At 35.4% G+C, this 144,179-nt stretch overlaps 1 pseudogene; it reads left to right on the forward strand.

The window, feature by feature from the left end:
* The first annotated feature begins 46,655 nt into the window (after nucleotides 1-46,655).
* LOC123787630 (actin-related protein T1-like) lies at nucleotides 46,656-113,622 on the forward strand (annotated as a pseudogene).
* Nucleotides 113,623-144,179: the final 30,557 nt, after the last annotated feature.

Below are 144,179 nucleotides of genomic sequence, written 5' to 3' on the forward strand. Positions count from 1 at the left end.
TCTCTATTTGTTTTATTTGTCTTATAACTTTTATTGTGTTCTTCCTTCTGTTAGCTTTGCATTTAACTTGCTCTTATTTTTTCAGTTCCTTATGTTATAAAGTTAGATTATTGATTTGGGGTCTTATTTTTTAAATTTAGGTATTTATTGCTATAAATTTCCCTCTGAGTCCTGCTTTTGTGGCAGCCCAGAAGACTTACGTTCTATTTTCATTTCCATTTATTTCACAGTATTTTAAAATTTTGCTTGCAATTTATTCCTTCACCCACTGGTTATCTCAGAGTGTTTTGTTTAATTTGCACATATTTGTGAATTACTCAGTTTTCCTATATTACTTCTGGTTTCATTTTGTTGTGATGAGAAATAACACTTTGTATGATTTAATTCTTTTTTAAAGTTATTGAAACTGGTTGTGTAGCCTAGAATGTGGTCTATCCTTGAGAATTTCCATGTTTAATTGACAAAAAAATATTATCAATTTTGGGTGACTTGTTTTGTATAAGTCTGTATGTCTAGTTAGTTTGTAATATTGTTTGCATCCTCTATTTACTTAGTGATCTTCTGTCTAGTTCTTTAATGGAGTATTAAAAGTAGGGCATTGAATTCTCCAGTTTTTATTGTAGATCTTTTTCTCCCTTTAATTCCTTCCATTTCAGCTTTATGTATTTTGGGTCTCTGCTGTTTTATGTTTTTATTAAGATAATTGTTTTATCTGCTTGATAGATTGATCCTTTTATATCAATATCCTTCTTTGTCCCTTATAATATTTTTAGCTTAAAGTCTATTTTATCTGATATTAGTATACTTACTCCAGCAATCTTTACTATCTGTATGGAATATTTCTCCCCATTCTTTCAATTTCAATATCTATGTCTTTGGATGTAAATGAGTCTGTTGTAAAAAACATATAGTTGGATCATGTATTTTTTAAACCATTCTGCATGTCTCAGCCTTTTAACTGGATACTTCAATCCATTTATATTTTGGATAATTGCTGATAAAGAAGGATGTGCTTCTGCCACTTTGCTACTTGTCTTCTTATTTTTCAAGATTTTTTAAAATTAAAGTTAGTTAACATACAGTGTAACATTCATTATAGGTGTAGAATCTAGTGATTCATCACTTATATACCACACCCAGAGCTCATCACAAGTGCCCTCCTTAATACCCATCACCCATTTAACCCATCTCCTTACCTACCTCCCCTCCAGGAACCCTCAGTTTATCCTTTATAGTTAAGAGTCTGTTTTATGGTTTGTCTCTCATTTTCCCTCCTCTATGTTCATCTGTTTTGTTTCTTACAGTCCACATATGAGTGAAATCATCTGGTATTTGTCTTTCTCTGACTTATTTCACTTGGAATAAGACTCTATAGCACCATCCATGCCATTGCAAATGGCAATATTTCATTCTTTCGTATGACTGAGTAATATTCCATTGTGTGTGTGTGTATACATATATATGTATGTGTGGAATGTGTAGAATATATATACATATATTTATACAAATAAAATAAATATACAATAAATACAATTAAATCTGTATATATTTATACACACACATATATACATACACACACATCTATTTGTTTCCTATATGTCATATTTTTATGCTTCTCAATTCATCCATTAATGCTTTGGTTTGTGATTATTTTTCTTAAAAGGATTCACTTCTTTATTTTTCTGTATATTTGTTTAGTGGTTACCTTGAGAATGAGAATACCATCTGAATTTTATATCATCTCAGTTTGACTTAATACCAGCTTTCTTCCAAAACTGTACAAAATAGCTCCTTTATAGCTCTATCCCTCCTCATTATGTTGTTATAACAATTTACATTTTGATATAGTGCCTAATAATCCGGATCCATACTTGTTTTATGCATTTGTCATTTAAAAAGAGGATACACACTAAAAATACAATACAATACAATCTTTTATATTTAGCTATGCAGTTACTTTATTATTTTTTAACCATTGTTCTTTATTTCCTTTATGACTTAAAGGTATTGTATAGAGTCCTTCCATTTCAACCTGAAAATACCATTTAACATTTCTTATATGTGGATCTACTAGCATATTGTTTACCTGTGAATGTGTTAATTTCTCCTTCAGGTTTGAAAAATAGGTTTGAAAAACAGAACTTTTTATTGACATTTCTTTTTTGTTTTTTTATTTTATTTTATTATTATTTTTTAAAGATTTTATTTATGTATGTGACAGACAGACAGCGAGAGAGAGAACACAGCAGGGGAGTGGGAGGGGAAGAAGCAGGCTCCCAGCGGAGGAGCCCGATGTGGGACTCGATCCCGGAATGCCGGGATCACACCCTGAGCTGAAGGCAGACGCTTAACGACTGTGCTACCCAGGCGCCCCTGTGTCTGTATTTTAAATAAATATTTCATCTCATTGCCTCTGGCTTCCATTGATTCTTTTTTTTAATGTTTTTTTATTATATTATGTTAGTCACCATACAGTACATCCCTGGTTTCTGATGCAAAGTTCGATGATTCATTAGTTGCCTATAACACCCAGTGCACCATGCAATACATGCCCTCCTTACTACCCATCACCAGCCTATCCCATTCCCCCACCCCCTCCCCTCTGAAGCCCTCAGTTTGTTTCTCAAAGTCCATAGTCTCTCATGCTTCATTCCCCCTTCTGATTACCCCCCCTTTCTTTATCCCTTTCTTCCCCTACCGATCTTCCTAGTTCTTATGTTCCATAGATGAGAGAAATTGCATGATAATTGTCTTTCTCTGCTTGACTTATTTCACTTAGCATTATCTCCCCCAGTGCCGTCCATGTTGCAGCAAATGTTGAGAACTCGTTCTTTCTGATAGCTGAGTAATATTCCATTGTATATATGGACCACAACTTCTTAATCCAGTCATATGTTGAAGGGCATCTCAGTTCCTTCCACAATTTAGCTATTGTGGACAATGATGCTATGAACATTGGCTTCCATTGATTCTTAAGAGAAATTGACTATTAATCTTTTTGAGGATCCCATGTATATGACAAGTAACTTCTCTCTACTGCTTTCACGATTCATTGTTTTTTTGTCTCCACATGTTCGTGTTCATTCTAGTTTTTTTTCCTTGTGATTTATTTCTAGTTTCATACCATTTTGGTCAGAAAAGATGTATGTCATGATTTCAAGCTTCTTAAATTTATTAAGGGTTGTTTTGTGGCCTAATATGTGATCTATTCTGGATAAAGGTCCATGTGCACTTGAAAAGAATAAGTATTCTGTTGTTTTTAGATGGAATGTTCTGTATATATCTGTTAGGTCCATCTGGTCTAATGTGTCATACAAAGACACTGTTTCCTTATTAATTTTCTGTTTGGGTAATCTATCCATTCATGTAACTGGAGTGTTAAGGTCCTCTACTATTATATCACCAACAATTTCTCTCTTTATGTCCATTAAAAACCAATGGGTTGGGGCACCTGGGTGGCGCAGTCATTAAGTGTCTGCCTTTGGCTCAGGGCGTGATCTTGGCATTCTGGAATCGAGGCCCACATCAGGCTCCTCCACTGGGAGCCTGCTTCTTCCTCTCCCACTCCCCTTGCTTGTGTTCCCCCTCTCACTGGCTGTCTCTCTGTCAAATAAATAAATAAATAAAAATCTTTAAAAAAACCAATGGGTCACTAAAGCAATCAAAGAAGAAATAAAATTCTATGGAGACAAGTGAGAATAAAAAATATAATGATCCAATGTGTCTTTGGGATATAGTGGAAGCAGTTCTAAGAGGAAAATATATAGCAATACAGGTCTATGTCACGAAACAAGAAAAAACTTGAACAATCTAACCCAATGCTGAAAGGAACTAGAAAAAGAACAAGCAAAGCTGAAGGTGTGGAGAAGAAAGGAAATAATAAAGATCAGAGCACAAATAAATGACATAGACATACAAAAATAGAAAAATTAATGAAACCAAGAGCTGGTTCTTTGAAAAGATAAATAAATTTCACAAAGCCTTAACCAGACTAATCAAGAAAAAAAGAGACAGGACCCAAATAAGTAAAATTAGAAATGAGAGATAAGTAATAGCTGATGCCACAGAAATACAAAGGATTATAAAAGCATACTATGAAAAATTGTATGTCAACAAACTGGACAAATTAGAAGAAATGGATAAATTCCTAGAAATATACAATCTTCCAAAACTGAAGCAAGAAAAAATAGGAAATCTGAATAGGCCAACTATAAGTAATGAAAGTGAATGAGTAATAAAAAGACTACCAGAAATTAAAAGTCAATGACCAGATGGATTCACAAGTCAATTCTACCAGACATTTAAAGAAGAGTTAATACCTATTTTCCTCAAACTATTCCAAAAGATAGAAGAGGAAGGAAAGCTTCAAAATATATTCTATGAGGCCAACATCGCACTAATACCAAAACCAGACAAAGACACAAAAAACAAAACTACAGGCCAATATCCACAATGAACATAGATGCAAAAATCTGCAACAAAATAATAGCAAACAGGGAGCCTGGATGGCTCAGTCAGTTAAGTGTCTGCCTTTGGCTCAGGTCATGATCTCAGAGTCCCAGGATCAAGTCCCACATAGGACTCCCTGCTCAGCGGGGAGTCTGCTTCTCCCTCTGCCTCTGCTCCTTCCCCTGCTAATTCTCTCTCTCTCTCTTTCTGTCAAATAAGTAAATAAAATCTTTTTAAAAATAATAGCAAACAGCATACAGCAATGCATTAAGAAGATCATTCAACACATTCAGGTGGGATTTATTCTTGGGATGCAAAGATGGTTCAATATTCATAAATCAATGTCATATACCACATAGACAAAACAAAGGATAAAAATAATATGATCATCTCGATAGATGCAGAAAAAGCATTTGACAAGATTCAAAATCCATTCATGATAAAACCTCTCAACAAAACTGGTTTAGAGGGAACATGACTTAACATAATACTATAAAAAGCAGAAAGCTAACATCATCCTCAATGAGGAAAAACTGAGAACATTCCCTCTAAGATCAGAAACAAGACAAGGATGTTGACTCTCCCCACTTTTATTCAACCTAATACTAGAAGTCCCAGCCACAGCAATCGGACAAGAAAAAGAAATGAGGCCTCTCTATTGGTAAAGAAGTACTTAAGCTGTCACTATTCACAAATGACCTGATACTATACATAGAAAATCCTAAAGATTCCATCAAAAACTACCAGAAGTAATAAACAAATTCAGTTAAGTGATAGGATACAAAATTAATATTGAGAAACTGGCAGCATTTCTACACGCTAGCAACAAAGTTAGAAAGAGGAAAAAAAACATTTACAATTACACCCAAAAAAATCCTAGAAATAAACACAACCTAAGAGGTGAAAGACTTATACTCTGAAAACTATAAAGCACTGATGAAAGAAATTGAAGATGACACAAACAAATGGAAAGTTATTTCATGCTCATGAATTGGAAGAATTAATATTGTCAAAACGTCCATATTACCTAAAGCAGTCTACACATTTAATGCAATCCTTATCAAAATGCCAACAGCATTTTTCACAGTAGTAGAACAAATAATACTAAAATGTATATGGAACCACTGAAGACCCTGAATAGCAAAAGCAATCCTGAGAAGGAAGGATGAAGCTGGAAGTGTCACAATTCCGGATTTTAAGATATACAACAAAGCTGTAGTAATAAAAACAGTATGATACTGGCACAATAACTGACACATAGATCAATGGAACAAGATAGGGACCCCAGAAATAAACCCACATTTATATGTTCAATTAATTTATGACAAAGAAGGCAATAATATACAATGGGAAAAAGACAGTCTCTTCAATAAATGGTGCTGAGAAAACTGGACAGCTACATATAAAAAAATTAAAAGTGTATTAAAAACCATGAAACCTGAAACCCTAGAAGGGAACAGAGGCAATAATTTCTCTGACATCGACCACAGCAACGTTTTTTCTAGATATATCTCCCAAGGCAAGGGAAATAAAAACAAGAATAAGCTATTGGGACCATGTCAAAATAAAAAGCTTTTGCAGAGCAAAACAAACCATCAAAAAAGTAAAAAGGCAACCAACTGAATGGGTGAAATTATTTGCAAATGATATATCTGATAAGGGGTTAATATCCACAATGTATAAAGAATTCATACAACTCAACACCAAAACAACAAACATTCTAATTAAAAAATGAGCAAAGGACCTGAATAGACATTTTTCCAAAGAAGACATATAGATTGCCAAAAAATGAATGAAAAGATGTTCAACATCACTAATCATCAGGCAAATGCAAATCAAAACCACAACAAGACATGATCTCACACCTGTTCTAATGGCTAAAATCAAGAAGACAAGAAACCACTACTGTTGGATGGATGTGGAGAAAAGGGAACCCTTGTGCACTGTTGGAAGGTAAATTGGTACAGCACTGTAGAAAACAATATTGATGTTCCTCAAAAATTAAAAATAGAAGTACCATATGATCCAGTAATCCCACTAATGGGTATATGTCCAAGGAAAGAAACACACGGAGTTGAAAAGATATATGCACCCCTATATTTATTGCAGCATTATTTACAATAGCCAAGACATGGAAGCCACCTAAGTATCCATCAGTAGACAAATGGATAAGGAAATATGGTATATATACACAATGGAATATTACAGAGCCATAAAAATCATGGTATCATGCCATTTGAGACAACATGGATGGACCTATTATTATGCTAAGTGAAATAAGTCACACTGAGAAATAGAAATACGATTTGATTCCATTCATAAATGAAATTTTAAAAAATGAATGAACAAACAAGAAACAGAATCAGACCTATAAATACAGAGAACAAACTGATGACAGAGGGAAGGGAGGTGGGGGATTGGGCCAAATGGGTGAAGGGAGGAAGGTGATACAGGTCTCCAGGTATGGAATGAGTAAGTCATGGGAATAATAATTAGAGCATAGGGAATACAATTAATGATATTTTAATAGCAATATAATGGGGCAGATGGTAGCTATGCTATTAGGGAACATAATGTATAAACTTCTCAAATCACTAAGTTGTACACCTGACACTAAGGTAACATCGTGTGTCAACTATACTCCTGCTCCCCCTCAAAAAAAAAAAAAGGTTATTTGTCTTTACCTTTCAACGATTTGCCTTTAATGTATATTGGTGTGGGTTTCTTTGAATTTTTCTTTCTATAGTTTATTGACTTTCTTGGCTATGTAGATATTCATATCTTTCATAAAATTTGGGAAGCTTTTCACCATTATTTCTTCAAAATTTTTTGCCTTTTTCTCTCTTCCCACTTTCTCAGTGGCTTCCATTAGACATATGTTGGTTCCTTTGGCCTCTTATACTATATTTATTTTCTTTATTATTTTCTTTTTCTACTCCTCATTCTGGATAATCTCAATTGACCTATCTTCAAGTTCACTGATTCTTTGTTCTATGTGCTTACATTTCCTGTTGAAATTTTTGAGTGACTATTTCATTGCAGTTATGGCACTCTTCAGCTCCAAAATTTATATTTGGTTTATTTTATTATTTTTATCTCTTTTTGATATTCTGTATTTGGCAAGACATTATTCTCCTGGGTACCTTTATTTCCTTGTCCATTTTTTCCTTACCTTCATGACCATATTCAAGATAGTTGTAACAAAAATTCTATTAATACCTTAATTTTCTCTTATTGGTCATCCATACTTTTTACTTCTCTACATGCCTTGTAATTTTTGTTGAAACCTAGGCATTTTGAATATTATAATGTGGAAACTGGAAATTAGATTCTCTGCCTTCCTCAATGTTGGTTTTTGCTGCTTGCCAACTGTGCATTATGTTGTTGTTGTTTGTTTAGCGTCTTTCTACTTTTGTAAACTCTGTATTCTTTGATGTGCTTTGCCACTGGAATCAGTTTCACTACTTAGGTGGTCAAGTAGTGTTTTAACATAATTTCATTAAAGTATGAAGCAAGGCAAATAAAAGAAAAAGAAAAAAATTAAAATCCTCTCCTAATGTTTACAGAACAGCTTCTTCAATGCTTACCCAGTCTGTTTACAATTCTACCTTGCTCTTCACTTCCTGCTTTCACAGAACCTGAAGGCAAGCCAGAAGTTAAAGGGTAGGGACTTTTCTGACATTTGTTCAGTATTTGTCCAACTTTGAGCATGTTCATAGTCCTCTAAATTTTCCTGTACATGTGGAGATTTTAAAAGCCCATTCACAACAATGAAGTACCACTTCACATCCTCTAGGTTGGCTATAATAAAAAAAAAAAGATGGAAAATAACAAATGCTAGTGAGGATGTGGAGATATTGGGCTTATCATTCATTGCTAATGAGAATGTAAAATTGTGCATCACTGTGGAAAACACTTTGACAGGAACCAATATTTCCACTCCTAGATGTATACTTAAAAGGACAGAAAACATGTATTCTAATAAATACATGTACATGCATGTTCATAGCAGCATTACTTACAATTGTCAAAAGGCAGAAATAGTGTCAAATGCCCATCAACAGATGAATAAACAAATTATCATATACATGTAAAATGGAATGTTTTTCAGTCATTAAATGGATGAAGCACTAATAAATACTACTACTTTGATAAACTTTAAGACATAAAGCTAAGAAAAGAAGCCAGACACAAAAGTTCACATTGTTTGATTCTATTCATAGTTAATACTCAGAATAGGTAAACCCATAGAAACAAAACATGAGATTGGTAAAATTGTTTTGGAACTAGATCAAAGTGGTTGTTGCATGAAAATGTGTTTGTACTAAGTACAACTTAATTGTTCACTTTAAAATACTAATTTTAGGGGCACCTGGGTGGCTCAGTTGATAAGCGTCTGCCTTCAGCTCAGATCATGATCCCAGGGTCCTGGGATTGGGCCCTGTGTTGGGCTTCCTGCTCAGCGGGAGGATTCCTTCTCCCTCTCCCACTCCCCCTGCTTGCATTCCCTCTCTCACTGACTCTCTCTCTGTCAAATAAATGAATAAAATCTAAAAATAAATAAATAAATAAATAAATAAATAAATAAATAAATAAAACACTAATTTTATATTATGCATGTTTCACCTCAATCAATATATGCTTTATTCTTCCATCTATCTTCTTTTCCAACCTCTTCCTTCTTAGGCTTTTCATTTTGTCTATGGCTAAACCTTGATGTTGTCCCGTGGCCTAAGATTGTAGCAGCTGTACCTATTGAAATAGTCATATCATTTTTCTTCTCTAGAATGCTGATATGATGGATTACAATGCTTTTGAATTTTGAAGTAGACTTGTATACCTGCAGTAAATCTCTGTGGATATGGTATATACTTCTTAAAAACAAAATGTCGACTACAGTGATTTAATATTTTGTGGAGGATTTTTGCATATAAGTACATGACAGATATTGGTCTTTAGTTTTCATTTTTTGTATTCTTTGTCTAGTGTCAGTATTCAGGTAATACTGGATTCATAAAATGAGTTTGGAAGTGTTTACTTTTGATTGTCTGGAAAAGCTGTGTAAATCTGATGTTAAGTGTTTGAAATTCTGCAGTCAAATCATCTTGCTTTTGGGGTTTCTTGTTCAAGATATTCTAAATTAAGAAATTGGTCTCTTTATTAGTATACTGCTATTAAAATTATCTATTGTATCTTGGATGAGTCTGGTAGTTTGTGGTTCTTAAGGAATTGGTCCATTTCTTCTAATTGTTCAAATTATGAACATACATTTTTAACATCCCCCTTATGTTTTCAATAGCTGTAGGCTTTGTAGTCATATTCTTTTTCAGTCTTGATATTTGTTCTTCTTATCTTTTCTTTTTCCTGTTTTATCATATATATTTTGCTCTCTAAATTTCTCACTCAGAACTATTTTATCTGCCTCTTACATATTTAGATGTTAAATTGTTTTTCCTTTATATTCAGTAGTATGTATTTAAAATTTGAGATTTCCTCTTAGACTCATAGAATATTTAGAAGTATATTGTTTAATTTCCAAGTGCTTCAATATCTCCTTGGTGTTTTTCTGTTATTGATTTCTAGTTTAATTATAATATGATCAGCTAACACACTGTATGGTTTCAATATTTTAAAATTTGTTGAGACCAGTTTCATTGACCAGAATATGGTTTATCTTTGTGGATGTTCCTCAGGTGCTTAGAAAAATTGTACATTCTATTGCTGTTGTTTAGTGTTCTCCAGATATGTCAATTAGCTCCTCATGGTTGATGATTTAGTTTAGATTTTCTATAACATTGCAGATTTTCTTTTCAATATTTCTATCAGTTGCCTAGAGGAGGTTTTTTTTTTTTTTAAGTCCTCAGCTACAAACTGTGGATTTGCCTATTTCTTCTTTCAGCTCCATCTGTATCTGTATCATATATTTTTAAGGCTCTGTTGTTTGGTGTTTACACATTTAGGATTATCATATCTTCCTGGTGCACTGATTTTTTTTATCATTATGTAATGTCCTTCTTTGTCTCTACTAATATTCTTTGTTCTGATATTTACTTTATCTAATATTAATATGGCTACCCATGCTTGTTTGATTAACTTCTGGATGGTATATGTTTTTCCATCCTTTTATTTTTAACCTGCCTACAGTTTTTAATTTGAAGTCATTTTCTTATTTTATTTGTTCTCTGTTTCCTTATATTCTCTCTTCTGTTTCTTTATTCTTATTTTCCTGAGGATTATTTTAATATATAATTTTAAGAATGCTATTTGGATTTATTTTTGGAGGTGACTGTATAGTTTTCTTAGTGGTTGCTGTAGATATTACAATATACTTATATTATCCATCAAAGTCTATTCATAAAAATGTTATACCACCTAGAGTCAAATTTGGAAACCTCACTTCCTTTTAGGTCTCTTTACTGTTCTCACTTTTAAATAACATTACCATGAAAGTTGGTTAGTATATAATTTGTGTTTCAATCATTAAATATTATTTATATAATTTAGAAGGAAACTGAATGTCCATGTAACGTGCACATTTTTTAGCTTCTTATGTTGTTTCTTTTTTTCTGATGCTCCAATATTTTTTTATCATTTTTTTCAGTTTTGAAGAACTTCCTTTACCCAATATTTATGGGTAGAACTGTTAAACACAATTTTTTTTTAGTTTGAGAATGTTTTTATTTTATCTCATTTCTAAAAGATAAGTTTGCCAGATGTCAAACTTACAGTTGACAATTCTTTCCTTTTAGCAATTAGTAATCATCGTGTCACTTCCTCTGGCCTCCATGGTTACAGAGGAGAAATGTACTGTCATTCAAATTGGCATCCCCATATTGGAAATGCCTAATTTTTCTCTGGTTGCTTTCAAGACTTTTTTTTTTTGTCCTTACTTTCCAAAAGTTTAATTATGCTGTTTTATTTAGTGTAGATTTGGGGGGGCTTAATCTATGATTTGCTATTCTTTTGCATTTATAGGTCACTGTGATTTTTCACATTTGGAAAGTTTTCATTTATTATTTTTTTCAAGTAGTGTTTAAGCTTCAGTCTCTTTCCTTTTCATCTGGGACTCTGATGGTATGAATATTGACTCTATTGTTATTGTCCCACAAGTCTAGGCTTTATTTTTTCCATTCAATATTCTGTTTTTCAGAAGAGGTTGATTTTATTTTTCTGTCTTCAAAATCAATGATTCTATCCTATTTCATCTCCACTCTGTTATTGACCTCATCTAGCACATTTTTTATTTTAGTTATTGCATTCTTAGTTCTATAATTTCCTTTTGTATCTTTTTTATCATTTTTTTTTATTATTATGATATGTTAGTCACCATGCAGTACATCATTAGCTTTTGGTGTAGTGTTCCATGATTCAGTATTTGCGTATAACACCCAGTGCTCCATGCAATACATGCCCTCCTTAATACTCATCACCGGGTTAGCCCATCCCCCCACCCCTCTCCCCTCTAAAACCTTCAATTTGTTTCCCGGAGTCCATAGCCTCTCATGGTTTGTCTCCCTCTCTGTTCCCCTCCCTTCATTTTTCTTGTTATAACTTCTGTTTACTTAGATTTACTATTTTTTTCATTTGTTGCAAGAGAATTTATAATTGTTGAAGAATTTTATGATGGCCTTTAAAACACTCATCAGAAAATTGTAACATCTGTTTCCTTTTGGTATTAACATCAGTTGATTATCCTCATTAAAGTTGTGGTTTTCTTGGTTTTTAGTTGCTGAGAGATTTACAATTATATCATAGACTTATGCCTATCATGTTTGGAGACTCTAGGTCCTATTTAAATCTTTTATTTTATTATTTTAAAGATTTTTGTCAAGCAGAGAAAGACAGTTATCATATGGTTTCACTTATTTGTAGAATATAAGGAATAGCATGGAAGACATTAGGAGAAAGAAGGGGGAAATGTTCAATTTTTAGAGCCTTTGTGGTGTTATTTTGACCTGCTTGGTTTGTCTGATTCTCCTAGGCCTCCTACTGGTCCTTGTTTGATGCACCTAAGATGGGTGGAAGAACTTTCCACAGACTATTTTGTTTGGTGTCTCTAATTGGGGATGGGATGTGGTAAGATACACTTACCAATGCAGTTCTATTGCCCTAGTTCTTCTGGGTAGGAGAGGAGAGTCTTGGGCATCTTTGGGACAAGCAGGCTTCCTGGACTGGGATGCTTGCTGTGGCTGGGTGTCATTTTTATGTTTTGACTGCCACCCAGGTGTATCTAGGGAGGAAGAGGAGAGTTTTATGCCAGTGGAGACAAAGAGACTTCCAGGACCAAGTACTTTCTTGTGGCTGCATCAATTTTTCCATTTTTACCCATTACTGTGGTCTGCAGGGTCTAGGAGAAGAGTCTTGATTTCCTTCAGAAAAAGAGGATTCTCATACTTGGAAAATTGCTATGGTGGGTTCCCTTTCTCTGATTCTTCTTACTAATGGCAATGTTTCTGGAGGAAGAAGAGAATTTCAGGCCATCAGGACAAAGAGATCTAAACTGGGCTAACTTCTGTAGCTCAGTCTCCCCTGCTGGCTTCACCTGCTGCAGATTCTCTTTGATGGAAAAGAAAAGTCTTAGGCTCAAAGAAAAACAGTGTTTCTTTTATCTGTTTGTTTCTATTAGAGCTCCCAAATTATAACATTTCCTGGTGGTGTGTATTGCCTGATGCTGTCAGAGGCACTCCCATTAGATCAAGTAGATAAATGAGCCTACCTCAACTGCTCTCTGTTTCTAAGTCATGGGGAGAGAAACATTATGTGTAAATTGCTTTCCTCTGTTGAGTGGATGGATGCAATACATCCTGCTGCTGTGATGATTCCTCAGTCATGGGATTCTAAATAATCTTACCTTTAATTAGCATTTTCAGAGTTTTATTTTGTTTGTCTCTTGCACCATTTCTAGGGGTTATGGTTGTTCTCCATAGGGAAGAACAGGTAAAAGTGTACCTATGACCATCTGTCCAAAATGGAAGCAGTTATGGAATTTTTTTTATTAGTTTCTAAGGTAGAGTTTAGTGATTCGTCAGTTGCATATAACACTCAGTACTCATTACATCAAGTGTCCTCCTTAATGCCCATCACCCAATTACCCCATCCTTCCACCCACTGCCCCTCCAGCAACCCTCAGTTTGTATCCTATACTTCAGAGTCTCTTATGGTTTGTTTCCCTCTGATTTCATCTTATTTTATTTTTTCTTCCTTTCCCCTATGTTTATCTGTTTTGTTTCTTGAATTAAACACATGAGTGAAATCATCTGATATTTGTCATTCTCTGACTTATTTCACTTGGCATAATACCCTCTAGTTCCATCCATGTCATTGCAAATGGCAAGATTTCAGTTTTTGATGCCTGAGTAATATTCCATTATATATATAATTTATATTATATTAATATGTGTGTGTGTGTGTGTGTGTAATATACATATTTGGGTAGCATAGACGTGTTAACAATATTTGTTCTTCCAGCCCATGAGAATGGAATGTTCTTCCATTTCTTTGTGTCTTCCTTACTTTATTTTATAACTGTTCTATAGTTTTCAGAGTAGAGATCCTTTACCTCCTTGGTGAGGCTTATTCCTAAGTATCTTATGGTTTTGAAGCAATTATAAATGGGATCTATTCCCTGTTTTCTCTTTCTTCTGCCTCATTGTTAGGATATTGAAATGCAACTGATTTCTGGACATTGATTTTATAATGTGCCAATTTGCTGAATTCATGTATCAGTTCTAGTAATTTTTTGGTGGACTCTTTCAGGTTTTCTACCTAGTGTATCACGTCGTCTATGAAGAGTGGAAGTTCGATTTCTTTTTTGTCAATTTGGATGCATTTTATTTGTTTTTGTTGTCTGATTCCTGAGGCCAGAACTTCCAGTACTATGCTGAACAACAGTGGTGAGAGTGGGCATCCCTGTCATGTTCCTGAACTTAAGGGAAAACCTTTCAGTTTTTCCCCATTGAGGACGATATACGCTCTGGGTTTTTCATATATGGCTTTTAAGATACTGAGGTATGTTCCTTCTATCCATATATTGCAGAGAGTTTTTATCAAGGAACGATGCTTTATTTTGTCAAAAGCTTTTTCTGCATCTATTGAGAGGATCATATATTTTCTGTCCTTTCTTTTATTAATGTGGTTTATGACAATGATTGATTTTGTGGATATTGAACTACCTTTGAAGACCAGGAATAAATTCCACTTGTTTCTGGTGAATAACCCTTTAATGTACGGTTGGATCCTATTAGCTAATATCTTAGCAAGAATTTTTGCATCCGTGTTCATTAGGGATATTAGTCTATAATTTTTCTTTATGGTGGGGGTCTTTGGTTTTGGAATCAAGGTAGTGCTGGTCTCTTAGAATGAGTTTAGAATTTTTCTTTCCATTTCTGTTTTTTGAAAAACCTTTAGAAGAATAGGTATTAGTTCTTCTTTAAACGTTTGGTAGAATTCTCCTGGGAAGTCATCTAGCCCTGAACTCTTCTTTGTTGGGAGTTTTTGATTACTGATCCAATTTCTTTGCTGGTTATGGGTCTGTTCAGGTTTTCTATCTCTTCCTGTTTTGGTTTTGCTAGTATATTTGTTTCTAGGAATGCATCTCTTTCTTCCAGATTGCTTAATTTGTTGGCATATGTTTGCTCATGATATCTTCTTATACTTGTATTTCTTTGGTATTTTTTATGATCTCTCCCCTTTCATTCATGATTTTATTTGTCAGGGTCCTTTCTCTTTTCTTTCTGATAAGTCTGTCTAGGGCTTTATCAATCTTATTAATTCTTTCAAAAATCCAGCTCCTATTTTCTTTCATCTATTCTACTGTTTTTTTTTAAATTTCTATATCATTGATTTCTGATTTAATCATTATTATTTCTTCCTCGTGCTAGATTTAGCCTTTATTTGCTGTTCTTTTCTAGCTCCTTTAGGTGTAAGGTTAGTTTGTGTGTTTGAGACCTTTCTTGCCTCTTGAGAAAGCCCTGTATTGCTATATGCTTCCCTCTTAGGACTGCCTTTGTTGCATCCCAAAGGTTCTGAACTGTTGCATTTTCATTTTCATTTGCTTCCACGTATTTTCTAAATTCTTCTTTCATTTCCTGCTTGACCCATTCATTCTTGAGTGAAATGCTCTTAACCTTCATGTATTTGTGTTCTTTCCAATTTTTTTCTTGTGGTTGACTTCAAGTTTTATTTTTATTTTTTTTAAATAATATTTTTTATTATATTATGCTAGTCACCATACAATACATCCCTAGTTTTTGATGTAAAGTTCCATGATTCTTTACTTGCATATAATACCCAGTGCACCACGCAATATGTGCCCTCCTTAATACCCATCACCAACCTATCCCATTCCCCACCCCCCCGAAGTCCTCAGTTTGTTTCCCACAGTCCATAGTCTATCGTGGTTCATTCCCCCTTCTGTTTACCTCCCCTTTCTTCTTCCCTTTCTTCTCCTACAGATCTTCCTACTTCTTATGTTACATAAATGAGTGAAACCATATGATAATTGTCTTTCTCTGCTTGACTTATTTTGCTTAGCATTATCTCCTCCAGTCCTGTCCATGTTGCAGCAAATGTTGAGAAATCATTCTTTTTGATGGCTGAGTAATATTCCATTGTATATAGGGACCACATCCTCTTAATCCACTAATCTGTTGAAGGGTATCTAGGCTCCTTCCTTGATTTAGCTATTGTGGACAATGCTTCTATGAACATTGGGGTGCATGTGGCCCTTCTCTTCACTACGTCTGTATCTTTGGGGTAAATACCCAGTAGTGCAATGGCTGGATCATAGGGTAGTTCAATTTTTAACTTTTTAGGGGACCTCCATACTGTTTTCCAGAGTGGCTGTACCAGCTTGCATTCCCACCAACAGTGTAAGAGGGATCCCCTTTCTCCACAACCTCTCCAACAATTGTTTCCTGCCTTGTCAATTTTTGCCATTCTAACTGGCATAAGGTGGTATCTCAGTGTGGTTTTGATTTGAATTTCCCTGATGGCTAATGATTTTGAACATTTTTTCATGTGTCTGTTAGCCATTTGTATGTCTTCATTAGAAAAGTGTCTGTTCATATCTTCTGCCCATTTTATGATTTGTTTATTTGTTTCTTGTGTGTTGAGTTTGAGAAGTTCTTTGTAGATCTTGGATACCAGTCTTTTATCTGTAGTGTCATTCCCAAATATCTTCTCCCAGTCCGAGGGCTACCTCTTAGTTTTTTTTTGTTTTGTTTTGTTTTTACTGTTTCCCTGGCTGTGCAGAAGCTTTTTATTTGGATGAAGTCCAACAAGCTCATCCCTGGGATGTAAGTGTGGTTCAACATTCGCAAATCTATCAGTGTGATACATCATATCAACAAGAAAAGAGTCAGGAGTCATATGATCCTCTCATGCATAGGATGCAGAAAAACATTTGACAAAATACAGCATCCTTTCCTGATTAAAACCCTTCAGAGTGTAGGGATAGAGGGCACATTCCTCAATCTCATAAAAACCATCTATGAAAAGCCTACAGCAAATATCATTCTCAATGGGGAAAAGCTGGAAGCCTTTCCCTTAAGATCAGGAACATGACAAGGATTCCCACTCTCACCATTATTATTCAACATAGAATGAGAAGTCCTTGCAACAGCATTCAGACAAAAAAAAAAAGGGATAAAAGGTATCCAAACTCTCTCTCTTTGCAGATGACATGATACTCTATATGGAAAACCCAAAAGAATCCACCCCCAAACTACTAGAAGTTATAGAGCAATTCAGTTATGTGGTGGGATACAAAATCAATGCTCAGAAATCAGTTGCATTTCTATACACAAATAATGAGACTGAAGAAAGAGAAATTAGGCAATCCATTCCATTTACAATAGCACCAAAACTCATACGTTATGTTGGAATTAACTTAACCAGAGACATAAAGGATCTATATTCTACAAACTACAAATCACTCTTGAAAGACATTGAAGAGGACACAAAGAGATGGAAAACTATTCCATGCTCATAGATCGGAAGAATTAACATAGTTAAAATCTTATGCTACTCAGAGCAATCCACACTTTCCATGCCATCCCTGTCAAAATACCAATGACATTTTTCAAAGAACTGGAACAAACAGCCCTTCAATTTGTATGGAACAAGAAAAGGCCCCGAATCACCAAAGAATTGTTGAAAAGGAAAAACAAAGCTTTGGGTATCACATTGCCAGATTTCAAGCTATACTACAAAGCTGTGATCACCAAGACAACATAGTACTGGCACAAAAACAGACACATAGATCAATGGAACAGAATAGAGAACCCAGAAATGGACCCTCGGCTCTTTGGGCAACTAATCTTTGATAAAGCAGAAAAAAACATCCAGTAGAAAAAGACAGCATCTTCAATAAATGGTGCTGGGAAAATTGGACAGCCATATGCAAAAGAATGAAATTTGACCACTCTCCCACACTATACACAAAGATCAACTCCAAATGGATGAAAGACCTCGATGTGAGACAGGAATCCATTAAAATCCTAGAGGAGAACATAGGCAGCAACCTCTACGACATCGTCCACAGCAACTTTTTCATGACACATCTCCAAAGGCAAGAGAAACAAAAGAAAAAATGAACTTGTGGGACTTCATCAAGATAAAAAGCTTCTGCACAGCCAAAGAAACAGACAAAAAACTAAGAGGCAGCCCATGGAAAAGGAGAAGATATTTGTGATTGGCACTACAGATAAAAGACTGGTATCCAAGATCTACAAAGAACTTCTCAAACTCAATACACAAGAAACATATAAACAAATCATAAAATGGGCAGAAGATATGAACAGACACTTTTCTAATGAAGACATACAAATGGCTAACAGACACATGAAAAAATGTTCAAAATCATTAGCCATCAGGGAAATTCAAATCAGAACCACACTGAGATACCAACTTATGCCAGGTAGAATGGCAAAAATTGACAAGGCAGGAAATGACAATTTTTGGAGAGGATGTGGAGAAAGGGGATCCCTCTTACATTGTTGGTGGGAATGCAAATTGGTACAGCCACTCTTGAAAACAGTGTGGAGGTCCCTTAAAAAGTTAAAAACTGGGCTACCCTATGATCCAGCCATTGCACTACTGCGTATTTACCCCAAAGGTGCAGACATAGTGAAGAGAAGGGCCATAAGCACCCCAGTGCTCATAGCAGCATTGTCCACAATAGCTAAATTGTGGAAGGAGCAAAGATGCTCTTCTAGGGTGACTGGATTAAGAAGATGCGGTCCATATATACAATGGAATATTACTCAGCCATCAGAAGGAATGATTACCCATCATTTGCAGCAATATGGACGGGACTGGAAGAGATTATGCTAAGTGAAATAAGTCTAGCAGAGAAAGACAATTGTCATATGGTTTCACTCATTTATGGAACATAGGAAATAGCAGGAAGATCGGCAGGAGAATGGAGGGAAGAATGAGGGGGGCATAAACAGAAGGGGGAATGAACCATGAGAGACTATGGACTCTGGGAAACACACTGAGGACTTCAGAGGGGAGAGGGGTGGGGGACTGGGATAGGCCAGTAATGCGTATTAAGGAGGGCACATATTGCATGGAGTACTGGGTGTTGTATGCAAAGAATGAATCATGGAACACTACATCAAAAACTAAGGATATACTGTATAATGACTACCATAACATAATAAAAAATTATTTAAAAATAAAAAATAAAGTATTGTGGTCAGAAAATACACATCATATAATCTCAATATTTTGGTACCAGTGGATACCTGATTTGTGACCCAGAATGTGATGTATTATGGAGAATGTTCAAATGCACTTGAGAAGAATGTGTATTCTTTTTCTTTAGAATGGAATGCTCTGAATATATATGTGAAGTCCATCTGGTCCAGTGTGTCATTCAAAGCCTTTGTTTCCTTGTTGATCTTCTGCTTAGATGATCTGTTGATTGCTGTGAGTGGATTGTTAAAATCCCCTACTATTATTGTATTATTATTAACATGTTTCTTTAATTTTTTTAATTGGTTGATATAATTGTCTGCTCCCAAATAGGGGCATAAATATTTATAATTGTTAGATCTTCTTGTTGGATAGACCATTTTATTATGATACAGTGTCGTTCTTCAACTCTTATTACAGTTTTTGTTTTAGAGTCTAGTTTGTCTGATATAAGAATTGTTACTCCAGCTTTCTTTTGATGTCCGTTAGCATGATAAATTGTTCTTCACCCATCACTTTCAATCTGGAGGTGTCTTTGGGTCTAAAATGAGTCTCTTGTAGACAGCATAATGATGGGTCTTGTTTTGTGATCCACTCTGATATCCTGTGTCTTTTGATTGGAGCATTTAGTCCACTTGCTTTCAGAGTCACCATTGAAAGATATGAATTTAATGCTATTGTATTTCCTGTAAAGTTGCTGTTTCTGCAGATTGTCTCTGTTCCTTTCTGGTTTGTTACTTTTCAGCTTTCTCTTCACTCAAAGGATCTCTTTTAATATATCTTGCAGGGGTGGCTTAGTGTTCACAAATTCCTTTACTTTTTGTTTGTCCTGGAAACTGTATCTCTCCTTTTATTCTGAATGACAGCCTTGCTGGATAAAGTATTCTTGGCTGCATATTTTCCCTGTTTAGCACATTGAATATATCATGCCAGTCCTCTCTGGCCTGCTAAGTCTCTGTGGACAGGTTTGCTGCCAGGTTTATGCTTTATATTTCTACCCTTGTAGGTAAAAGACCTCTTGTTCCAAGCTGCTTTCAGGATTTTCTCTTCATCTCTGAAATTGGCAAGCTTCACTATTATATGTTGATGTGTTTACTTATTTATATTGATTTTAAAATTGTGTTCTCTGTGCCTCCTGGACTTGAATGCCTGTTTCCTTCTCCAGATTAGGGAAGTTCTCAGGTATAATTTGTTTGAGTAAATTTTCTGCTCCTCTCTCTCTCTTCATCTTCTGGCACCCCTATTATTTGGACATTATTTTGCTTTATTGTATTGCTGACTTCTCATGGTCTCCCTTCATGATCCAGTAGCTGTTTTTCTCTCTTTTTCTCAGCTTCCTTATTTTCCATTATTTTGTCTTTTATGTCACTGACTCTTCTGCCTCGTTTATCCTAGCTGTCAGAGCCTCTTTTTATTTATTTATTTATTTTTATTTATAATGATTTTTATTATATTATGTTGGTCACCATACAGTACATCACCGGTTTCCGATGTAAGGCTCGATGATTCATTAGTTGTGTATAACACCCAGTGCACCATGCAATACGTGCCCTCACTACCCATCACCGGTCTATCCCATTCCCCCACCCCCCTCCCCTCTGAGGCCCTCAGTTTGTTTCTCAAAGTCCATAGTCTCTCATGTTTCATTCCCCCTTCTGATTACCCCCCCTTTCTTTATCCTTTTCTTCCCTTACCGATCATCCTAGTTCTTATGTTCCATAGATGAGAGAAATCATATGATACTTGTCTTTCTCTGCTTGACTTATTTCACTTAGCATTATCTCCTCCAGTGCCGTCCATGTTGCAGCAAATGTTGAGAACTCGTTCTTTCTGATAGCTGAGTAATATTCCATTGTATATATGGACCACAACTTCTTAATCCAGTCATCTGTTGAAGGGCATCTCGGCTCCTTCCACTATTTAGCTATTGTAGACATTGCTGCTATGAACATTGGGGTGCATATGGCCCTTCTCTTCACTACGTCTGTATCTTTGGGGTAAATACCCAGTAGTGCAATGGCTGGATCATAGGGTAGCTCAATTTTTAACTTTTTAAGGGACCTCCACACTGTTTTCCAGAGTGGCTGGACCAACTTGCATTCCCACCAACAATGTAGGAGGGATCCCCTTTCTCCACATCCTCTCCAACAATTGTTGTTTCTTGCCTTGTCTATTTTGCCATTCTAACTGGCGTAAGCTGGTATCTCAGTGTGGTTTTGATTTGAATTTCCTTGATGGCTAATGATTTTGAACATTTTTTCATGTGTCTGTTAGCCATTTGTATGTCTTCATTGGAAAAGTGTCTGTTCATATCTTCTGCCCATTTTTTGATTTGATTATTTGTTTCTCGTGTATTGAGTTTGAGAAGTTCTTTGTAGATCTTGGATACCAGTCCTTTATCTGTAGTGTCATTTGCAAATATCTTCTCCCATTCCGTGGGCTGCCTCTTAGTTTTTCTGACTGTTTCCTTGGCTGTGCAGAAACTTTTAATCTTGATGAAGTCCCATGAATTCATTTTATCTTTTGTTTCTCTTGCCTTTGGGGATGTATCATGAAAAAGTTTGCTTTGGCCGATGTCGTAGAGGTTGCTGCCTATGTTCTCTTCTAGAATTTTGATGGATTCCTGTCTCACATCGAGGTCTTTCATCCATTTGGAGTTTATGTTTGTGTATGGTGTGAGATAGTGGTCAAGTTTCATTCTTTTGCATGTAGCTGTCCAATTTTCCCAGCACCATTTATTGAAGAGACTGTCTTTTTCCCACCGGATGTTTTTTCCTGCTTTATCAAATATTAGTTGCCCAAAGAGCCGAGGGTCCATCTGGGCTCTCTATTCTGTTCCATTGGTCTATGTGTCTGTTTTTGTGCCAGTACCATGCTGTCTTTGTGATCACAGCTTTGTAGTATAGCTCGAAATCCAGCATTGTGATGCCCCCAGCTTTGTTTTTCCTTTTCAACAGTTCCTTGGAGATTCGGGGCCTTTTCTGTTTCCATACAAATTTAAGGACTATTTGACAGCATCTCAGTAATAGTATTTTTAATTTTGGCCTGATTAAATTTTAGTTCTTTATTTCTACAATAAGGGATTCTCTATTGTCCTCTATGCTTTTTTTTTTGAGCCCAGCTAGTATATTTATAACCATTGTTTTGAATTCTAGTTCCAACATCTTGCTTATATCCGTATTGATTAAATCCATGGCAGTGAGTACTCCCTACTGTTCAATCTTTTGGCTTGAGTTTCTCTGCCTCATCATTATGTCCAGAAAATAATGGAAGGTGAGAGAAAGGTCAAAAATAACAACAACACCAAAAAATACTAACAAAACAAACCAGAAGAAAACAAAATGAAAACAAAATAAGAAAAAATCAAACAAGAAGTAGAACAGAACAAAACAATAAACTTGATCCTGGGTGTAATATGGTCTGTAGAAAGAAACTAGATCCCAAAATAAGAAAGTGTATATATATATATATATATATATATATATATATATATATACACACACACACACACACACACACATACATGTATATGTCATAAAACACAATGAAAGGAAACATATATATATATATCATAGATACATAAATAAAAATTATAAAATAAACAAAGAATTGGAAAAATAAGAAAATAGCTAAAAAATAAAGCAAAGACTAAATAATAATAATAATAGTAATAATAATAATAATCATGAATGCTATATACAGTTTTCCTCATAGTTCTCTGTGATCGGTAAACTTGGTGCTAGCTATTTTTTCCTGCTGGTCCTCTGGAGGAGGGGCCTGTTGAGCTGATTCTCAGGTGTCCTTGTGCTGGTGGAGCTGCATCCCCCCTTGCCAGGGGCCAGACTCAGTGTAAGTGGCTTTGGATTGTACTATGTGGCACTGTTTTGTCCCCCAAAGGCTTTCAGCACCAATGGGCAGGATGAAAGTGATGGTGACCTGATCTCTAGCCCTGGAGCTGAAAGTTTGTGCCCCCCACTCTTCAGTGAGCCCTCACAGAATAGCAGTAAATTGCTCTTGTCTCCCTGGTTTCCATCCTAACTCTGTTCACCCAGCTTGTGACTGAGCATTTTTATCTCAAGCACATGACCCAGTTTTGAGTCTCCAAACTTTATGGAATTCTGTGGTGCAGACCTGTGCCATTCCTCTCGGGGGAGGGGCTCTCACTGCATTTCTGATTTTTGCTGGGCCCTTGCCCGGAGAGCAGTTGTGTGACCATGCAGAGGTTTAAAGTTTATGGCAACCCAGAGTAGATAGCCAGTGTCTAGACTCACTGTTTTCAGCCAGCTGTCTCCTCCAATACAAGAGGACTCTGCCACATTCAGCCACCCCCCATTCTGCACCCAGTATTTTTTAGTGTACAGAAAGTTTAAAGTTTAATATATCATTTTCCTTTACAATCTGTGCTTTAAATGTCTTGTTGAAAAAAACACATTATTTTCTTGGTCCCATAGGGTTATTTTCTTATAGTTATTCCTAAATATTTTATATTTTTACTATTTGCCTTTATTTATTTAGTCCATCTGGAATTAAATTTTGTGAGTGATATTAGGTATGGGTCTGCTTGTGTTTTTACACAAAATTGCTTTAACAAACCAAAAATTATGTCACTTTGTACAATAAAATGTCTTTTTCATATAACTATCTAATATTGGCATTTTCAGTTAATCAAGTTGGTTTCATTTTGCATCAGTATTATCTCTAACACGTTTCTTCCAATTTACTCTATTTCTTTGCATGCAAGTGTTTGATGGAGAAAATAACATTGAGGCAAGAAAAATTTTGTGGACAAGGCTTAGAAGTGGCACAACTGACATATTTATTTTTTATTGGCTACAACTCAATCACATCACTACCTATAATTTCAGGTTATTCTGAGATATGTAGTCTACTGTGTGGCAATTGAAAAGGTTAAATGACTTTAAAATTTGACTGTTTGAAGTAAGATTCGAATTAGCTATAAAATATACTCACTGGTGTCTTTTGTGTCTTATTTAATCAAAAGCAGCCTCCACTTAATACCATTGGCTAGTTTAAGAAAGAGCAGTTTTTCTGTAGAATAATCAACACTCTGGATATCTTTGGTTACTTCTTTATCATATTGTTTAACTTGTATTTCTATCCCTTCTATTTTCTATAAATTGCATATGAGTGCTAAGGCTTGATTAGATTCAAATAGTATTTGGTATCATCCTATCTGGTATGGATCTTCCAGGCTTACATTGAATATTATTAGCTCTAAAATTGGAATAGATTTTTTTCTAAGAGTCCTTCATCCTTGTTTCTTTTAGTGGGAAATTGTATTTAAAGATAATAATTATTTGTGAGCCAGGGATGTTTATTGTGAGTGTGTGTGTATAAAATAAATATTATATATGAACTATGAGTATTTTATATATACATATATATGTATGTATAGTGTTATGTAATAGAGCAATAGTTATAATTAAGTTATAATTATAGAGCTATAATTATAGTGTTATGATTATAGTTACATAGTTAAAATTAATGAGTTACATTATTACAAATATAGTTGGAATTATAGTTACATTTAGAGTATTATATTAATATTGCTATAGTTATAGTGTTAGACTAATAGTTATACTGCTGTAGTTATAGTGTTATGTTTTAGTTACAGTTTTGCAGTTTAGTGGTATAATCATGGAGTTACCATTATTAATTTCTAATGAATGCCTTTTAATTATATTGATAGCCATAAATTTAGTTTTATAGTTATAAAATTATAACTATATTATAGCACTAAGATTACAGCATAGTGCTATGATTATGTTTACAGTGATAAAGTTATAGTTACAGTATTACTTTTATAGCTACAGGGGTAAGTGATAGTGTTATAGAGTTATAATTATGGTGGAAATGATATAGATATAGTGTTAGCACTGTAGTTATAGTGTTAGTATTATAATTATTATGGGCCTGTTATAGTGGTAGTATTACAATTATAATTATAGTGTTATAATGCTGTAGTTACAGTATTATGGTCAGAATTAAATTGTTATATTATTATAACTATTGTGATAAAGTTACAGAATTTAGTTACAGCTGTGTAGTAAAAGTTACAGAATCATGGTTACTGTTAAAAGTTTAGAGTTTTAGTTTTATAATAATAATTATTAATAATTTAAGATTTGTTGTTACCATTACAGAGTTATAATGTTATGTTAGGCAGATGTTTATAGTCATAGTTATCCTCCTATAGTTATAAATGTAGTGGTAGTGTTATAGATATAATGCTATAGATATAGTTATAGTGTTATTGACATAGTGATAGTATTATAATATTATAGTTGAGACTATAGTAGTATAGTTGTACTGCTGTAGTTATAATTATAGTTTTATGGTTATAGTGATAGTCTGATGGTTTTAATGATGGTGATTTGATTATAGTTACAATGTTAGGATTATAGTTATATTGTTACAGTCATTGTTAGTGTTATATAATTTAGTATTATAGTTATGGGGCTATGGTTATAATGTAATAGTTATAAAGTTTAATTATTGAGTTATGTTTTTATTTATAATTTTTAGTTATAATGATGAAACATTATAATTATATAGTTATACTATTATAATACTGTTATACTGTTATAATTATATAGTTATACTGTTATTGTTTCAGTCTTATTATTGCAGTGACTGTGGTTTTGTTACAGCAATAATGTTATGGTTATAGTTATATTGTTATACTATTAGCGTTGCTTTAGTATTATAGTGTTATACTGAGAGTGTTATAAAATTGTAGTTATAAAATTATGGTGTTAGTTATGATGTTATAAAGCTATGGTTATAGGGCTATAGTTATATTAGGGTACTAAATCAGAGATACATTGCTGTCATATATTTACCATGCTATAGTTTTAGATATAGTACTGTTGTACTTACAATGCTACAATTTGATAATGTTATAATTATTGTAACAGTGATATTATTATAATTACATTGCTATAATTACTTTTATAGTGTTGGAAGTATAATGGTTATTGCTATAGTTATAGGGCTAATGTTACAGATAGCTATTGTTATAATTATCATGCTGTGGTTATAGTGATAGTATTATAGTTTTAGTTATAATGTTAACTTTAATTATAGCACTATTATATAACTTAAGTATTGTAAGTATAGAACTATATTACTCTATAACTCTACAACTAATGTTATATATGTGCTATGTTACAGATTATTGAAAAAACGGTAGTTTTATACTGATGTGGTTTTTTTTTTGGTCAGTTATATTTATAGATTATAGGTGTATTTTATAATAGCAGTGATAATTCTATAATAGTTATAGTGATAAGGTAATAGTCATACAGATATAATTATGGATATGATGCTATTGATATATATTGTTAATGTAATAAAATTTGGGGTTACAGTTCAATTATGGTATTATATTAATAATCATACATATTGTATTATAGTTATAATGTTATAGGAGGCATAATAGTTATAGTATTATAACTTTATATATTTTTAATATTTATATTTATATTTTTATATATTATATATATTATATATTGTTTATATTTATATTTATATATAGTATTATATATAATGTGAGAGTGATAGTAATATATTAGTGATAGTGTTATGCAATGGTGATAGAGATATGGGTGTAACTTTGGACTTTTGGTCATAGCAATAGATTATGACTATAGTTATAGAGTAATAGTTATAGAACCAAAGTTATAGTGTCATAGTTTTATAGTGCTATAGTTATTGCTATAGAGTTATAGTTATTCTTATCAAGCTATAAAGCTATATCTATTTTATTCTTATGGCACTATAGCTACAGTGTAGTGTTGTGGTTGAAATATATATAGTACTTTATATTTATAGTTCTAAGGTAATAATTGAGAGTTATAGTTATCACTATTAATATAGTGTTAGTATTATAATGTTTTATTATACTTATGGTTATGGTGCTATATTTAGAAAGTGTTATTCTTTTATATTTCAGTTACAGAATACTTATAGATATTTTTATAGTTACATGGTTAATTACTTAGTACTGTAAAGTTTTAGTTGTAGAGTTATGGTTAAAGTGTTAGAATTTAGACTTCAATTTTTTTTAAATTTTTTTATAATGATTTTTTATTATATTATTTTAGTCACCATACAGTACATCGACTTCAATTTATATGACATTCATCATAATTATAGTAATAACACTATATTTGTAGTGATAGAGTTATAGTGTTATATTGCTAGCATATACTTTAGTTCTAGAGAGGGAGACTTTAGAGAGGGAGACAAACCATAAGAGACTCTTAACTATAGAAAACAAACAGTGTTGCTGGAGGGGAGGTGTGTGGGGGAATGGGTAACTGGGTGATGGGCATTAAGGTGGGTACGTGATGTAATGAGCACTGGGTGTTATAAGCAACTGATGAATCATTGAACTCTACCTCTGAAACTAATAACATACTATATGGTAATTAATTGAATTTAAATAAAATAAAATTTAAAATAAATAAAATGTTATTACTTCAAATTTTGTGCTTTCTGCATTTATGACATGCTATAAGAGATTATTTTCCTTCTCTATGAGAAATGTCATTTAATATTATTGAAGTCTTATAATGACCAATTTATGTAGGTTTTGCTTATGTGAATTTATTTTTATTTCACCTTCATTTGTGAAGGATGATTTGTTTAACACAGTATACTAAATTGAAGTTTATTTTGTTTCAGCACCCTGAAATTATCTTCCAGCTCCCTTTTTACATTTGAAGACATATGAAAATGTAACTATTTCTCTTTCAAAATTAATTTTTCTTTGCATTTATTTATTTTCCATTCTGTATTTAGTTTGACTCTGAAATTCCTGTGTTTGATTTTATTTTAATATATCCTGTGTGGGGTACACAGGTTCTCTTGAATTTGAATCTTGTCAGTCTTGTATTTTTTGGACAAATATCAGTTGTTGTCTATTTACATTTTTGTTTTTGTCCCATTCTACCTATTCTTTTCTGCTGAAATTCCAATTACTCACATAGTAAATCTTACTGCTTTATCCACTCTATCTTTGAACTTCTTTGTATGTTTTGTACTGTATAGTTTTCTTTCATTTCACTGAATAAATTTCTTATTGTGTTCAATCTATAGTTAAAACATCCAATGAATTCTTAATTTCAATTATTGTATTTTCAGTTCTAGAATTTCCATTTAACTATGTTTCATACTTTCTCATTCTCAACTCAGTTTTTGATCTCATCCTATATCTATTTGAAAAATTAGATGTATTTCACTTCAAGTCTGTGTCTATTATTACCATGATTTCTATTTCCATGGGTCTTTTTTAAATGTCTGCTGTTTTCTTTGATTTCTAGTTTGTGTTTTGTTTTCTTGTTTCATTTGTGTCTGATTATTTTCTATTTAGTTTAGGATATTGCATATGAAAAACTATTATAACACTAATTTCACACCAAGGATGATTTTTTTTTCTTGTGAAGAAATTTACATTTGATTTTGGCAAGTATCTAGGACCACTGGTAATCCCTAATCACCTTAATCCAATTTTAAGGATTGAAATGATTTGACACTGTGCTCCCATCGATGAGAGTGCAGGTTTATTTACAGTATCATCCTTTTCCTAGGATGGAAATCTTTAAGGTCTCATTCCAAAGGGTGGAAATTTTATCAGGGTGTTCCCTTCTTGACAGAATTTAATAAGAATTTTTGTTCTCTTTAGCCAGGTAAAGTTCTTAAATTCCATTCTAACTCTCCTTGTCAATTAGTGCTTCTTCTTGAATTAGCAGGTGACTCTAAAGGAAAAACTACCATAAATATTGGTTTCATGTGTCTGGGTTCCCATATTCTCCATATCTTGGTGCCACAGGTATTTACCACAATTTCAGCTCTTCATTGCTTTTAAGCATGTTTTTGTAATATTGTGCCCAGGTTTTTTAAGTTTTACTCAACAGGAGCATTGTTTTATATTATTTAGACTGAAATTATGGTAGATATCTATTCCTGTCTTATTTAGGTGACTAACTTTTAGGAAGTTCTTGCTATTAGTCAAATATGTTTTTATATAGCTTTCACTAATTGATACAAATTCTACCCTCATATATACATAGCAAATATCTTATCCAACTTCTACTTTTAGGAAGTTCTTGCTATTAGTCAAATATGTTTTTATATAGCTTTCACTAATTGATACAAATTCTACCCTCATATATACATAGCAAATATCTTATCCAACTTCTACATAATTACCTATAAAATACGTGAAGAGAACTCCCTTAACATAAGGCTTAGCTGCTAGTAACAGAAATCTCAAACTAATATTATTTCAAATAAAATAAACTAACTTTCTTATCATATAAACAAAATCCAGAGATATGCATTCCAGGTCTGTAGAAAAATTCTATGATTTCAGGATGGCTGGGTGGCTCAGTTGGTTAAGCATCTGTCTTCAGCTCAGGTCATGATCCCAGGGTCCTGAGACAGAGTCCCACATTGGGCTCCTTGCTCAGGGGGGAACCTGCTTCTCCCTCTGACTGCTGCTTCTCCTGCTTGTGTTCTCTCTCTCTCTGACAAATAAATAAATAAATAAAATCTTGTTAAAAATTCTATGATTTCTAGTGTATGGGTTCCTTCTAAGTTGTTTTAGTACAATTCTAAGATATGGCTTCTACTTCAGGTAAAAAATGACTGCTCCAGATTTACTTATAAGATCTGCATTCCAGTTATACATTAAAAGGAAAAGAAAATAGGTCACATCTCTAACTTTGTAGACAATTTCCAGAAGATATACTTATGGAAACAAGTCATATCATTTAGCTTATGTATAAGTGAGGCTCAGAAATACCATCTTTAATTTTGGAAGGCATTTCCCAGATTAAATTGATCTTTGTATTCCTCAGAAAATAAGAATGTGTATTGCAATACAATTTTCTTTGCCACAGTGATAGACCTATTTCTCTGCCCTCCCAAGTGAAATTGTCTCCATATTTCTTTTTATCTTTCCTCATATGACATAATGCTTTTTCTCTCATTGTAGTTGTTAGTTACTGGGCATCTCTTACACACTAAATATTACTATGTTCATGGAATAAAATGCCTAATGAGACTTGGTCAATCCCTGACCTAATATATAAATATGACCTGCACAAGGTAAAACGTGTAATATTATCACCTCCCTAACTTTATCAATAGAGGATAATATTACATTAGCTTTTTGGCAACCATCTTATTCTACTGATTCCAAGTCTGTTAAACGACAGTTGTAAAATATTCCATTAAGTCACATTTCTCCAAATATGTTTTTATGTACTTTTTTTTCTAGCTCTATTAAATTTGTCATGTTACATATATTCTCAATGTCTGGTACATAGTTATATCCAATAGTGTGCTATCCAATGGTGTGTTATCCAATAATGTTGCCCTTTACAGTATTGGGTCATCTGCAAATTGTATTATCACAGTCTTAATGTGCTTTTCCAAATCATTCAATAATGATTACAAGAAAAACATTTATATAAATATTTCAAAGGAACTCCAACATATCTTGATAACAATCTTTTCCTTTAGTGTCAATGTTCCTATTTAGTAATTATGGATGGGTCATTTTGAATAATGTTTTAATAACTACCATTTGTTATTAGAAACATTTCAAATGAGTTCCTAACATTTATAGATAAAAATGCATTCCCAATAGACATCCTTAGTGGCGACAATTGTTTATGTGACTGTTTTTCTTTTTCCATTTGCCTCTTCAGCTATCAGCTTTAACAGATACTTATATAATCACACACACACACACACACACACACACACACACACACCAGCTTTGCCACTTAGAAATTTTAGTCATAGATGCCTCAGTATAATTCTACACATGGAAAAAAACAACAAAAATAAAACAGTTCAGAGCTGGAAATACTAAAATTGTCAATTGTTGCTGGACGAAGCACACAGAGTTCTTTCACTTTAGAAATGATTGCCTGTTCATGATACCCACTTTAGTTTTTGACCTGTGGTCTTTAGGGCTAATTTATGTGAGTTCTTTAAAAATCATTTATTTATTGGTTTTGCACTAAAAATAAACAATACATCAGCATTTTGTTTTTATTCTCTTATACCATGTGGCATACTAAGTGGTGAAACTATGGAGCAGGTTTTGGCTAACTGTTCCATAAACAATAAATAAAAGTATATATAACTGATTGTATATGTACTTTCTATATGACATTAATTTTCCACAAAACTATTCCAAGTGACTTTTAAATTGTTTTTCATTTCAAGGAAATCACTTCCTATTTAGCTGCATTTTTTTGTCCAAATACCATGTCTAAACAAATCTAGAAACAAAAATATATACTTTAGCTGGATGAATTAATTTGTCTGTAAGTTCATGGTAGGATAAAAGACAAGTTTTAGAAAAGAAGATCTTGTGTATATATTTATGATTTTCTAAGTATAAAGATATATAGCTAAAAGGGTTTATGAAAAACAAACATTACACAGTACATCAGCTTGATCCACTTTTAACTACAGCTTTTCTCTCTTTTTTTCAAAATAACATCACATCCACCTTTTTTTTTAAATAATGCCATTTCCACCCTTCTTTCCATACCTGAGTTAATCACCCACTATTTGATTTTTTTGGTAACTCATTGGTCTGTGTCTTGCTAACTGTTAGTGAGGGTTAGACGATCTGATAACTAATTTTCAGAGTTATTAAACAGTCCATCACAGGTAGTTGTGTGCATTAACAGGTGCTTTCTGGAGACATTAGCCAAATCTAAAGATATAATTCTAATGCTGACAATTTCAGATAGCAAAATAAACCTGAAAGCATGATTTATGGTTTTTCATATAGGTAGCTACCTTCTGTATTTGGGCAGAGCAGAGACCAATCTTGTTCTGTTGTTTCTAAGGCCTTTTAAAGACATTTGTCATCTTCAATCATCCATTTAGACCCCAAACAATGATTGGCATAAAACTCCCTTTGTCTACAATGAAGCAGAACTCTTGTTTAAAAAACACTTTAGCAGCAATTAAGTAATAACATGGTTTCCCTTTTTATGGCAGTAGTCTTCAGATTTATCTTTGGTGTAAACAACCAGATACATAAAGATTTTTTTTCAGTTTAGAAAGCCAGTTAAGTAATATTCTTACTTTCTAAGTAATATTTCTGGCTAGATTTCAAAATATTCAATTTTAGGAAAAGTTAATAACTTAATTATATTAATATGCATCAAGATAATTATTATTTGGAGAAAATTATTATTTATACTAACAAAAACTTTTGTTTATCACTTATGTATGCTTGGAGTGTGTTCAAGAGAAGATGGGATAAATGGATAGTGATTATAAACATATCTTTTGAGAGTTTTGCTAGAAAAAGAAATAGAGAAATAGAGGGATTTCCAGAGTGGGATAAAAAATAAGTTCATTTTTTTTCCAAAATAGAAGATATTACAAGATGCATTAACTTTTAAGGCACCTTGATATATATAACATCTTGGCATATCTGGTAAGAATGCTTTTATCACTTACCTAATCTATCACTTCTAGGATACTTTGATGAACTGATTATATTACTGAATAAATATCTAAGTCAAGGAAACCCAAAGAGTTTCAAATAAGATGAACCCAAAGAGAACCACACTGAGACACATCATAAGTAAAATGTCAAAAGTTAAAGACAAAGAATCTTAAAAGTAGCAAGAAAAAACAACTTGTTTACAAGGGAAGTTCCATAAGGCTATCAGTAGATTTCTCAGAGAAAAAAAAAATGCAGGCTGGAAAGGAGTGACATGACATATCCAAAATGCTGAAAAGAAAACCTTCCAACCAAAATTATTCTACCCATTAAGGTTATCATTCAGAATTGAAAGATTGATAAAGCGTTTTCCAGATAAGCAAACGCTAATGGAGTTAATCACCACTAAACCAGCCTTCTAAGAAGTATTAAAGGAACTCCTTAAACCTGAAAAAAAAATGGCACAAGTTAATAATTAGAAAATATACAAAAGTGCAAATCACACTAGAAAAAGTAAACATATAGTAAATATAGAGAATAAATCACTTATAAAGCTAGCATGAAGGTGAAAAGACAGAAGTAGTAAAATTAACTAAAACTACAATAATTAATTAAAGGATACATAAAATAAAAAGCAGTAAAATATGACATTAAAAACGTTAAATGTGGGGAGGGAGGCAAAAATGTGGAGTTTTGGAATGTGTACAAATTTAATTTGCTATCAACCTGAAAAAGACTATTATACACAGAATGTTATATGTGAATGTCATGGTAACCACAAAGCAAAGACTTATAGTAAATACACAAAAGAAAATGAGAAAAGAATCTAAACCTAACACTAAAGAAAGAAATCATACCAAAAGGGAAATATGAGAGAGAAAAAGGAACTGAGGGAAACTACAAAAACAGGCAGAAAGCAATCAACAAAATTGCGATAAGTATATACCTGTCAGTAGTTATTTTAAATGTAAATTGACCAAATTCTCCAATAAAAATACATAGAGTGGTTGAATGTATTAAAAAGAAAAAAGATCTAGACAACTGCATACAAGAGACTAATTTCAAAAATAAGGACATACACAGAATGAAATTGAAGGGATGAAAAAGATATTCCATGCAAATTGAAATAAAAAGAAAGCTGGTGTAACTATACTCATATTAGACTAAATAGATTTTAAAACATAAAAGAACACTAGAGCATTATATAATGATAAAGGGGTCAATCCAGCAAAAAGATATAAAATATACAAATATATATGCACCAATATAAGAACACAAAAAATATATAAAGTAAATATTAACAAAACTAAAGGGGAAAATTGACAGCAATGCAATTACAGTAGGGAACTTTAACACCCCATTTACATCAATGGAAAGATCAGACAGAAAGTCAATAACAAAACATTGACACTAAATGATATATTAGGCTGAGAGTCTTAATAAATAGATATATACAAAACAGTCCCTCCAGAAACTTCAGAATAAACATTTTTCTCAAGTACACATGGAACATTCTCTGGCACATATCAAATGTTAGGGCAAAAAAATAGTCTACTAAATTCAAGGAAATTGAAATATTATCCAGCTTCTTTTTTTTACCATAATGATATGAAACTAGAAATCAATTACAATAAGAAAACTGGAACAAACACAAACACATGGAGATTAATCACATCATGCTATCAACTACTGGGTCCTCAAAGAAATTAAAGGAGAAATAAAAGAATACCTAGAGACAAATGAAAACAGAAAATTGACACACGAAAATCTATGGTACACAGGAAAAAATGGTTCTAAGAAGGAAGTTCAGAGCAATACAGGCCTACCTCAAGAAACAAAAGCATGAAATAGATAATACAACTTTAAACCTAAATGAACTATAAAAACAAATAAAGAACAAATGAAGCCCAAAATTATTAGAAAGAAGGAAAGCAGATCAGAGTGGAAATAAGTGAAATAGACATTAAAATACAATAGAAAAGATCAATGAAACTAAGAGTGGGTTCTTTGTAAAGATAAACAAAAATGATGAACTTTTAGCTCAACTTACCAAGAAAAACAAGAGAGGGTGCAAATAAATAATATAAGAAATGAAAGAGAAGTTATGATCAATACCACAGAAGTACACAGGGCTATAAGAGACTTGTAAATTATACACTAAAAAATAGGACAACACAGAAAAAAAAAACCAGATGAATTCCTAGAAACATACAATCTTCCAAGACTGAATAAAGAAGAAAGAGGAAATCTGAATAGACTGATTACTATTAAGGAGATTCACTCAATAATCTAAAACCTCACACAAACAAAACTCCATGATGAGATGGCTTCCCTGGTGAATTTTACCAAACATCCAAAAAGGTTTAATACCCATTTTTCTCGAATTTTTCTAAAAAAACTGAAGAAGAGGGAGTGTTCCCAAACTCATTTGTGAAGCAAGCATTACCCTGACCCAAATCCAGAAAAGGATACCACAAAAAAAGAAAATTACAGGCCAATGTCCCTGATAAACATAGATGTAAAAATTCTCAGCAAAATACTATAAAACTGAATTCAACAATACATTAAGGGATCATAAGCAATGACAAAATGGAATTTATTCTAGGAATGTAAGGTTGGTTCAACATCTGCAAATCAATGTGATACACTACATTAACAAAAAGAAGGATTAAAAATCATTATTATATCAATGATGCAGGAAAATTATTTGACAAAATTTAACATTTTTTAATGATAAAAACTCTGGACAAAGTGGGTGTGGAGGGAACATGCCTTAACATAATAAAGGCCATATATGACAAACCCTCAGTTAATATAATACTCAATGGTGAAAAACTGAAAGCTTTTCCTTAAGATAAAGAACAAGACAAAGACACTCACTCTCTTTTATTCAACATAGTATTTGAAGTCCTGGCCACAGAAATGAGACAAGGAAAAGGAATAGAAGGCATCCAAATGATCACTATTTGCAGATGACATGATGATAGATATATATATATATATCTCCAGCCAAAAAATTGCTATAGCTAATAAGTGAGTTCAGTAATTTTGCCAGATACAAAGTTAATAGACAAACATCTGTTGTGTTTCTACACATTAATAAAAATAACAGAAAAGGAACTCAAGGAAAAAAATCCTATTTACAGTTGCATCAAAAAGAATAAAATACCTAGGAATGAATTTAACCAATGTGTTGAAAGACCTGTACAATGAAAAGTATAAGACATTGATAAAAGAAATTGATGAATACACAAATAAACACAAAAATACTCCATTCTCGTGGATTAGAAAAATTGATATGGGAAAATGTCCATACTACTCAACCAAATCTACACACATAATGCAATTCCTGTCAAAATCCCCATGGCACTTTCCACAGAACTAGAACAAATAACTCTAAAATTTTTATGGAACCACAAAAGATCCTGAATAGCCAAAGAAACATTGATGAGGAAGAACAAAGTTGGAGGTATCACATTCAGAGATTTCAAACTATATTACAAACTTTTAGTAATCAAAACTTTTTTTATTATCATGAAAACAGACACATAAATCAGTGGAACAAAATAGAGATCCCAGGAATAAATCCAAGCTTATATGGTCAATTAATTTATGACGAAGAGGGTAAAATATACAATGGGGAAATGATGTTCTCTTCAATGGCATTGGGGAAACTGGACCACTATCTTACACTATATACAAAAATTAACTCAAAATGAATTAAGGGTTTAAATGTAGGACCAGAAACCATAAAATTTCTAGAAGAAAACATAGGCAATAAGCTCCTTGACATCTGTCTTAGCAATGTTTTTTTGGCTCTGACTCCATAGACAAAGTTAACAAAAACAAAAATAAACTATTGGGACTACATCAAACTAAAAAGCTTCGGCATAAAGAAGGAAATGATCAACAAAATGAATATGTCATACAACTCATTATTTTAAAGAATCCAATTTAAAAATGGGCAAAGGATCTGAATAGATACTTTTTTCAAGGAAGACATACAGATGGCCAAAAGGCACCTGAAAGTATGCTCAATATCATTAATCTTCAGGGAAATGCAAATTAAGACCACATGAGATATCACCTTACATCTATCAGAATGGCTCTTATCAAAAAGATAGAAAGCAAGTATTGGTGGGGATATAGAGAAAAGGCAACCTTTGTACACTGTTTGTGGTAATGTATATTGGTGCAGCCAATATGGAAAACAGTATGGAAATTTCTCAAAAAATTATAAATAGAACTACCATATGATCCAGCAATTCTGCTTCTGGACATCTACCTGTGAAGAAAACAAAACAAAAACCCAAAAACAGTAATTCAAAAACGTATGTCTGCCCCTATGTTCATTGTAGTATTTACAGTAGCCAGGATATGAAAACATAGATGTCCATCAATGAATAAGCATATGTGGTGTGTGAGTGTATGTGTGTGTAACAAAACCCAGATTCATAGGAACAGAGAGCAGATTAGTGGTTGCCAGAGGGGAGGAGGGCAGGGGGGGTGAAAATGTGAAGGGAATTTAAAAGGATACACTTCCAGTTATAAAATAAATAAGTCATGAGAATGTAATGTATAACATGGGGAATACAGTCAATAATGCTATACTACTTTCATATAGTGTGGGATGGTAACTGGACTTATTGAGGTGATCTCTTCCCAATATATACAAAAGTTGAATCACTATGTTGTACACCTGAAACTAATATAATATTGTATGACAATATTCAATAAAAACTATATTTAAAGTAATCCCTAAAAAATTAGCCATGACCTGCAAATTTTGCCTTAAAAATAGTAGAGTGTGCTGGGATCCTTTTGTGTTCCAGTTTATAGGAATCTTGTCACTTCAGGATGAATTCTGACTGCAAAACTACTGAAGATATTTTTAATATGCAACCAAAATTATACTTTAGAGATAGCTGATTTTTCAGGAAAGACAATGTGCTGGCTACACAGATACACAGCCAAAAATACATATGATTAATATATGAAAACATGGATATGTAGTCAAATTATATTTAACAGACCAAAAACACTGAGGCCAAGAAACAGTAGGAGCTTGTCTGGTAACAGAATGACCCGGTTGCAGACTTCATAAAATTCTGGTATTGTGTTCTCCATGGAAATCAATGTGATTATCCATTTTACTCAGAATGCTATCAAATCTTGATTTGTTCTCTATTCACTCTCATTCACTGTAATTAACTTGTCTTCTACTCAATGATGTGTAGTAGAGAAGCACTCGTAGCGAGGATAAGAAGTTGATGTCAAGAATCGTAAGATGTTTTTATGTAGGACAGATTTTTTTAAAAAAACACAACAAGCAACTATTGAGTTGTAATTCATATACCATACAATTCATCTTCTTAAAGTGTACAATTCAATGGATTTTAGTATATTTGCAGAGTTGAGCAACTATCAACCATCACCACAATTGATTTTTGAACATTTTCATCACCTTGAAAAGAAACCTCAGAAAACTTAGCCTTCAGCTCCAGTCTCGCATTCTCCCAAGTGCTATGAAAATGTTTATTTTCTTTCTCTATAGAGTTGCCTGTTTGGGACATTTTATATAAATTGAATCACACAATATGTGATCCTTTGTGACTGAGTTCTTTCACATATCATAACATTTTCAAGATTCATTTATGTTGTAACATGAATCAGTAGTTTATTTCTTTTAATGGCTGTATGATACTCCATTGTGTGAATATACCCCATTTTTAAAGTCCGTTCAACAGTTGATTGACATTTGAGTTGTTCCCACCTTTGGCTATTATGAATAATGTCACAATATGCATTCATGTGTAAGTTTTTGTGTGGCTTTATGTTTTCATTTCTTTGGGGTATATATCTAGGAATGGAATTGCTGGGATATATAGAATTTCTGTTTAATGTTTTAAGGAACTTCCAGATGTTTTTTTCGAGGTTCTTGCATTAATTACATTCCTGCCATCAATTTCTCCGCATCCTTGCCAATATTTGTTATTACCTGTCTTTTAATTATAGTCAACCTAACAGATATGAGGTGGTATTTCATTGTGATTTGACTTGCATTTCCCTGATGGCTAATGATGTTGAGCATATTTTCAGGTGCATATTGGCCAGTTGTACATCATCTTTAGAGAAATATCTATTTGGATTCTTTGCTCATTTGTCTTTACTATTGAGTTGTAAGTATTGTTTACATATTTTAGATGAAATTACCTTGCTAAATATATAATTTGGAAATTTTTATCCCATTTTTAGTTTGCCTTTTCATTTTTTGATGGTACAAAAGATTTTAATTTTGGTAATAACCTATTTATTTTTTTGTTGCTTGTACTTTTGGTATCACACCTAAGAAAGTGTTGTATAGTCCAAAATCTGGAAGATCTATACCACATTTGCATATGTTTATTCAGTAAAATTTATTGAAAAGATTATTTTTCCCCACTGAATTTTCTTGGCACTCAAATTCAAAATCAATTGCCCATAAACATGAGGGTTCATTTCTGGACTTTCAATTTCATTCTGTTGATCTCTTTGTCTGTCCTCATGAAAGTATCTCCATTACCTTGATTAATGTAGCTTTTAGTAAGTTTTGAAATCAGGAAGTGTGAATCTTCAAAATTTGTTCTTTTTCTAAAATTGTTTTGTTATTCTGTGTCCCTTGCATTTCCATGTGAATTTTAAGAAGAAATTGTTACTTCCTGAAAAGAATGTAGTGGGAATTTTAATAAAAAATACATTAAATCTGAAGATAAATTTGGAGAGTATTACTTTTTTAACAATATTAACTTTTTAAACTAAATCACACTAGACGTCTTGCCATTTATTTAGATTTTCATAAATTTCTTCCTACAGTGCTTTGTAGTTTTCCCAGTGTAAGTTTTATATTTATTTCTGTTAGATTTATTCATAAGTAGTTTTTTCTGTTATAAATAGAATTGATTTCTTAATTTAATTTTTGGATCACTCATTGCTAGTAATTGTTTTTGCATATCAATCCTATATCCTTCAATCTTGTTAAACTTATTAGTTTTATTTTTAATAGATTCCTTAGGACTCTCTTTATATAAGATCATGTCATCTGCAAATAAAGATAATTTCATTTTCTTATTTTCTAATTTGGATGCCTTTAATTCCATTTGCTTATCTAACTGCCCTATCAGAAACAACAGTGACATGTTGACTAGAAGTAATGAGAGTGGATGTACTTGTCTCATTCCTGATTTTAAGAGAGTGATATCCAGTTTTTCAACATTAAGCATTACTTTTGTTGTGAAATTTTACTAATGAGATTTATCAGGCTAGGGAAATTCCCTTCCACTCCTATTTAGTTTCTATCACAAAAGGAAATTTGAAATTTGTCAAATGTGTATTCTGCATCTATTGCAATGACATGTTATTTTGATCTTTTATTCTACTAATACAATGTATTAGTAAGTTTTTGGAAAATCATTAATAATTTTGGAATATTAGACCAATCCTTGACTTTTTGAGTAAAGTCCATGGTTTTACTTGCTCCTCGTACATAATCTTTTTTTATATGTTTCTGGTTTCAGTAAACTAGCTTTGTGTTAATGATTTTTGTCTCTCTATTTATGAGACATTGATCTATGATTCTCTTTCCTTGTGATAGCTTGCCTGAGATTTTGATAGCTTGCCTGAGATTTTGATATCAGGTTACTACTGGACTCATGAAATGAGTTGGGAAGTACCCCTTCTTCTCCATTTATTTGAGAAAATTTTTGAAGAACTAGAATTAATTATCTTTATGTGCTAAAAGTAACCAGTGAATCCATGAAGTCCTGGTCTTTTATTTTTAAGTAGTTTTAAAATTGCCAACTTAGTCTATTTGTTATAGGTCTTTTTAGGTTTTCTATGTCATCTTGAGTCAGTATTTGTAGTTTGTATATTTCTAGAAATTTGTCCATTTCAACTAAATTTAATTTGTTGGCATATGACCATTCACAGTACTCCTTTATAATCTTTTTTCCCCCTCCAAGGTGATTAGTGATGTCCTCTTTTTCAGTCATGACTTCAGTAATTTGAGTCTTTTCTTTCTCTCTCATCAGTCTCTCATCAATCTAACTAAACTTTGTCAATTTTTTCAATATTTCCAAAAACCAATTTTAGTTGTGCTAATTTTTGTTTTTGTTTTTCTTTTCTCTAGTATAATTTCTGCTCTAATCTCTATTATTTTCTTTCAGTTCCTTTAGGTTCAGTTTGCTTTTTTTCAAGTTTCATAAGATGGAAGCATTTGTTACTTTGAGATCTAACTTTTTATTTTTATTTTTTTTTACTTTTTAAAGATTTTATTTATTTATTTGAGAGAGAGAGAGAATGAGCAGAAGGAGGGGAGGAGGGACAAACGGACTCCCCACTGAGTGAGGAACCCAACCTGGGGCTTGATGTGGGGCTCAATGTAGGGCTCATTCCCAGGACCCTGAGATCATGACCTGAGCTGAAGTCAAAAGCTTAAACAACCCATCCACCCCAGTGCCCCTAAATTTTTTTAATCTAGGCAATTGTAACTTTAAATTTCCTTCTAATGATGGCTTTTACTGTGTCCCATTAGTTTTGGTATATCTTCATTCTCATTTATCTCAATATATTTTATGATTATCCCTGCAATTTTTTTCTTTCATCCATTAGTTATATAGAAGTGTTGTCTTATTTCCAAATAATTTTGATTTTTCCAAATTGTGTTGTTATTTGAATTTACAAGTTCATTCCATATTCAATGGAGAACACACTTGTATACTTTTAATATTTTTAAGTATATTATTTAAGGTTATTTTATGGCCTACCATATACTCGATCATAGAGAGTGATTTATGAGCACTTAAGAATTTGTGCTATGCTGCTGTTGAATTGAATGGCCTATAGATGTTTATTGGGTCTAGTTATTACATAGTGTTGCTGAAATCTTCTATTTCATTGTTGATTGTTTGCCTCTTTGTTTGACCTATTTAAAAAGTAATGTGTTCACGTCTCTATTATTGTTGAATTGTTTACTTCTCCCTTCAATTTTGTCAGTTTTTGCTTCATGAACTTTAGGGCTCTGTTGTTAGGTGTGTATCTGCTTATAATTTTTATATCTTTCTGATAGATTTACCATTGTATAATATCCATCTTCAACATACTTTAAAGGCTATTTTGTTTGATATTAGCAGAGCCAGTCCAACTACCTTATGGTGCTGTTTGTACAATGTCTTTTTCATGTTTCTATCCTCAAATTATTTGTATCTCTGAGGGTAACTGTGTCTCCTATAGATAGCATATAATTGGATCTTTTTTTTTAATCCACTGAAAATCTCTGTCATTGGATGGAACTATTTAATACATTCTCATTTAATCTTATTATTGACATTGGATTTGTATTTATCATTTTAATGTTTGTTTTTTATGTCTCAATATTTCTTAAAGATTTTATTTATTCACTTGAGAGAGAGAGAGAGAGAGAGAGCATAAGTGGGGGGACGGGAAGAAGCAGGCTTCCTGCTGAGCAGAGGTACCAACCTAAGCCGGGGCTTGATACCAGGACCCTGGGATCATGACCTGAGCTAAAGGCAGATGCTTAACCAACTGAGCCATCCAAACATTTCTTTCTCAATACATTTTTATTTTTCTACTCTTCTTTTACTGCTTCTTTTTTTGCATCATGAGAGTTTTTTTATTTAAGTTTCATATTTCATTGCATCAGTGATTATGTTACTCTATTTTTTAGAGTTATTTTGTATTGCTTCCTCCAGGATTAACCACATATACAACTTAACGTAAGAGAATCTACTTCAGATTCATAATAACCTAAGTGAGATTTAGAATTGTTATTCACACAATACTTTAACCCTCTATTTTGCTATTATTGTTATACATATCATATCTATGCATTAAAACCCAACATTACGTTGTTTGGATGATTACTTTGTAAAAAACCGTGTGTGTTAAAGAAGCTAAGAGAATAAATAAAAACAAGCTTATATTTAGGGATTTTGTTATATTTACTTTTTTATTTACCAATTCTAGTTCTCAGTACAGGTTTTTGTGGATTCAAATTACCATCTAGAGTCACTTCCTTATTTCATACAAATTTGCTCTCATTTACCTATTCATGTTATTATTGTCAAACATATTACATTCCTATATGTTATATGCCCAGCACTATATAGATAGATAGATGATAGATATAGATAGGTGATAGATAGATGATAGATAGATAGATAGATAGATAGATGATAGATAGATAGATAGATAGATAGATATAGATGTAGATACATACACACACACACACAATTATATAATTACTTTGCTGGTGCTTTTTGTTTTATTATGTGGATTTGAATTACTGTCTGAGATCATTTGTTTTTAGACTGAAGAATTTCTTTAATATTTGTTTTAAAGCATGCTCATTATCAAAGGATTCTGTTTTTGCTTATTTTAGAATGCCATATCTCATTTTGGTTTTTGAAAGATGATTTTGCTGAATAAAATTTCTTGATTGCCACTTTTCCCCCTTCTTTTAACTTTTTAAGTATGTCATCCCACTGTCTTCTGGCATCTGTTATTTTTATTTTTATTTTTTTAAAAGATTTTATTTATTTATTTGACAGAAGACAGTGAGAGAGGGAACACAAACAGGGGGAGTGGGTGAGGGAGAAGCAGGATTCCCACTGAGCAGGGAGCCTGATGTGGGGCTCGATCCCAGGACCATGAGATTATGACCTGAGTTGAAGGCAGACACTTAACAACTGAGCCACTCAGGCACCCCTGGCATCTGTTATTTTTAATAAGTCAGTTGTTAATCTTACTGACGTTCCCTTCTATGCAATAAGTTATTTTCTTTCTTGTTTTCAAGATTTCCTCTTTGGCTTTCAGAATTTTCTCTATGATGTGTCTGAGTGCAGATTTCACTTTCTTTGTGTTTATCCTGAGTGGACTTTCTTTATCCTTTTGGAAGTATAGATAAATGCTTTTCAGAAAATTTGAAAAGTTTTTAGCCATTACTTATTTGAATATTTTTTCTACTCCTTTCTTCCTTTCCTCTCATTTTGTCACTCCCAATATGTATAAGTTGGTTCATTTAAAGATGTTTCATATTTCTCTGAGACTTTGTTAATTTTTCTTTTTTCTCTGTTCTTTATGTTTCATAATCTCTGTTGATCTAACTGCATGTTGACTGACTCTTCTGCTAGGTCAAATGAACTCTTGCACCCTTCCAGTACATTTTTCAGTTTGGTTATTTTACTTTTCAACTTCAGAATTTCAATTAGGTTCTTTGTTATAATTTATCTTTATTGATATTATACATTTGATGAGATATTGATATTATAGCTACTTTTACCTTTTAACCATTATTTTCTTTAGTTAATTTAACATATTTGACGTTACTTTTCAGGGAGCTCAGCCTTGGGCATATCACAGTCACTCTGTGATTACAATAGTTGAGCAGGGCTCTTTTTGACTGTTTTTTCCTTGATTTCTCTGTTAACCTATGCCTCATTTGTTATCAATTACAGCTGTGAGGCTCTACTGATTTACCTATTTTTTCAATAATTCCTTAGGGCATACTTTGCTCCACAATCTAATCCAAACAACTTCAGGAATGAGAAGAATTTTAAGCCAGTCTTTGAGATTTGTTTTAACTTCAGGAAGCCTCTTCTTCTCTGGCTCTTTACCAGTTTTCTCTCATGAACTAACTGGCCTATGGTTTAGCTTGTTGCTATTAATTAAGAAAAGGCATATTTGAGTGCCCTTAGACTTGAACTTTCTTGAGTTCTGTTCACATAAAGTCAGTTCATTTGGGTAAGCATTTTTAGCTTTCCTTTTTCATGAACTTCTTTTATACCTGTGAAAACTTGCTGAGCCACTACACTGGGCATGGGAAAAGGTTTTAGTCCCTAGCTTTCTTGGCTTGCTTCTCGTGGTGTGGACTCTCTGCCCTAAAACTGAAGTCATAGAGCACGATTGAGACTAGTATTTCTCAGCCTGATGCACCTGAAGTAGATTCTCCATTTTATGAATGGTGGCTGGTTGGAGTAAGAGAGTCTCTGATCTTTTGGCTACACTCAAAGGAAGTTAGCCTTTTCCACTGAGATGGAAGGTATTTGAAATGTGGAAATGTGGAAGCTTACTCCACCCAGTGAGAATTTATACATTTGATTGTACACAAAATGTTTTAGAAGTCCCATCTTCTTGACCATACCCACTGGATTGGTGCTTTTGTTGAGCTAAGCTGCAGACAAGGGAAACTGAGATTAGGGCCATTGTTGAAATACCACAGATTCTATTTGATCTTAGAATGTTTTAGTTAATTTCCAAAGACTTGAAATTCATTCTTTAAAAAACAGATTTCGGCATTTTGGTTGTTTCACTGAGGATTGGGTCCAGGATATCCTTACAATGCCATTACAGAGTACAGCTAGAAGATGACAGGATTTTAACATTATCAATCTTTATAAGTTTTATGTCATTTTTTCTAGCTCTTAGATTTTTTTAAAGGTTTTATTTACTTATTTGACAGAGAGGGAAACAGTCAATGAGAGGGAACACAAGCAGGGGTAGTGGGAGAGGAAAAAGCAGGCTCCCAGCAGAGCAGGGAGCCTGACGTGGGGCTCAATCCCAGGACCCTGAGATCACACCCTGGGCCGAAGGCAGACGCTTAACAACTGAGTCACCCAGGTGCCCCATCTAGCTCTTAGGTTTTATAGAACACTGTGTATGTAGGTATTAAAATATAATTCTTTAGTATATTTATTAGTTTCTCAAGTTAATATGAATTTTCCCATTACTTTCTTTGAGAAAATTCAAGAACAGAATAATCAGAGCCCCTCATTCTATCATTTGATTATAGGAACACAAAAAATAGAATCCAATGTCTAATGTATGCGATTCTCAGTGCTATGTAGTGATTGATAGAGGGGTAAGCTATGACTTCTGCTGTTGTGATTGTTAATTTTGTATCAACTTGACATGCCTTGGGAGCCCAGATTAAACATTATTTCTGTGTGTGTCTGTAAGGGTTTTACTAGATGAGACGAACATTTAATTTGATAGACTCGGTAAAGAAGATTGCACTTCACAATGTGGGAGGGCATCATCAATCCACTGAAAGCCTGAATAGGGCAAAAATCAAGGGAAGGAGGAATTTGTCCATTTTTTCTTACCTCACTAGTTGAGCTGGGGCATCTCATAATGTCTACTCCTGCTCTTGGACTGTGCTTTTGGTTCTTCAGGCCTTTGGCCTCAGGCTGAATCAAACCATTGGTGTTCCTGGGTCTTCAGCTCGCAGATGGCAGATAGATCAGGAGACATCTCAGTTCCCTTAATCATGTGAATCTTCATTTATCTATATATCTATACCTACATCTATTTCTCTATAATTTGGGGGGGGTTCTTAATCTCTGGAGAGCCCTAATACAGACTTTGATACCAAATATGGCCCTAGAGAAACAGAATTTTAAGGATAAGTTTTCTAAATTGGTCTTAGGATTTCTGAAATTGTCTCTTTAATATAATTGGTTTTGAAAATGCTAATATCCCTATTTCCAGTAGTAAAGAGAATGTTAAAAACCCATGGTGTGAACTCTTTATAGAGACATGCAAAATGTCTGCACTGGATACACCTAACAAACCATCTATAAGAATCAAAGAGCAAGGTGATTCTGTATCTACTTTTGAACATTTATTTTGAACACTAGCATATATAATAACATTGGTGGTTTTCTCCTAATTTCCCTTGACAAAGTGGTGAAGGTAAAAGATGAGCTCAGGGTTTCAAATCCCCAGCTCAGATACCACATAAATGACCTGAGAGCTTCTAAGTGTACCCTGAAGGAGACCTTTATCTCTTGTAGCTGCAGGGCTGAAATTGCTGAAAATCAAACACAGAACCTCATACTGCAACTGACTGAATTATATTGCAGTTTGAATTTCCAGTCTCATAAAGTGTCTACTGTTAAATTGAGGGCATTGATTAGGAAAGAGTGGGATCTAAGTTGGGATAATGACAAGTGGGCAGAGTAGAAGAGAAGAACCTGTAGAAGAGTTCTTTCCAATGCCAGTGGGCAGAGAAGAACCTGTAGAAGAGTTCTTTCCAATGCCAGTGAGATTGGCCATCTTAACTCAAGCAAAAATGACTTCCCCACTCCCACTGGCAGCAGTATCCCCATCCCAAGGGATATTAGCCTCTTTACCCAAAGTGATATCAACCTTTTCATCTCAAAATGATTAGATTAATGTGGCATTGCATGAAGAAATTGTAATGGCTTTACCTGAGGGAGTTGTCATGCAAGATAATGCTGATTCTCCTTATGACCCACCTCCACCATCCCTCTTGGTTTCTACAACTATAACTAGACTCAAGTCCCATCAGGCACCTAAAGATAAGATTTCAGCAAGCCCTTTAAATGTGACCCATGAGGAAGTGTGCTACACCCCAAAAGAACTACTTGCAGGTTCTAATGTACAGACAGAAATCTGAGGAATGTGTTTGAGAATAGATACTAAGAGTGTAGAATAATGATGAAAAAAACATAAAGTTGCATCAGGTAGAATTCTTGACATGAACTTACTAACAAAAGGGTCTGCATTTAATTTTGCATCTTGTATAGTTAGATAGGACCCTGATGGAGGCCCACCATGAGCAAATTGAAAATGATAGATATGCTTTGTTTTAATAGAGTAGTTGGGATTCAAAGGCTTAAGGGGATTGGGATGTGGGAAAGGATTTGTCAACTAAGGGTTACTCACCCACACTGGGAGGATCCAGAATACATACCTTTTACCAATACTATGAGAAATAAATTTGTGATGGGAAACATAGGCATCCCTGAAGAGCTCTGGGATCATTTTTTTCTAAGGTAGGACAGACTGCACAGTGGGAACTGCAATCACTGAATTGGGAAACCAGAATGCAATGGGAGAGTTCTTGGAGTGACTTCAGCAAAATGGTGCTGTAAGAATTTCTATCCCTTGACCTTCTCCCCAAAACATTAATTTGAGCAACTGTGTGCATGTAAAAATACATTCACAAGAGTGAAGGGGTAAACTTGAGGGATAAAAACAACTGGATGAAGATGAGAAATAAGAAAAAGACACATTGAGGGGCGCCTGGGTGGCATAGCAGTTAAGCGCCTGCCTTCGGCTCAGGGCGTGATCCCGGCATTACAGGATCGAGCCCCACATCAGGCTCCTCCGCGATGAGCCTGCTTCTTCCTCTCCCACTCCCCCTGCTTGTGTTCCCTCTCTCGCTGACTGTCTCTATCTCCGTCGAATAAATAAATAAAATCTTAAAAAAAAAAAAGAAAAAGACACATTGAGGATGTTAAGAAAGATAGAACTCCTATTACTCCTCCCCCAAACCTGGGCAGCCCAGCATGGAGACACATCCCTCATGAGAGAAGGAGAATAAAATGACCACTTGACTTCACTGTGGATTAAAGAGACTGCCCACCCCAAAACTAGGTCAAATCTTGCAGTCCTAGGTGGCTCCCTGTGGGCTCCCACAAACCCAGGGCACAGGCCCACACTAGCTCCTGCTTGCTTTGGTGGCCCCAGCGGGATCCTTGGCTCCTCTCAGACTCCTATGAACCCAGACCCTGGCTCACATTGGTGCCTGCCTACTTCAGCAGCCTAGGAAGCTTCTATGGCCCCAGGCAGCTTCCATGGCAGGGCTTCTCATGGGTTGTAAGGCCACAGGCTCACCCTCACATTTGCTGGCTCAAGAAACCTGAGGCATATCCCATAACAATAGGTTCCCTTCAGGATCCTGGGAATTCAGGCCCCTATCTCACCCAGTCACCAGCTGGCTTAATATAAGACGTAATGTAAGACTATATGTGAAATCCCAAACTGTAAAACTACTAGAAGATATCATAGGGAATCAGTTATATAATATTGGACTTGGGAATGATTTGTTGGATATGACACCAAAATCACATGCAACAAAAATATAAACAATTGGGGCTATATCAAATTAAAAAGATTTTGCACAGAGAAATGGTAAGTAAAATAAAAAGGCATTCTACAGAATGGGAGAAAATTTTTGCAAATCGTGTATCTTATGAGGGGTTAATATCCAAAATCTATAGGGAACTCATACAACTCAATAGCAAAATAACAAGCAAACCAATTTAAAAAAAAATGGGCAAAGGATTTGAATACACATTTTTCCAAAGAAGACATACAAATGGCCAATAGGTACATGAAAAAATGCTCAACAATGCTATTTATCAGCATTATTCTAACCCATTTACTGATTGACCTGAAAAGATGCTAGTTTTGAGTAAGGCCCAGAAGAGAAGGCTCTGCAACTAGTCTAGGCTGCTTCTGCTGTGCAAGCTGCTCTGCCACTTGAACAATATGATACCACAGGTCAAATGGTGCTTGAGGTATCAGTTGCAGGTAGGGATGCTTTTTGGCGGACCCCTATAGGTGAACCACAGTGCAAGCCTGTAGGATTTTGGAACAAGGCTTTGCCATCATCTATAGATAACTGTTTTCTTTATTATAAACAGTTCTTGGCATATTACTGGGCCTTAGTAGATACTGAATGCTTAACCATGGGACACCTGAATTGCCCATCATGAACTGGGTAAGCCACTTAGCCATAAAATTGGGCTTGCACAGCAGCACTTCATCATCAAACGGAGATACCACACACATTATCAGGCCCAAGCAGTCTCTAAAGGCAAATTAAGTTACATGGAAAAGTATCCAGAATGCCCATGGTCCTCATTCCTGCTACACTGTCTTATCTCTTCCAGCTTGAACCTATGGTCTCATGGCAAGTTCTCTAAAATGAGTTGACAGAGAGAGAAAACTCAAGCCTAGTTTACAGATTGTTCTGCACAACATTGAGGTACTTCCTGAAAGTGGACAGCTTCAGCACTGTAGTCCTTCTCTGGGACATCCTGAAAGATGACAGTAAAGAGAAATCCTCCCAGCTGGCAGAATTTTGAGCAGTATATCTGGTTGTTCACTTTGCTTAGAAGCAGAAATGGAGAGGCATACATTCACGAGCCATGTCCAGTGATTTGGCTGTATGGTTAGGGCTTTGGAAGGAACATGATTGGAAAATTGGGGGCAAGGAAATTTGGGGAAGATGTGTATGGTTAGACATCGCTGAATAAGTAATAAATGTGAAAATATTTGTGTCTCATGGGAATGTTCACTAAAGGGTGACCTCAGCCAAGGAAGATTTTAATAAACAAGTGGATAAGATAAAGTGGATAAGATAAACAAGTGACCCATTATTTGGATACAAATCAGCTTCTTTCCCTGGCCACCCATATCATTACCTGGCTGGTGAACAAATTGACCATAGTGACAGTTATGGAAGTTATTCATGGGCTTAAAAACATAGACTTCTATTAACCAACTTGCCTATGGCTACTGTTGAGTGCCCAATATGCTGGCAACAGAAACATACTGATTTTCCAGTATGGCTCCATTCCCTAGGATATCAGCCAGTACCTGCTAGTGTATTAATCACATTGGATTCCTTTCATCATGGATAAGACAGCATTTTTTTTCTTTTCTTTTTTCTTAAGATTTTATTTATTTATTTAACAGAAATAGAGACAGCCAGCGAGAGAGGGAACACAAGCAGGGGGAGTTGGAGAGGAAGAAGCAGGCTCATAGCAGAGGAGCCTGATGTGGGGCTCGATCCCATAACACCGGGATCACGCCCTGAGCTGAAGGCAGACGCTTAATGACTGTGCCACCCAGGCGCCCCATCAGCATTTTTTTTCTTGATGGAATAGATATTTACTGTGGATATGGATCTGCCTTCCATGCATGCATTGATTTTGCCAAAACTATTAGCAATGGGCTTACAGAATGCTTTGTTCACTATCATGTTGCTGAACTCACTTTATAGTAAAATAAGTACAACAATGGGTCCATGCTCATAAAACTCACTGGTTTTTACATGTTCCCCACCATTCTGAAACAGCTGGCTTGACAGAATGGTGGAATGGCCTTTTGAAGACTCAGTTACAGTGCTAGCTTCGTGGCAATACCTTGCAGAGTTAGGGAATGGTTCTCTATAGGCTTTGTGTTCTCTGAATCAATGTCCAATATATTTGCTACCCATTTACTACCATTTATTTAATAGTCAGAGTTCATGGATCCAGAAATCAAGGGCTAGAAATGGGTGTGACTCCACTCACTATTATTCCTAGTGATGCACTAGCAAAATATTTGCTTCCTGCTTCCATAACTTTATGCTCAGCTAGCCTAGAGATCTTAGTTCCAGAAGGATAAATGCTTCCACCAGGAGACAGAACAAAGATTCCATTGAACTGGAAGTTAAGACTGCCATTCAGCACCTCTGGCATCCTCATGCCTCTGAATCAAGAGGTAAAGAAAGAAAGGTGTTACAGTGTTGGCTGGGGTCATTGACCCTATCAAGGGGAAATTGGATTACTATTCCCAATGAAGGCATTAAAGAGTATGTCAGGAATAAGGGAGATCCATTAGGGTGTCTTAATATTACTGTAATCTGTGATTAAGGATCATAGAAAACTACAACAATCCAATCTAGGCAGGTCTAGTTATGGTTCAGACCCTTCAAGAATTAGTTTGAGTCATCCTACCAGATAAAGAACCACAACCAGTTGAAGTAAGGTGCTTGCTGAAGGCAAAGGGGATACAGAATGGGTAGTGGAAGAAGGTATTTATAAACATCAGCTACAACCACATAACCAGTTACAGAAAATAGTATTGTAATCGTCATAGGTATTCTCTCCTTATTTTGTTATGGATGCATTTGCATGTGTGTGTGTATGCACACAGTGTTTATTTCCTTACTTACTTACCATATATATCTGTTTTCTTTTACCTCTTATTCCATTATTATGTAACATAAGATGTATTGATGGTTTATATCATAGTATTTAAGTTATGAGATATCAAGAACAATGAACAATACTCAAGGACTTTACCTCCTTCTCTGGGGAAGGGGTTAGGGCATGTTCAGTTGTATGCAGGATAGTTGTATCATGTTAGGTGGGATTATGACCATTCTTGTGTTTATTGGGGGATTAAGTATGGTTTAAAGAGATATATATGGGTGCCAGAATAACTAGAGGTGGACTTGTAATGGTGACCTTTATGTGTCAACTTGACTGGCCATCAGGTGCCCAGATTAAACATTATTTCTGTTTTTCTTTTTCCTTCTGGGTGTTTATAGATGAAATTAGCACTTTATTTGGTGGACTCAGTAGAGTAGATTACTCTCTCCGATGTGGGTAGGCATCACCAACCCACTGAAGTCCTGAATAGAAAAAAAGACAGAGGAAGGAAGAATTTGCTATTTTCCCTTTCTCACTGTTGAGCTTGGACATCTCATCTCATCTGTCAAAATTGGGATTTACACCATCAGCTCCCCTGGTGCTCATGCCTTCAGATTCAGACTGAATTACACTCTACTGGCTTTCCTGAGTCTCCAGCTTGTGGATGGCATCTCATGGGACTTCTCAGCTTCCATAACTATGTGAGCCAACTTCTCATGGAGAACCCTGACTAATACTGTTCTTAAATAACTTTCAATTCAAGGTATAGAAAAAGACATGTGCTGTCTGGGATGGAAAGTTTTTTCCTCATTCTTGGCTCCTTCCATATATACTAATGATTTCACCCATTATCATAACACTCCAAGACATTCACTTCTTCCTCCGCAGTGAAGGAACTAGTATGGAAATGAATGAAGTATTGGCTAAAAATAAACTGGGCATGCTTGATTCAATTCCTTTTTTCCCTTTTCACTCTTGTCCTTCTAAACTCCACACCCACTTTGGAATCAGATTTTCCACAGGGGTCATTTGCTCTGCTTTCTTCCTACATGGCTTAATTTTTATAGGATTGGACTATACTAATGAAAAAATGGGCTTGGGGGGCAAATATAGTGAAATAAACAAAAAACTTGAAAAATATACAGAAAGTAGAATTTTGATACAAATATGTAGGTCAAATTAGAGATCATTTATGTTAGCTGTGGTTGAATGATGAGTCCACTGGCACATCACTGGGTTTCCAAAGACAGTAGAGTGGGTAGTGGGAGTGAATGTCCAGTGGAAATTGTTCTATTAACAGAATCCTAAGCAGATTTTTCCTTTGATACTATCTTGGGTATGACTTGGTTTCCTTGGTCTTCCAAGTTCATTTATGAACTATCTTTCGAATCAATTAATTTTAGATTTAAGTTAATCAAAAATGGTTTCTGTTTGGGACACCTGGGTGGCTCAGTCTGTTAAGCATCTGACTCTTGATTTCGTTCAGGTCAAGACCTCAGGGTAGTGAGATCAAGCCCCATGTGGGGCTCCACGTGGAGCTCTACACTGAGTGTGGAGCCTGCTTAAGATTCTCTATCTCTCTCTGCCCTTTTCCCCCACTTGCACATGCACGTGTGCACACTCTCTAAAAAAAAAAAGTGGTTTCTGTTTTTTGCAACGAAGAACCAAGTACATACAGTCACTTGTAAGATAAGGATACTATTAGTAGACACCTTGCAGAGTTGTTACTAGGATTTCATGAGAACCCTCATAAATTTTTAGCACAGTGTGTGGCATCTAATAAATGTTCTATAAATGTAATTTTAGACATGTACTATTTTGACAGATTTCAACAAATTTGTAAAATGAGAACAGACCCTAATCAGGGCAGTAAACATTATTCAAATGAATTATGTCATTTAGCACAGCCTGGCAAAACAGGGTAAATATATCAATATGTTAATTCCTGTTGTACAATGGCTGGCTAACATTTTGGTTTTGAAGTCACATTAAAACACAATGGATGATAAAATTATAGTTAATGATCAAATGGGTTAATTAAAATATGATATGATAGACCAATTTGAAACTATTATGAAAAATAAAAATGTTCCAGTTTAAGTACCTAAAGTAGTTGTTATAATAAAATATTGAATAAGCCTAGGTTAACGTTTCAAAGGCAAAATCTATATTTCCTATATACTTAGGAAATTCATTTTATGAAACAAAAATAATATTTGAAATAAATGAACTTTAAAAATTTAAGCAAGTTTATTCAAAGAGAAAACTACAGTTGATAAGAGAAATATACTGGTGCCCAGGATTAATTATATAAATTTTTATTATTTAATTAAGAGCTATTATTTTGTGTTTTACTCAATAACAAAGTATTTTATTGTTTCAGTAAAATCTAAATGTAGAAATCTAGGCTCAGGGCTACACATTATACATTAAAGAGTAGAGCTGTAAACTGTTTTGCAAATTAAAATTACACAGAACCTACTTCTTATGTTCCATAAATGAGTGAAACCATATGATAATTATCTTTCTCTGCTTGACTTATTTCGCTTAGAAGTAGGAAGATCGGTAGGAGAAGAAAGGGAAGAAGAAGGGGGGGGTAGATAGAAGGGAGAATGAACCATGAGAGACTATGGACTCTGGGAAACAAACTGAGGGCTTCAGAGGGGAGGGGGGTGGGGGAATGGGATAGGCTGGTGATGGGTATTAAGGAGGTCATGTATTGCATGGTGCACTGGGTGTTATACGCAAGTAATGAATCATGGAACTTTACATCAAAAAAAAAAATAAAAAATAAAAATAAATAAAATAAAATAAAATAATAAAATAAAATTACACAGAACCAAAAAGGACAATTTTTAAAAATTTTATTATGTTATGTTATTCACCATACAGTACATCATTAGTTTTTGATGTAGTGTTCCATGATTCACTGTTTGCTTGTAACACCCAGTGTTCCATGCACTACATGCCCTTCTTAATGCCCATCACCGGGCTAACCCATCCCCCCACTCCTCTCCCCTTTGAAACCCTCAGTTTGTTTCCTGGAGTCCATAGGCTCTCATGGTTTGTCTCCCCCTCTAATTCCCCTCCCCTTCATTTTCCCTTCCTTCTCCTAATGTCCCCCATGCTTGATTTTAAAAATTATACCTTATTTTGTGCTCTGAAATATCAAGCTGATCCATCTACATGGATCATGTTAATACAATTATCACCACCTTTCTTTTCATTTCATGCCAAGTAAACATTGTTTTTTTGTGTTTCTCGACTATTAAAGAACAGTGAAAACTGGGCTCACATTTCAGACATTGTGGTGCCACTGCATTTTTTATTGCATAGTAAAACACATTTATTTGAAGCACTTTGATAGTTTTCATAGATCATATCCCTCATATACTATACGTTACAGATTAAGTAGTAATTCACAAAAATTCTAGGAGGAAAAAGGTGAGGAAGCTACTGTGAGAGTAAATCTATGGTGTATGACTAATAGCAGTTAGGAATCTTTGACTAAGCATAGCAAGAGGTGAAATTACTTGGTAGTAGTCTGCAGTACCCCAAATCTCCAATTTGCCAAAATTTTGTCAATGATTGATAATTAAAATATGTAACAAAGTCTGACTTTAATAGTTAAACAGTTAGAGGCTCTCATTTTGTCACTTTTTTTCTTTTAGTGTAAACACTTATCATGCGATTGATGTTCTTCACAATTTTTTTCTTCACAATTTTTAAGGGGATGAAAATTCCCCATTTCTCCCATGCTCCAGCCCCTGACAGTCAACATTCTATCTTTATTTCTGACTTTGAATATTTTAGATACCTCCTATAAATGGAATCATGTGGTATTTGCTTTTTGTGACTGGCTTATTTCACTTAGCATGCCTTCCAAGTTCATTTATGTTGTTGCATATGGAATAATTTCCTTATTTTTTAATGTAGAATAATATTCAGTTGTGTGTACACAGCACATTTCCTTTATCCATTCATCCGTCCTGGTCTTGGCCATTGTGAATAATGTCACAGTGAACAGATAATTTTTGGAGATCCTGATTTTAATGCTGGATATATACCTAGAAATGGAATTACCAGATGATTTGATAGTTCAATTTTTAATTTTTTGAATAACTGTGTTCTATTGTGGCTGCACAATTTGACATTCCCACTAAAAATTAACAGTGTGCAAGGGTTCCAATTCCTCCTCATTCTCACCAACACATATTATTCTATCATGTATTATTATACATAATGTGATAATAGCTATCCAAACAGAATTGAGATGATATCTCATTTTGGTTTTATTTTGCATTCTGCTGATAATTAGTAATGTTGAACATGTTTTCACATATCTGTTAAATATTTACATATCTTTTTTGGAAAAATATCTATTCAGATCCTTCCCCATTTTTTAATTGGGTTATTTGCTTTTTTTTTATATTATGTTAGTCACCATACAATACATCCCTAGTTTTCGATGTACAGTTCCCTGATTCATTACTTGTGTATAACACCAAGCAATACGTGCCCTCCTTAATACCCATCACCAGCCTATCCATTCCCGCCCCCCGGAAGCCCTCAGTTGGTCTGCCAAGTCCACAGTCTCTTGTGGTTCACCTCCCTTCTATTTAACCCCCCTTTCTTCTTCCCTTTCTTCTCCTACCGATCATCCTACTTCTTATGTTCCATAAATGAGTGAAACCATGTGATAATTGTCTTTCTCTGCTTGACTTATATCACTTAGCATTATCCCCTCCAGTCCCATCCATGTTGCAGAAAATGTTGAGAAATCATTCTTTTGATGGCTGAGTAATATTCCATTGTACATAGAGACCACATCTTCTTTTTTTTTCTTTTTTTAAATTTTTTAAATGCTTTTTTATTATATTATGTTAGTCACCATACAGTACATCCCCGGTTTCTGATGTAAAGTTCAATGATTCATTACTTGTGTATAACACCCAGTGCACCATGCAATACATGCCCTCCTTACTACCCATCACCGGTCTATCCCATTCCCCCACCCCCCTCCCCTCTGAGGCCCTCAGTTTGTTTCTCATAGTCCATAGTCTCTCATGTTTCATTCCCCCTTCTGATTACCCCCCCTTTCTTTATCCCTTTCTTCCCCTACCGATCTTCCTAGTTCTCATGTTCCATAGATGAGAAAAATCATATGATAATTGTCTTTCTCTGTTTGACTTATTTCACTTAGCATTATCTCCTCCAGTGCCATCCATGTTGCAGCAAATGTTGAGAATTCATTTTTTCTGATAGCTGCGTAATATTCCATTGTATATATGGACCACAACTTCTCAATCCAGTCATCTGTTGAAGGGCATCTCGGCTCCTTCCACGATTTAGCTATTGTGGACAATGCTGCTATGAACATTGGGGTGCATAAGGCCCTTCTCTTCACTACGTCTGTGTCTTTGGGGTAAATACTCAGTAGTTCAATGGCTGGATCATAGGGTAGCCCAGTTTTTAACATTTTAAGGGACCTCCACACTGTTTTCCAGAGTGGCTGTACCAATTCGCATTCCCACCAACAATGTAAGAGGGATCCCCTTTCTCCACATCCTCTCCAAAAATTGTCGTTTCCTGCCTTGTCAATTTTTGCTATTCTACCTGGCATAAGCTGGCATCTCAGTGTGGTTCTGATTTGAATTTCCCTGATGGCTAATGTTTTTGAACATTTTTTCATGTGTCTGTTAGCCATTTGTATGTCTTCATTAGAAAAGTGTCTGTTCATATCTTCTGCCCATTTTATGATTTGTTTATATGTTTCTTGTGTATTGAGTTTGAGAAGTTCTTTGTAGATCTTGGATACCAGTCTTTTATCTGTAGTGCCAATCGCAAATATCTTCTCCCTTTCCGCGGGCTGCCTCTTAGTTTTTTGACTGTTTCCTTGGCTGTGCAGAAGCTTTTTATCTTGACGAAGTCCCACAAGTTCATTTTTTCTTTTGTTTCTCTTGCCTTTGGAGATGTGTCATGAAAAAGTTGCTGTGGCCGATGTCATAGAGGTTGCTGCCTATGTTCTCCTCTAGGATTTTAATTGATTCCTGTCTCACATTGAGGTCTTTCATCCATTTGGAAGTTGATCTTTGTGTATGGTGTAGAGAGTGGTCAACTTTCATTCTTTTGCATGTAGCTGTCCAATTTTCCCAGCACCATTTATTGAAGAAACTGTCTTTTTTCCACTGGATGTTTTTTCCTGCTTTGTCAAAGATTAGTTGCCCAAAGAGCCGAGGGTCCATTTCTGGGTTCTCTATTCTGTTCCATTGATCTATGTGTCTGTTTTTGTGCCAGTACCATGCTGTCTTGATGATCATAGCTTTGTAGTATAGCTTGAAATCTGGCAATGTGATGTCCAAAGCTTTCTTTTTCCTTTTCAATAATTCCTTGGCGATTCGGGGCCTTTTCTGGTTCCACACAAATTGAAGGGCTGTTTTTTCCAGTTCTTTGAAAAATGTCATTGGCATTTTGATAGGGATGGCATGGAAAGTGTGGATTGCTCTGAGTAGCATAGAGATTTTAACTATGTTTTTTCTTCCAATCCATGAGCATGGAGTATTTTTCCATATTTTTGTGTCTTCTTCAATGTCTTTCAAGGATGATTTGTAGTTTCTAGAATATAGATCCTTTACATCTCTGGTTAAGTTGTTTCCGAGATAATGTATGATTTTTGTTGCTATTGTAAATGGAATGGATTCCCTAACTTCTTTTTCTTCAGTTTCATTGTTCGTGTATAGAAATGAAACTGATTTCTGAGCATTGATTTTGTATCCCACCACATTACTGAATTGCTATATAACTTCTAGTAGTTTGGCAGTGCATTCTTTTGGGTTTTCCATATAGAGTATCATGTCATCTGTGAAAAGAGACGGTTTGTCTTCTTCTTCACCAATTTGGATACCTTTTATCCCTTTTTGTTGTCTGATTGCTGTTGCAAGGACTTCTAGTACTATGTTGAATAATAATGGCGATAGTGGAATTCCTTGTCATGTTCCTGATCTTAAGGGAAAGGCTTCCAGCTTTTCCCATTGAGAATGATAGTTGCTGTAGACTTTTCATAGATGGTTTTTCTGAAATTGAGGAATGTGCCCTCTATCCCTACACTCTGAAGGGTTTTAATCAGGAAACAACGCTGTATTTTGTCAAATGTTTTTTCTGCATCTATTGAGAGGATCATATGGGTTTTGACTCTTTTCCTGTAATATGATGTATCACACTGATAGACTTGCAAATGTTGAACCACCCTTGCAACCCAGGGATGAATCCCACTTGGTCATGATGGATAATCCTTTTCCTGTACTGTTTGATCCTATTAGCTAGGATCTTGTTTAGAATTTTGGCGTCCATATTCATCAGGGCTATTGGTCTGTAATTCTCCTTTTCGATGGGGTCTTTGCTTGGTTTGGGGATCAAAGCAATATTGGCCTCATAGAATGAGTTTGGTAGTTTTCCTTCTGTTTTATTTTTTGAAACAGCTTCAGAAGAATAGGTATTATTTCTTCTTTGAATGTTTGGTAGAATTTCCGGGGAATCCATCAGGCCCTGGAGTCTTGTTTTTTGGGTGGTTTTTGATAACTGCTTCAATCTCTTCATAATTAATCGGTCTGTTTAAAAAATCAATTTGTTCCTGTTTCAATCTTGGTAGTTTATAGGTTTCCAGGAAGGCATCCATTTCTTCCAGGTTGTTTAATTTATTGGCATAAGGCTGTTGATAAAAGTTTCTATGATCCTTCCTATTTCATTGTTGTTGTTTGTGACCTCTCCCTTTTCATTCATTATTTTATTAATTTGGGTCCTTTCTCTATTCTTGTGAATAAGAATTGCCAGTGGCTTATCCATCTTGCTTATTCTTTCAAAGTGCTAGCTTCTAGTTCTGTTGATCTCTTCTACTGTGCTCCTGGTTTCTAATTCATTGATCTCTGCTCTAATCTTGATCAACTGCTTTCTTGTGCGTGGATTAGGCCTATTCTTCTGTTCCAGCTCCAAGCTTCTTGAGGTGAAAATATAAAAACTGCATTTTAGATTTTTCTGTTCTTCTGAGTGAGGCTTGGATGGCTATGTATTTTCCCCTTAGTACCACCTTTGCAGTGTTCCATAGGTTTTGGACGGTTGTTTTTTTATTCTCCTTGGTCTCCATAAGTTGTTTAAATTGATTTTTGATTTCTGCATTTATCAAATCATTCTTGAGCAGGATGGTACTCAGTTTCCAAGTGTTTGAGTTTCTTCCAAATTTTTCCTTGTGATTGAGTTCCAATTTCAAAGCATTGTGGTCTGAGAATATGCAGGGAATAATTTCAATCTTTTGGTATCATGGTCTATTCTGGAGGACGTTCCATGTGCATTCGAATAGAATGAGTATTCTTTTGTTCTGGGGTGTAGTGTTCTATATATATCTATGAGGTCCATCTGGTCTAGTATGGCATTCAAAGCTCTTGTTTCTTTGTTGATTTTCTGCTTAGGTGATCTGTCTATTGCTGATAGTGGAGTGTTGAGGTCCCCTACTATTAACATATTTTTAGCTATATGTCTCTTTATTCTGGTTAAGAGTTGGCTTGTGTATTTTGCTGCTCCCCTGTTGGGGGCATAGATATTTATAATTGCCATATCCACTTATTGGTTACATCCTTTACGAATAATATACTGTCCTTCTCTATCTCTAACTACAGTCTTTAGTTTAAAATCTAATCTGCCTGATATGAGAATTGCTACCCCAGCTTTCTTTTGAGGTCCATTGGCATGAAAAATTGTTTTCCATCCCTTCACTTTCAGTCTGGATGTATCTTTAGGTTCAAGATGAGTCTCCTGTAGATAGCAAATCGATGGGTCATGCCTTTTTATCCAATCTGCCACTCTGTGGTGTTTTATGGCATCATTTAGGCCATTCACATTGAGAGTGATTATTGAGAACTATGATTTTAATGATGTCATGTTGCCTGTAAAGGCTTTGTTTCTACAGATTGTAAGTTTCTGTTCTGTATCACTCTTGATGCATTTTTACTTTTATAGAACCCCCCTTAATATCTCCTGTAGAGATGATTTCATGGTTATGAAATTGGTCAGTGACTGGCGATTCTGAAAGGTCCTTATCTATTCCATCAATTCTGAATGACAGCCTTGCTGGATAAAGGATCCTTGGCTGCATGTTTTTCTCTGAAAGAGCTTTAAAAATGCCCCCGCCCAACCCTTTCTCTCATTCCAGGTCTGTGTCGACAGGTCTGACATAATCCTAATATTTTTGCCTTTGTATGTGAGAAATTTCCTTGCCCTGGCCTCTTTCAATACTGTATCCTTGGATCTAACATTTGCAAATTGCACTATGACGTGATGTGGGGTAGATTTGTCATGGTTGAATTTGGGAGGGGTCCTCTCTTCCTCTTGGACATGAATACTTGTTTCCTTTGCTAGATTGGTGAAGTTTTCAACTACAATTTGTTCAATTATCTCTTCTAGACCTTTGTTTTTCTCCCCCCCACCCCGTGGGGATGCCGATGATTCCGACATTGGAATGTTCCATTGAGTCAGCAATCTCCCATAACCTTCATTCCTGAGATTGGATTTTTTTGAGCCAAGTTTCTCTTTTAGCTTTCTCTTCTACCATCCCATCCTCCAATTCACTAATTCGTTCTTCTGCCTCATTTACCCTGGCTGTCAGAGCCATTTGATTCATAGCATTTTTAATTTCTACCAGATTCACTCTCATTTCCGCCTTTTAGAGATTCTATATTCTCGTTAATATTTTCGTTAATATTTTTTTCAAGTCTATACATCATCTTGACCATTGTTACTCTGAACTCCATTTCTGATAATTTGGTTATATCCATATGAATCAGTTCTTTGGCAGAGGCCACAGACTCATTATCTTTTCTTTGTTGGGGGGGATTTCTCCTTCTTGTCATTCTGATGATGAGAGGTTGTGGGGTGCCCAGAGCTCAAATTATTGATCAGGACCAGGCAGTGTGCTCTTGTTTTATATGGACCTTAGGGATGTGGGTTTCTTAATTTTTCAGCCTGCCTTCTGGGTAGAGACCTGTCGCACTGATATTCAGGAAACCCTGTTTGGGTACAGTCTCCCTGTCCCCTGTGAGGGGGAATGGGAATTGGCACAGTGTTAGCTGGTATTTCCAGGCTTTTGTTCTCTGGTGGCTTTCCCTGGCGTTTTTCTGTGACTCTTCTGAGAGTCAGAGCAGCAGTGGCTGTATCCTAGCCTCTGTCTCAGAACAGAGAGATTGCAGTCTGGTCTCCACTGAGCTCTTCTGGCTTCTTTAACTCTGTTTCTGGCGTTGCTGCTAAAAATCCTGCAGCCGGCATCCAAGCCCTCACTTCCAGGGCCAGCAAGTCTCTGTCCTTTGTGTTTTTAACACTGCCAGCCACCAGCCCCCCCCTCCCCACGCGCGCTCCCGAGCTCCCTGTTTCAGTGAGGTTCGCACGCACTCCAGACCGTAGGTTTTCAGTTTGTATGCGCACGCGTTCCCAGGATCAGGGTCTCAGTCTGCTCTCTCCCGGGTGCCCGTCCACGAGTCCGCTTCCCGGCGCCCGAGCGTGGAGGCTCCCTCTCCCTTCCGTTTATCTTCCGATATCTGTGTGCGGATTCACGGCTTCCTGTTTCCTACCTCAATACTCAGTGCTAGAGATGTTCATTTGTAGAGATCCAGATGTATCTTCCTGCATCTCAGGCTGATTCCGTGGGTTTTCATAATGGTCTGGTACCTATCCAGTTCGGCTCAGGGGACCAGCTGAAAAAAGAGACCCCTACTTCTCCACCATCTTAACTCTGGGTTATTTGCTTTTTTGAAGTTAAGTTATTTTGGATTTCAAGCACTTAGCAGATAGAGTCTTTGCAAATATTTTCTTCCATTCTATATATTGCTTTTATATCCTATCGATTATTTCTTTGCGTGCAGAAACTTTGGTTTTATATAGTTCCATATGTTTTTTTGTGCTTTTGTTGACTATGTTTTTAACATCATATCCCAGAAATCATGCCCAGACAACATTACATTTTTTCTCGTAGTGTAAGATAGGGGTCTAGTTTTATTTTTTTTACATATTGAAATCCACATTTCATAGCACAATTTTTTGATGAGACTATCCTTTCCTCATTGTGCATTTTTGGCACACTTGTTAAAAATTTAGTTAACTGTATATGCCTGGATTTATTTCTGGGCTCTTTATTCTATTTGGTTTATATGTCAATTTTTATGCCAGTGCCATACTATTTTAACTACTGTAATTTTATATATTACTTTGAAATCAGTAAGCATTATGGCTCCAACTTTGTTCTTTTTAATTGAGATCGTTTTGTCTTTTCATGGTTTTCTGTGCTTCCTTATGAATTTTAGGATACTCTTTTTTTCTATTTCTGTGAAAAATGCCTCAGAATTTTTATAGGTATTGCATTGAATCTGAAGATTGCTTTGGATAGTATTGACATTTTAACAATATTAAGTCTTCCAATTTATGAACAAAGAAGTCTTTGCATTTATTTATGTCTTCTTTAATTTCTTTCACCAGTGTTGTCATTTTCAGTGTACAAACTTTCAGCCCCCTTGGTTAAGTTCATTTCTAAGTATTTTATTCTTTTGATCCTTCTGTAAATGGAATAGTTTTCTTTATTTCTTTTTTGGACACTTCATTAGTAGCATATGGAAACAGAACTTATTTCTGCATTTTGATTTTACATTGTGAAACTTTCCTGAATTTATTAGTTTCAACATTTAAAAAATTGGTTGGGGGGCGCCTGGGTAGCATAGGGGCGCCTGGGTAGCGCAGTCGTTAAGTCATCTGCCTTCGGCTCAGGGCGTGATCCCGGCGTTCTGGGATCAAGTCCCACATCGGGCTTCTCCACTGGGAGCCTGCTTCTTCCTCTCCTGCTCCCCCTGCTGTGTTCCCTCTCTCGGTGGCTGTCTCTGTCAAATAAATAAAATCTTTAAAAAAATTGGTTGGAATTTAAATAGAAACTATATATATATATATATATATATATATATATATATATATATATATATAGGAGTCTCTAGGGCTTTCTACATGTAAGATTATGCCATATGAAAACAGAAATAATTGTACTTCATATTTTTCAATTAGAATGTCATGCCCTTTCTTTCATTTTCTTGTCTAATTATTCTATCTAGGACATCCAATATCAGGTTAAGTAGAAGTAGTGAGAGTATATCCTTGTCTTTTTCCTGATATTGGAGAAAAAGCTTTCAGTTTTTCATTAGCTGAGGAATTTTCATTTATCATGTTGAGGTAAATCCTTTCTATAACTATTTTTTTTAGAGTTTTTACCATGAAAAGTTGTTGAATTTTGTCTAAGATTTTCCTGCATCTACTGAGATAATCACGATTTTTATCCTTCTTTCTATTAATGTGGTGTATCACATTAATTGATTTGTATATGTTGAATCACCCTTGCACCTCAGACATAAATCCCACTTGGTTTATGGTATGTGAATTTTCAAGGTCCGTTGGATTTGGCTTGTTATTAAACAAAAGGAGAGGAATGGAGGCTGTACTTGTAGAAGACAAAAATTTTAAGTCAAAAACTGTCACAAGAGACAAAAAGGGACATTCTATAACAATAAGAGAATCAATTCACCAAGGAGAAATAATAATTATAAATATATATGCACCCAACATCAGAACACCTAAATATATTTAACATTTATCAAACTAAAAGGAGAAATACATAACAATGTAATAAAAGCAGAGAAATTCAATGCCACAATTTCAATAATGGGTGAAACATCCACACAGAAAATTCATAACAAAAGAGTAGGCTTGAACGATCCTAAAGACCAAATTAACCTAACAGACATACAGTAATTCTACCCAATGGCAGCAGAATATATGTTTACCTCAAACACACATGGAATATTCTCCAGGGTAGATTTCAAGCTAGGTCACAAAACAAGTATTAACAAATGTATAAGATAATATCCTACCAAGTATCTATTCTTATCACAATGTAATAGAACTCAACTTTCGTTCTTGTTATTGGTTAAGAAGATTTCCTGTTTCTTGGATTCAAGATTCATGATTCAATCATAATGACTTGTGCATTTTTAGGAATTATCTGTGTTTTTTCTGTTATCTGATTTGTTAGTATATAATTGTTTATAGTAATCTGTTATCACACTATGTATTTCTGTGGTTATGTTGTATTATTTTTTCTTCCATTTCTCATTTTTGTTTTGGGGCCTTCTCTTTCTTAATATGGTTAAAACATTAGTAATTTTTTAATTTTTTAAAAAAAACTCATCATTACTTTCAATGTTATGTTATTCTTTATTTTGCTCTCTATTTATTTCTCATTTTTCTTTGTTATTTTCTTCCTCTACTAAATTTTATCTATGTTTCTTCTTTTTCTAGTTCCTTGTGGCTTAATGTTGTTTATTTGAACTTTTTTTCTTAATACAATCATTTATAGCATAAATTTCACTGTAACATCTGCTTTTGCTTCATCCCCTAGGTTTTGGGATATAGTGTTTTCTTTTTCTTTTGTTTTGAGACAATTTTGATTTGCTTTTTGATTTCTTACTTGGCCCATTAGTTGTGCAGTAGTGTATCATGTAATATTCACATATTAAAATTTAATATTTACATTGTAGATTGTAGATTTTCCAGCTTTGTTTTATTGTTCATCTTCAGTTTTGTACCATTGCAGTTGGAATATATACTCGGTATGATTTCAGTCTTCTTAAATTTGTAATATTTGTTATGCCTCCTTTTATGTGATTCAACCAGGGAATTCTGTGTGTACTTGAAGAAAATGTGTATTCTGTTTTTCTTGGATGGAAATTCTTTAAAGATTTAAAAGATTTTATTTATTTATTTGAGAGAGAGAGAGAAAGAGCATGAGTGGGAGAGCATAATCGGGGAGAGGGGCAGAGGGAGAAGGAGAAGCAGACACCCTGCTGAGCATGGAGCCTGATGAGGGGCTCAATCCCACTTCAGCACCCTGAGATCATGACCTGAGCTGAAGTCAGGTGCTTAACTGACTGAGCCACCCATATGCCTTTTAGAAAAATGTATTCTAAAGCATTATTCAAGTAAAAAATGTTTTTGTTGAAATAAAAAACTTTAACTGCAGGTACTCACTTAAAATAAAACATATCAAAAATAAATAAATAAATAAGTAGATTAATTAATTAATTAATTAATTAAAGTATATCAGAGGGGTGGTGGGTGGGGAGGAAAGGGTGAAGGGGGTTAAGAGCACACTTATCAAGATGAGCACTGAGTAATGATGTATAGAAGTGTTGAATCACTATATTGTACAGCTGAAACTAATATAACACTGTATGCTAACTACACTGGAATTAAAATTAACAACTTAATTAAAAAATCCATAACAAAAAGAAAACTTGAAGATGCACAAATAATTGTAATAAAACAGTACATTCTTGAATGGTCAACATATTAAAGAAGAAAGGGAAATTAGAAGTTAGAAAATATATTGAGACAAAGGAAAACGAAAATAACTTACCAAAACTTATGAGAAGCAGTGAAGTTAGTACTAAGAGGGAACATTTTATTTTTTTTATTTATTTTTTAAAAGACTTTACTTATTTATTTATTTGACAAAGAGAGACAGCAAGAGAGGGAACACAAGCAGGGGGAGTGGGAGAGGGAGAAGCAGGCTTCCTGATGAGGGGGGAGCCCTATGTGGGGCTCGATCCCAGAATGCCGGGATCATAACCTGAGCCAGAAAGCAGACACTTAATGACTGAGCCACCCAGGGCACCCCTAAGAAGGAACATCAGTGACAAATTCCCATATTAAAAAAGAAGAAAGATCTGAAATAAACTATGTAACTTTATACCTGAGCCATAAAGAAATAGAAAATATGACTAGATCTATAACTAACAGGAGAGTAAATCAATAATTAAAAACCTCCCAATAAAGAAAAACCCAGGACCACATTGTTTAAAGGGTGAATTCTACCAATATTAATGCCATTTCTTTTTCAAACTCTTTCAAAGAATTGAAAACACTACCAAACTTATTTTATGAGGCCAGAATTACCCTGACCAAAGCTGAAGAAACTATAGGAAAAGGATAATTATAGGCCAATATCCTTGATAAACATAGAGGGAAAAAAAACCCTCAAAAACTGCTAGCCTCTAACTTTATCTTAACACAAAATATAAGGGCTTGGCACTATAACCAAACAATCTGTTGAATAATTTCATACATTTCTAACTTCAAGTTCCAAGATTTAGCTCACCCAGTACACAATTTTAGAATACCCTCTTGCTCCCTGGTAATTTAATTCCATGACTTTTCTCAACCAGTATTGGAAACTTTTGAGCATCACCACTTCCAAAAGAGTTGACAAACCTCAACTTACTCCATCTTAGTTCTAGTCTTTTCATCACTTGAGTACATTATTTATACTAAATATACATTTCACTATATAATCATTGTTCACATAGTATTCTTCTATCTGTATTGTAATCTGTTCCTGGTTATCAGTCTGGTTTTTCCCTCTCAGACACACATAATCAAGTAAGTATATATCATACTAATTACATAAGTGTCTATGAAGGACTAACTGTACAGTTGAAATGAAATACACAACTATAATGTTTAGCTTACTGAAATAAACTCAGAAATCTCATGGGCTATTCTTCTTTCCCCAGTAACTTAATAGTAATATGTAAATGGTTGATATTCAGCTGCACCATGAAATTAAAAAAAAAATGTGCCCCTATTTCATATTCTAGAATTCTGAGTGGTAGTTTGGTCTTCAAAGAAAAGTGATAAAAGAGAGCATTTTTTTCATATAATTTTAAAGCAATGAAAGCAAAATGGTGCTTTCAAAGAGTATTCACAATTTGATGTAGCTATTTTATGGAACGAAAGCATTATTATTACAGAATGACCCAGGTGTTTGAAAAAATTCACAATGAAAAAAATTCTCAGTGAGTCTTTGGATTCTTATTTTATATACACATTACCCTAGCTAGTATTTCTGGTTGTTGGCTATATAGTGGTTGACAAGGCCCTCAGAAAGCAACTAGGATAAAGAGGTATTTATCATTTAGGTTGATAATTCAACATTCTTTAGATATTTTCAAGTGTTAGCTTCATGAATGAGCCTTCTATGGCTAATGAGGAAATATTGTTACTGTGGAAATCTATTATAGAATCACATCAGTTTGAACACATTTATACATTATATCTATTGAAGTTTTTTAAAGGAATTAGTAATTAGTGTAACAATAAACAACAACATATTGTCTTCAAACATTGAAGTGATAGAACCACTTTATTTTGTATAGTATTCAACAATCTTTATATTTTGAAGGAAGAAACCATGTCTTATATTCTCAAACAAAATTTTACTAGGTCTAAGAATAAAGTCAAGTAGAAAACTGAAATTTTCAAGCAATAACAGCTTATTTTTATTACTGAAACAAGAATAATAAGGGTAAAGGAAGAAATCTACTTGGTAAAATATCACTGAATGTAACTTCTATATATGACTCAATTTAAAAAATATAGTCTGTAACTTTTGGATAAGTCAGAAACATCAATTAAACGTTAAGGAGTGGGTTGTTCTCACCCCTCATTTCACATGTTGAAGACCTAACATCCAATACCTCAGAATGAGACTGTATTTGGAGATAGGGCCTTTACAGAGGTAATTGAGGTTAAATGATATAATAGTTATATATACTCAACATCAGAGCCCCTAAATATATAAAACAAATATTGACAGATACGAATGGAGAAATAGGTAGCAATACAATAATAATAGGAAACCTCCATACCTAATTTTCAGTGATGGATAGAATAACCAGACAGAAGATAAATAGACTAAGGACTTTAATAACACTGTAGACCAAAGAGACTCGACAGATATACAGAATACCCAAAAACAGCAGATATACATTCTCCTTAAGTACACATGCAACATTCTCCACGATAGACATGTTAGGCCCCCAAAAGCCTAAATTTTTTAATAAAAGAAAAGGTATACAAAGAATCTTTTTCTGATCACAATGGAAATAAACTGGTAAGCAATATGAGAAGGGAAATTGGAAAATACCAAAATATGTAAAGAATAAACAAGCACTGAAACAACCAATGGGTCAAGTAAGTCATGAGGGAAATTAGAAAATACTCTGAGACAAATGAAAACTTAAACACAACATACCAAAACTTATAGGATATATTGAAAGTAGTCCTAAGAGTGACATTTGTATCTGTAAATTAATACATTAAAGAAAAGAAACCACAACCTACTTTACACCTCCATAAATTAGTAAAAGAACCAACTACACTCAGGGCTGATAGAAGGAAGGAAATAATAAAGATTAGAGCAGAAATAAAATAGAGATTAGAAAACAATAGAAAAATTGAATGAAGCTAACAGTTAATTTTTTTGAAAAGATCAATAAAATTGACATCTTTAAAGTAGATTAACTGATAAGAAGGAAAAAAAATTCAAATAACTAAAATCAGAAGTGAAAGTGGGGAAATTACAACTGATGACACAGAAATAAAAAGGATTATAAGAGAATACAATAAAACATTTTATGCCAACAAATTAGCTAACTTAGAAAAAATGGATGAATTCCTAGCAACATTCAGTCTACCAACACAGAATCATGAAGAAGTAGGAAAACCAAACAGATTAATTATGAGTAAGGGGATTAGATCAGAAATTTTTTAAAAAGCCTCCCAATAGCGAAAATTGCAGGACCATATAACTTTACTGGAGAATTCTATCATATATTTAAAGAAGAAATAATATAAATATTTCTGAAACTCTTTAAATAATTAAAAAAGAGGGACACTACTAAGCTCATTCTATACGGCCAGAATTATTCTGATGCCAAAGCCAGACAAAGACTACAAGAAAACTATAGACCAATATCCATGACAACAGCTGATGCAAAAGTTGCCAACAGAATCCTGGCAAACTGAATTCAAAGCCACATTAAAGGGATTATATACTATTAAAGAATGGGAGGTGTTCCTGGAATGCAAGGATGGTTATACATATGAAAATCAATCAATGAAATACACCATATTAACAGAATGAAGGACAAAAATAACATCATTATCTCAATTGATGCAGAAAAAGGTATTTGACAAAATTAAATACCCTTTTATGATAAGAACACTCAACAAACAAGGAATAAAAGGAAAATACCTCAACATAATAAAGACCATACAGTTACCATCATACTCAATAGTGAAAGACTGAAATATTTCCTCTAAGATCAGAACAAGGCAAGGATACCTTGTCTCACCACTTCTATTCAACATCATAATGGAATTCCTAGTAAGAACAATTAAGGAACAAAGAAAAATAAAAGGCATCAAAATTGGAAAGGAAGAGGTAAAATTATCTTTTTTCATAGCATGTATACTGAAAACTCTAGATAGTTCACAAAAACCTATTTACAACTAATAAAGTAGCTCATCAAAGTTGAAGTATACAAATCAACACACAAAAATCAGACTTTTTTTTTAAAGATTTTATTTATTTATTCGACAGAGATAGAGACAGCCAGCGAGAGAGGGAACACAAGCAGGGGGAGTGGGAGAGGAAGAAGCAGGCTCATAGCGGAAGAGCCTGACGTGGGGCTCGATCCCGCAATGCCAGAATCACGCCCTGAGCCAAAGGCAGACGCTCAACCACTGTGCCACCCAGGCGCCCCCAAAAATCAGACTTCTATACACTAATAATGAATAATTGACAGAGTAAATAAAGAAAATTTCCATTTATAAAAGCAACACAATTAATAAAATGCTTACGAATAAAACTTATCAAAGAGTTGGAAGACTTGTACACTGAAAACTACAAGTTATTGCTGAAAGAAATTGAACAAGACACAAAATGAAAGCCATCCATGTTCATGGGTTAAAAGATTTAATATTGTTAATAGGTTTGTTCTACCCAAAGCAATCTACAGATTCAAGACAATCCCTATCAGCATCCAATGACTTTTTTTGAAAAATATTTTAAAAAATCATTCTAAAACTCACACAGAATATTAAGAGATCCTGAACATCCAAAACAATTTTAAAAAATAAGAACGATGTTGAAAACATCACACTGCCTGGTTTCAAAAAATTAAAATGCCACAGTAATTTTAAAAAAAGTGCAGTATGTGCAGAAATTCAGACATGTAGACCAATGGACTAGAGTAGAGATTCCAGAAATAAACTCATGTATTTTTTCAATTGATCTCAAGGGTGCCAAGACTATTTAGTGGGGAAAGGACCACCTCTCCAACAAATAGTGTTGGGGAAACTAAACAATTTCTACAACTAAAAATAACAACAACAAAACAATTTAAAAATTGGCAAAGGACTTGAATAAACATTTCTCAAAAGATATGTAAATGGGCAACAAGCCTAGGAAATTATGTTCAACATCAATCATCAGAGAAATGCAAATCAAAGTGACAACGAGTTGTATCACAACTATTATGATGACTACTATCAACACTAAAACAAAATAGGAGAGTTCTAGGAAAACAGCAGAGTAGGAAGATCCTGAGCCCACCTCATTTCATGAACACACTAAGATAACTACCATATCTGTGTAACTAACTTTGAAAATGATGTGAAAACTGGCAGAACAGACTTTCCACAGTTAATCATAAAGAGGAGGCCACATCAAAAAGGGTAGGAAGGGGTAGAGATGTGGTTGGGAACCAAATTCCCAGCAAGACTAACCAAAAATAGAAGAGGCACCATAACCACAGAAAAGCAAGAGGATCATAACCTACATCAAGCACCCCAGACTCAGGTCCCACACTGGGAAGATGAATCCCCATAACATTTGGCTTACAGAACCAGTGAGGCTTAACTTCACAAGTTTTTATGATCAGCTGGGCTTAACTCCTGACTTTAAAAATTAATTGGTTTAGGAGAACTAGAGGGCTATTAGGCAACTCAATCCCTACCCTTAAAGAGGCAGCATAACAAACAACTTCTCTGAGATATAGCATGGAAGAAGTTTGAAAAACACCTGGGGTATATTGAAGGAAATCTATTTACTAATTGCAGAATGTCCGCTGGAGGGATAGGGATCTTTAGGAGACTTCTCCAAGACCAAAAGTGCTGGCAGGGCATGTGCCATTTCTCTCCCTCCCCACTGGCCTAGATAGTCAGACACTTACAGGAACCAGCACAAACACTCTCCACCTATCTTGCCAGAATCGCACATCAGCCACAACAGTAGGGCACACCCCCCAAAACCTAGAAAACACTCCTAGAATGCCTGGTTTTGGTGAATGGGGGTCATTGTGCTACAGGTTACCACAGGACCTCCTCATAATGCCCCTACTTTCAAGATAAGGAGACATAGCTAACTTTCTTAATACATAGAAACAAACAGAGAGTTAGACAAAACAAGACAGAGGAATGCATCCCAAATGAAAGAACAAGACAAAAATACAGCAAAACAGCTAAATCATATGGAGTTAATCAATATTCCTGACAAATAATTCAAAGTAATGGTCATAAAAATACTCACTGAACTTGAGAATAGAATGGAGGATCTCAGTGAGACATTCAACAAAGAAAACATATTTTAAAAGACCCAGAGATTAAAAATCAATAACTGAAATAAAAAATACAGTGGAGGGAATTAATAAGAGAGTAGAGGAGGCAGAAGAGTGTGTCAGCTATATGGAAGACAGGTAAATAAAAAGCAACCAAGTTAAACAACAAAAAGGAAAAAAAAGAATAATAAAAAAATGAGGATAGTTTAAGGGAACTCATCATCACCAAATGTAATAACATCAAATGTAATGACACCAAATGTAATAACATCAAATGTAATAACAGTGACATCATCAAATGTAATAACATTCACATTATATGATACCAGAAAGAAAAAGAGAGAGAGAGGAGACAAAAAATTTATTTGAAGAATAAACAGCTGAAAACTTTCCTAGTCTGAGGAAGAAACAGATGTTCAGAACCAGGAGGCACAGAGAACCTCCCAACAAAATTAACCCAAGAAGGTCCATCTCAAGTCACATAATAATTAAAATGGCAAAAAATTAGTGATAAAGATTTGCATTTCCCTGATGAGAAGTGATGTTGAGCATCTTTTCATGTGTCTGTTGGCTATCTGTATGTCTTCTTTGGAAACGTGTTTATTCAGGTCCTCTGCACATTTTTTTTTTGAGAGGGAGAGAGGGGCGGAGGGGCAAAGGGAGAGGGAGGAGAGAATCTTAAGTCACATGGGGCTCGATCTCACCACCACCAGATCATGACCTGAGCCAAAATCAAGAGTCAGATGCTTAACCAACTGAGCCACCCAGGTACCCCTCCTCTGCCCATTTTTAAATAAGACTCTGTTTTTGTGGGGGGGTTGAGTTGTAGAAGTTATTTATAAATTTTGGACATTAACCCATTATCAGATATATCACTTGCAAATATCTTCTATTCAGCAGTTGATGGTTTCCTTTGGTGTACAAAAGCTTTTTATTTTGATGTAGTTCCAATAGTTTATTTTGCTTTTCTTTCCTTTGCCTTGGGAGATAATTTAGAAAAATGTTGCTATGGCCAATGTCAGAGAAATTACTGCCTGTGTTCTCTTATAAGATTTTTAAATTTCAGGTCTCACATTTAGGTTTTAAATCAATTTTAAGTTTATTTCTGTGTATGGTGTTAGAATCTTGTCCATTTTTATTCTTTTACATGCAGCTGCCTTGTATGCCCAGTGCCATTTATTGAAGAGACTCTCTTTTCCCAATTGTATATTCTTCCCTCCTTTGTCATACATTAATTGACCATAGAAACATGGGTTTGTTTATGGAATCTCTATTCTGTTCTATTGATCTATGTGTCTATTTTTGTGCCCACAACATTCTGCTTTGATTACTACAGCTTGTTGGTGGGAATGTAAATTGGTACAGACACTATGGAAAACTGTATGAGGTTCCTCAAAAATATTAAAAATAGAATTACCATATGATACAACTATTCTAATACTGGGTATTTGCCAAAAGAAAACAAAAACACTAATTGAAAAGATATATGCACTCTCATGTTTAATGCAAAATTATTTCCATTAGCTAAAATATGGAAGCAATAGATTAATGGATAAAAAAGATGTGCTACATATATAGCAATGGTATATTACACAGCCATAGAAAAGGATGAGATTGTGCCATTTGAGACAACATAGAAGGACCTAGAGGATATTTTTCTAGCAAATTAAGTCAAATTGAGAAAGAAAAATACTGTATAATTTGATTCATATAAAAATGAATAAACAAAAAAGCAGACTCAGTCCTGTAAATACAGAGAACAAATTGATAGCTGCCAGAGGGAAGGGGAGTTGGGCATTGGACAAAATGTGTAGGGGAGTGGGAGATACAGGTTTCCAACCATGTCTTCACCTCTCCTACACTTTTTTGATATGGCCTCCTCTGTATAATTAACTGTGGAAAGTCTGTTTTGCTGGTCTTCAGGTCAGTTTCAGAGTTAGTTTTAAAGATGTAAGTGCTATCTCATTGTGTCTGTGAGATGAGGTAAGCTCAGGATCCTCCTACTTCACCATCTCCCTAGAAGTGCTTTTTTTATTCCCATTTTCAAGTGTACAGTTCTGTCACACTAAATACTTTCACGTTGTTATGTAATTATCACCACCACCCTTCTCCAGAACTAACTGATCTTTCCCAACTGAAGCTCTGTAAGCATTATACACTACTTCCCCTCTACCCAGGCCTCTGACGACTACCATTCTACTTTCTGCTTTATGAATTTAACTTTTATATAAGCAGAATCATTCAACATTGCATTTTGTGACTGGTTTATTTTACTTAGTGTCTTTAAAGTTTATCCAGGTTTTAACATGTGTCAGAATTTCCTTTCTTTTCAAGCTCAATGATCCATTTTAGGTGTGGACTATATTTTGGTTATCCATTCATCTGTCAATGAACACTCAGATTTCTGGGTTGCTTTCTTTCACCTTTTTGCTATTGTGAATAATGCTGCTATGAATATGTATATTCAAATATCTGTTTGAGTTGTCTCTGATTTCTTGGTACCTTATTAAAAATCAATTGACTGTGTGAAGATTTATTTCTTGACTTATTTTTTTTAAGATTTTATTTATTTATTTGACAGAGATAGAGACAGCCAGCGAGAGAGGGAACACAAGCAAGGGGAGTGGGAGAGGAAGAAGCAGGCTCATAGCAGAGGAGCCTGATGTGGGGCTCAATCCCATAACACCGGGATCAAGCCCTGAGCCAAAGGCAGACGCTTAACCGCTGTGCCACCCAGGCGCCCCTATTTCTTGACTTTTTAATATACTCCATTGTTGTGTATGTCTGTCCTTATGAAAACACCATGCTGTTTTAATTACCATAGCTTTGTAGTAAATGTCAAAATCAGGAAGTGTCAGTCCTCTAACATTATTCCTCTTTGCCAATATTGTTTTGGCTACTTTGGACTTCTTTCAGTTTCACATATATTTGAGAATCTGATTTTCCATTTCTGTGAAAATGCTGTTGCAATTTTGATAGGGACTTTGTTGAGTATGTACACTGGGGGTGTAGTATTGACATCTTAACAATGTTAACTCTTCTTATCCATGAACATGGTACAGGTTTTCATGTATTTATATCTCATTTATTTTAGCACCATTTTATAGTTTTAATGTACAAGTCCTTCACCTTTTTGATTGAGTTTGTTTCTATATATATTTATTCTTTTGATTGTAAATGAAATTATTTCTCAACTTTCTTTTCACATTGTTCATTGTTAGCATAAAGAAACAAAGTTGGTGTGTGTGTGTGTGTGTGTGTGTGTGTGTGTGAGTGTGTGTGTGATGCAACTTTGCTAAATTTTGTTATTAGTTCAGGTAGCCTTCTTATATCAAGAGACATAACTGACAAGTTGATTGACAAAGAAGAGTAGCCAGAAAAGAGACAAAGAATAAATATTAAAATCCTCTAATGCCACTGTGAGCATGAAGACATATATGGGCTCCAAATGAGGAGGAAATATTAAATTGGGTGAATGATAAAGCAAATGATTTCTCTTTTTTTATATGGGACAACAGAAATTTGAACAATTTTTGTGGTGTTATTGTTTTATACTTATGTAGTATAAATTTTTGTCTGCAAAATTTTATTTTTGTTTTAACTAGGATTTTTTGCCAAATTTCTTATATTGTGAGGTTTAATGCTCATCTCCATTGAGAAATGTGGTTTGTTTTTGATCTTTGACTGTTACATGCAGATTACTATTTTATGACTATATCAGGACTTGTGTGTATAGTTTGGATTACACAGGCATTCACTTGCTTGAGGCAAATATGAATAACAGCCTGGTTATTTTTTGGTACCATGGGTTCCAAATGATCACATCTTTCAAGGGGGACTGCCTGTCTTCTTTTGCCTTCTCCAACTTTTATTTTTCACATACCCTTTTTTCCCAAGGCTTAGGGGAGTGGGAATTTGGGACATAATATCGAAGGGAAAAAAACACCCCAGTTCTGTTCTAACACTATTATTTTAGTCTCAGGTTAACATTAGTTTTCTTCTCCTTTCATTAAGAAACCTTCTTGAGAGCAAGGTTGCTATCTAAAACTTCTTTAATAGTTCTTATATTACCAGATAATCTATTGAACCAAAACCAGATATTTGGGAAATAACCATTGAATGAAAAAATGAATGAATGATTGTTTAGTCATTAATACCAGATAGCTAATGTACCATGTAGACACAATTCTAATGCTTATTAGGGTGTGTGGAAAAAATATTTCCTTCCCCAAGTATTTTATTGAAATATTATTTCAAAGCTAATATTGGTTACTTAACATAAATGTAACACATTTTTATGTTTCTTACCAACTGTTTCATCACAAGCTTCATATAAAGCAGAGCTTATTAAAGAGGGTAAGAAGAGAATCATATAATTTACATTGTCAAGGGGAAATATCAAATTTAAAAAGACATACTTTAACATATTATTTAGATGGCTTGAACATCAGGTTATTAACAAAATTGATCTCAAAAAATGAAGGAGAAAGTGAATTTTACAAAATAGGTTATTACAATGCTCTTTTAACATAAATTATGTGTTACAGCCTAAACTATGTCCCCTTAAAATTTACACGTTGAAGTCTTAGCCCAGTACCCCAGAATGTGACTGTAGTTGAAGATAGGACCTTTAAAATGGTAATTAGAATAAAATGATATCATATGAGTGGAACCTAGACCAATATGACTTGTATTCTTACAAGAAGAAATTGGACACAGACATATAGAAGGAAGAAAAGGTGAAGACATAGAGAGAAGATGGCTATTGGTAAGTAAAGGAAAGATGCCTTAAAAGAAACCAACCTATCTAAACATAGATTCTGGACTTCTAGCCTCCAGAAGTGAGAGAAAATAGATTCCTGTTTAAGTAATCCAGTGTGTGATTTTTTTAATGGCAGTCCTAGAAAACAATACACTATATTTATTTACTTTCTCACAGTGTCAATACATACAGAGGTACTTATACTTCTTATGAAGGAGTTAGAACAATATAGTGGACAGCACTATAAATTAGATAAATTAATTAATTAGAGCTACCCATTCATTCATTATTTAAATGAATAAACAAAAAGTATCCTGCCCTAAGAGAGGAAATACTAAATTGGAATCTCTAAATATAGTAATAAGACATTTTTCAAAACTCTTCAGGTGATTCCATCAATTTTGGTGAAAGACTTTAATTCTTCTTTCCTTCAGTTTCCCTCTCAATATATTGGTGTTAGAATCCTTATCGGAATATTTTTACAGAGATTTTATAATATATCAACATGAAATATTTGAGAAACTTTGAGATATTAGAGAAATATTTGTCTTTCTCATATATATGTATATATATTTAGAATATTCTATATTTGAATTTTAACTATTCAAAAATATATTTTGATTTAAAATATGAAGTTTTAGGTATTTTAAATAGAATATATTTTGGAAATACAATTTTAGTTGAAAATGTAGTTAATAAAAGATCTGCTTTTTCAACAAATTATAATTCTTCTGCAAGCTTCATAATTTTTAAAAAGATTTTATATTTATTTATTTATTTATTTATTTATTTATTTATTTATTTATTTGAAATAGAGAGAGAGATAGTGAGAGAGTGAGCAGGGGAGGGACAGAGAGAGAGGGAGAGAGAGAATCTCAAGAAGATTCCATGCTGAATGTAGAGTCGACTTGAGGCTCAATTTCACCACCCTGAGATCATGACCTGAGCCAGAACTAAGAGTCAGATGCTCAACCGACTGAGCCACCCATTTGTCCCTGCATGCTGCATACTTTAAAAAATTAAGTATGTATTTACTTTCTTGCTGTGGCTAAACAGAGTTCTAAGACTGTATACTTTACATACAGAGAGAATACATAGAGCTTAGATCAAGATCTGCTGCACCAAGAGTATACATAAATGTCTGAAATTTCCCTGCAATTGCAACATTTCTTAATCATTGCATGTAAAATTATGATTCACCCCAAATTTAATGGTTTAAATTAACAATTGGGAAAGTAACTCTATTGTGAAAGGATTGGTTTCAAAAAAGTTTTAAACTATGTTGTTAATAGTTATTAAAATCCCAAATATCAAGGTTACAATAAGACAAAATCATTCGTTTTAACCAAAGAATTATTTTTGCAAAATATAAACATGACACTATAGTATAAAATTTTTCTCTAATAAATACTAAATCATAGGGTGTGTGCTACTTTTAAGCCAAATTGTATAACTAGAGCCAATATTAAAAAAATACATGAACAAAATGAGAAATTTAACAAAGAGATACAAATCACAAAAAAAAACCAGATATTCTTTAGCTGAATAATTCAATGACTGAAATTTTAAAAAGATAATAAAGAGCATTAAAAACAGCATAGAATAAACAGATGGTAGAATCAGTGAGTTAGAGAATAGGAATTTTGAAAAAACCCAGTCAGAGAACAAAGAAAAAAGAATGAAAAAGAACTGAGGAAAGGGTATATAATCCATGGGACACCATACAAAAAGTGAATATCAGAATCATTGGCATTCCAGAAGGGGAAGAGAGGGAGAGGGCAGGTGGATAAAATTTATTTAAAGAAATAACATATGAGAACTTCCAAAGTCTGGGGAGAGACTTGGATGTTTAAGTTCACGTAGCTAATATATTGCTTCATTATTTCAATTAAAAATGGTCTTCTCTAAGACACATTGTACTGAAACCATCAAAAATCAAAGACAGAGATTCCTATCAACAACAAGAGAAAAAACATATTGTAAACTAGAAAGGAAACTTGATTAGGCTATCAGTGGATTTCTCAGCAGAAACCTTACAAGGAAAGGAGAGAATGGAATGGTGGATTCAGTGTTTAAATTATATATAATTTATATATATAAATTATATATATATATATATATATATATATATAATTTAAACACTGAATATAATTTAAACACTTAAATATATAATTTATATATTTAAATATATATATTTAAACACTATATATATATAAACTAAGAATACTCTATCCATCAACATTATCTTATAGAAATTAAGGAAAGATAAAGACATTTCCAGACAAACAAAAGCTGATTAAATTCATCATCCCTAGACCTGCTTTACAAGAAATGCAGAAACAAGTGTTTAAAGCTGAAATGCAAAGACACTAATTAGTAACATGAAAGCATACCAAGATATACAATACATTGGTAAAAATAAATATAAAGTCAGATTTAGAAAATTCCAATTCTATAAGATGATGTGTTAAACACTTAGCTGTAGTAATAAGGTTAAAGGAAACAAGTGTTTAAAATAACTATAGCTCCTATAATTTGGTAACAAATACACAATATAGAAGAAATAAACTGTGACATGAAAAAGATAAAAGGGGGAAAGGGTAGAGTTTTTGCATGCACTCAAACTTAAGCTGATATCAGCTTAAAAGGGGCTGTTGTGTTCTACAACTGTTCTGTAAGTTCTACATCTGTACTTCCTCAGGCCCATTTTCTGTTTATTTATTTTGTTCACTTGAATGGGTCATAATTTCCTGTTTTATTATATACCTGTGATTTGTTGTTGTTGTTGGAAACTGGACATTTTAATCTTGTAATGTTGTGACACTGAAAATGAGATTCTATCCCCTCTCCAGGGTTTGCTGTCTTTTTATAATTATTTTTGTCTATGTGCCAGGGAGGAAACTAATGTGAAAGCTGAAGGTTTTCAAAAGTCTTTCCTGAGCCTATGTCTTTCCCTGGTTTTGCATGGTGGATTTTTTTTTAAGATTTTATTTATTTATTTGTCATAGAGAGAGAGAAAGTGCACAAGCAGGGAGAACAGCAGAGGGAGAGGGAGAAGCAGGCTCCCCTGCTGTGCAAGGAGCCATATATGGGACTCAATCACAGGACCCTGTGATCATGACCTGAGCTGAAGACAGATGCTTAACTGACTGAGACACTCAGGAGTCCCTGAATGGTGGATTTTTAAAATTTCTCCATATATGCAGTTTTTTAATGTTCAAAAAATAAGTTTTGTGCCTTTAAATCTCTTGAAAGTTTCTTCAGCTAGTGGGGGTTAAAACAATGGCATCTCACTTCTGTGCCTATATGTTTTTAATAACAAACAGCAATCTACAATCAGAACACAGTATCCCAATATTTGGAAGGCTGAGATTCTTATTGCCCACTCTGGCTTCAGCAAGCTGTACCAGAAACAAACTGCCACTCTTAAGACAACCAGACATGGGGCTGGGATGGTGGGTGATGGGTACCCACTTCCATGCTGAAGGCTGGAATCTACCAGCATTAATTAAATTTCCCAACCTATCCTTCTCCTAAAGCTACAAGCATTTCAAATTAACTCCACAATTCCAAAATAGTCATTGTAGATCATTTCTGCCAGTGTAGTTGTTCAGGTGGATAGATGGATCCCTGGCACTTTGGATCCCACCATTGTACCTGACATAACTATCATAGTCTGTTTTTAACCATTTAATATCTATGATGTCTGTAGTTATAAAACTCTTTCATTCCTGATATAGGTGTTTTGGATACTTTTTCTTTTTGTCTTGATCCTTTTATAAGTGTTTATTGATCTTGTTGATTTTTATGATTATTTTTGGCTTTGATAATTTTCTCTGTTTTTGCCTGATCTCAGTTTTTAAAATTTTAATTTTGATCTTTATTATTTCCTTCTTTCTTCTTACTTCAATTTATTTTGTTTTCCTCCATTTTATGTCTTCTTGAAGTGCACTATTGGTCAACTTGTTTTATTTCTATTTATATCAGATATATAGGTTATATTTGTTAGATACAAACTATATTTGTAACTTGATATTTCTTATTTTCTAATACACACCTTTAAAGCTATAAATCTTCCTCTACTTTACTGGTTAAGAAGCATCTCATAATTTTTGATATACTGCATTTTCTGTATCAATCATTTCAAAATATTTTCTACTTTTCTCTAACCTGTGGATTATTTAGAAGTGTGATGATTAGTTTCTAAATATCTGAGGTTTCTCTTGATGTATTATTTTTTGTTAATTTCTAATGTGGGTCTGTATTTAATCCCTTTAAGTTTATTGAGATTAATTTTATGATCCAGCATAAAATCTATCTTGGTGAACTTACTATGTGCACTTGCTAGGAATGTGTACTTTTTAGTTATTGGTTGGCGTGTCAACTAAGTTAAAGTCACTGACAGCATTGTTCAGGTTATCTGTCTTTACTGACTTTTAGGCTAGTTGTTCCATCAATTGCTGAAATAATAGTCTAAAATCTCCTTTAATTTTCTGAATTTCAACCTTACATAATTTGAAGATCTGTTGATAAATACATAGATGTTTATTACTGTGATATCTTCCTGGTAATTTGTCCCTTTACTTTATTATGAACTGTTAACTCTTTACCTCAAGTCATACATGTTTCATGCTCCATTTGTATGATAACATAGCCACTTCCACCTTATTATGATAGTTTTTGTGTGGTATAACTTTATTTACCATTTATCTTTAACATCTCTGTGACTTTACACTGAAAGCGCTGTTCTTATAGAGATCATATACTTGGGTATTTTTTAAATCTATTTTGATATTTTGTGTCTTGAATTAGAATGTTTAGCTATTTACCATTTCATTTAATTATTGGAATGGTTGAATTTAGGTCTAACATTTTATTATGTATTTCCCTCTCAGTTATGTTTTTCTTTGTTCTATCTTTCTGGCCTTCTACTGTATTACTAGAATAACTTTAAATTGTTTTAAAATATATATTTAGGGGAGGGGAAAAAGATGGTAGAGGAGTAGGGGACCCTTTTTTCAGCTGGTCCCCTGAATCAAGCTGGATATCTACCAGACCATCCTGAACACCCACGGAATCAGCCTGAGAGGCAGGAAGATACATCTGGATCTCTACAAACAAACAACTCCAGGGCTGAGTATTGAGGTACAAAGTGAGGACCTGTGAATGCATGTGCCCCGCTCGGGCACTGGGAAGCAGTAGCCACCTGCACTAGGGAGCAGGCCAGACTTGGGGGCCAGCACCCATGAGAAAGCAGACTGAGACCATGAGCCCAGGAACTCACACATGATCAGACTGATAACCGGAGCTCTGGAGTGAGCACTCCAACTAAACTGAAACCGGGAGCTTGGGAGCACGTGCCCAACCAGATGGAAAACCAGTGCTCTGGAGAGCGCGCAAATCACACTGAAATAGGGAGCTTGGGAGCACGTGTGAGAACCGGGGTGGCTGGCAGTGTTAGAAGCACAGAGGAGAGAGACATGCCAGCCCTGGAAGCAAGAGCTGGGAGAGTGGCTGTGGGGTGCACAACATGGGATGCTGCGGGATTTTTAGCAACACTAATGAAAACAGAGTTAAAGTGGCCAGGAGAGCTCAGTGGAGAGAGGACTGTGATCTCTCTTCTGAGACAGAGGCTAGGATACAGCCACTGCTGCTCTGACTCTCAGAAGAGTCACAGAAAGCCGCCAGGGAAAGCCACCAGAGAACAAAAGCCCCAAATTACCAGTTCACATTGTGCCCAACCCCAGACCCTATCACAGGGGACCGGGCAACTCTACCCAAACAGGGTTGCCTGAGTATCAGTGTGGCAGGCCCCTCCCCCAGATGGCAGGCTGAAAAATCAAGAAGCCCACATCCCTAATATCCCTATAAAACAAGTGCACACTGCCTGGGTCCTCGCCAATAATTTGGGCTCTGGGCATCCCCACAACCTCTCCACATCAGAATGATGATGAGGAGAAACTTTAAGCAAAGAAAGGACATAGAGACTGTGGTGGATGGGTATGGATATAACCATATCAGAGTAACAATGGTCAAGATGATATGTAGGCTTGAAAAAAATATTAATGAAAATATTAATGAGAATACAGAATCTCTAAAGGTGGAAATGACAGTGAATCTGGCAGAAATAAAAAAATGCTATGAATCAAATGCAGTCAAAACTAGATGCTCTGATGGCCAGGGTAAATGAGGCAGAAGAATTAATTAGTGAATTGGAGGACAGGATGGTAGAAGAGAAAGTTAAAACAGAAACTTGCCTCAAAAAAATCCAATCACAAGAATGTAGATTACGGGAGAGAACTGACTCAATGAAACGTTCTAATGTCGGAATCATCGGCATCCCTGAAGGGGTGGAGAAAGAGAGAGGTCTAGAAGATATACTTGAACAAACTGTAGCTGAGAACTTCCCTAATTTGGCAAAGGAAACAAGCATTTGTGTCCAAGAGGCAGAGAGGACCTCTCCCAAGATTAATTAGAACAGACCTACACCACGTCACATCATAACTCAATTCGCAAATATTAGGTCCAAGGATACAGTCTTGAAAGTGGCCAGGGGGAACAAAATTCTTACGTACAGAGGGAAGAATAACAGATTAACATCAGACCTGTCTACAGAGACCTGGCAGGCCAGTAAGCATTGGCATGGTATTTACAAAGCTCTCATTGAGAAGAACATGCAGCCAAGGATCCTTTATCCAGCAAGGCTGTCATTCAAAATGGATGGAGAGATAAGGAACTTCCAGGACTGGCAGAAACTGAAGGAATTTGTGACCACCAAGCCAGCCCTACATGAGATATTAAGGGGGGTTCTATAAAAGTAAAAAGGCCCCAAGAGTGATGCAGAACAGAAATTAACAATCTATGGAAACAAAGACTTCACAGGAAACATGACATCATTAAAAACATATCTCTCAATAATCAATCTCAATGTGAATGGCCTAAATGCTCCCATAAAATGTCACAGGGCTGCAGATTGGATAAAAAGACATGACCCATCCATTTGCTGTCTACAAGAGACTCATCTTGAACAGAAATATACATCCAGACTGAAAGTGAAGGGATGGAAAACCATTTTTCATGCCAATGGACCTCAAAAGAAAGCTGGGGTAGCAATTCTCATATCAGACAGATTAGATTTTAAACTAAAGACTGTAGTTAGAGATACAGAAAGACACTATATTATTCTTAAAGGATGCATCCAACAAGTGGATATGACAATTATAAATATCTATGCTCCCAACAGGGGAGCAGCTAGATACACAAGCCAACTCTTAACCAGAATAAAGAGACATACAGATAATAATACATAAATAGTAGGGGAACTCAACACTCCACTCTCAGCAATACACTGATCACCTAAGCAGAAAATCAACAAAGAAACAAGAGCTTTGAAAGACATACTGGACCAGATGGACCTCATAGATATATACAGAACACTACACCCCAGAACAACAGACTACACATTCTTTTTGAATGCACATGGGCCTTTCTCCAGAATAGACCATATACTGGGTCACAAAACAGGTCTCAACCAATACCAAGAGACTGAGATTATTCCTTGCATATTCTCAGACCACAATGCTTTGAACCTTGAACTCAATCACAAGGAAAAATTTGGAAGAAACTCAAACACTTGGAGACTAAGAACCATCCTTCTCAAGAATGATTGGAAAAACCAGGAGATTAAAAACCAGTTTAAACAATTTATGGAGACCAAGGAGAATGAAAACACAATGGGACACTGCAAAGGCAGTCCTAAGGGGAAAATACATAGCCATCCAAGCCTCACTCAAAAGAATAGAAAAATCTAAAATTCTGTTTTTGTATTCTCACCTCAAGAAGCTGGAGCTGGAACAGAAGAACAAGCCTAACCCATGCACGAGAAGGCAGTTAATCAAGATTAGAACAGAGATCAATGAATTAGAAACCAGGAGCACAGTAGAGCAGATCGACAGAACTAGAAACGAATTCTTTGAAAGAATAAATAAGATCGATAAGCCACTGGCAAGACTTATTCAAAAGAATAGAGAAAGGACACAAATTAACAAAATTATGAATGAAAACGGAGAGGTCACAACCAACACCAATGAAATCGGAAGCATCATTAGAAAATTTTATCAACAGCTTTAAGCCAATAAATTAAACAACCTGAAAGAAATGGATGCCTTCCTGGAAATCTGTAAACTACCAAGACTGAAACAGGAAGAAATTGATTGTTTAAACAGCCCAAATAATTATGAAGAGATTGAAGCAGTGATCAAAAACCTCCCCAAAAACGAGAGTCCATGGCCTGTCGGATTCCCTGGGGAATTCTAGAAAACATTCAAAGAAGATATAATAACTATTCTCCTGAAGCTGTTTCAAAAAATAGAAACAGAAGGACAACTACCAAATTTAATCTATGAGGCAAGTATTACCTTGATCCCCAAACCAGAATAGACCCCATCAAAACAGAGAACTACAGACCGATATCCCTGATGAATATGGATGCCAAAATTCTCAACAAGATCCTAGCTAATAGGATCCAACAGTACATTAAAAGGATTATCCGTCATGACCAAGTGCTATTCATCCCTGGGATGCAAGGGTGGTTCAACATTCACAAATAGAGCAGTGTAATAGATCATATCAACAAGAAAAGAGTCAAGAACTATATGATTGTTTCAATTGATGCAGAAAAAGCATTTGACAAAATATAGCATCCTTTCCTGATTAAAACCCTTCAGAGTGTAGGGATAGATGGTACATTCCTCAATTTCATAAAAACCATCTATGAAAAGCCTACAGTGAATATCATTCTCAATGGGGAAAAGCTGAGAGCCTTTCCCTTAAGATCAGGAACACGACAAGGATGCCCACTCTCGCCATTATTATTCAACATAGTACTAGAAGTCCTTGCAACAGCAATCAGACAACAAAAAGGGATAAAAGGTATCCAAATTGGCAAAGAACAAGTCAAACTCTCTCTCTTTGCAGATGACATGATACTGTATATGGAAAACCCAAAAGAATCCACCGCCAAACTACTAGAAGTTATAGAGCAATTGAGTAACGTGGCGGGATACAAAATTGATGCTCAGAAATCAGTTGCATTTCTATACACGAACAATGAGACTGAAGAAAGAGAAATTAGGCAATCCATTCCATTTGCAATACCACCAAAAATCATATGTTATCTCAGAATTATTTTAACCAGAGACATAAAGGATCTATATTCTACAAACTACAAATCACTCTTGAAAAACATTGAAGAAGACACAAAAAGATGGAAAAATACTCCATGCTTATGGATCGGAAGAATAAACATAGTTAAAATGTCTATGCTACCCAGAGCAATCCACACTTTCCGTGCCATCTCTATCAAAATACCAATGACATTTCTCGAAACTGGAACAAACAGAGCTTCAATTTGTGTGGAACCAGAAAAGGCCCCAAATCCCCCAAGGAATTGTTGAAAAGGACAAACGAACCTGGGGGCATCACGTTGCTTGATTTCAAGCTATACTACAAAGCTGTGATCACCAAGACAGCATGGTACTGGCACAAAAACAGACACATAGACCAATGGAACAGAATAGAGAACCCAGAAATGGACCCTCAGCTCTTTGGGCAACTAATCGTTGACAAAGCAGGAAAAAACATCCAGTAGAAAAAGACAGCCTCTTCAATAAATGGCGCTGGGAAAATTGGACAGCTATATGCAAAAGAATGAAACTTGACCATTCTCTCACACCATGCACAAAGATCAACTCCAAATGGATGAAAGACCTCGATGTGAGACAGGAATCCATCAAAATCCTAGAGGAGAACATAGGCTGCAACCTCTTTGACATCGGCCACAGCAACTTTTTTCATGACACATCTCCAAAGGCAAGAGAAACAAATGTTTCAAAAAACAAAAGTTCAAAAAAATGAACTTGTGGGACTTCATCAAGATAAAAAGCTTCTGCACAGCCAAGGAAACAGTCAAAAAAACTAAGAGGCAGCACACGGAATGGTAGAAGATATTTACAAATGAAACTACAGATAAAAGACTGGTATCCAAGATCTACAAAGAACTTCTCAAACTCAATACACGAGAAACAAATAAACAAATCAAAAAATGGGCAGAAGATATGAATGGACACTTTTCCAATGAAGACATACAAATGGCTAACAGACACATGAAATAATGTTCAACATCATTAGCCATCAGGGAAATTCAAATCAAAACCACACTGAGATACCACCTTATGCCAGTTAGACTGGCAAAAATGGAAAAGGGAAGAAACAACAAATGTTGGAGAGGATGTTGAAAAAGGGGATCCCTCTTACACTGTTGGTGAGAATGCAAGTTGGTACAGCCACTTTGGAAAACAGTGTGGAGGTCCCTTCAAATGTTAATAATAGAGCTACCCTATGATCCAGCAATTGCACTTCTGGGTATTTACCCCAAAGATGCAGACATAGTGAAGAGAAGGGCCATAAGCACCCCAGTGTTCATAGCAGAATTGTCCACAATAGCTAAATCATGGAAGGAGCCGAGATGCCCTTCAACATATGACTGGATTAAGAAGATGTGGTCCATATATACAATGGAATATTACTCAGCTATCAAAAAGAAAGAGTTCTCAACATTTGCTGCAACATGGACGGCACCGGAGGAGATAATGCTAAGTGAAATAAGTCAAGCAGAGAAAGACAATTACCATATGGTTTCACTCATTTATGGAATGTAAGAACTAGGAAGATCGGTAGGGGAAGAAAGGGATAAAGAAAGGGGGGTAATCAGAAGGAGGAATGAAGCATGAGAGTTTATGGACTCTGAGAAACAAACTGAGGGCTTCAGAGCAGGGTTAATGGTATAGGTTGTTTAGGGGTAGTAAGGAGGGCACATATTGCATGGTGCACTGGGTGTTATACACAACTAATGAATCATGGAACTTTACATCAAAAACCAGGGATGTACTATATGGTGGCTAACATAATAAAAAAATATTATTATAAAAGAAATGAACAAAAAGCTATAAGCCTGATGAAAAAGCAAGCAAGCAAGCAGGCCTGGTCCTATTTCCACTATAACTCAAGCTGATGCTTTGGAGCACTTATGTTCAGTAGACTTGGAGCATGCTGGGGGACTGTGTTGGTCCTCTGAAGTAGAGGTCCACTGAGCTGGCTCACAGTCAGACCTGCTTTAGTTAAGATGCCCCTGCCTGTGGTCAAGGGTGGGGTTTGGTGTAAGCAGCTCCCGTCTCCACTGATGGTCCTGTATTGCTCACTGAAGTCTCACATGTTGGTGGGCAGGGGTGAGGGGTGGAAGATGGTGTTACCCCACCCTCTCATCCAGGGAAAGAGAACTCACACCCACTACTGTTCAGGAAGCCCACAGAGAAAAGTGAACAATCTCCCCTTCTGTGTCCCAGCCTTCCATCAGATACCTGCCCTCAACCTGTCTGTGTCCAGGCCTAAGGCATGCTCCACACCACAGTTTGTGTTTTATCTCTGGTGCACAGCTGGGATTCAAATCTCCAAATCTTAAAAGACCCTGCAAGGCAAAGACCTGCTCCCCTCTCTCAGAGGAGAGCCCGTTAATGCTGCATCCAGTGCCATTCTGTCCCAGAAAAGCAGTAGCAGTGCTGCACAGGTACCTGGAGTCTATGGTGAAGCACAGCACAATGCTGCAACCAGGTTATCTACCCTCTGGGTGTCCCTGCTTTTGAATGGCCACTCAGTGGTGCCCTCCATGTCACTTGTCCTTGGAGAGGCAATATACCCTCTTCCAAATATATTGCAGGAATGGGATTGTTCTCTCCCAGTGCAACCCAGGAGATCCCCACACCACTCTCTCCACTGTCTGCTTCCAGGCCTCTGCCTTCCCTCTTTCCAGGAGTATCACTGCCCTCCAGGCGTGACCCTGGGAAATGGTGTGGACTTCTAAAACCTCACGATTTGAGCTTCATTGTTTACAAAATAATTGCCATAGTCAATTCATCTCTATTCCCCAGAAAATGGTCTTGGGGGGCAGTTTTTCTTACGTGAACCCAATACACTGCTCTATCTCTCCCCCACTCTCTCCTCCTCTCCCTGTCTTCTCTCTGCAAAAACTGTTCCCTCCTCTTTGTGGCCTGGTAGATTTCTCTCCCCCAATTCACATCTCCAAACCTCGCACCTGCCATGTTCCCTTCCTCTAATTGTGCAGATTGTTTTCTTAATCCTCAGATCAATTTCCTCATTGTTCAAAATGATTTGATGTTGATTTAGCTGTGTTCAAGGGATAAGGCAAGCCCAGGGCCCCCTATTACTCTGCCATCTTAACTCCTCTCTAGCTAGAATGATATATAATATGTAGCCTTTTCAGATTGGTTCCTTTCACTTAGTAGAGTGTATTTAAGTTTCCTCCATGTCTTATCATGACTTAATAGATCATTTCTTTTTAATGTTGAATAATATTTCATTGTTCAAATGTACCACACAGTATTTTGTCCACTCACCAAATATCTTGGGTGCTTCCAAGTTTTGATAATTATAAATATTTGTTTACAGCAATAAACATCCATAAGCAGGTTTTTGTATGGACATAAGTTTTCATATCATTTGGATAAACACCGAGAAGTGAGATTACTGGGTTGTATGGTAAGAGTATGTTTAGTATTGTACACATTTATTTTTGAATGATATTTGCACCGGATACAGAATACCAGGATGAAGGTATTTTTTTTCTGTATCTTAAACATTATTTCCCCCTCTCTTCTGGTCCACCTTGTTTCTAAATATCAGTGGTCATTAGAATCATTGTTTCCTTGAATTTGCTGTGCCATTTTTCTATGCTTTCAAGATTTTCTTATTTTTTTTCTTTAGCTACTTGACTATGATGTCTCAGACATAGTTTTCATTGTATCTATCTACATTATTTCTTCAAGCAATTATTTTTTTCCTATCTATCTCTCCTCTTTCTGGAATGCCAATTACAAATTTGTTAGATATTTTGTCATTGTCTTACAGTTTCCAGAGGCTCTGATTATTTTTTCCATCTGCTTTTTTTTCCATTTAAGGATGCATTAATTCCATTTACTAATTTTCAAATTTATAGGCTCTTTTCTCTGTCAATATTATCCATCTAAATCCATCTAGTAAATTTTATTTATTTTATTTTAATTGCAGTATAGTTAACATACAGTGTTATATTAGTTTCAGTTGTCCAATATAGTGATTCAACAGATCCATATATCAGCCAGTGTTCATAACCACAAGTGCACTTTTTAATCCCTATTACCTATTTCACCCCCCCTTGCCACTGACTTCCCCTCTGGTAACCATCAGTTTGTTCTCTATAGTTAAGAGTCTGTTTCTTGGTTTGCCTCTCTTTCCTCCTTTGCTAATTTGTTTTGTTTCTAAATTCCACATATGAATGAAATCATATGGTATTTGTCTTCCTCTGACTGACTTACTTCACTTACCATTACACTTTCTAGCTCCATCCATGTCATTGCAAATGGTATGATTTCATTCTTCTGTATGTCTAAAGAATATTCCACTCACTTATCAATGGACATTTGGGCTGCTTCCATAATTTGGCTATTGTAAATAATGCTGCTATAAACATTGGGGTGCATATATCCCTTTGAATTAGTCTTTGGATAAATACCCAGTAGTGTGAATTCTGGATCTGAGAGTAGTTCTAATTTTAACTTTTTGAGGAACCTCCATACTGTATTCCACAGTGGCCATACCACCTTGCATTCCCACCAACAGTGCAAGAGGATTCCTCTTTCTCAGGGTACCTGGGTGGCTTAGTTGGATAAGCATCAAACTCTTGGTTTCAACTCAGGTCATGAATCTCATGGGTTATGAAATTGAGTCCCGCATTTGTCTCCGTGCTCAGTGGGGAGTCTGCTTGAAGATTCTCTCCCTATTCCCCTCCCCCACTCTCATGTACTCTCTCTCTCTTCCTCTCTCTCTCTAAAACAAACAAACAAACAAACAAACAAACAAATAAATAAATAAATGTTTAAAAAAAGAGGCGTCATCTTTCTCCACGTCCTCATCAACACATGTTGTAGCTTGCTTTTGATTTTGGCCATTCTGACAAGTGTGAGGTGGTATCTCATTGCAGTTTTGGTTTGCATTTCCCTGGTGGTAAGTGGTGTTGAACACCTTTTCATGTGTCTGATTGCCATCTAGAGGTCTTCTTTGGAAAAATATCTGTTCATGTCTTTTGGGATATGTTCCTTCTAAGCGTATTTGTTATGGGTTTTTATCATGAATGGATGTACTTTGTCAAATGCATTTTCTGCACCTATTGAAATTATCATATGGTTTTTATCCTTTCTCTTATTGATGAGATATATTACATTGATTGATTCATGGATATTAAACCACCTTGAATCCCAGGAATAAATGCCACTTGATCCTGGTGAATGATTTTTTAAATGTGTTGTTGGATTCAGTTTGCTAGTATGTTGTTGAAGATTTTTTGCATGTTTGTTCGTCAGAGATATTTGCCTGTAGTTCTCTTTTTTGGTGGTGTCTTTATGTGGTGTTGGTATTAGGTTGATACTATCCTCACAGAATGAATTTAGGTTTTCCTTTATCTTCTGTTTTTTGAAACAGTTTGAACAGAATAGGTACTAACACTTCTTTAAATGTATGGTAGGGGAAAATATAAAACATATTCTGTAGAATTTGCCTCTAATACCATTCAGTCCTGGACTTTTGTTTCTTGGTAGTTTTCTGATTTCTGATTCAATATCCTTACTGGTAGTTGGTCTGTTCAAATTTTCTATTTCTTCCTCCTTCAAATTTGGTAGGTTATATGTTTCTAGGAATTTATCTGTAGCTTCCAGGCTAAGTTGTTGGAATATAATTTTTCATAATATTCTTTTACAATTTCTCTGGTGTGAGTTGTTATTTTTCCTCTTTCATTTGTGATTTTATTTGAGTCATCTCTCACTCTCTCTCTCTTTCTTTTGATGAGTCTGGTTAGAGGTTTGTCAATTTTGTTGATATTTTCAATGAACCAGCTCCTGATTTCATTGATCTGTTCTATCAGGGTTTTGTTTGTTTTTTTGTTTCTTTAGTGTATATATCATTTATTTATGCTCTAATCTTCATTATTTCCTTCCTTCTGCTTGTTTTTTTGTTTTGCTTATTGTTATTTTTCTTTAGGTGCGAAGTTAGGTTGTTTGCTTGAGATATGTCATGCTTGTTAAGGTAAGCCTGTATTCATACAAACTTCCCTCTTGGAACTGCTTCTGCTGCACCCAAAGTATTTCAGTCATTGTGTTTTCCTTTTGTTTGTCTCCATGTATTTTTAATTTCTTCCTGATTTCTTGGTTGACCCATTCATTGTTCAGTAGCATGTTATTTAACCTCCATGTATTTGTGGTCTTTTCAAATGTTTTCTTGTGGTTGATTTCTAGTTTCATAGAGTTTTCATCAGACAAAATGCATGGCATGTCTTCAATCTTTTTGAATTTTGGGAGGCTTGTTTCGTGGCCTGATATGTGATCTATTCTGGAGAATGTTTCATGTGCACTTGAAGAAAACATGTATTCTGCCGTTTAGGATGGAATATTTTGAATATATCTGTGAAATCCATCTAATCCAGTGTGTCATTCAAAGCTACTCTTTCCTTGTTGATGTTCTGTTTGAATGATCTGTTGATCAATGTAAGTGGGGTCTTCTACTATTAACATATTACTATCAATTAGTTTCTTTACATCTGTTATTTTTTGTTTTATGTATTTGGGTGCTCCCATGTTGGGTGCATAAATATTTACAATTGTTAGATCTCGTTGGATTGTCCCCTTTATGATTATATAGTGTACTTCTTTGTCTCTTGTTACAGTCTGTTTTAAAGTCCAATTTGTCTGATATAAGTATTGCTACTCCATCTTTCTTTCAACATCCATTGGCATAACAAATGTTTCTCCATCCTCTCACTTTCAATCTGCAGGTGACTTTAGGCCTGAGTGAGTCTCTTACAGACAGCATATAGATGGGTCTTTTTTTTTTCTACTTTGTTATCCTATGGCTTTTCATTTCATCATTTAGTCCATTTATATTCGAAGTAATTATTGATAGATACATATTTATTGTCATTTTGTTACTTGTTTTTGTAGTTTTTCTCTGATCCTTTTTTTCTCTTTCTGTCTTTTATAGTGTGGTAGTCTTTACTGATATAATTGGATTCCTTACCCTTTATTCTTTGCATATCTATTACTGTTTTTTGATTTGTGGTTACCATTTGGTTCATGTATAACATCTTTGGCATATAGCAGTTTATATTAAGCTGATGGTCACTTAGTTTGGAACACATTCTTTACTCCTCTACCCTCCACATTTCAGGTATTTGGTATCATATTTTACATCATTTTATTTTGTGCTTTTCTTGACTGGTTTTTATAAGTACACTTCATTTATTTTTTTGCTTTTGTGCTACCTATTTTTTTTACTCTTACTTATTTTTGTTTGTTTTCCACTCACAGAGTCCCCCCCTAACATTTCTTGTCAGGATGATTTACTTGTCATGAATTCTTTTAACTCCTGTGTTCTACAAGACTCTTTATGTCTCCTTCTTACTCTGAATTATAGCCTTGCTGGAATAAGTATTCTTGGACATGGATTTTTAACTTCCAGCACTTTGAATATGTCATGCCACTTTCTTCTGGTCTGCAAGATTTCTGTTGAAATATCAGCTGATAGCATCATGGGGTTTCCTTTGTATGTAACTGTCTTCTTTTTTCTTGCAACCTTTAAAATTCTTCCTTTATCACCATCTCTTATCATTTTAATTACTGTGTGTCTTGGTGTGGACATCCTGGGGTGAATTTGTTTGGGGATTTGTGTGCCTCCTGAATCTGGATCTCTGTTTCCATCCCCAGATTTGGGAAATTTTCAGCCATTATTTCTTTAAATGCATTTTCTGCCTCCCTTTGTCTTCTTCTGGGAAATATATAATGTGAATGTTATTACACTTGTTAGAGTCGCTGAGTTCTCAAAGTTTATTCTCACTATGCAGCATGTTTGTCTCTTACCTGTTCAGCTTGATTGCTTTCCATTACTCTATTCTCCAGGTCACTGATAACATTCCTCTACTTCCTATAGCCTACTATTTATTCAATCTATTGTATTTTTAATTTCATTTATTGAGTTAATCTCTGATATGTTATTTTTTATCTCTTTGTCAGGGGTCTCACTGACATCCTCCCCCCTTTTCTGAAGTCCAGTGAATATCTTTATGATCATTTAAATTCTATATCAGGCATATTACTTATTTCTGTTTTAGTTAGATCTTCTGCTATAATTTTGTCCTGTTCTTTTATTTGGGATATATTCCTATGTCCCCTCATTTTTTTCTACCTATCTGTGTCTGTTTCTATATACTAGAACCTGGCACTTCAGGGTAGTCTCCTATGTGTGTTGCTTGTACCCTGCTATTGTGTTTGAGTCACTTTTTCTTTCAGTCCAGATGTTGGCACTGACTCTCTGCCTATTGTGGGCTGTGCTTGTTTTCTGTGGTGTCAGTGAGACTCAGGCAGGCTGGCTTTGAGGGGACATGGGCACAGGAGGGTTGGGGAGGGGGCTATGGTGTTAGCAAAATTTTCTATGAGCCCTAGTTCTAGGCTGGATCCTGTAAGTGCACAATAGTGGTGGCAACAAGGTCATGAGGCACAGAAGTGTTGGCAGAGGGTAGGGGTGCCTGGTATCTCCATGTGTGATGGCCTGGCATATCACAAGCATGGCTTTAGCAAAAGTGCTGAGCTGTTAGCCTAGGCCAGATCCTGCAAGTGTGGTGTCCACCAAAGACACAGCACAGTGGTGGCTAGGGGCATGATATGCGTTAATGGCAATGGTGGCCAGGAGTGCAGTACATGGAGATGGTGTTGGCCTCGGGCATGCAGCAGCTATGTGATGGGTGTGGTGTCTGCATGCAGGGTAACTGCATCTGGAGACAGTGGTGGTGGCCCAGAATGCAGGGTGTCTGTGTGTGGGGCAGCTGGGTGTGGTGCACATGGAGTTAGCAAAATTTGTGTTGAGCTGCTAGTTCTAGGCTGGATCCTCTGAAGCTTGGTGGCCACTAGAGGTGAGACCTGTGGCAGTGGCAGCAACTGGGGGTGTGGTGTGCAGCATCCAGTGGTATTTGTCAGTTGGGATGGTTGCATGTGGCTTTAACAAAATTTGCGTTGAGCCCAGGGCCAAGGCCTACAGACTTGGAGTGGGCAGGTGTTCACAAGAACTCAGGTGGGGTCACTGTTAGCAAGTTAGGTAGCAAGTGCAGCACCACCTCCCACAGGTATCTCTGTGTTTATGCTGGGGGGTGGCGGAAGAGGAAAATGGCACTTATCAGCTCCTTTATTCCCAGAAAAGTCCCCCAACATGCTCCAAAATCCATTTAAGAAGAGATAGCTCCTGTTCATCCCATGCTTTGTGCAAACTATGGCTTCTATGTTGCCTCTCCATGGGCTGTTTTCTTTTTAAGGGCAGGGTCCCAGCTATCACTAGTCCTGCTAGCTTGATCAGTGCTGAGGCAGCTGACTTTTAATGCTCCAGGCTCCAAGTCCTGTTGGTTATACAAAATCATGGATTTCAGCTGCTCATGTTTTGAAGGCAGATGTTATGGGGATTCATCTTACTTGTGTGGGCTCCCTGGTGCTTTCTCCTCTCTGTTCTTGCAGTTCCCTCCTTTCTGTGGCCAGCTCCAGACCACAGTTTTTGCCCTTCCTAAACTCCCAAATGTGGCTTCTCTAAATTTAGTTGTGGAGTTTGTTCTGCTGGTCTTCAGATCACTTTCCAGTTCATTTACTCTGATGTGAGTGACATCAAGTTGTAAATATCGCTCAGGGAGAGCTTGGGGTTCTCCTATTCCACCATCTTCCCCAAAATTCCCCATCTAGTAATTTATATTTTATTTTTATACTTCTAAAATTTTCCTTTTCTTTTCCTTTCTAATGATTATCTCTGTTATTCATTTCTTAAATTCCAGTATAATTAACATACAGTGCTATATTCATTTCATTTCAGGTATAAAATATAATGATTGAATAATTGTATACATTAGTCAGTGCTCACCACGATAAAGGTACTCTTACTCTCCTTCATCTGTTTCACCTATCCCCCCACCTGTTTCCCTTCTAGCAACCACCAGTTTGTTCTTTATATTTAAGTGTCTAATTTTGTTTATCTGTTTTTTTCTTTGTTCTTTTGTTTTGTTTCTAAAATGCCACATGAGTGCAATCATACAGTATTTGCCTTTCTCTGATTGGCTTATTTTACTTGGCATTATATCTCCCAGATTCATCTGTGTCATTGCAAAAGGCAAAATTTCATTCTTTTTTATGCCTGAGTAGTATTCCATTATATATATATATATGCAATATTCTTCATAATACATATATAGATATATTGATTATATTATATTAATATTGTAATCCTATTTTTAATTTCCTGAAAACCTTCATATTATTTTCCATAGTGGTGGCACCAACTTGCATTCCCACCAACAATGTACAAGGGTTCCTTTTTCTCCACATCCTAAACAACACTTCTTTCTTTCTTTTTTTTTTTAAATATTCTGACAAGTGTCAGGTGGTATCTCATTGTCATTTTGATTTGCATTTCCCTGATGATTACTGACATTAAGCATCTTTTCATATGTCTGTTGGCCATCTCTATATCTTCTTTAGAAAAATGTCTATCCATGCCCTCTGCCCATTTTTAATTGCATTATTAGGTTTTTATGTGTTGAGTTGTATACGTTCTTTATATATTTTGGATATTAACTCCTTATCAAATATATCATTTTAAATATATTATCCCATTAAGTAGGTTATCTTTATGTTTTATTCATGGTTTTTTCCATTGAGCAAAAGCTTTTTATTTTGGTTAGTTCCAATAGTTTAATTTTGCTTTTGTTTCCTGTGCCAAGAAGATACAAAAAATTGTAGAAAAATGTTTCTATGACTGATGTCAAAGTGATTACTGTCTAAGTTTTCTTCAAGGATTTTTTTTTATTTCCAGTCTTATATTTAGTTCTTTAATCAATTTTTATTTTATTTTTGTATGTGGTGTAAGAAAGTGATCCCATTCCATTCTTTTACATGTAGCCGTTCCGTTTTCCCAGCACCATTTGTTGAAGACACTTTTTCCCACTGTGTATTCTCACTCATTTGTTGTAGATTAGTTGACTGTAAATGTGTGGGTGTATTTCGGGGCTCTCTGTTCTGGTCCATTGATCTATGTGTCTATTTTTTGTGCCACTATAATACTGTTTTGATTAACACAGGTTTGTAATATATGTTAAAATCTGGTATTGTGATTCTTCCAGCTTTGTTTTTATTTCTCAAGATTGATTGGGCTATTTTGGGTCTTATTGTGGTTACATACAAATTTTAAGATTTTTTGTTCTACTTCTGTGAAAAATGCTTTTGATAATTTAGTAGGGATTGCATTAAATCTGTTGATTGCTTTAAGTAGTATGGACATTTCAAAAAATATTGGTTCTTTGAATCTATGAGCATGCAATATCTTTCCATTTGTGTCATCTTCAATTTCTTTAATCAATGTTTTATGTTTTTCAGAGTACTGGTCCTTCACCTTCTTGGTTAAGTTTTTTATTCTTTTTAGTGCATTTGTAAATGAGATTGTTTACTTAATTTCTCTTTCTGCTACTTCATTATTAGTGTATAGAAATTCAACAGATTTCCATATATTAATTTGTATCCTGTGAATTTATTGAATTCTAGTAGTTCTAGTAGTTTTTTGGTGGAGTCTTTATGGTTTTCTGTATAAAGTATCATGTCATCAGCAAATAGTGAAAGTTTTACTTCTTACCGATTTGGATGCCTTCTATTTCTATTTATTGCCTGATTGTTGTGACTGGGACTTAAGTAATTATGCTTAATAGAATTGGTGAGAGTGGACATTGTTCTTATTCCTGAATCATACAGAAAAAGCTATCAGCTTTTCTCCATTAAGTATGATGTTAGCTGAATATATGGTCTTTATTATGTTGAGGTATGGTCCCCCTAAACTTACTTTGTTGAATGTTTTTTTTAAAGATTTTATTTATTTATGTGACAGAGAGACAGCCAGCGAGAGAGGGAACACAGCAGGGGGAGTGGGAGAGGAAGAAGCAGGCTTCCAGCAGAGGAGCCCGATGTGGGACTTGATCCCGGAATGCTGGGATCACGCCCTGAGCCGAAGGCAGATGCTTAACGACTGCGCTACCCATGCACCCCTGTTGAATGTTTTTATCATGAGTGGATGTTGTACTTTGTTAAATGCTTTTTCTGCATCTATTGAAGTGATCATATGGTTTTCATGTTTTCTTTTGTTAAGGCAATGTTTCTTGTTGATTTAATTGTGCATTATGGACCATGCTTGGTCCCTCAAATAAATGCTGCTTGATTGTGATGGATTTTTTTAATGTATTGTTGGATTTGGTTTGTTCATATTTTATTGAAGATTTTTGTATCTATGCTCATCAGAGATACTGGACTATAGTTTTCCTTTTTTATTGTCTTTATTAGGTTTTGGTATCAGGGCATTGCCGGTCTCATAGAATGTATTTGGAATTTTTTTTCCCGTTTTTAAAACTTGTTGGAATAGTTTAAGAAAAAAAGTACTACCTCTTCTTTAAAGGTTTGGTAGAGTTCACCTGTGAGGCTATCAGGTCCTTGACTTTTGTTGGTTTGTTTTGGTTTTGGTTTTTTGGTTGTTTTTTTTTTTTTCAGTTTTCTCAGTTTTTTTTCTAATATTTATTTCTATTTTTAATTTAAATTTGATAAATTAACATGTAATGTATTATTAGTTTCAGAGGTAGAGTTCAGTGATTCATCAGTCTTATATAATACCCAGTGCTCAATACATCACATGCCTCCTTAATGTCCATCACCCAGTTACCCCGTACCACAACTCCCCTCCCCCTCCATCAACCCTGTTTGTTTCCTATGATTAAGAGTTTCTTATGGTTTGTCTCCCTTTCTGATTTTGCCTTGTTGGAGTTTTTGGATTTTTTATTCAATTTCATTGCTAGTAACTGGTCTCTTCAAATTTTCTATTTCTTCCTGATCTTGTTTTGAGAGGTTATGTTTATATATTTGAGAGGATATATTTCTTCTAGGCTGTCCAATTTTTGGCATGAGTTTTTTCATAATATTCTCTCATTGTACTTTGCATTTATGTGATGTTCTTTGTTATTTCTCCTCTCATTTCTGAATTTACTTATTTGAATATTCGGTCTCTCTCTCTCTCTTACTCTCTCTCGTGGTCCCTTTCTCTCTTTTTGATAAGTTTGTCTAAAGTTTTATGAATTGTGTTGATCTCTCATAGAACTAGCTCTTGGTTTATTGATCTGTTTTATTGACTTTTTGTCTCTATTTCATTTTTTTCTACTCTAATATTTATTATTTCCTTCTTTCTACCAGCTTTGAGCTTTGTTTCTTCTTCTTCTTCTAAATCTTACAGGTGTAAAATTAAGTTTTTATTTGAGTGGGTTTTTGTTTGTTTGTTTTTGCTTCTTGGAATAGGTCTGTATTGCCATAATCTTCTCTGTTAGGATAGATTTTACTGCAACCAAAAGATCTTGGACCACTGTCTTTTCATTTTCATTTATAACCATGTTTTTTTTTAATATGTATTTTTTTCTTTTAATGTTTTTTTATTATATTATGTTAGTCACCATACAGTACATCCCTGGTTTCTGATGCAAAGTTCAATGATTCATTAGCTGCGTATAACACCCAGTGCACCATGCAATATGTGCCCTCCTTACTACCCATCACCAGTCTATCCCACTCCCCGACCCCCCTCCCCTCTGAAGCCCTCAATTTGTTTCTCAGAGTCCATAGTCTGTCATGCTTCATTCCCCCTTCTTGTTAATCCCCCCATCTTTATCCCTTTCTTCCCCTACCGATCTTCCTAGTTCTTATGTTCCATAGATGAGAGAAACCGTATGATAATTGTCTTTCTCTGCTTGACTTATTTCACTTAGCATTATCTCCTCCAGTGCCGTCCATGTTGCAGCAAATGTTGAGAACTCGTTCTGATAGCTGAGTAATATTCCATTGTATATATGGACCATAGCTTCTTAATCCAGTCATCTGTTGAAGGGCATCTCGGCTCCTTCCATGATTTACTGTTGTGGACAATGCTGCTATGAAGATTGGGGTGCATATGGCCCTTCTCTTCACTACGTCTGTATCTTTGGGGTAAATACCCAGTAGTGCAATGGCTGGGTCATAGGGTAGCTCAATTTTTAACTTTTTAAGGGACCTCCACACTGTTTTCCAAAGTGGCTGCACCAACCTGCATTCCCACCAACAATGTAGGAGGGATCCTCTTTCTCCACATCCTCTCCAGCAATTGCTGCTTCCTGTTTTATTAATTTTTGCCATTCTAACTGGCATAAGGTGGTATCTGAGTGTGGTTTTGATTTTAATTTCCCTGGTGGCTAATGATTTTGAACAGTTTTTCATGTGTCTTTTAGCTATTTGTATGTCTTCATTGGAAAAGTGTCTGTTCATATCATCTGCCCATTTTTTAATTTGGTTATTTGTTTCCTGTGTATTGAATTTGAGAAGTTCTTTGTAGATCTTGGATACTAGACTTTTACCTGTAGTGTCATTTGCAAATATCTTCTCCCATTCCATGGGCTGCCTCTTAGTTTTTTTTTTTTTTTTGAGTATGTCCTTGGCTGTGCAGAAGCTTTTTGTCTTGATGAAGGCCCACAAGTTCACTTTTTCTTTTGTTTCTCTTGCCTTTGGAGATGTGTCATGAAAAAGTTTGTTTTGGCTGATGTCGTAGAGGTTGCTGCCTATGTTCTCTAGGATTTTGATGGATTCCTGTCTCACATCGAGGTCTTTCATCCATTTTGGAGTTGATCTTTGTGCATGGTGTGAGAGAGTGGTCAAGTTTCATTCTTTTGCATATAGCTGTCCAATTTTCCCAGCACCAATTATTGAAGAGACTGTCTTTTTTCCACTGGATGTTTTTTCCTGCTTTATCAAAGATTAGTTGCCCAAAGAGCCGAAGGTCCATTTCTGGGTTCTCTATTCTGTTCCATTGGTCTATGTGCCTGTTTTTGTGCCAGTACCATGCTGTCTTTGTGATCACGGCTTTGTGTACAGCTCGAAATCTGGCATTGTGATGCCCCGAGCTCTGTTTTTCCTTTTCAACAGTTCCTTGGCGATTCGGGGCCTTTACTTGTTCCATACAAATTTAAGGACTATTTGTTCCAGTTCCTTGAAAAATGTCCTCAGTATTTTGATTGGGATAGCATTGAAAGTGTAGATTGCTCTGGGTAGCATGGACATTTTAACTATGTTAATTCTTCCGATCCATGAGCATGGAATATTTTTCCATCTTTTGAGCCAAATGTCAAAACTAGAGGCTCTGATGGCCAGGGTGAATGAGGCAGAAGAATGTATCAGCAAATTGGAGGTTGGGTTAGTAGAAGAAAAAGCGAAAATAGAATCGGGACTTAAAAAAATCCACAGCCAAGAATGTTGGTTACGGGAGATTACTGACTCAATGAAATGTTCCAGTGTCAGAATCATCGGCATCCCTGAGGGAGTGGAGAAAAACAGAGGTCTAGAAGAGATATTTGAACAAGTTCTAGCTGAAAACTTCCCTAATCTAACAAGGGAAACAAACATTTGTGTCCAAGAGGCAGAGAGGACCCCTCCCAAGCTCAACCATGACAAACCTATGCCATGTCACGTCTTAGTGCAATTCGCAAATATTAGATCCAAGGATACAGTATTGAAAGTGGCTAGGGCAAAGAAATTTCTCACGTACCAAGGCAAAGGTATCAGAATTAATTCAGACCTGTCTACACAGACCTGGAATGAGGGAAAGGGTTGGGGGGGCATTTTTAAAACTCTTTCAGAGAAAAACATGCAGCCAAGGATCCTTTATCCAGCAAGGCTGTCATTCAGAATTGATGGAGAAATAAAGACCTTCCAGAATCACCAGTCATTGACCAATTTCGTAACCACGAAACCAGCCCTACAGGAGATATTAAGGGGGGTTCTATAAAGGTAAAAAAGGCCCCAAGAGTGATACAGAACAGAAAATCACAACTGATAGAAACAAAGACTGTACTGGCAACATGGCATCATTAAAATCATATCTCTCAATATTCAGTCTCAATGTGAATGGCCTAAATGCTCCCATAAAACACCACAGGGTTGCAGATTGGATAAAAAGACATGACCCATCCATTTGCTGTCTACAAGAGACTCATTTTGAACCTAAGGATACATTCAGACTGAAAGTAAAGGGATGGAATACCATCTTTCATGCCAATGGACCTCAAAAGAAAGCTAGGGTAGCAATTCTCATATCAGACAGATTGGATTTTAAACTAAAGACTATAGTTAGAGACACAGAAGGGCACTATATTATTCTTAAAGGATGTATCCAACAAGTGGATATGACAGTTATAAATATATATGCCCCCAACAGGGGAGCAGCAAGATACACAAGCCAACTCTTAACCAGAATAAAGAGACATATAGATAAAAATATGTTATTAGTAGGGGACCTCAATACCCCAGTATCAGAAATAGACAGAACACCCATGCAAAAACTCGACAAAGAAACAAAGGCTTTGAATGCCATACTCGATGACTTGGTCCTCATAGATATATATAGAACACTACACCCCAGAACCAAAGAATACTCATTCTATTCTAATGCCCATGGAACATTCTCAAGAATAGACCATGTTCTGGGACACAAAATAGGTCTCAACTGATACCAAAGGACTGAAATTATTCCCTGCATATTCTCAGACCACAATGCTTTGAAATTGGAACTCAACCTCAAGGAAAAATTTGGAAGAAACTCAAACACTTGGAGACTAAGAACCATCCTGCTCAGGAATGATTTGATAAACCAGGAAATCAAAAATCAATTTAAACAATTTATGGAGACCAACGAGAATGAAAACACAACATTCCAAAACCTATGGGATACTGCAAATGCAGTCCTAAGGAGGAAATACATAGCCTTCCAAGCCTCACTCAAAAGAATAGAAAAATCTAAAACGCAGTTTTTATATTCTCACCTCAAGAAGCTGGAGCAGCAACAGAGGGACAGGCCTAATCCACACACAACGAAGCAGTTGACCAAGATTAGAGCAGAAATCAATGAATTAGAAACCAGGAGTACAGTAGAACAGATCAACAGAACTAGAAGCTGGTTCTTTGAGAGAATTAATAAAATTGACAAACCTCTGGCAAGACTTATCCATGTGTTTTTTTGACTTCCTCTTTGATTTCTTGGTTAATCCATTCATTTTTTAGTAGCATGTTATTTAGTTTCCTGGGATTTGAATTCTTCTAAGAAATTTTCTTGTGATTGAGTTCTAGTTTCATACCATTGTGGCTGAAAATATGTATGATAAGATTTCAGTTTTTATTCTAAGATTTCAATCTTTTTGAATTTGTTTTGACTTATTATGTGGCCTAACATGATCTATTCTAGAGAATGTTCCAGGTGCACTTGAAAAGAATGTGCATTCCACTGTTTTTGGATGGAATGTTCTGTATATATTTTAAATCCATCTACCTAATGTGTCATTCAATCCCAATGTTTCTTTGATGATTTTCTGTCTAGATGATCTATCCAGTGATGTAAGTGGGGTGTTAAAAGCGCTTCTATTATTTTTTCATCAATTTCTTCCTTTATGTCTCTTAATAGTTGTTTTATGTATTTTAAGGTTCTAATATTAAGTGCATATTTACAATTATTTTATCTTCTTGTTGGATTCTTCCTTTTATGATTATGTAGTGTCCTTCTTTGTTTCCTGTTACAGTCTGTGTTTTAACATCTATTTTGTCTGATATAAATATTGCTACCACAGCTTTCTTTTTGCTTCCACTTGAATGATAAATGTTTTTCCATCCTTTCACTTTCAGTCTTCATGTGTCTGAAATGAGTCTCTCATAGACAGCATATCAATGGGTCTTGCTTTTCAAAATCCATTGCATCACCCTATATGTTTTGATTGGAGCATTTAGTCCATTTACATTCAAAGTTATTGATAAGTATATACCTATTGCCATTTTGTTACTTGCTTTATGATTGTTTTTACAGTTCTTCTCCGTTCATTTCTTCCCTGTGGATTGATAGTTTTCTAAGTGATTTGATTGTATTCCTTTTTCTTTATTTTTTGTGTATCTATTATAGCTTTCTGATTTGTGGTTACCATTAAGTTTATATATAACATGTTATGTTTATAGCAGTCTGTATTTGCATGATGATCACTTAAATTTGAACCAATACTAAAATCACTAAACTTTTACTCCCTCCTCCTTTAGTGTATATGATATCACACTGTACATCCTTTTATTTCATAAGTCTGATTTTTATAGATACAATTTATTTAACTGCTCTTGTTCTTTTACCTTTATACTGGTTTTATAAGTGATTAATCTACTACTTTTATTATGCTTGTGTGTACTTTTGAATTTTTTTCTTTTCCTAATTTTCTTCTTCCTGACTATGACCTTCTCTTTCCACTCAAATAATTCCCTTTAACCTTTCTTGTAGAGCTGGTTTAGTGCTGATAAATTTCTTTAACTTTTATTTGTTTGGGAAAATCTTTCTCTCTCTTTCTTTTCTGTGTGTAGCCTTGTTGGATAGAATATTCTTGGCTGAATTTTTTTTCTTCCCAGCACTTTGAGTATATCCTGCTACTTCCTTCTGGCCTACAAAGTGTCTACTGAAAAATAAGCTGTTAGTCTTCTGAGATTTCCCTTATATATAATTGTTTTCTTTTCTTTCACTGATTTTAAAATTTCCTCTTTGTCACCAGTTTTTGCCATTTAAATTTTTATGTGTCTTGATGTATACCTTTTTTGGTTCATTTTTGGGGGGCTCTCTGTGACTTATGGATCTGGATGTCTGCTTCCTTCCCCAGATTAGGGATGCTTTTATTTCTTCAGATAAGTTTTCTGTTCCCTTCTCTTTCTCTTTTGGGATCTCTATAATGCAAAAGTTCTTACACTTCATGATGTCCCTGAGTTCACTTAACGTAGTCTCTCTTTTTAAAATTTGTTGTTGTTTGTTGTTGTTGTTCAGCTTGGTTGCTTTCCATTACTCTTTCTTCCCAGTTTGTAGATCGATTTTGCTCCCTGTCATATACTGTTTATTCTCTTTGGTATATTTTTAATTTCAGTTGAACTCCTCCACTCTTTTTTCAAATCTAGTATCTTTGTGAACATTCTTTGAGTTCTCTATCAAGCATATTGCTTGTATTTATTTCAGTTAAGTCTTTTGCTATGATTTTGTCCTATTCTTTCATTTGGGACATATTCTTCTGTCTCATTTTGTCTAACTCTCTGTGTTTGTTTCTTTGTATTAGGAATGTCAGCTATGCCTCCTGATCTTGAATGTAGTGACCTTATGAAGAAAAGGTTTTGTAGTAACTTGTAGTGCAATCTCTCTCTTCATTAGCTCCTGGTACTGTGGGGGTGCCTCCTTCATTTAATGCACGTGCCCTACTGTTGTGGTTGAGGTGTGTTTGCATTCAGTCCAGTTGGCTGTAATGGCCCTCTTAGCCCGTTTTGTGCAGGTTTCATCTCTGTGCTGTTAAGGGGCCAGTTTGGGGCTGCCTTGGTTTTATAGTATGGTCAAACCAGATGTCTTCCCTCAGTGCATTTTCTGGAACTGTGGTCACACCAAACTGCAGGGCACTCTCCCTGCCTTGTTCCCTAAGAGCCTTTCATTTGTGTGCAGGGCCTGCAGTCAGACAAGATGTCTGCCCTCCAATCTGTCTGTTGGGTTTTCAGTGACCCCAATCTATAGAACTCTGTCTTTGTGCTGCCTCCTGTGAGGTGGGTGGTGGGTGGGGCTGGCAGTCAGATTAGATATCTCCTCCTAGCTCACTGTTGGGGCTGCAGTGGAACTGGTGTGTGTGGTTATCTTTCTCTTTCTCTAGAACAAGAGTCACTTTATGGTGGTATTGGCCACTGTCAGGGCTTTTTGCAGAATGAAATGCGATAGGAGCCACCTTGGATGTAATCTTATCCAGTGGGGTGGGTTGGATGGGGCAGTCTGCAAAAGAACATGGGGGCAGGGCATGCAGTAATAGCAAGCTAGGTGGTGAGTGTTCATGCTGATTCCTGCAGGTGTCCAGGTATCTAGGCTGGGTAGGGGGAGAGAAAGTGTGCCAGCCTGCTCTTTTTTTCTGGGAAAGTTTCCTAAAAGTCCCTGCCCCTCAAGCACATCTTCTGAGATTAGTAAATTAATCTTCATGTATAACCCAGGAATTTTTCCAACTGCTGCTTCTATGCTGTTTTTTTTTTTTTTTTTTTTTTTTTTTGCCAGTGTTGTTTGCTATGCTGTCTCTTTAAGGGTGAGGACTCAATTTTCTATTGCCCTCTAACTCTACCAAAGATGAACCCAGTGATTTTTAAATTTACTAGTGTTAAGCCCTACTAATTGGAAAAACTTGCATAGTTAAACCCCTCTGGTATTCAAAGCCAAATACTGTGGATACTCACCTTCCCAGTGCAGGCCCCTCTTGTGTGGGGTGATTACTGCAAAGTTTGTTCCTCTCCATGCCTTTTTTTCCCCTCATGGTACCCCTCCTATATGTGGTTATTTGTAAGTTAGTTTGGTTCCATTTCAAGACACTACCTTTCCTGCCATTTTTAATATATCCCCCTCTCTATGATTAACTGTGGAGAGTCTTTTTCTTCCAGTCTTCAGTTTGTTTTCTGGGTTAGTTATATTAATGTGGCTTTTAATCTAGGCATATCCATGGGAGGAAGTGAGCTTAGGATTCACCTATTGCACTGTCTTCCCAGGTTCCCCCTCTATTATCCAATTTTTACTTTTATAATATTTCAATCTCCAGAAATGCAGTCTCCAAAAGTATCAACCATCCTTATAGTTCTTTTTGGAACAGGCTTCCCTGGATGCCACTATTAACTTGCCATTTATTCTCCTCATTATGTCTAGTTTACTTCTTACATATAAATGTTTTCACCTAGCCTTTATTATTTCAGAACCTATCATTGACATTGCTATCATTGAGCTCCGTTCTGTAACAGTATCTCCTACCAGCAGCCATGACCTATGGAAGATATCCAAAAGATAGTCAATGCAGATTTATTATTTTGAAAAATAAAGCCCTCCCAGAGAACATAGTTGGTTGGTAGGTTTTTATCATCTGTGTATGGTATACATACTCTGGCAGACCTACTTTTCTAAAACTTTTGATCCCTTCTACTGTGTTACATGGGAATTCATTTATTTCTTCATTATCTAGGATGGCCCATCACATTGCCTAAGCTTCAAGAGCCATATTTTTTTTCAAGAGCCATCTTAGAAGTGCATTAGCAACACCTTCCAGAGTTACTGCCATGTTATTAAAACTGATATTGACAGATCCACTGCTTCCTTGTTCAGATTATGTTGTCATTTGACTACAGTTATTTGTCTTAGTGGCCAGAAACAGTACTGTAGATAAAGCCTGAAGGAGGGCACATGATGTAATGAGCACTGTATTATATGAGACTGATGAATCACTGACCTCTACCTTTGAAACTAATAACACATAATATGTTGATTAATAGAATTTAAATAAAAATTCATTCATTCATTCATTCATTCATTCATTCATTCATTAATAAAAAGGCCTGAAGGGACCTTTAAGTGCAGAGGCCCCCACATTATCTTATAGGAAGAAAGATATCAGACTTTAACAGGGAACAGTGGATTCTTTGCAGAATTATATGTTTTAGTGTAATATGGTGATTCAAGATTTTTAAGTATATTTTTTGGATGTCTCCATCTTATATTTCAGGGTCTCACTTCTTCCCAAATAGAGCCCTGACCTTAACATAGCAGCCTTGCAAAGGCTAAGAATTAAAACATATCTGGAACCCCACTACCTTTATAATTAAATTCAGAAACTGAGTCTCACTTATTTTTGTCCTCTGGATGTGAGATAAGAGTCTCTTTAGAAATTGTCAAAGAGGTTCTCACTTTTGCACTTTGCACTATATTGTTGATTAATTACCTTTCATTGTCTTTCTCCAGTGTAACGATGTTATTCAGCAGGCACCATCAAATTCCATTGTACTTATAATTACTACTTTTCCCAAAATTCTCAGAATCCTGAGATACAGCACCCACCAGTGTAGCCATTGTATTCCTTCTCATTAGTATATCTGATTCCAGTCCATCACTGGTGAGATTTTTTTTTCTTTTACAATTGCACTCCTAGAACATGACGGATACTATCTGTGGGGTCATTGCTTCCTGGCCAGTGAATTATTAAGATTCAAAATTCCACTTTAGATTCTGCTTCCTCAAATTACTTCAGAGGCAAACCCTTTTATGTTATGTTTTCTGGATATGGGCATTAAGACTGATATTGGCATTCAGAGAGTATGTTGTTGAGTGCAATTGGCATGAATACATAGGAGGGAGTAAGCATAGCAAAACTGAGCAGTCATAAATTAAACTGTGGTTTATTTGCATAACAAGCTTCAGCTAATCTCATGGGGGCAACTGACCTGGGATGGGCCTTCATAGTTCATGCAATTTGAATCAAGGGGCTAGGACAATATCTCCCTCATTGACCAGTCATTGGATATAGGCTGCTCCTGGGGAGGCAGCACAACCTTAGGCAATTCAGCTTCCGTTAGCTGAGAAGAATATCTAGGAATATCCCTGGCTGTGAGTCATCAGCAGGCAACACTCCTGGCAACTGGGGGATAAATACATTGGTTCTGAATGGTGGGAACTGGGCAGTACAACATAGCATTTACTACTATATCACAAATAGTCACAACACCTATCTGCTATGGTTTCTGTTTATGTTCTTTTCTCTTCCAATTGAAATCCTTCTATTTCTGCTTGCAAATGCATTTTCAGACTGTTCATTGACATTGTATAAAATAAAAATCATACTGATTTTTAATTGAATATTGATTATATTGATTTTTTTAAATTCCACAACCTTGCTGATATTTTTTGTTTGTTTGTGGATTCCTTAGGATTTTCTGTATGTAGGACTATGTTATCTGTAAATGCATATAATTTTACATCTGCCTTTCCAATTTGGAGGCCTCTTAGTTTATTTTCTTGACTAATAGCCTAGTAAGAATGTTCAGTATAATATTGAATAAGAGTAATGAGAATGAACATCTCATTACGTTCCTGATATAGGTGGAAAGCATTCAGTCTATCACTATTATGTATAATGCTAGCCATAGATTTTTTCATAGATGTCCTTTATGAATTGAGGAAGTTAAATTCTATTACTTATTTTTGGGTGTTTCTACTATGAAGGATGTTGGATTTGGGCAAATGCTATTTCTCTACTGAGAAGATTATATGGTTTCTACCTTTTATTAATATGATATATTATATTGATTGATTTCCTGATTTGAACCAACCATGAATGGCTGGAATAAATTCCACTTGGTCATGGTATATTATTCTATTTATACATTACTGTATTCAGGATAGCCACATGCAAAAGAATGAAGTTGTACCTATACCTCACACCATATACCAAATTAAATAAGTATGGATTAAGACTTAAATGTATGATTTGAAACTATAAACCTCATAGAAGAAAAAATAGGGGTAAGTCTTCACAAACTCAGATTTGGCAATAGATTCTTAGATATGACACAAATAACACTGGCAACAAAAAATAAAATAGATAAATTGTAGTTTATCAACAATACAAATGCCTGATGGACGCCCAGGTGGCTCAGTCAGTTAAGCATCTGCCTTCAGCTCATGTCATGATCTTGGTGTCCTGGGACTAAGCTCCACGTCAGGCTCTCTGCTCAGTGGGGAGTCTGCTTCTCTCTCTCCCTCTGCCCCTTCCCCCCCATTCCTGCTCTCTTCTCAAAAAAAAAATAAAAATCTTTAAAAAAATACAAATGCTTGTGATTCAAAAGACACTATCAAGAAGGTGAAAAGACAACCCACAGAATGAGAGAAATATTTGAATATCATATATCTGATAAGGTAGTTTTATCTAGCATATATAAAGAACTATCGACTCAGTAATAAAAAGAGAAACTAAATTTATTTTCTATTTATTTTTATTAAGTTCAATTAGCCGACATATAATACATCACTAGTTTTTGATGTAGTGTTCAATGATTCATTAGTTGCATATAACACCCGGTGCTTATTACCACACATGCCCTCCTTAATACCCATCACCCAGTTACCCCATCCACCACCCCCCAACCTTCTGCAATCCTCACTTTGTTTTCTGGAGTCCAGAGTCTCTCATGATTTGTCTCCCTCTCTGATTTCTTTCCATTCGGTTTTCCCTCCCTTCCCCTGTGGTCATCCATGCTATTCCTTATGTTCCAAATATGGGTGAAACCATATGATAATTGTCTTTCTCTTCTTGACTTATTTTGCTTAGCATAATCTCCTCCAGTTCCATCCATGTTGATGCAAATGGTAGGTATTCATCCTTTCTGATGGTTGAGTAATATTCGATTGTATATACGAACCACATCTTCTTTATCCATTCATCTGTTGAAAGGCATCTCAGCTCCTTCCACAGTCTGGCTATTGTGGACATTGCTGCTATAAACATTGGGGTGCAGGTGCCCCTTCTTTTCACTGCATCTGTATCTTTGGGGTAAATACCTAGTAGTGCAATTGCTGGGTTGTAGGATAGATCTATTTTTAATGTCTTGAGAAAACTTCATGCTGTTTTCCAAAGTGGCTGTACCAGTTTGCATTCCCAACAACAGTGTAAGAGGGTTTCCCTTTCTCCACATCCTCACCAACAATTGTTGTTTCCTGTTTTGTTAATTTTTGCCATTCTAACTGGTGTAAGGTAGTATCTCATTATGGTTTTGATTTGTATTTCCCTGATGGCTAGTGATGTTGAACATTTTTTCATGTGTCTGCTAGTCATTTGTATGTCTTCTTTGAAGAAGTCTGTGTTCATATCTTCTGCCCATTTCATGACTGGATTATTTGTTTTTTGGGTGTTGAGTTTGAGAAGTTCTTTATAAATCTTGGATACTAATCCTTTATCTGTAATGTCATTTCCAAATATCTTCTCCCATTCCATGGGTTGCCTCTTAGTTTTGTTGACTGCTTCCTTTGCTGTGCAAAATTTTTTATCTTGATGAAGTCCTAAAAGTTCATTTTTGCTTTTGTTTACCTTGCTTTTAGAGACATGTCTTGAAAGAAGTCACTGTGGTCAATGTTGAAGAGGTCATTGCCTATGTTCTCCTCTAGGATTTTGATGGATTCCTGTCTCACACTGAGGTCTTTTATCCATTTTGAGTTTACAAACTTACTCTAAAAAGGACTGAACTGAATAGATATTTCTCCAAAGCAATAAACTAATGGCCAATAAACATATGAAAAGACACTTGACATCATTAGCTATCAAGGAAATAGAAATCAAAATCACAAATAAGTGAAACCATATGATAATTATCTTTCTCTGCTTGACTTATTTCACTTAGCATAATCTCCTCCAGTTCCATCCATGTTGATGCAAACAATGAATCATGGAACACTACATCAAAAATTAATGATGTACTGTATGGTGACAAACATAACATAATAATAATTTTTAAAAAAGAAATCAAAATCTAAATGAGATGCCATATCACAATATAATGCCTAGAATAAAAAAGTCAGATACTAATTAGTGTTGGTGAGCATGTGGAAAAGTAGGAACTCTCCTACACTGCTAGTTTGAATGTAAAATGCATGAGACACTTCGGAAAACAGACTGATAGTTCCTGAAATAATTAAACATAGTATTATCATATTTCTCAGCTTTTCCATTTTTTAGATATATAACCAAAGGAAATGAAAACTTAAGTCTTTCCAAAGAACATATTCAAGATTGTTTCTAGCAGTATATTTCTTAATAGTCAAAGATGGGAAAAATCCATATGCCTGTTAACTGATGAATGGATAAACACAATGTGCTATCTCTAAGCAATGTATGAACCTCAAAAACAATATATAAAGAAAATGAAATTGGTCACAAAAGTTAACATATTTTATGCTTCCATTCACAAGAAATATGCAAAAGCGGTAAATCCATAAAGACAAAAAATATATTAGTGGTTGCTTAAGGCTTGGGGGAATGGTCTGAAGATGTGCTGGTTAGAGGGTATGGGATTCTGTTTGAGCTAATGAAAATAATATAAATTGATATCTATGATGTTTGTACCTATCATCGAATATAATAAGAATCATTGTATTATATACTTTAAATTGGTAAATTGTATGGTATGCAAAATTTGTCTCAAAGTTGTTTAAAAATAACTGTAAGAAGGGGGAAAGAGAAATGTTCTGAGTGGTGCTGGAACTGAGTTGCAGGAATCCCCACTCAGACCCAGACCTGTATCAAGTGCTTAACTTTTCCCCTTACGAAGGGAAGGGTATTTTCGTCATTCCATAAATATCAGCTGAACAGAGCAGAAAAAAAAACAGTTCTCTGGGACAGGGACATAGCTTGGTACCTTCACTTGGTACTAATGCTTGGTCTCGGCTTCAAGTTCACAGGTTTATCAAAGCTGTTCATAGGTATGGTTTGCCTTCCTCTGCTTGCACCAAGCAGGAAGTGCACATGGCTCAGAAACCATACTCTTTAAAGTCTCTGATGTTCTCTGGGGACATCCACAGGTGCTTGTTGTCTTACAAAGTGATCAAGTTTCCTTTATTTCGTTGAAGTTTGAAAGAGCACACTGTAGAAGTGTTTAACACATATGTAGTAGATATTCCAGCTATAATTTTTGACAATGGACCAGGACTCTGCAAAGCAGCCATGTCTAGAGAGATTGGACCCCATAATGTCATCAGTTTTGTCATGGGGTATCCAAAATTAAGCATGCTTTTGTCAGGAGCCAATTAGAAAAAGTACTTTGTAGGGAAGAAATCCCATATAAGTATGAAGGCTTGCATTTGCACTTCCCCCATGAGTATGGACTGGTAATAGGATATGGTGACATGGAGAAACTCTGAAAGTATCCTTTTGAATGGGAGCTGAAAGTAAAACCCTGTCACTGGGCTGTGCTCATAACTAAACCCTTCTTGGACCCAAGAAAGATTTGAGAGAAAATAGCAGAACTGATGTTTGAGACCTTCAAAGTGCCTGCCTTCTACCTGTCTAACCATGCAGTGGTAGCACTCTATACAGCTCTACCTCTGTCATGGGACTAATGGGGATGGGGTTACTTGCACTGTCCCTATATTTGAGGGTTATTCCCTACGTAATGCTCTCATCAAGCTCTATATGACAAGGAAGGACGTCACATAGCATATCACCTGGTTCCTTCTCACTGGTGTGAGCACCTTCCTTTGTATATTTGACAAGGTCTTACTGAATGACATCAAAGAGAAGCTTTGTTATATGGCCTTGGAGCCAGAAAAGAACTATGTAAGAGGCCAGATGAGATCATGCAATACAAACTGCCAACTGAGAGAATATAAACAGCCAATTGAGAATGCCATCTACATTGAGAACCAGCTGTACCTGGTGCCTGAGATTCTTTTTGCATCTGACCAGCTGGGTATCCACAATCTGGGACTCTCCAAAATAGTCTCCAGCAGCATTATGAAGGGTGGCGCTAAAATTCAGAAGAATCTTTTTGTGAAAATTGTGCTGTCTAGGGGCATTACTTGCTTTTCTGGGCTTGAGGAAAGTCTTATGAAAGAACTGGAACAGCTGGCTTCCAAAGGGGCCCCCCATCAATGTCACAGCCTCTTTTGATAGGTGTTTATCTGTGTGAATTGGTGCATCCATTGAGACGTCTCCGAACAATTTTAAACAGATGGGGATTATCTTTGAAAGTCTCAAGGAGTTTGGGAGATTTATCATTTAGAAAAGATGATTTTTAAAAACCTCACATGGTGAGGACAAGTCTAAATGTCAGATCATAGGAACACCAGTGGGAGGTGATATTGTTCTTTAAGCAAGATGCTTAATAAAATTTTTTTGCCATTTCGGGTTTCAGTTCATTCTTGGTGGCACATTGTTGTAACCATTGGTGTATATGTGTCTCCATCTTCAATTCTTTTGGGTATATATTTAAGAGTTGAATTTCTGGGTCATATGTTAATTTTATGTTTAAATGTTTGAGGAACTATCAAAATGTTTAGTGAGCAGCTGCACCATTCATTTTACATTCCCAACCACAAAGCATGAGGGTTCCTTTTCTTCACATACTTGCCTACACTAGTTATTTCCTGTTTTTGAATAATAGCCATTCTAAAGTATATGAACAGGTATGTCATGTTTTGATTTGCATTTCCCTAATGATTAGTGATAGTATCTTTTAATATGTTTATTTTCCATTTGCATATTGTCTTTGGGGAGAAATCTGTTCAAGTACTTGGCCCAATTTTCAATTGTGTTGTTTGTTATTTTTTGTTGTTGAGCTGTCAGAGTTGTTTATATATCCTGGCCATTAAACTATTATCATATGTGTGGGTTTTCTTTTCTCATTATTTTTTTTGGATTGACTTTTCACTCTGAATAATGGCCTTCAATGCACAAGAGAATTTAATTTTAATGAAGTACAATTTAACAATGTTTTCTTTTCTTACATGTGCTTTTGGTGTCATTTCTAAGAAACCATTGCCAAATTGAAGGTCATGAATATTTGCCCTTATGTTTTCTTCTAAGAAGTTTATAGTGTCAGTTTTAAAGTTTATCTTTAACCTGCTTTGAGTTAATTTTTGTATATAAGTAATCTAACTTCATTCTTCTGCATGTAGAGATCTAGGTTTCCCAAGGCCATTTGTTAAGGAGACTTCTTTTCCAATTGTATACTCTTGGCAGCCTAGTAGAAACTTAATTGAATGTACATGTATGGACTTCTTACTATGTTTGTCTGTGTAAGAAACTTCCAGCTGCATTCCAAGGTGGCTGTACCAGTTTGCACTTCTATAAGCAGTGAATGAGAGTTCCTGTTGGTCTGTATCCTCATTAGCAATTGACATTGCTAGTTATTTGTACTTTTCTAATTGATGTATAGAGATAACTCATTGTTTTAATTCACAGTACCCTAATTACAAATGATGCTGACATCATATGATTATGATTATTCTCTATCTGAATAATTCTTTCATGAAGTGTTTGTTTATACTTTCATGCATTGTGGGTTGTTTGTTCTGTTATTTTTGAGTTGCATATATTGGAAAGAAGGCCTTTATCAGATAAGTGTTTTGCAAATATGTTCCCTCAGTTTGTGGCTTGTCTCTTCACTCTTTTTTTTTTTTTAAAGATTTTATTTATTTATTCGACAGAGATAGAGACAGCCAGCGAGAGAGGGAACACAAGCAGGGAGAGTGGGAGAGGAAGAAGCAGGCTCATAGCGGAAGAGCCTGATGTGGGGCTCGATCCCAGAACGCCGGGATCACGCCCTGAGCCGAAGGCAGACGCTTAACTGCTGTGCCACCCAGGCACCCCTTGTCTCTTCACTCTTAATTGTGTCTTCAAAAGAACAGATTTTTTTTTTTTTAGTTTTAATAAAATCCAAATTATTTTGTTTTCTTTCACTAGTCTTGCTTTTGGTGTTGCACTAAAAACTCATTACTAAATCCAAGGTCACCAATATTTTTCTTGTGTTTTCTTCTACATTTTTTTTATAGTTTCACATTTTTTAAAATTTTTAAATTTTTTAATAATAATTTTTTATTATGTTATGTTAGTCACCATACAGTATATCCTTAGTTTTTGATGTAGTGTTCCATGATTCATTATTTGCCTATAACACCCAGTGCACCATGCAATATGTGCCTTCCTTAATACCCATCATGGGCCTATCCCAGTCCCCCACCCCCTTCCCCTCTGAAGCCCTCAGTTCCTTTCCCAGAGTCCATAGTCTCTCATGGTTCATTTCCCCTTCTGTTTACCCCCCTTCATTCTTCCCTTCCTTCTCCTACCTATCTTCCTGCTATTTCTTATGTTCCATAAATGAGTGAAACCATATGATAATTGTCTTTCTCTGCTTGACTTATTCTACTTAGCATAATCTCCAGTCCTGTCCATGTTGCTGCAAATGTTGGGTAATCATTCTTTCTGATGGCTGAGTGACATTCCATTGTATATATGGACCACATCTTCTTTTCTTTATTTATAATAATATTTTTTATTATATTATGTTAATCACCATACAGTACATCCCTCATTTTCTATATAAAGTTCAATGATTCATTAGTTGCATATGACACCCAGTGCACCATGCAATATGTGCCTTCCTTACTACCCATCGCCAGTGTATCCCATTCTCCCACCCCCTCCCCTCAGAAGGGGGAATGAAGCATGAGAGACTATGGACTCTGTGGACCACATCTTAATCCAGTCATCTGTTGAAGGGCATCTCGGCTCCTTCCACAATTCAGCTAGTGTGGACAATGCTGCTATGAACATTGGGGTGCATATGGCCCTTCTCTTCACTACGTCTGTATCTTTGGGGTAAATACCCAGTAGTGCAATTGCTGGATCATAGGGTAGCTCAATTTTTAACTTTTTAAGGGATCTCCACACTGTTTTCCAAAGTGGCTGTACCAACTTGCATTCCCACCAACAGTTTCACATTTTAAATTTAGGTCTGTGATTCCTTTTGAATTAATTATGTTGAAATATGTAAGGTCTTTGTCAGATTTATTTTTGTTTTTGCTTATGAATATCTAATTGTTCTGGTGATAATAGTTGGAAGGACTATTCTTTCTCATTGAATTAGCTCTACTCCATTGTCAAAGATCAATTGGCTATATTTGTGTGGGTTCATTTCTGGAATTTCTGTTTTGTTCCACTAACTTGTGTAGTTATTATTTTACTAATACCAAATTATCTTCATTACTGTAGATTTATATGGAACCTTGAAATCAGATAGTGAGATTCCTCCAACTTTGTTCTTTTTCAGCATTATGTTTGCTATTCTAGGTGTTTTTCTTTTCCATATAAATTTAGAATTAGTTTGTTAACATCTACAAAATAGCCTTGTGGTTTTGATTGGAATTGTGTTCAATCTAATGATAAAGTTGGGAAGATGGGACATATTAATAATATAGCACCTTCCAGTTCATAAACACACAAAAAACTCAATTCATTTAGATCTTTGATTTTTATCAGACATTTTAAATTTTATACACTTAGATCTTGTACATATTTTTTAGATTTAAACCTAATTATTTTATTTTGGGGATGCTATTATAAATGGTATTGTTTCTTTTTTAGATTTCAAATTCATATTGTTTATTTCTTGTATATGGAAAAGCAATCAATTTTGTATATTAACCTTTATAGTTCAACTTTGATAAACTCGCTTATAAGTTACAGTATTTTTTATTTGTTATTTCTAAGAAATTTCTATATAGATATATTTTTTTCATCTGCAAACAAAGGCAGCAACACAAAATAGTCTTTGTTTCTATCTTCCCAATCTGTGTAATTTTTATTTCCTTTTATTGTTCTATTACACTATGCATTTCCAGTACAATATTCAGTAAGAATGATGAGAGAGGACAGCCTTGCCTTATTTCCACTCCTAGAGAAAAACATCCATTTTTTCACAATTAATTAACATTTTAGGTATTATTTTTTGTAGATATTTATCAAGTTGAAGAAATTCTCTTCTATTTCTAGTTCAATAAGCATTTTTAAATCAATGGATGTTAGATTTTGCCAGTTGATTTTTCTACACCAATTAATATAGTCACATGTCTTTTCTTCTTTAACCTGTGGAAGTGGTGGATTAATTTAATTGATGTTCAAATGTTGAACCAGCTTTGCAAACCTGGAATAAATCACAACTGTTTGTGCACTATAATTCTTTTCATACACGTTGGATATTATTTGCTACTATTTTTCTTGATGGTTTTCACATTTATGTTTGTGAAAGATATTGAACTATAGTTTTCTTTTTTGTAATGTATTTATCTGGTCTTAATATTTGTATAATGCAGGACTCACAGAATTAATTAGGAAATGTTTCTCCTACTTCTATTTTCTTGAAAAGATTGTGGCAAATTACTATCATTTCTTCCTTTAGTATTTGGTACAATTCACTTCTAAGACTAGCTTGTCCTGGTGCTTAATTTTTGGAAATTTATTATTCATTCATATATTTTAATATAGTCCAATTCATATTATTTATTTCTCCTTCTATGATGTTTTGTAGTGTTTGTCTTCTAAGGAATTGGTCCATTTTATTTAATTTATTAAATGTGTGGGCATAGAGTTGTTCATAGTATTATTTTATTATCATTTTATGGTTCATAGTAATTATAGTGATGAACTATCCTTCATCTATTTTATTGATAATTTGTGTCTTCTTTGTTATTTTTCTGGTTAGAAGTTTATCAAAATTATTGATCATTTCAGAGAACAAGTTTTTGGTTTCACTAATTTCCTCTATTATTTTCCTGGTTTCAGTATCATTGATTTATGCTGTGGCTTTTATTATTTCTTTTCAATAATCACTTTAGGAATAAATTGTGGCTTTTTGTCTAGTTCCTTAATATGGAGGCCTGGATTATTGATTTCAGATCTTCTTTTCTTATATACAAATTTAATGCTTTATACTTTCCTATAAATGATACTTTTGCTGTGTTCTTCCCAAATTTTGAAAACATTTTCATTTTAATTTAAAACAAATATTTTTAAGTTTCCCTTGAGACTTGTTCTCCTTGTAGTATTCAGGAGTGTGCTTTTGAATTTCTAACTTTTCAGGAATTTTCTATCATCTATTGTTAATTTCTCATTTAATGCCATTGTGTGTTGATTACATACTTTGCATGACTTCTATCCTTTAAATTTGTTAAATTATTTTATGGCTCAAATAGGTTCTAACTCTGGAAATGTTTCATGTGAGTTTGTGAATATGTATATTCCACTGTTTAGGAGACAGTATTCTCTAAATGTCAATTAGATTGGGTTGCTTGACAATGTTGCTTGGGTCAATTTTATTCTTACTAATTTTTGTCTGCTTGATGATTTGTCAATTACTGAAAGAGAGGTGCTGATGTCTCCAACTGTAAAAAGTGGATTTGCCTATTGTGCCCTTTAGTTTAATCATTTTTTGCCTCTAATACTTTGTCACTGTGGTTTTAGGCACATAAATAAGATTGTTATGTTTTCTTGGAGAATTGACCACTTTCTCATTATGTAATGTCCCTCTTTATCCCTGATAATTTTCTTTGCTCTGAGTTCTGCTTTATCTGAAATTAAGATAGCTACCCCAGCTTTCCAGAGTGTATCTCTCATTCTCATAGTATTTAACTGAGTGAATTTTTGTATTTGTGTATAGTGAGGGGTATAAATTCATGCTTTCTTTCATATGAATACCCAGTTATTCCCTTACAAGTTTTTGAAGATAATATTCCTCTCCTATTTAATGGTCTTGATGCCATTGTTGAAAATCAACTGTCCATAGATATATGATTTTCTTTTAGACTTCCTATTCTATTCCATTGTTCTATACATCTATCTTTATGACAGTACCACACTGTTTTGATTACTATAGCTTTATAGGCTATGAAATATGAGTCCTTCAACTTTTATGAAAATGTAGCTTCATAGAATAAATTAGCAAATGCTCCTTAATTATCTGTTTTTGGAAGAGTTTGCATAGGATTGGTGTTAATTCTTCTTTAAAAGTTTGCTATGATTCACAAACAAACCATCTATTTTATGAAATTTACTTTATTTGGATTTTTTAAATTAAAAACTATTTTTTAGAGCAATCTTAGTTTCACAGCAAAATTAAGTGGAAAATACAGAGTACTCATATTTCCCTGTCTCCCACTTTTACCCACACACAACTTCTTCTACTAATAACATTCTGCACCACAGTAGCAGATTTGTCATAATCAATAAGTGTATATTGAGACAATTTCACTCGAAGTCCATAGTTTACATGAAGATTCACTCTTGGTTTTGTAAATTTTATGGGTTTTGACAAACTTTTAGTGACATGTATCAACCATCATAGTACCATACAGAACAGTTTCAGTGTCTTAAAAATTTTCTGTGTTCTTCCTATTAACTCCTACATCCCCAGTAACTTCTAGCAACCACTAATCTTTTTACTTTCTGCATAAGTTTGCTTTTTCAGAATGCCATGTAGTTGCAATCATAGAATATGTAACTTTTTTCAAACTGGCTTCTTTCACTTAGTAATATGTATTTGTTTCCTCTGTGTCTTTCCATGGCTTGATAGCTCATTTATTTTTAGCATTAAATGCTATTCCAATTTCTGGATGGGCCAGTTTATTTATTCATTCATCTACCGAAGGACATCTTAGCTGCTCACATGATTTGGCAATCATGAATAAAGTTGCTATAAAATTTTATGTGCAAAGTTTTGTGTACACATATATTTTCAACTCCATTGGGTAAATACCAAGTAATACAATTGCTGAATTGTATAGTAAGAACATGTTTAGTTTTGTAATAATCTGTCAAACTCTATTTCAAAGTGGTTGTACCGTTTTACATTTCCACCAATAATAAATGAGAGCTCCGTTATACCATATTCTCATCAGCATTTGGTGTTGTCAGTGTTTAGGATTTTGGCCATCCTAATAGGTGTGTACTGGTATCTCATTGTGGCTTTCCTTTGCATTTTCCTAATGACAAATTACATGGAGCATTTTTTTAAAAAATGATTATTTGTCATATCTATATTTTTGATCAGGTGTCTATTCGGGACTTTTGCCTATTTTTAATTGAGGTTTTTTTTTCTTGTTGAGTTTTAAGAGTTCTTTATACATTTTAGATTATAGTCCTTTATCAGATATGTATTTTGCAAATATTTTACCTTAGTCTGTGGCTTGTCTTCTCATTCTCCTGATATTGTCTTTCACAGCACAAAAGGTTTTAATTTTAATAAAGTCAAGCTTATCAATTATCTCTTTCATGGATCACCTCTTTGATGTTGTATCTAAAAAGTTATTGCCAAAATAAATTCTTGTGAATTTTTAAGTTTTCATTCTGTCATTGATTTTTTTCTTTTTGTTTCATTGCATTGTAATTGAAAAAGTTACTTTTCATGATTTCAAACTTTTAAAATTTATTTAGACTTGGTTATTGGCCTAACATGGGGTCTAGGAAAATGCCCCATGTGAACTTGAAAAGAATGCATGTTCTGCGGTTTGGAGGTGTGGTTTTGGTTTAGTCTGTTAGATATGCTTGGTTTATAGTGTTAAGTCTTCTTTTTCTTTTATTGATCTTCTGGTTGTTCTATGCACTATTGAAAGTGGAGTGTTGAAGTCCCCAACTATTATTGTAAAACTGTGTATTTCTCTCTTCACTTATGGCAATTTTTGCTTCATATATTTGGGGACTCAGTTGTTAGGCATTTATAGTTCATAATTGTTTTGTCTTCTTGATGAATATACAATTCTATTGCTATTTAATATCCTTCTTTGTCTCATAAGTTTTTAATTTAACTTTTTTTGCATCCTTTCACTTAATCTATTCGTATCATTGTATCTGAAATGAGTCCACCTAAACTGCATAAAATTGGATTATATATTTTTATCCGTTCTGCCAGTTTATATCTTTTATGTATTTTTTTCATAACAATCATTTATTGGGAAATTACTGTGTGTCAGACAATATTCCAAGAACACTATATATGATATTTCACTTAATTTTTCTCATAACCTGTCCACTTACTTTTTTTACATTAAGTTTTTATTTTAATTCCAATGTACTTAACATTCAGTGTTATATTAGTTTCAGGTGTACAAAACAATTCTATACATTACTCAGTGCTCATCAAGGTAAGTGTACTCTTTTATCCCCATCACCTATTTCACTTATCCACCCACCTACCTTCCCCTCCAGTAATAATCAGTATGTTCTCTACAGTTAAGGGTCTGTTTCTTGGTTTGTCTCTTTCTCTTGTTTTTCCATTGTTTTTTTTTCTCAAATTCCACATATGAGTGGAGTGTGTGTGTGTGTGTGTGTAATCTCACTTCTTCTTTATCCATTCATGTGTTGATGGGCACTAAGGCTATTTCCATAATTTGGCTATTGTAAATAATGCTGAAATAAACATAGAGGTGCATGTACCCCTTTGAATTAGTGTTGGGTAAATACCCAGTAGTGTGATAACTGAATCATAGGAGAGTTCTATTTTTAACTTTTTGAGGAACTTTTGTATTGTCTTCCATACTGGCTATATCAGTTTGCATTCCCAGCACGAGGACTCCTTTTTCTCCACATCCTAACCAACACTTATTTTTTCTTTTGTTTTTGATTTTAGCCATTCTGACAGGTGTGAAGTGATATTTCATTACAGTTTTGATTTGCATTTTCCTGATAATGAGTGATTTTGAGCATCTTTTCATGGCTCTGTTGGCCATCTGTATATTTCTTTGAAGAAATATCTACTCATATCTTCTGCCCATTTTTTAATTGGATTATTTGTGGGTTTTTTGGTGTCAAGTTGTACAAATTCTTTATATATTTTGGATACTAATCTTTTATCACATATGTCATTTGCAAGTATCTCTCCCATCCATAGATTTTCTTTTAGTTTCATTATTTGTTTCCTTTGTTGCACAGAAGCATTTTATTTTGATGTATAGTCAAAGTAATCTTGAAAAAGAAAAACAAAACTGGATGTATCACAATTCCAGACTTCAAGTTATATTACAAAGCTATAAGAATCAAAACAATATGGTACTGGCACAAAAATAGACACATTAATAGAACAGAATAGAGAACTATGGAATAAACCAATGCTTATATGGTCAATTAATATTAAACAAAGGAGGCAAGAATGTGCAATGGGACAAAGACAGTCTCTTCAACAAATGGTGTTGGGAAAACTGGACAGCTACATGCAGAAGAATGAAACTGCACTGGTTTCTTACACCATGCACAAAAATTAACCCAAAATGTATTAAAAACTTTAATGTGAGACCTGAAACCATAAAAATCCTAGGAGAGAACACAGGGAGTAATTTCTCTCAATCAGCTGTAGTAACATTTTTCAAAATATGGCTCCTTTATTTCCTGCACTGACATAAAAACAACAATAAACTATTGGGACTACAGTCTCTGTCTTTTAATTAGAGAGTATAATTCAATTTCATTTATATCAGTTATTGACACAGAAGGACTTTGATTATTTTGTTTTTGTTTTCTGTATCTTCTAAATTTTTTTATCTAAATTCTAGATAGTTCACTTACAGTGTAATATTGGTTTCAGGTGTACAATATAGTGATTCAGCACTTCCATATAACAGCTGGTACTCCCACAACTAGTGCACTTCTTAATACTCATCACTTATCAACCATCCCCCATCCCACTCCCATCTGGTAACCATCACATTTTTCTCTACAGTTAAGGGTATGTTTCTTGGTTTGCCTTTCCTTTTCTTTTTTCCTCTTTATTCATTTGTTTTGTTTCTAGAGATTACAATTAACATCTTAAACTTATAATGATTTTGTTTCAATTAATGCAAACTAAACTTCAATAATATAGAAAAAATTCTGTTCTTATATAGCTCCATCCTTTTCCCTGTATGTTGTTGCTGTAACAAATTACATCTTTATACATTTGTGTTCATTAATATCATTTTATAATTATTTTATTCATGTTTTAAATAATATTTGAGAAAAGGAGTTATGACTCAAAATTCAATAATACCTGAAATTCAATAACAATTCAATAAGTACTCAAAAGGTACTTTATCAGTGTTTTATTTTTTTATTCTTCTTTATGGCTTTGAGTTAATGTTTAATGTTCTTTAATTTTAGCTTAAAGAATTTTTATTAGCATTTCTTTTAGGGGAGGTTTATCAACAATGAACTAGTTCAGCTTTTCCTTTTTAATCTGGGAATTTCTTAATTCTTCTTAGTTTTTTAAGTATAGTTTTGTCAGATTGGAATTCTTGGTTGAAGTTTATATCACCACTTAAGTATGTTATCCTAGTGCATTCTGGCTTTTATGGTTTCTGTTGAGAAATTGCTAATCTTATTGAGGATCCCTGTGTACAAGTTGTTTCTCAAAGACTATTCTCTCTTTGTCTTTGGTTCTTAGCAATTTGATTATAATGCATCTTGCTGTATATCTCTGTTTTTTATTTACTTGAAGTTCACTGAACTTCTTGAATTTGTAGATTTATGTATTTTATCATATTTTGGAAGTTTTCGGCCAATATTTCTTTACATAGCTTTTTGGGCCTTCCCTCCGCCCTTCCTCCCCCTCCCCCCGCCATCTTCTGTTCATTTTATTTCTGTCTGTTCCTCTGACTGGATAATTTCAATTAACCTATTTTTTGAATATTTTATTTATTTATTGGAGAGACGGGGGAGAGAATGAGCAGGGTGAGAAGCAGAAGGAGATAGACAAGCAGACTTCATGCTAAGCACAGAGTCCAATGTGGGGCTCCATCCCATGGACCCCAAGATCACAACCTGAGCCAAAATCAAGAGTTGGAAGCTCAACCAACTAGGTCATCTAGGTGCCCCTCATTTAATCTATTTTTAAGTTCACTGATTTTTTCTGAATTCTCAAATATTCTGTTCAAATGATTTACTGAATGTTTCTTAAATTTCAGCTATCATACTTTTTATCTTAAGAATTCTTTTCAGTTTCTGTGATTTCTATCTTTACTGATATTCTCTATCTGTTGAGACATTGTTTTGCTAATTTCATTTACTTCATCCATGATTTTTTTAGCTCTCTGAGCTTAAGAAAGTTTATTTGAAGTTTTAGTCTCATAAGTCCAATGTCTTGTGCTTCCTTATGCAATTTCTCTCGATTTCTTCTGTGAATGGGCCATACATTCTTGTTTCTTTAAATAAATCATAAATCTTTTATCAAAAGTGGAAATTTTGATTAATATATTTTGGCAATCCTAAAAATCAAATACTCCCTCCTCCTTTAGCGTTTGTTGTTGTTTGCTGAGACTGGTCCTTGTTTTTTTTTTTTTTTTTTGAATTCGCATTCCTATTTTTTTGAAACCGTATTCCTTATTATGCATGATATCTGATGTCTCTATTCTTTAGCTTGTAGTCAGTTAGTGATGTGATAGAAAATTCTGAAAAGAAAAATATAGAGCCAAAAAAATAACAAAATAAAATTTCAAAAATACTTATACAGTCTTTGCAGATTGGCTTTCTGTTGTAATACACTTTTATTATTATTTTTTTATTATAATAATATTTTTTATTATATTATGTTAGTCAACATACAGTACATCCCTGGTTTTTGATGTAAAGTTCAATGATTCATTTGTTGCTTATAACAGCCAGTGCACCATTCAATACATGCCCTCCTTACTACCCATCACCAGCCTACCCCATTCCCCCATCCCCTCCCCTCTGAAGCCCTCAGTTTGTTTCTCAGAGTCCATAGATGCTCATGCTTCATTCCCTCTTCTTATTCCCCCCTTTCATTACCCCTTTCTTCCCCTACTGATCTTCCTAGTTCTTATGTTCCATAGATGAGAGAAACCACATGATAATTGTCTTTCTCTGCTTGACTTATATCACTTAGCATTATCTCCTCCAGTGCCATCCATGTTGCAGCAAATGTTGAGAAATTGTTCTTTTTGATAGCTGAGTAATATCCCATTGTATATATGGACCACAACTTCTTAATCCAGTCATCTGTTGAAGGGCATCTCGGCTCCTTCCACTATTTAGCTATTGTGGACAATGCTGCTATGAACATTGGGGTGCATATGGCCCTTCTCTTCACTATGTCTGGATCTGTGGGGTAAATACCCAGTAGTGCGTTTGCTGGGTCATAGGGTAGCTCAATTTTCAACTATTTAAGGGACCTCTGCACTGTTTTCCAGAGTGGCTATACCAACTTGCATTCCCACCAAAAATGTAGGAGGGATCCCCTTTCTCCACATCCTCTTCAACAACTGTTGCTTCTTGCCTTGTCAATTTTTGCCATTCTTTTTTTTAATATTTTTTTTATTATATTATGTTAGTCACCATACAGTACATCCCTGGATTCTGATGGAAAGTTCGATGATTCATTAGTTGTGTATAACACCCAGTGCACCATGCATTACGTGCCCTCCTTACTACCCATCACCAGCCTATCCCATTCCCCCACCTCCCTCCCCTCTGAAGTCCTCAGTTTGTTTCCCAGAGTCCATAGTCTCTCATGCTTCATTCCCCCTTCTGATTACCCCCCTTTCTTTATCCCTTTCTTCCCCTACTGATCTTCCTAGTTCTTATGTTCCATAGATGAGAGAAATCATATGATAATTATATTTCTCTGCTTGACTTATTTCACTTAGCATTATCTCCTCCAGTGCCATCCAAGTTGCAGCAAATGTTGAGAACTCGTTCTTTCTGATAGCTGAGTAATATTCCATTGTATATATGGACCATAGCTTCTTAAATCAGTCGTCTGTTGAAGGGCATCTTGGCTCCTTCCACAATTTAGTTATTGTGGACAATGCTGAATTGAACATTGGGGTGCATATGGCCCTTCTCTTCACTACATCTGTATCTTCGGGGTAAATACCCAGTAGTGCAATGGCTGGGTCATAGGGTAGCTCAATTTTTAACTTTTTAAGGGACCTCCACACTGTTTTCCAGACTGGCTGCACCAACTTGCATTCCTACCAACAATGTAGGAGGGATCCCCTTTCTCCACATCCTCTCCAGCAATTGCTGTTTCCTGTTTTGTTAATTTTTGCCATTCTAACTGGCGTAAGGTGGTATCCTGGTGTGGTTTTGATTTGAATTTCCCCGATGGCTAATGATTTTGAATGTTTTTTCATGTGTCTGTTGGCCATTTGTATGTCATCATTGGAAAAGTGTCTGTTCATATCTTCTGCCCATTTTATGATTTATTTGTTTCTCACGTATTGAGTTTGAGAAGTTCTTTGTAGATCTTGGATACCAGTCTTTTATCTGTAGCATCATTTACAAATATATTCTCCCATTCCTTTTGCTGCCTCTTAGTCTTTTGATTGTTTCCTTGGCTGTGCAGAAGCTTTTTATCTTGATGTAGTCCCACGAGTTCATTTTTTCTTTTGTTTCTCTTACCTTTGGAGATGTGTCATGAAAAAGGTTGATTTGCCTATGTCGTAGAGGTTGTTGCCTATGCTCTTCTCTAGGATTTTGATGGATTCCTGTCTCACATCGAGGTCTTTCATCCATTTGGAGTTGATCTTTGTGCATGGTGTGAGGGAGTGGTCAAGTTTCATTCTTTTGCATGTAGCTGTCCAATTTTCCAGGCAACATTTATTGAAGAGACTGTCTTTTTTCCACCAGATGTTTTTTCCTGCTTTATAAAAGATTAGTTGTCCAAAGAGCCGAAGGTCCATTTCTGGGTTCTCTATTCTGTTCCATTGGTCTATGTGTCTGTTTTTGTGCCAGTACCATGCTGTCTTGGTGATCACAGCTTTGTAGTACAGCTCGAAATCCGGCATTGTGATGCCCCCAGCTTTGGTTTTCCTTTTCAACAGTTCCTTGGCGATTCGGGGCCTTTTCTGCTTCCATACAAATTTGAGGACTATTTGTTCCAGTTCCTTGAAAAATGTCATCAGTGTTTTGATCGGGATAGCATTGAAAGTGTAGATTGCTCTGGGTAGCATGGACATTTTAACTATGTTAATTCTTCCGATCCATGATCATGAAATATTTTTCCATCTTTTTGTGTCTTCCTCAATGTCTTTCAAGAGTGATTTGCAGTTTCTAGAATATAGGTCCTTTACGTCTCTGGTTAAGTTAATTCCAAGGTAACGTATGGTTTTTGGTGCTATTGTAAATGGGATGGATTCCCTAATTTCTCTTTCTTCGGTCTCATTATTCGTGTATAGAAATGCAACTGATTTCTGAGCATTGATTTTGTATCCTGCCACATTACTGAATTGCTCTATAACTTCTAATAGTTTGGGGGTGGATTCTTTTGGGTTTTCCATATAGAGTATCATGTCATCTGCGAAGAGAGACAGTTTGACTTCTTCTTTGCCGATTTGGATACCTTTTATACCTTTATGTTGCCTGATTGCTGTTGCAAGGGCTTCTAGTACTATGTTGAATAATAATGGCGAGAGTGGTTATCCTTGTCGTGTTCCTGATCTTAAGGGGAAGGCTTCCAGCTTTTCCCTGTTGAGAATAATATTTTCTGTAGGTTTTTCATAGATGGTTTTATGATCTTGAGAAATGTACCATCTATTCCTACACTCTGAAGTGTTTTAATCAGGAAAGGATGCTGTATTTTGTCAAATGCTTTTTCTGCATCTATTGAGAGAATCATATTATTACTGAATTTTTGTTTCTGGATAAAATCTAAGACACTGATAGATTTGCGAATGTTGTACCACCCCTGCATCACAGGGATGAATCCCACTTGGTCATGATGGATAATCCTTTTAAGATACAGTTGGATTCTATTAGCCAGGATCTTGTTGAGAATTTTGGCTTCCATACTCATAAGGGAAATCGGTCTATAATTCTCCTTTTGTTGGGTCTTTGCCTGGTTTGGGGATCAAGGTAATATGGGACTCATAGGATGAGTTTGGTAGCTTTCCTTCTGTTTCTATTTTTGAATTAGCTTTAGGAAAATAGGTATTATTTCTTCTTTGAATATTTGGTAGAATTTCCCAGGAAAACTGTCCGGGCCTGAAGTTTTATTTTTTGGAAGATTGTTTATCACTGACTCAATCTCTTCATAATTAATTGGCCTGTTTAAAAAATCAATTTCTTCCTGTTTCAGTCTTGGTAGTTTATGGGTTTCCAGGAAGGCCTCCATCTCTTCCAGATTGCTTAATTCATTGGCATAAAGCTGTTGATAAAAGTTTCTAATAATCCTTCCAATTTCATTGGTGTTGGTTGTGATCTCTCCTTTTTCATTCATAATTTTATTAATTTGGGTCCTTTCTCTATTCTTCTGGATAAGTCTTGCCAGAGGTCTGTCAATTTTACTAATTCTCTCAAAGAACCATCTTTTAGTTCTGTTGATCTGCTCTACTGTACTCCTGGTTTCTAATTCGTTGATTTCTGCTCTAATCTTGGTCAACCGCTTCATTGTTTGTGGATTAGGCCTGTCCCTCTGTTGCTGTTCTAGCTTCTTGATGTGAGAATATAAAAACTGCATTTTAGATTTTTTCTATTCTTTTGAGTGAGGCTTGGATGGCTATGTATTTCTCCCTTAGGACTGCCTTTGCAGTATCCCAAAGGTTTTGGACTGTTGTGTTTTCATTCTCATTGGTCTCCATAAATTGTTTAAGTTGAAAAGCCTGGAAATACTGGCTCACAGTGTGCCCATTCCCATCCCCCCTTGCAGGGGACACAGAGACTCTACCCAAAGAGGGTTGCCTGAGTATTGGCACAGCAGGCCACTCCCCCAGAAGGCAGGCTGAAAAATCAAGAAGCCCACATCCCTAAGATCCCTATAAAAGAAGGGTGCACGGCCTGGGTATCAGCCAATAATTTGGGCTCTGGACAACCCTGCAACCTCTCCTCATCAGAATGATGAGAAGGAGAAATCCCCCCCAAAGCAAAGAAAAGACAACGAGTCTGTGGCCTCTGCCACAGAGCTAATGGATATGGATATAACCAAATTATCAGAAATGGAATTCAGAGTAACAATGGTCAAGATGATGTGTAGACTTGAAAAAAGTATTAATGAAAATGTTAATGAGAATATAGAATCTCTAAGGGCAGAAATGAGAGTGAATCTGGCAGAAATTACAAATTCTATGAGCCAAATGCAGTCAAAACTAGAGGCTCTGATGGCCAGGGTCACTGAGGCAGAAGAACGTATTAGCGAATTGGAGGATGGGTTAGTAGAAGAAAAAGCGAAAATAGAATCTTGGATTTAAAAAAATCCACGCCCATGAATGTAGGTTGTGGGAGATCACTGACTCAATGAAACGTTCCAATGTCAGAATCATCGGCATCCCCGAGGGGTTGGAGAAAAACAGAGGTCTAGAAGAGATATTTGAACAAATTGTAGCTGAAAACTTCCCTAATCCAGCAAGGGAAACAAACATTCATGTCCAAGAGGCAGAGAGGAACCCTCCCAAGCTCAACCATGACAAACCTACACTACGTAACATCATAGTGCATTTCGCAAATATTATATCCAAGGATACAGTATTGAATGTGGCCAGGGCAAAGAAATTTCTCACGTACCAAGGCAAAGGTATCAGAGTTATGTCAGACCTGTCTACAAAGACCTGGATTGAGAGAAAGGGTTGGGGGGTATTTTTAAAGCTCTTTCAGAGAAAAACATGCAGCCAAGGATCCTTTATCCAGCAAGGCTGTCATTCAGAATTGATGGAGAAATAAAGACCTTCCAGAATCGCCAGTCATTGAACAATTTTGTAACCATGAAACCAGCCTTACAGGAGATATTAAGGGGGGTTCTATAAAGGTAAAAAGGCCCCAAGAGTGATACAGAACAGAGAGTCACAATCTATAGAAACAAAGACTTTACTGGCAACATGGCATCACTAAAATCATATCTCTCAATACTCCATCTCAAGGTAAATGGCCTGAATGCTCCCATAATACACCACAAGGTTGCAGATTGGATAAAACGCAATGACCCACCCATTTGCTGTCTACAAGAGACTCATTTTGAACCCAAAGATACATTCAGACTGAAAGTAAAGGGATGGAATACCATCTTTCATGCAAATGGACCTCAAAAGAAAGCTGGGGTAGCAATTCTTATATCAGAGAAATTGGATTTTAAACTAAAGACTATAGTTAGAGACACCGAAGGCCACTATATTAGTCTTAAAGGATGTATCCAACAAGTGGAGATGACAATTATAAATATATATGCCCCCAACAGGGGAGCAGCAAGATATACAAGCCAACTCTTAACCATAGAATTTTGCCATTCTTACTGGTGTAAGGTGGTATCTCAGTGTGGTTTTGATTTGAACTTCCCTGATGGCTAATGATGTTGAACATTATTTCATGTGTCTGTTAGCCATTTGTATGTGTTCATTGGGAAAGTGTCTATTCATATCTTCAGCCCATTCTTTTTATTTGTTTATTTGTTTCTTGTGTATTGAGTTTGAGAAGTTCTTTGTAGATCTTGGCCACCAGTCTTTTATCTGTAGTGTCACTTGCAAATAACTTCTCCCATTCCGTGGGCTGCCTCTTCGTTTTTTTGACTGTTTCCTTGGCTGTGCAGAAGCTTTTTTATCTTGATGAAGTCCCACAAGTTCATTTTATCTTTTGTTTCTCTTGACTTTGGAGATGTGTCATGAAAAATGTTGCTGTGGCCTATGTCGTAGAGGTTGCTGCCTATGCTCTTCTCTAGGATTTTGATGGATTCCTGTCTCACATCGAAGTCTTTCATCCATTTGGAGTTGATCTTTGTGCATGGTGTGAGAGAGTGGTCAACTTTCATTCTCTTACATGTAGCTGTCCAATTTTCCCAGCACCATTTATTGAAGAGACTTTTTTCCACCGGATGTTTTTTCCTGCTTTATCAAAGATTAGTTGCCCAAAGAGCTGAGGGTCCATTTCTGGGTTCTCTATTCTGTTCCACTGGTCTATGTGTCTGTTTTTGTGCCAGTACCATGCTGTCTTTGTGATCACAGCTTTGTAGCACAGCTTGAAATCTGGGATTGTGATGCCCCCAGCTTTGTTTTTTCCTTTTCAACACTTCCTTGGTGATTCATGGCCTTTTCTTGTTCCACACAAATTTAAGGGCTGTTTGTTTGAGTTCTTTGAAAAATGTCATTGGTATTTTGATCGGGATGGCATGGAAAGTGTAGATTGCTCTGGGTAGCATAGACATTTTAACTGTGTATATTCTTCTGATCCATGAGCATGGAATATTTTTCCATCTTTTTGTGTCTTCTTCAATGTCTTTCAAGAGTGATTTGTAGTTTCTAGAATATTGATCCTTTATGTCTCTGGTTAAGTTAATTCCAAGATAATGTATGGTTTTTGGTGCTATTGTAAATGGAATGGATTCCCTAATTTCTCTTTCTTCAGTCTCATTGTTCGTGCATAGAAATGCAACTGATTTCTGAGCATCGATTTTGTATCCTGCCACATTACTGAATTGCTCTATAACTTCTAGTAGTTTGGCGGTGGATTCTTTTGGGTTTTCCATATAGAGTATCATGTCATCTGCGAAGAGAGACAGTTTGACTTCTTCTTTGCTGATTTGAATACCTTTTATCCCTTTTTGTTGTCTGATTACTGTTGCAAGGACTTCTAGTACTATGTTGAATAATAGTGGCGAGAGTGGGCATTCTTGTCATGTTACTGATCTTAAGGGAAAGGCTCTCAGCTTTTCCCCACTGAGAATGATATTCACTGTAGGCTTTTCATAGATTTTTTTTTATGAAATTGAGTAATGTACCATCTATCCCTACACTCTGAAGGGTTTTAATCAGGAAAGGATGCTATATTTTGTCAAGTGCTTTTACTGCATCAATTGAGAGAATCATATGGTTCTTGACACTTTTCTTGTTGATATGATCTATCACATTGATCTATTTGTGAATGTTGAACCACCCTTGCATCCCAGGGATGAATCCCACTTGGTCATGATGGATAATCCTTTTAATGTACTGTTGGATCCTATTAGCTAGGATCTTGTTGAGAATTTTGGCATCCATATTCATCAGGGATATTGGTCTGTAATTCTCCTTTTTGATGGGGTCTTTGCCTGGTTTGGCAATCAAGGTAATATTGGCCTCATAGAATGAGTTTGGTAGTTTTCCCACCTTTAATACATAGCCAAGTCTATTATAATTCTGTCTTAGCTTTCACTTCCTGCTCATGCCTATCCTCAAAATAAACCAGCCATAAAGGCTTAGCTTCTTCCCAGTCCTTTTCAGAATATGTCTAGCCTTGGGCATGCACACAGTTTTCTAGATACTCCATTAAATCAGGAGCTTTAAAACTCATATCCCCCAAAGTAATTCTCTCCCCAGCTTTTCTTCCCAGGATTTTGGTATGTCTGCTGTTTGACTCCACTCTAATATCCTGATCCAGGCAACAGGGATTTGTTAATTTCCTTTTCACCGTTTTTGATGAACATTACTTAGTTGCTTTTCTTTCATGAGAGAGTTCTATTGAGGTGACACAAAGGCAAGCACCTGTTAGCGGTCAATAAGGTGAAACCACAGAGAGGTCAAACAGACAAACACAATTACTTGAAAACAAGGCCATTTCTGCTGCTTCAAGATACAGGTACCCTCACTGGGAATACAAACCGCCACCCTCAAAACTACTGCCACAAGGGCTAGTGTTGGGCAAGACTAAATTAAAATGACATAAAGCTCTATTGCTCTATTCAAGTCAACTATTACCTCATTCAGTGTCCAATTGGAAGCTATAATCCTTTGACGATTATTCAATCCTCCAACAAAATTGATTCTGACAGTTTTTGCTCATTTATTCAGTGTTTCTATGGGGAGATGAGTCCTTAGAATCTTCTACTCTGTGACTTTTTTTTTACATTACATTACTTTGATTTATAGAATTTTTTATGAGTTTCTTTATCTCTACTTTCATCATCTTTTTTTCTTTTATGTTGTCTACTTTCCATTAGGGTCTTTAATATAGTAATAATAGTTAAATTTCTTTTTCTGATAATTATCAAGTCTGTGTTATATATGAGTTGGTCCTGATGGTTGCTTTCTCTCTTCATACTGTGTTTTTTTTTTCCTTTTGTTATGCTTGTTATGTGTTTTTCTATTTTTTTTCAAATTTTTATTTAAATTCTACTTAGGTAACACACAGTGTAATATTGGATTCAGAAGGAGAATTTAGTGATTCATCACTTACATATAGCACCCGGTGCACATTATAACAAGCATCCTCCTTAATACCCATCCTTCATTTAGCCCATACCCCACCCACCTCCCTCCATCAACCCTCAGTTTGTTCTCTATAGTTGAGCCTCTTATGGTTTGCCTCTCTCCCTCTTTTTTCCTTCCCCTATGTTCATCTGTTTTGTTTCTTAAATTCCACATGAGTGAAAGCATATGGTATCTGTCTTTCTCTGACTGACTTATTTCACTCAGCATAATACACTTTAGCTCCAACCATGTCATTGTAAATGGCAAGATTTCATTCCTTTTGAGAGCTGAGTAATATTCCATTACATATATATACCACATCCTCTTTATCCATTCATCAGTTCATGGACACTGGGCTCTTAACCATAATCTGGTTTTTGTTGATAAGACTGCTATAAACATCAGGTTGTATGTGCCTCTTTATATCATTATTTTTGTATTCTTTGGGTAAATACCTAGTAGTGCAATTGAGGAACTTCCGTACTGTTTTCTAGAGTAGCTACACCAGTTTGAATTCACCCCAACAGTGTAAGAGGGTTCCCCCTTTTCTGTATCCTTAATGACATCTGTTGTTTCCAGTGTTGTTAATTTTAGCCATTCTGACAGGTATGAGGTAGTATCCCATTATGGTTTTGATTTATATTGTCCTGATGATGAATGATGTTTAGCATTTTTTCACGTGTCTGGTAGCCTTCTGGATGTCTTCTTTGGATAAATATCTATTCGTGTCTTCTGCCCATTTCTTAACTAGACTATTTGCCTTTTGGGTGGTGAGTTTGAGAAGTTCTTTATAGATTTTGGATTAATATGCCATTTTCAAACATCTTCTCTCACTGCATTGGTTGCCTTTTAGTTTTGTTGATTTGTTTTTTTGTTTGTTTTGTTTTTCTGCACAGAAGTTTTTTATCTTGATGAAGTCCCAATAGTTTATTTTTGCTTTCGTTTTCCTTGCCTCCAGAGTCATGTCTAGTAAGAAGTTATATGGCTGTTATTATGGCTGATGTCAAAGAGTTGGTGCTTGTGTTCTTCTCTAGGATTTTGATGGTTTCCTTTCTCACATTTAGGTCTTTCATTCATTTTGAATTTATTTCTGTGTACAGTGTAAGAAAGTGTTCTAGTTTCATTTTTCCCTATGTTGCTGTGCAGTTTTCCCAACACCATTTGTTGAAGAGGATGTCTTTTTCCATTGGATATTCTTTCTTGCTTTGTTGGAGATTAGTTGACCATATAGTTGTGGTTCCATTCCTAGGTTTTCTATTCTGTTCCATTGATGTATGTGTCTGCTTTTGTGAGAGTACCATACTGTCTTGATCACCACAGATTTGTAATATAGCTTGAAGTCCATAATTTTGATGCCCCCAGTTTTGCTTTTCTTTTTCATGATTGTTTTGGCTATTTGGGGTCTCTTCTGCTTCCATACAGATTTTAGGATTGTTTGTTCTAGCTCTTTGAACAATGCTTGTGGTATTTTGATGGGGATTATATTAGATGTGTACATTGCTTTGGGTAGAATATACATTTTAACAATATTTATTCTTCCAATTCATGAGCATGGAATATTTTTCCTTTTTTTTTTTTTTTAGTACTATCTTCAATTTCTCTCATAAGTGTTCAATAGTTTTCAGAGTACAGATCTTTTACCCCTTTGGTTAGGTTTATGACTAGATATCTTATAGTTTTTGATGCAATTTTAAATTAAGTAATTTCCTTTATTTCTTTTTTTGCTGCTTCATTATTTGTGTATAGAAATTCAACAGATTTCTATACTTTGATTTTGTATCCTGCAACTTTGCTGAATTCACATATCAGTTCTAGCAATCTTTTGGTGGAATCTATCAGGTTTTCTACATGGGGTATTGTGTCATCTATGAATAGTGAAAGTTTGACATCTTCCTTGCTGACTTGGAACGCTTTTATTTCTTTTTGTTCTCCAATTGCTGAGGCTAGACTTCTACTACTATGTTAAAAACAATGGTGAGAATGGACATCACTGTCTTATTCCTGATTGTGGAGGAAAAGCTCTTAGTTTTTCCCCATTGAAGATGATATTAGCTATGGGTCTTTCATATATGGTCATTATGATGTTCAAGTATATTTCCTCTATCCCTACTTTGTTTAAGGTTTTTATCAAGAGTGAATGTTGTATTTTGTCAAATGCTTTTTCTGTGTAATTGAGAGAATCATATGGTTCTTATCCTTTCTTTCATTAATGTGGTGAATCATGTTGATTGATTTGTGAATATTGAACCCCACCATGAAGCCCAGAAATAAATCCCATTTGATCATGGTGAATAATTTTTTAATGTACTGTTGGATTCAATTTGCTAGTACCTTATTAAGAATTTTTGCATCCAGGGGTGCCTGGGTGGCTCAGTCATTAAGTGTCTATCTTCAGCTCAGGGGGTAATTCCAGGGTCTTGGGATTGAGCCCCACATCAGGCTCCCTGCTCTTCCGGGAGCCTGCTTCTTCCTCTCCCACTCCCTCTGCTTGTGTTCCCTCTCTCGCTGGCTGTCTTTCTCTATCAAATAAATAAAGAAAATCTTTAAAAAAAATTTTTTTTGCATCCAGGTGTGCCTGGGTGGTGCAGTCAGTTAAGCATCCAACTCTTCATTTCAGCTCAGGTCATGATCTCAGGATCCTGGGATTGATCCCTGTGTGGGGCTCCATGCTCTGTGGAGAGTCTGTTTGGGATTTTCTCTCTCCCCTCTCCCCTTCCTGCTCATGCTCTCTCTCTAAAATAAAGGAATAAATTTAAAAAAATAATTTTTGCACCCATGTTCATCAAGGATATTGGCCTGTATTTCTCATTTATAGTGGAATCTTTGTTTTGGAATCAAGGTAATGCTGGCTTTGTAGGGCAAATTTGGAATTTTTCCTTCCATTTCTATTTTTTGGAAAAGTTTGAAAAGAATAGATATTAATTCATCTTTAAATGTCTGGTGGAATTCCCTTGGTAAGCCATATGGTCCTGGACTTTTTCTTGGAGATTCTTGATTACTGATTCAATTTCTTTGGTGGTTATGGGTCTGTTCAAATTTTCTGTTTCTTCCTGTTTCAGTTATGGTAGTTTGTATGTCTCTAAGAAGTTATCCATTTCTTCAGATTGTCCAATTTGTTGGCATATAATTTTTCATAATATTCTCTTATAATTGTTTGTATATCTGTGGTGTTGGTTGTGATCTCTCTTCCCTCATTCATGATTTTATTTATTTGGGTCCTTTCTCTTTACTTTTTAATAAGTCTGGCTAGGGGTTTATAAATTTTATTAATACTTTCAAGGACCACCTCCTAATTTCATTGATCTCTTCTGCTATTTTTTTCTATATTATTTATTTCTGTTCTAATCCTTATTATTTCCCTTATTCTGCTGGCTTTATGGTTTATTTTGTTTTTCCTTTCTAGCTTATTTAGGTGTAAGGTTAGGTTATGTATTTGAGAATTTTCTTGCTTCTTAAGGTAGGTCTGTATTGCTATATTCTTCCCTCATAGGACCACTATTTGCTGCATCTCAAAGGTTTTGGACCATTGTATTTTCATTTTCATTTGCTTCCATGTATTTTTTTTAATTTATTCTTTATATTCCTGGTTAACACATTCATTCTTTATAGGATGTTCTTTTAGCCTCCATGTATTTGTTGTCTTTCTAAATTTTATTGTGCTTGGCTTCAAGTTTCATAGTGTTGTGGTCTAAAAATATGCTTGTTATGATTGCAATCTTTTGTACTGGTTGAGGTCTGATTTGTGACCCAGTATGCTATTTATTCTGGAGAATGTTCCACATGCACTCAAAAAGAATGTGTCTTCTGCTGCTTTAGCATGAAATGCTCTGAATATATCTGTTAAGAGGTCCATATGGTCCTGTGTGTCATTCGAAGCCATTGTTTCCTTGTTTATTTTCTGCTTAGATGATCTGAAAATGGGGTCGTAATGTCCCTACTATTATTGTATTGTTAACAATGAGTTTGTTTGTTATTAATTGATTTATATATTTGAATGCTCAAGTTCAGGGCATAAATATATACAATTGTTAAATCCTCTTGTTGGATAGACCTCTTTGTTATGATTTAGTGCCCTTCTTCATCTCTTGTTATAGTCTCTGGTTTATAATCTAGCTTGTGTGATATAAATATGGCTACTCTGACTTTCTTTTGTTGCTATTAGCATGATATATGGTTCTCCATCCCCTCACTTTGTGCAGGTGTCTTTAGGTCTAAAATGAGTCTCTTGTAAACAGCATATAGTTGGGTCTTTTTTTTTTTTAATCCATTCTTATACACTATGTCTTTGAGTGGAACATTTATTCCATTTACATCCAGAGTGATTATTGATAGATATGCATTTTATGCCATTGTATTACTTGTGAAGTCAATGTTTCTGTAGATTTTTTCTGTTCCTTCCTAGTCTTTGTTGATTTTGGTCTTTGTTTCCCACTCAAAGAGCCCCCTTTAATATTTCTTGCAGGGGTGGGTTAGTGGTTATGAACTCCTTTAATTATTATTATTTTTATTTTTATTTTTTTTTTTTTGGTCTGGGAAACTCCTTATCTTTCTTTCCATTCTGAATGGCAGCCTTGCTGGATAAAGTATTCTTGGCTACGTATTTTTCTCATTCATCATGTTGAAGATATGTTACTCCCTTCTGGCCTGCCAGGTTTCTGTGGAGAAATCTGCTGCTAGCCTGATTTGTCTTCCCTTGTAGGTTAGGGATTTCTTTTCCCTTGCTGCTTTCAGGATTTTTTCATTATCTTTCTATTTTTCAAATTTTACTATGTTATGTCTTGGTGTTGGCCTGCTTTTGTTGATTTTGATGGAAGTTCTCTGTGACTCTTGGATTTGGATGTCTGTTTCCTTCCTCGGGTTAGGGAAGTTTTCAGCTATAATTCGTTCAAATAAACCTTCTGCCCCCTTTTCCCTTTCTTCTTCTGAGACTCCTTTGATACAATGTTACTACACTTTATGAAGTTGCTGAGTTTCCTAAGTCTACATTCATGATCCAAAATTTTTCTTTAACTCTTCTTTTCAGCTTCATTCTTTTCCATAATTTTATTTAGTATGTCACTTTTTCATACCTCTGCTTCTCCATCCATCTAGTTATTACATCCAGTCAGTTTTGCATTTTGATTATAGCATTTTTTTATTTTGACCTGACTAGTTTTGGGGTCTTTTATCTCTGCAGTAAGTTTTTTTTGTTTGTTTGTTTCTTCTACACTTTTCTCTAGCCCATCTACTTTTCTTATGATTGTTGTTTTAATTTCTGGTTCAGGCATTTGATATCTGTTTTGATTAGATCCCTGACCATGACCTCTTCTTGTTCTTTCTTTTGGGATGAATTCCTCCATCTTGGCATTTTGTCTAGGTCTTTGTCATGTATGTTAGGAAAGCCTGTTATGTTTCCTGCTCCTCATAGTAATGGCTATATTAAGAAGAGTTAGTACAGTGTCCATGTCCTTTCACTTCAGAAAATGTTTCTGGTGTATGCTGTGTGCACTTTGCTGTTGTGTTTTGGCTGCTCTTTCCCCAGGTCAGTCCTCTGCAGAGTTTCCCCTTGCATGCAGTAGGGAGTGTTTGGATCTTGCCCACTGTGTTACAAGTTTTAAGTAGGTGTGTTTTGGTCTGCTTGTTAAAAGAAGCTAGATCCTATTTTCCCTAGTACTGAAGCTTTGCAACACTCTTTGAACAGTGGATTTGGTACATGTGAGCAGTTTGTGCTGATCTTCTGGGGGAGGGGTCCCCTTCTTCTCTGACTCTCAGGCCCACTAGCTCTAGTAAAGAAGCATCTACAGAGTGCAAGGAGGTAGGGCTTGCTGTAAGTGGTTCAAGCCTCCACTGTGAGAGCTGTGCTGTTCACAGAAGTCCTTCCATGCTGATGGGCTGGGATGAAAATAGCATTAGCTGGCACTCTCATCCCAAGAGAGGGGAGTTTGTGCCCACTGCTGTTCAGAAAGCCTTCCCAGAAGAGTGAACATTCTCTCCTCATACATCCCAGGCATCACTCAGATCCCTGCCTGCACCCTGTTTGTGTCCAAGCCATCTACCCATCTGGTAGCACAGTGCTCCTATGTTTTATCTCATGCATGCTGGCTGCATTTCAAAATTTCAAATTTTAAGGACTTGGCATGGACCCATGCTGATCTTCTGGGAGAGGGTCTCACTGTATCTTGTCTGGTGTCAGTTTTTCCCAGAAGGACAGTCGCATGAACACACAGGGGCTTGGAGTTTATGGCAAAGCACAGCAAAAAGCCAGTCCAGGTTAGCTGCCCTCAGCAGGTTCCTCTGCCCATATGATAATGAATGGAGAAGTTCAGTGGTGCCCACTGGCTCTTTTGTACCTGGAGAGACAGTGCCACCTCTTCCAAATTCAATCCAGGAAGGGGAACTATCTCTCCTAGTGTGACCCAGGTGATCCTAAGACCATGCTCTCCACTCTTGGCACTTGGGCCTCTGCCTTCCTTCTGCACAGGAGCACATCTATGCCCATCAGGCTCTACCCCAGCAATGGTGTGGACTTCTAAAACTTCAGACTTTGAGCTCCACTGCTTGTGAAAACTTGAGATTATTATCCCCTTTTGTTTTCTCTGTCAATTGTTTTGGGGAAGAGATTTTCTTGTGCAGTGCCCTGCATGCTGCACTTTCTCTCTCTCCTCCTCCTCCTCTCCCCTCTCCCTAATCAGGGCTCCCTTCCCTCCACAGCACCAGCTACTCTTTTTTCCCCCAATCACATCTCTGCACCTCCTACCTTCCATGATGTGGCTTCTTTTTTTCCTTCTGTTTGTGTACTTTGTTCTCTCAGTCCTCAGGTCATGTTCCTGGGTATTCAGAATGATTTGATATTTGTCTAGCTATGTTTGAGGGATGAGGCAAGCATAGAGTCCCCCTCCTATTCTGCCAAGTTAAGCAGATCTCCTTCCCCTTGTTTTTGTTGAAAGTCATTCAAGTTGTATCGATAGTAAGATCTGAGGAGAATAGACCTGTAGTGTAAAGAGGAATGTTAATATGGCTAGGAATTGGACTGTTTGTGATTCTGACTGTATCTGTAGCTGCTAGAGACTTGAAAGTCCTCTTATGTCCCTCTTTGTTTCCTTTCTTGATTTTCAGCTTCCCTGAGTACTTCTTTTAGGGGACATCTACATCTTGTAGATCTTTTATCTCTAATCCACAATTATACTGCAACCTATTGGTGTGGTAATAAAGTGTGGAGGAGGGAGCCTTCTACTGTCTTATGTTAAATCTCAGTATTTTAGTGCACCTGTGTCTTTGGACTTTGAGACTCATAAGTGTTTCTTCAGAGGTATAGCTCTTCTCACTTTGGTGAGACAAAAGTCCAGAGGGTAATGGGTTGGGTATAATGCCCTTCTCCCAGTTGTAATAACTCTGGTAAAATCTTTTTCCCTGTAGAGTCACTCTTCATTTTGGAAAAGTCTTTTGAAACATTTTACAAAAATTATTCTTCCCATACCCCTGCCAGACACAACAGGGGAGATCTTTTTCAGATCTTTACTTTGATAACCTGGTGCTATTCTTGAGGTAAAACATACAAAAATTCATAGTATCTAACACTTTTAATCCAGATTTTTTTTACTTTCATAGTATTTTACACTGAGCTCTCAAAAGTTATCAAAATTATCACTTGAGTGTTCCAACAAGTTTATACATCTTGTGGCTTCTGCCACAGGTAAGCCAGTCTCAGCTGCAACTCTGTATATTTCTATTTCTACAGATTTTGTGGTTGTGGTTTACCTTGCAACCTGTTTTTTGATGGGGGAAAAACCTCACTTCTTTTCAGTTTGTTTTACTTTTTCTTGTTCTAAGTGTTGGAGTGATAATTTACAAATTCTTTACACTCAGAGGTGAAAATACAAGTCCTACATAGTTTTTTTCTTACTGGTTTTCCTTTTTGCTTTTTTAGAGCTTTAACATCTCATTTGTTAGACAACTTGATAGTTTACTGCCTGCCAGTGTAGTCATGCTAATTAATTAATCACAAGGGTGTAAGTTCAGAGATACATCTTGCCCAATTCCTGAAAACAGTCGCCTCATATACTTTGTTCACTTTCATAATTGTTCACAGTGTGTGTGTGTGTGGGGGGGAACATGTCTGAGACTCATTCCATCATGAGCAGAACATATTTTCTTTGTTGAAATGGCGTCTTTCTAGCTTCTACCACATTACACTTTTTGTCTACATTTCCTTTCACCATTCTACATAAAATCTATGAATACACTAATTTCACAACTATTAATGGATAAATTCTTTTTTTGAGAAATCCAGAAACTAATTGAGAGGCTCCTAAACCTGAAGTGAGCATGAAAGCAGCCACATTGAAACTGGTAGGAAAATAAAAAAGACCATTTCACCAGAATCCCTGCCTCTAGCAAAGTGTCATATTACCAGAAAGAAATCCTCAGTTCCTAGCTTCTTCCTGAGAGGATAAAGGTGGATTACATGTCCAACATCCAAACTTTTCATGGGCCACCAAAGGTACTGGTTTCTGTCTTGCCTGCCTCAGAGCCCTGATAGGACCTGGCATACTCTAGACACCTGAGGATCACTGAGAACAAATATAGTTGTTTGGACTGCACACAATAACTCACCATATTCTCTTCCCCCAGCTAAGCAGAGGGAGTAGGTGAAAACCCCAGATCCTACCTCTCTCTGGGGAGGGAGAGTTGGACTACATGTCTAATATTTTGACATTCTTGGGGCTACCTAAGGGACTGGATTTTGTCTCACCTATCTCAGAGTCCTGATGGGATAAAAGTATTCTACATGCCCGGAAGCCACTAAGAACAATTATGGCAGTTTGGACTAGCAAGAAATTTTGTGAAGTCCCCAGAATCTCTGGCCAGACTTATTGGTGAAGGTCTCCTCCTACACAAGGCTAGTCCATGAAGACTGAGAAAATTGGATGATTTTGCTAATAAGCAGAAACCAACACACAGAGTTAAGGAAAGCTAAAAAAAAAATTGGATATATCCTCCCCAAAAGAAACAAGACTAATCTCCAGAAACTGACCCTAATGAAAATGGTAAGACATGATGTAGCAAACAGATCATTCAAAATATCCACAAAATACACTACAAAAAAAGATGTAAAATGTAACATCAAAAACACAGTAAGTAGAAGGTGAGTAAAAGATAGAGTTCTGTATGCAAATAAAGTTAAGCTTTTATCAGCTTAAAATAAACAGTTGTATTAATAAGATGTTTCAAATAAGCCTCAGGGTACCCACAAAACATAAACCTAAAGTAGAGAAATATAGACTTTTCCAATGAAGACATATAAATGTCTAACAGACACATGAAAAAATGTTCAAAATCATTAGCCATCAGGGAAATTCAAATCAAAACCACACTGAGATACCACCTTACGCCAGTTAGAATGGCAAAAATTGACAAGGCAAGAAACAACAATTGTTGGAGAGGATGTGGAGAAAGGGGATCCCTCCTACATTGTTGGTGGGAATGCAAGTTGGTACAGCCACTCTGGAAAACAGTGTGGAGGTCCCTTAAAAAGTTAAAAATTGAGCTACCGTATGATCCAGCCCTTTCACTACTGGGTATTTACCCCAAATATCCAGACATAGTGAAGAGAAGGGCCATATGCACCCCAATGTTCATAGCAGCATTGTCCACAATAGCTAAATCGTGGAAAGAGCCGAGATGCCCTTCAACAGATGCCTGGATTAAGAAGATGTTGTCCATATATACAATGGAATATTACTCAGCAACCAAAATGAACAATTTCTCAACATTTGCTGCAACTTGGGCAGCACTCGAGGAGATAATGCTAAGTGAAATAAGCCAAGCAGAGAAAGACAATTATCATATGGTTTCTCTCATCTATGGAAAATAAGAACTAGGAAGATTGGTAGGAGAAGAAAGGGGAGGTAATCAGAAGGGGGAATGAAGCATGAGAGACTATGGACTCTAAGAAACAAACTGAGGGCTTCCGAGGGGAGGGGGGTGGGGAAATGGGATAGGCTGGTGATGGGTAGTAAGGAGGGCATGTATTGCATGGTGCACTGGGTGTTATATGCAACTAATGAATCATCGAACTTTACATAGAAAACCAGAGATGTACTATATGGTGACTAACATAATATAATAAAAAATATTATTAAAAAAGGAATAAATTATGAGTGAGAGGTGAAATTGAAAAAAAAAGTATAGAAATATAAAGAGAAAGGAATCAAGGAGTACCACTATGCCAAACCTTCAATTTACAAAAGAAGACAGCAGGAGAGAAAATAAGAACAAGGGAACTAAGAATATCCAGAAAACAGTCAATAAGATTGCAATAATGAATTTTTACCTATCAATAATTATTTCAAATGTAAATGGATTAAATTCTCTAATTAAAGTTATAGAATGACTAAATCGATAAAACAAGATCTAAATATATAATCCCTACAAGAGACTCACTTCAGATTTAAAGGCACACATTGGCTCAAAGTGAAGGGATGGAAAAGATATCCCATGCAAAGGGAATGTAGAAGAGAACAGAGTTAGTTATACTTTATCAGACAAAATAGACTTTAAGTCAAAAACTGTAACAGGCAACCAAGAAAGTACTTATACATTGAAAAGTGGTCAATTAATCAATAAGGTAAAACAATTTTAAATATATATACAACCCAAATCAGGTCATCTAAATATATCAGGTGAATATTAACAGATCGAAGAAAGTAATAATC

The sequence above is a fragment of the Ursus americanus genome, chromosome X, assembly GCF_024610735.1.
Source record: "Ursus americanus isolate L20-20 chromosome X, mUrsAme1.1.p, whole genome shotgun sequence".
NCBI lineage: Eukaryota > Metazoa > Chordata > Mammalia > Carnivora > Ursidae > Ursus > Ursus americanus.